Source organism: Maniola hyperantus, chromosome 21, assembly GCF_902806685.2.
Source record: "Maniola hyperantus chromosome 21, iAphHyp1.2, whole genome shotgun sequence".
NCBI classification, from domain to species: Eukaryota; Metazoa; Arthropoda; class Insecta; order Lepidoptera; family Nymphalidae; genus Maniola; species Maniola hyperantus.
Window position 1 is genome coordinate 1,159,371 of NC_048556.1, and position 144,179 is coordinate 1,303,549.

At 40.1% G+C, this 144,179-nt stretch overlaps 8 protein-coding genes across 16 annotated transcripts in view; 4 read left to right on the forward strand and 4 right to left on the reverse strand.

The window, feature by feature from the left end:
* Positions 1 to 1,189: 1,189 nt before the first annotated feature.
* LOC117992436 (transketolase-like protein 2) lies at positions 1,190 to 22,176 on the forward strand. The gene is made up of 14 exons (XM_034980133.2): positions 1,190 to 1,359; positions 2,626 to 2,743; positions 3,015 to 3,232; positions 3,911 to 4,061; positions 5,565 to 5,792; positions 7,087 to 7,274; positions 8,197 to 8,268; positions 12,263 to 12,386; positions 13,658 to 13,806; positions 14,165 to 14,282; positions 15,555 to 15,666; positions 16,408 to 16,527; positions 17,351 to 19,634; positions 19,785 to 22,176. The coding sequence occupies exons 1-13, from the start codon at positions 1,262 to 1,264 to the stop codon at positions 17,521 to 17,523; spliced, it is 1,869 nt and encodes a 622-aa protein (XP_034836024.1). The 5' UTR covers positions 1,190 to 1,261; the 3' UTR covers positions 17,524 to 19,634; positions 19,785 to 22,176.
* Positions 22,059 to 51,625, reverse strand: LOC117992434 (uncharacterized). 2 transcript variants are annotated; one of them, XM_069505901.1, is made up of 3 exons: positions 51,304 to 51,625; positions 27,289 to 27,367; positions 22,059 to 26,529 (listed from the first exon to the last, which is right to left on the reverse strand). In XM_069505901.1, the coding sequence occupies exons 1-3, from the start codon at positions 51,344 to 51,346 to the stop codon at positions 24,558 to 24,560; spliced, it is 2,094 nt and encodes a 697-aa protein (XP_069362002.1). In that variant the 5' UTR covers positions 51,347 to 51,625; the 3' UTR covers positions 22,059 to 24,557. The 2 variants fall into 2 exon arrangements, with proteins under 2 accessions (XP_069362002.1, XP_034836023.1); XM_034980132.2 differs by lacking the exon at positions 51,304 to 51,625 and adding an exon at positions 39,099 to 39,706.
* Positions 51,626 to 51,957: 332 nt separating this feature from the next.
* Positions 51,958 to 54,178, reverse strand: LOC117992441 (B2 protein-like). The gene is made up of 4 exons (XM_034980138.2): positions 54,005 to 54,178; positions 53,675 to 53,701; positions 53,062 to 53,307; positions 51,958 to 52,365 (listed from the first exon to the last, which is right to left on the reverse strand). The coding sequence occupies exons 1-4, from the start codon at positions 54,047 to 54,049 to the stop codon at positions 52,219 to 52,221; spliced, it is 465 nt and encodes a 154-aa protein (XP_034836029.1). The 5' UTR covers positions 54,050 to 54,178; the 3' UTR covers positions 51,958 to 52,218.
* Positions 54,179 to 60,554: 6,376 nt separating this feature from the next.
* sll (adenosine 3'-phospho 5'-phosphosulfate transporter 1) lies at positions 60,555 to 69,485 on the reverse strand. Of its 5 annotated transcripts, none has more exons than XR_011238006.1 (10): positions 69,144 to 69,471; positions 68,626 to 68,736; positions 67,499 to 67,602; positions 65,230 to 65,420; positions 64,645 to 64,869; positions 64,405 to 64,555; positions 63,793 to 64,001; positions 63,488 to 63,613; positions 61,242 to 62,540; positions 60,555 to 61,135 (listed from the first exon to the last, which is right to left on the reverse strand). XR_011238006.1 is itself a non-coding variant. In XM_069505911.1 (9 exons), exons 1-9 carry the CDS (start codon positions 69,441 to 69,443, stop codon positions 62,394 to 62,396), a joined length of 1,272 nt encoding a protein of 423 aa, XP_069362012.1. In that variant the 5' UTR covers positions 69,444 to 69,485; the 3' UTR covers positions 60,555 to 62,393. The 5 variants fall into 5 exon arrangements, 3 of the variants coding, with proteins under 3 accessions (XP_069362012.1, XP_034836026.1, XP_069362013.1); XR_011238005.1 differs by having other exon boundaries at positions 60,555 to 61,139; positions 61,204 to 62,540; XM_069505911.1 differs by having other exon boundaries at positions 60,555 to 62,540; positions 69,436 to 69,485.
* Positions 69,486 to 81,635: 12,150 nt separating this feature from the next.
* LOC117992439 (prostaglandin D2 receptor) lies at positions 81,636 to 108,151 on the forward strand. Its single transcript, XM_034980136.2, has 7 exons — positions 81,636 to 82,007; positions 87,938 to 88,449; positions 90,036 to 90,215; positions 97,888 to 98,071; positions 99,136 to 99,377; positions 104,607 to 104,789; positions 105,665 to 108,151. Exons 2-7 carry the CDS (start codon positions 88,147 to 88,149, stop codon positions 105,797 to 105,799), a joined length of 1,227 nt encoding a protein of 408 aa, XP_034836027.1. The 5' UTR covers positions 81,636 to 82,007; positions 87,938 to 88,146; the 3' UTR covers positions 105,800 to 108,151.
* A 433-nt stretch (positions 108,152 to 108,584) lies between these two features.
* Arfip (ADP ribosylation factor interacting protein arfaptin) lies at positions 108,585 to 116,153 on the forward strand. 2 transcript variants are annotated; one of them, XR_011238007.1, is made up of 8 exons: positions 108,585 to 108,735; positions 108,930 to 109,060; positions 109,597 to 109,761; positions 110,131 to 110,299; positions 110,678 to 110,830; positions 113,100 to 113,250; positions 113,585 to 115,027; positions 115,072 to 116,153. XR_011238007.1 is itself a non-coding variant. In XM_034980137.2 (7 exons), the coding sequence occupies exons 1-7, from the start codon at positions 108,725 to 108,727 to the stop codon at positions 113,759 to 113,761; spliced, it is 957 nt and encodes a 318-aa protein (XP_034836028.1). In that variant the 5' UTR covers positions 108,585 to 108,724; the 3' UTR covers positions 113,762 to 116,153. The 2 variants fall into 2 exon arrangements, 1 of the variants encoding a protein (XP_034836028.1); XM_034980137.2 differs by having other exon boundaries at positions 113,585 to 116,153.
* On the reverse strand, positions 116,149 to 118,875 carry Dph3 (Diphthamide biosynthesis 3). Its single transcript, XM_034980139.2, has 3 exons — positions 118,670 to 118,875; positions 118,514 to 118,588; positions 116,149 to 116,770 (listed from the first exon to the last, which is right to left on the reverse strand). The coding sequence occupies exons 1-3, from the start codon at positions 118,775 to 118,777 to the stop codon at positions 116,699 to 116,701; spliced, it is 255 nt and encodes an 84-aa protein (XP_034836030.1). The 5' UTR covers positions 118,778 to 118,875; the 3' UTR covers positions 116,149 to 116,698.
* Positions 118,876 to 119,100: 225 nt separating this feature from the next.
* Past1 (putative achaete scute target 1) overlaps positions 119,101 to 144,179 on the forward strand; it is a 41,618-nt gene continuing 16,539 nt past the window's right edge. For 2 of the 3 annotated variants that reach the window (XM_069505905.1, XM_034980134.2), the window contains exons 1-2: positions 119,101 to 120,461; positions 137,089 to 137,154. In XM_069505905.1, the coding sequence (XP_069362006.1) occupies positions 119,237 to 120,461; positions 137,089 to 137,154 (1,291 nt within the window). In that variant the 5' untranslated portion in view covers positions 119,101 to 119,236. The remainder of the gene's footprint in view (positions 120,462 to 137,088; positions 137,155 to 144,179) is intronic. The other variant, XM_069505907.1, reaches the window with a different exon arrangement.

Consider the following 144,179-nt stretch of genomic DNA (forward strand, 5'->3'; position numbering starts at 1 on the left):
CTAGTAATTAGAGGGATGTGAAATGTTAATAAATGTCGATATTGTAATCTCTCTCTCATACGAAATGGGGGATTTAAAGCGGAGACTGAATTCAACGCTATTTATGTCAAAAATGGCTACATAATTATTAGAAACTGAAGTTTGTGCATAACGAATTTAATTTGAATAACAAATACTAAAATTAGATAAATATTGTAGTAAACGAATGAAATTATTAAATTTTTAAAAGGTATCAGTATTTTCAACATAACTTTACAATATTGTTAATAGATGGCGCTGTTAACATTATAAAACTATCGAAAATTTACGGAATACCACGAGGTATCAGTTTGTGGGGAACCACTAATTTATATGCAGAAGAAAATTAAGAAACAGATCTTTTATAATAATTAGTTAGGTACTACTTATTTATTTAATGAGTTATTAAATGTAAGTTTATAACCAAATACATTTCGACTTATTTTATCAAGCTTGGTTTTTTTTTTTACAAAAAAACACTAAACATTAGGATTTAGAACGATATATTTTTACTAAAGGTATACAATTTACGATGTTAATTTCAGAGCATAAAGCATACCTAATACTTCAAGTATAGAGCTTGTTCCACTTTTTATTATTTATCTTACAAAAAGTAAATTGTAATAGTTTCGCATAGATAAAATCAACATTTGTAATAAGCAGGGACGGTTATCGTTACTAAAGTTTTATCACCAAAACTGCCAAACCTTTCGTTGTCACGTTGTAAACATGACGTAGTGTTAGAGCTACATTATGACCTACTTAATGGTAAATGCATGTCGAGTGAAGATGCTAGTAATAATATGTTCTTCGCATCGTTAGACATTATAATTACCAGTGTTAGATACTGTTTTTAACGTTCTTAAATATGGTTTTTAGATAACGTTATAGAATGAAAGTGGCAATCTTTTTGTATTTTTTTTATTCAGATACAAGTTATCGTTACTTTTTAAAGTTAATATAACGATAATTACTTTACTGAACGCTAGAAAAACACCGGTAATGAGTAAAAGATTATCAAAATTATTAATTAACTAAATAAAATAAAAACAACTAGAAAAAAATCTTCTAAGTATCGATATGTAACTGACCAACATCACTACCAAAGGTCGATAAACCGAGCCGGCCGGTGAATTGACTCGTTTGACATTGACAACTAACAAATTCCATTTTCTGTAAGCACGCGCGTGTGTGTGGTTGAAACGTGGTGTTTTATATCAATTTTTGTTGAAAACAAATCAAAATGAAGGGCGACAAGAACGTAGACTTCCAAGCTTTAAAGGATATCGCGAACAAGCTTAGAATCGACAGCATAGTAGCGACAAATGCGTCGAAATCCGGGTAAGTTTGCAAGTATAACCTCAACCAAGTTTCCATTTGATTGAAGGACTAATGAAGGTTATAAAGGGCCGGTTCTCAATGCAGTCATGGTTAAATGTAACCCTTTAACTTGTAACATCATAATTTAGATGGTGTATCATCTTTATATAGCACCTTTCGGTTAAGTAGGTATATTGAGTGTTATAATTATTTGACTTTGAGAATGCATGATGACCCGTCGCATGATCTTATCAACATAGCATGTTAATTAAACAGGTAGGTAGGTATTCCGATTTCCGATGGAATAATTACCATTAGTAATTATCATTTCTGCATAATGATGCTTCACTGGCGATAACTTTACGTAGGCATGCATGTTGTCTCACAGTGTTTCCCTTCACCGATGCATATACCTACTTAATTCTTTTTAGCGCACATGATTCTGTATAGTCAGAGGTGCATGCCCGGAATCAAACCTCAGACCCCCCAACTAGAAGGCTGACTAGAATATCTTAATTCTTAACCACTAGGTTATCACTGTTTTTATTGTGCCTACAAGGTCATTTGCTAATCATTGTTTTGTTGGCATCAATTATTTAATATTACATGATTTAATCATCACAATTGGTTCGACACTAGTACTATCTTTAAGTAATAAGTAAGTTAGTACTATAAATCTAAATATATAAAAAGAAAAGGTGACTGACTGACCGACTGACTGACGGACTGATCTATCAATGCACAGCTCAAACTACTGGACGGATCGGGCTGAAATTTTGCATGCAGATAGCTATTATGACATAGGCATCCGCTAAGAAAGGATTTTTGAAAATTCAACCCCTAAGGGGGTGAAATAGGGGTTTGAAATTTGTGTTGTCCATGCGGACGAAGTCGCGAGCATAAGCTAGTATGTAATATAAGTATGTGGCAGAAAGTAATATACATCAATCATTAGAAAGAGATAGAATTGTAGAGCAATTTTCTCTGTCGTTTAGACTGACAAAACATCATAATATAGGTATGAGTGACAGGGACAACGCTCTACACAGCCGAAATGTCATTGTAAAGGCTGATGTACATTACTTTCTGAAGCTTACTGTAAATATCAACTTGAAAATAGGTATATTGGTTTTACATTTAAAATTAAAAACTATTATGTATTGTAACTACTTTATTATTGACTAGCTTATCCCTGTGACTTTGTCTGCACGGACTACACAAATTTCAAACTGGTATTTTACCCCCTTAGGGGTTGAGTTTTCAAAAATCATTTATGTTATTTGCCAGACACCCCACATCATGCGCGTCCATGGCGGAGATCATGTCGGTGCTGTTCTTCCACACCATGCGCTACAAGATCTCAGCACCTAAGGATCCCTCTGCAGACAGATTCATACTATCCAAGGTAACTACTTGCAGATAATATCAATCAGTCAGTCAGTTCTACTGTCATATAATCTATTTTGTGTGTCCAATAAAAAAAAATCAGCCTAAAAGTAATTTCCCCCAATGGTGGGCAAGGGTCAGTTCATTCCTCTCGTTTTTAAAAATAATTATTCACTAGGCACCATTTTAATATGAGAAATGTCTTCCAAAATACGTAAAATCCACATTCTTTGACTAGTAGACACATACTGATTTGACAAGTTGTCAAACACCAGATTGTTTGTCTGTAGGGTCATGCAGCCCCCATCCTGTACGCAGCGTGGGCAGAAGCTGGCCTCTTCCCCGTAGAAGACCTGAAGAACCTCCGCAAACTGGACTCCGATCTTGAAGGTCATCCCACACCCAGACTGAACTTTGTAGATGTTGGCACTGGCTCACTGGGCCAAGGGTTGGCCGTGGCTGCCGGTATGGCGTATGTTGGCAAATACTTCGACCAAGCACCTTATAGGTAAGATCTCTAGCCAGTTTAATAGTTGTTCCCTTGTTTTGGAAATTAAAAATGTTACTGCTTTGTATATTTTGTCCAGTATAGCTTCATACCAGCCTAGGTCACTGCACAATCTAAACCTTTTGACATTAAATGTTGCAAATGACAAAAAAAATCATAACGTGCATAGAGATTGTTGCAAAAGTCGTTATTTCTTTGGTGAAATTTTAGGGTGGGTTTCCTCACTTGATTGAGTCTATGATACATGCTAGACAAGAATTTCGAATTTATTAAAGTGGCCCAATAAAGTGTAGTTTCATGAATATTTTAAGGTACTATCTATTTATTATTTGAAGACTTAAAATCGTAAATCAGTTCTTTTCGAAGCTATTTGCAAAAGAATCGAAAGACGCGTTCTCTAAACTAATTGTAGAGTATCTGCATCTCTTTAACATTGCAAAAAAAGGACGGATCATGAATTTTAAATTTAAACACACAAAATTTTAGTGCACACTACAAATTTAAACAATAGGTTCGCGCCTTGCCGCTAAAGTCACGAGGTTTGACAGCTCTAAGTTAAATTGTAACTGTCAAACTGTGGCTGTCCTTTTCATATTACATTGGTAGGAAGGGAATGCGAGTACTCTAAAACTTAGTTGTGATCAGAATCAGTAGCAATGTTTTGTATGGTCGGTTCAGAGTATACTGCTTGATCGGAGACGGGGAAGCCGCCGAGGGCAGCGTGTGGGAGGCGCTCCACTTCGCCAGCCACTACAAACTAGACAACCTGGTCGTCATCTTCGACGTCAACAGACTCGGCCAGTCTGAGCCCACTTCCCTGCAGCACCAGGTAACAACTGGCCAAGTGCGAGTCAGACTCGCGCACCGAGCGTCCCGTACAGTTTTACTACAGGCGTATTTTTCGACATTTTGTACGATAAATTAAAAACTATGATTGATTAAAATAAATAAAAATCTGTTTTAGAATGCACAGGTGAACACCTTTTATATGATACCCCACTTGATATAGTTATCTTACTTAGAAAATTGAAAACACTAATTATTAGTTCATGACCACAATTTAATTTTTTTTGTGTGGTAACCACAAATTCACGGTTTTCAGATTTTTCCCCTTATGTGTGATATAAGACCCTACCTGCTAAATTTCATTATTCTAGGTCAACGGAAAGTATCCTATTATAGGTTTCTTGACAGACAGACGAACAACTTTTCCTTTCCTTTAGAGTTATTTGTACAATGGTCCGCAACCCTTTGTATGTGAATCCGATTCGCACTTGACCATTTTTTTGCAGTTTTTATTTTCAATTGAATTGAATAGAATTGTGTAAATTTGTAAGCGCAGTAAAGAGCGTCTTATCCCCCATGGATATTCGTAGACAAGTTGCGCCACAGCATCCCAGCCTCTCATCTCAACATTGTCTGATAAGAGATAACAGCTGACATTGAACCTTTTGACTTTTACATAACTCTTTATCACTTAGTTACTATGTGGTATATAATATATTGTGTACTTTAGAGTATCTAAATATATAAAAGGAAAAGGTGACTGACTGATCTATCAACGCACAGCTCAAACTTTGGACGGATCGGGCTGAAATTTGGCATGCAGATAGCTACTATGACGTAGGCATCCGCTAAGAAAGAGTTTTTTGTAAATTCAACTCTTAAGAAGGTAAAATAGGGGTTCCAAAATTATGTAGTCCACGCGGACGAAGTCGCGGGCGTAAGCTAGTATTTCGATATTTTGTTTGTTTCAAATAGATCAAGGTTGGGATTATCACTATTTAATTATAGATTTTACGATAAATTTGTGGAAATCCTGAATATAGAATATTATCTGATACCCGCGTCTTCTTCTACTTCGTCCACGTAGATGTAGGCTTTTATAAATCCCGTGGGAACTCCTGTCACTCTCCAGGACTTTAACTATACCCATGCTAAAAATCACGTGATTGAAGAACAAACCAACAAACTTATAAACTAATAAACCAACAAACAAACACACTTTCAATGGATAGTGACTAGATTGTGGCCGCGACTCCGTCCGCGTCAGAACTTATGCGGAATCTACTTATCTCGTGGAACCATTAGATTTTCCGGGATAAAAATCCATCCAGTCTATATCCATTTCTCTTGAGATGGATATAATACTGGATATGCAAGCTATCTTTGTATCTAATAGTTGATGCTCGCGACTTCAGTGTGATTTAGGTTTTTAAAAATCCAGAGGGAACTTTTTGATTTGCTGTACCAAATCAGATTGGTTGAACGAATGAACCGTGAAAAGTTAGCAGACACACAGACACACACTTTCACATATCTTTACTTGTAGATGGACGTATACGCCGCTCGCCTCAAATCCTTCGGCTTCCACACGCTAGTAGTAGACGGCCATGACGTCACGGAACTGGTGAAGTCGTTCGACGAAGCGGCATCAGTGTCGGGCAAGCCTACCGCCGTGGTGGCCAAGACTTACAAGGGCAGAGGTTTCCCGGGCATCGAGGACAAGGAGAACTGGCACGGGAAGCCGCTGGGTGCTGAGGGGGACAAGATAATCAAGGTAGGTTGATTTAGTTTGCAAGTTGCATAATAGATGGCGCTAGCTGTTTAATACGACACGCTTACAAGTTAATTAATTTGGTTAAATGAACCTCACATTTATTTTCTCTTCCTCCAAATCTAGTAGATTAGAATTATTATTTAAACTCAAAACTTTTCGTAAAAGATTTTTCACCGAAATGATTTCTTCTCTCTACAGTGTACAAGGTTATCATTTAGGGTATATTTTAATCATTGATATAATTCTTGTGTTTTACGTATAAAAAAGACATGCGCCATTTTAACTTCATGTGTCAAATTTCATGTCAAAATACCGTTCACCTTTAAAATAAGGGCTAAAATCGTAGTTTTCACATGACATTGACAGTTGACCCATAGAGTTAAAATGGCGTGTGAGAAGTCATTTTGTATGGACTATAAAAAGCTTGTAATTTTACATCAATAGCATTAATTGATATAGATCTACAGTCACGGTAGGAAATTTGATTCATTCATTTTATGGACATAATAATATTATGCACTGACTAAAATTGTCATTGAAGTACATTACAGTTAATGTATTTCTGTACGTCACGTGCTATAGCAACTTGTGTGTCGTACTCACGCGGCCGCTGTCGGTCGACGTGGCCAGTAGCATTCAGACAGGGTTCCGTAGTAAACAAGGCCATGAAGAGAGCTATGCTTGGAGATTCTACATGTGATCAAATAACAAACGAGGAGATCCGTAGGAGAACCAGAGCAACCAGCCAAGCTGAAGTGAAGCTGATGGGGAGAGCATCCCACCGGGATGAACCGATAGACTGCTTTCCTTCTTCTCTCTGGGCTGATTTCCGCGCTTAAACATTTCCGTCTCTTGTGCGTGCATTGCCCAGAAGCCGAGTAGCCCACCCAGGTTGCCGAGCGCATCATGGGTGATATCCCAAATGGCACTCGTGCTGTTCTGCCACGCCCATACACTCCAGCAGCACTTGCGTCGGTGTTTTATCGACCTCCATGCAGGCCCTGCACAGAGGACTGTCGGTGACACCTATACCGAAAAGGCGTTTGTTTAGTGAAACCGATAGACGTTGGGGTCCAAGCAGGTGCTTAGCGTAGCGTCGGAAGACCTCCCACTAAATGGACAGACGATATCAAACGAGTCCCAAGGAGCCGCTGAGTTCAGGCGGCGCAAGACTGCGGCATGTGGAAGTCCCTACAAGAGACATGTCCAGCCGTGGACGTCTATCTATGTTGATGATGATGATACATCTTAATTCTAGAAGAGTGACAATCTTTAATCTCCTCTTTTTTTTCAGCACCTCCAATCTCAGATCAAGAACGCGTCAATCACCCTCAAGCCCCAGCCTCCCCTAGCAGAGGCGCCCAAAGTGCACATCAGTGATATCACCCTCTCCTCCCCCCCTGCGTACAAAAAGGGGGAGTTGGTGGCCACTAGACTAGCTTACGGCACTGGACTTAAGAAGATCGCGGACACCAACCTCAGGTAATAAGTTTACACTACGCCATTTTTTTCTAGATTTTGAAGTGTATTTTATGCAGTGACAATTTACTCAAAATACATTAGAATGGTGTATTTTATGTAGTCACGTGCTAGAGCAACCTGTGTGTCGTACTCATGCGACTGTTGTCGGTCGACGTGGCCAGTAGCACTCAGACAAAATACTAATTGAAATTATAGACGAATCGATTTAATTTTCGCATCGATAAAAATAGATATTCCAGTGTTTGAAAACCAAAGTCTTCGAACAGTGCGTGTTGCCAGTGATGACATAATTATGTGTCGCTAACAGATTACTGTGGACTTTATAAGAGAGCCCAGAGTCACTCGACGGGCGATGGAAAGATGCTTGGAGTTTATCTACGCTGTCAAATCAGAAATTATGTATCGCTAACAGTGGCCCTACCGCGGTTGTTTGACAGCTACAATGTCACGATCGCAATCATCTCTGATTGGTTAATGCTCGCTCACTATTGGCCACAATGCATTGTTGCAACAAGAATCGCACAAATTCAGCCAATCAGAACAATTGAGATTGTAATAATGATTGATGCAGGTTTTAGACAATCGCCCTACAGATTTCTGTGGACTTCATAAGAGAGCCCAGAGTCACTCGACGGGCGATGGAAAGATGCTTGGAGTTTATCTACGCTGTCAAATCAGAAATGAGGACAAATCGTAACAGAATCAAACTAACCGACACAGCGCAGCGGGGTTGTGAAGCTGAAGTGGCAATGTGTGATAGTGCACTTAGTTAGAACCGATAGACATTGGGGTCCCGAAGTGCTAGAATAGAGACCTCGCACTGGAAAGCGCAGCGTTAAAAGAATCCCAAAAGCCTTTTGTTTTTATTGACAAGGTGACATAGAATAAGAAAAACACAGAGTAATAACATTTTTTGTTGCAGAGTGATCGCTATGGATGGTGACACGAAAAATTCTACATTCAGTGACAAACTGCGAAACGCTTACCCCGACAGGTGAGTGGAATATATTATAGGGTTTTATTTTATTGTACACTTCAGCGAACAATTTCTCAACTTCATAGTGGTTAAGACTAAGTTAAATAACAACTAGCTATGATTGACTTCAGTCACACACACGCACACACACACACACACACACACACAATATTGTTACTAAAATAGCCTAATTTAAATTTAAATTTGTACTCCATATTAATCGATGGATCCAAGGGAAGGCTGCGGCGCCCGTAACACTGGTTTACCTAGCATGGACGCCAAAGCACTCCTTCAGGTTCTCATATTTTTATTGTTTCTACCTTTTTATGTGTACTAGTTTTAAGGAGTCTTTGTCTTGTACAACATTTTTGAATAAATAAATATTTAAAAAAAATAGGGTTTGTTGATCAAATTTTGATACTAGATTGTTCCGGCGACTGTGTCTGCGTGGATTCAAGTTTCCTGTGAATACTCTTTGATTTTTCGGGACCAAAAGTAGCTCATGTCCTTCCCCGGGATGCAAGCTATCTCTGTATTGAATTTCGTCAAAATCGGTTAAGCGATTGGGCACTCAAACCGAACCGAGCTAGCGACCCGTCCCAAAGGTAGTTTATTACGAGTTTCGAAGGGATCTCTGATTTTTTGAAAATAAAATATAGTCTATATCACTCAGGAATAATGTAGCTTTCTACTGGTGAAAGAATTTCAGAATCGTTTCAGTAGTTCAAGAGATTAGTTCCTATCATAGAGCAGAAACAAAGAGGAGTTGGCCTAAGCAACTGTGCACTGTGATTTTCAACTAGGTCCTGACGTCATCACTGTGGGCGGGGCCTTAGTTAGTATGCTGTCTGCGTTCGTCAGGTTCGGTCAGGTCAGGAGACTCGTATTATCGGTGTGTTTTCGCGTTTTTAAGAACAAAAGGATGAAGTGTTGTGTTTTATCGTGTCAAAGTTATTCAGACAGACGTTCTGATGCTATGAATGGTATCACATTTCATTTGTAAGTAATTTTATACGTAATTATTAAAATAGTTCTAGAAAATGACATCTAGTGTGAGATAGCTGAACTATGTAGTGACATCAATATATCGATGTTAGGTCGCTAAGCGAGTAGTTTTGCTACTAACCCGCAGATGGAAAATTGAGAAGTGGGCGGCGTTCCACAACCCCTCACCCCGCAAAATGTCACTCGATATTTCATAGGGAAATCTTAAAGGTTCGTACGCATCTGAGCGGCGCGGCGCGGCGCTTCAGTGAGCTTCACGTCGCGGCACAGAGCTTCAAAATATCATTTCTATCATTTTGTATGGCGCATATCGCACTAGAGCGGCGCGGCGCGGCGCTTCACCGCGCGTTGCCGCGCGGCACGGCTGGAGAGAATATTTTGAAGCGCACCGAAGCGACGCGCAGTGCAGTGACGCTAGTGCGACATACCCAGCGGCGCGGCGCGGCGCTTCAGTATGCGTACGTCGCTCGAATAAGATACACGCGCATCTTGTTAGGTATTTAAAGTACAGGCAAGAATCGGCAAGATAGACCTCAAAATAAATAACGTAGGTTTAATTTTTGACACATGACGTGTTCCTCATGCTCTTAGAAGTATATCCTCAAAGGTCCCAACCCCTAGGATGTCGGCTTCCCCCCTTCCCAGTGTCTAAATGTATAAATGTCTCTCCGAGCGTTATGAGAAAACATCAATGGTAAAAATAATCCTGATTAAATAACTATAATATATTATGTACATATTATACCTACCTACTTCATCTAGGTAGAATTAATAGTTTCGGAAATATGCCTACCTATTGTTGTACTTGTGTTTATATTATACTAGCTTATGCCCGCGACGTCGTCCGCGTGGACTACACAAATCTCTAACCCCTATTTTACCCCTTAGGGGTTGAATTTTCATAAATCCCTTTTCCACGCGGACGAAGTCGCAGGCATCATCTAGTTGCATTTTTTTTTAGATTTTTAATCCCGTGTGAACTCTTTGATTTTCCGGGATAAAAAGTTGCCTACCTCTGTCAATTCCCGGAATGCAAGCTACCTCTGGTCCAAACTTCATATAAATGGGCCTTTAACAATCCCGTGGAAATTCTTTCATTTTCCAGGATAAAAAGTAGCCTGTCCTTCCCCGGGATGTAATTCAACTTTGTACCAAATTTCATCAAATTCGGTTAAGCTGTTGAGCCGTGAAAAGCTAGTAGATAGACAGACAAATACACTTTTGCGTTGATAATAATATAAGTATGGATATGCATAAATATTTTTTTATAATTTCCATAAAAACTATCATCATCATCATCATCATCAACCGATAGATATGTCCACTGCTGGACATAGGTTTCTTGTAGGATTATATTACCGACCTGTGTGGTATACCTATTGTTTCTAATGTAATTTCCACAAAAACTATTAGGCAATCGCATAAAGAATTTTGTCTTTGACATTCTGAAGTAAATGTGAAATGGTACAGAGTCATTAAGAAGGCGAGGAAACAAAATGTGATATCCTTCTTGATAGCGTGACTTTGGTATGTCAGCAATCCATTTCTTCTTCTTTTTTAGGGTTCCGTACCTCAAAAGGAAAAACGGAACTCTTATAGGATCACTTTGTTGTCTGTCTGTCTGTCTGTCTGTCTGTCTGTCTGTCTGTCTGTCTGTCTGTCTGTCTGTCTGTCTGTCCGTCTGTCTGTCAAGAAACCTACAGGGTAGGTACTTCCCGTTGACCTAGAATCATGAAATTTGGCAGGTAGGTAGATCTTATAGCTGACATTTGGGGAAAAATCTGAAAACCGTGAATTTAGGGTTAGATCACACAAAAAAAATTAAATTGTGGTCATGAACTAATATTTTAGATTAGTATTTTCAACTTTCGAAGTGAGTGACTATACCAAGTGGGGTATCATATGAAAGGTCTTCACCTGTACATTCTAAAACAGATTTTTATTTATTTTTATGCATCATAGTTTTTGAATTATCGAAATCATACGACTGTAGTACGGAACCCTCATTGCGCGAGCCTGACTCGCACTTGGCCGGTTTTTTCTCTTCGATAATTCGTTCTTCTTCTGCACAACAAAGAAATAATAATCAAATCCTCTTCACTGTCGCTCATCTTGCGACGTTGTTGCTCGTACGCGAACGGGTGTAGAAGTGACGCGCAAGTGACGCGAGCTGCCGCGTACTGAAGTTGTAGTGCGGTAGGCACCGTCGAGCGGCCTGAGGTGAAGCGTTCTGCAGTCGGACTGAAGCGCCGCGCCGCGCCGCTCAGGTGCGTACGAACCTTAATACAACATCTCCTCTTTGTTTCTGCTCTATGGTTCCTATAGTCGCGGACATGCGCGCAGCAATCGGGCGGAGGGGCGTATGAGGCGGAGGGGCGCCCCCACTCCGACTGCCATTTCCCCCTGTGTACCCTGCGTACTATACAAACAAACTTAATACATGACCTCAATTGCACGACCGACACTATATTTGCATATCCTATTTGTATGTTTAGACTTTAGACCAAAGAATTTTTAAATACCTACTAATACTTATGTAAGTTATAAGAATGATTACTTCTAAATCCATGCTTCAGACTATGTTGTACTTACTATAACCTGTTAATTTAAGTTTAATATGACATTCTTACTGAAAATCGAAACTATTTTATATTAACATACTTGTACCTACTTAATATTACTAAATTATTAACAAAGAAGAAACTAATTGACATTATAACAAACTTAATGAGTTAGTGCGATCAATCAATAAATAAAAATAATTTCGATTCAAAATGAATGCCCTATATAATTACCTGATAAAATCTATTATAAAATAATGTAACACGTAGTTTGCATGTAATTGTATAATAATTATATATTTAGCATGTATGTATTGTTGATGTACCTAACTTTGCAATGCCCTAACGGGGCTTCATGTAACCATGAAAGCAAAAAAAAAAAAAAAAAAAACATAAATCATAAATCACTTATAAACCTTAACTCTGTATACATCTGTTTGTTGCAGATACATCGAGTGCTTCATCGCAGAGCAGACGCTGGTAGGCGCCGCGACGGGCGCCGCGTGCCGCGACCGAGCGGTCGTGTTCGCGTCCACCTTCGCCGCCTTCTTCACGCGCACCTTCGACCAGGTCCGTACAGTGCCACCTTCCATCTCACCAACCTTCTTCTTCTTCTTCTTCACTCTGGGCTCCCGGTACAGTACACGGCAGACAATAATGTACATGGACCTTTAGAACGAGAGTTCGGCTTTGTAGATCGTTCTCTCTGTCACTCATACGTATATGACGTTTTGTCGGTCTCAACGACAGAGACAATGCTCTACAAATCTGCTATCTCCTCCTAAAGGTCGATGTACATTACTTTCTGCCGCGTACTATGCCTCGATTTGAAATTGTGTTTTTTAAATTCCAGCACAGATTTTTTACATGAAGTACATATTTGTGTATAAGTACTTCACAAAAGCGTGCTAAAATCAAATTGTGTGTCGTACTCACGCGACCACTGTTGGTCGACGTGGGCAGTAGCATTCAAACATTCTATTTGTAATATTTAATCAAATAAAATACAAGATATAAATATAAATAAGTAATCGCTATAAATAAACAGACATAAATATAAATAAGAAAGCTCAGAGTCAGTCAGCGGGCGATGGAGAGAGCTATGCTTGGAGTTTCTCTATGTGATCAAATCAGAAATGAGGAGATCCGTAGGAGAACTAGAGTAACCGACATAGCTCAACGGGTTGCGAAGCTGAAGTGGCAATGGGCAGGGCACATAGTTCGTAAAACTGATAGAGGTTGGGGTCCCAAGGTGCTGGAAAGGCGACCTCGCAGTGTTGGAAGACCCCCACTAGGTGGACGCACGACATCAGACGAGTCGCAAAGAGTCGCTGGATGTCGGCGGCTCAATACCGTGGCGTGTGGAAGTCCCTACAAGAGACCTATGTCCAGCAGTGGACGTCTATCGGTTGATGATGGTGTACTAACTGTTAGCTTATTGAAGTTAGTTTAATGAATTAGACAATATTTGACTCATCCGATGTCACGCGATCTGTGGTGGGGAAGCCATCTTGAATCAATTTGTATAAATACCAGTGTTTGAAGGTTTTAAAGCCAGTCTCGTTCCGACTCGAGACTCAACGACTAGTAAATACTTTTGTGTTTAGGTCGATATTTTGATTAAGTGGTTATAATAGCAATTGTGCCCTAATCAAGTTAATATTGCAGTTAGGTTATAATAAAGATTAAATCTCTCGATTAGCCTCTACGCGTTGTGATCTATATCCACGTGCAAGCTTTATATGAGGGAACATTTTAATAACTTATGAAATTAGTTAAATTCAACCTACTTTTCTGACTTATGCTTTAATATATGAAATGCCCCCCCTCTCCTTCCACAGATCCGCATGGGCGCCATCAGCCAGAGCAACATCAACCTCGCAGGATCGCACTGCGGGGTCAGCATCGGCGAGGACGGACCCTCACAGATGGGGCTGGAAGATCTGGCGCTGTTCCGCGCAGTGCCCACCGCCACAGTGTTCTACCCGTCGTGAGTGCACTACACCATTCAATACAGACTATAGTCGACGCATTTTAAACGGAGTCGTCGAGTTATCTGTCTGTTTCGCTCGCACTTACAGGTCGTAGGTAAGTGCGAGCGAAACAGAGAGATAATTCGACGACTCAGTTTAAAATGCGTTGACTATAGTCTTATTAAATGAGCGATGCGAGCTCTTTAAGTCTACTTGGGCGAACATACATTTGTCCGTCCATCTGTGCGTTTGAGCCGCATAACTTCTGAATAAATGTTGTTCATAAATAATATGTAATTTAATCGTCCTTAGTTTATACGTACATAAGTAGATGATGCCCGCAAAACAAACATATCAAATAAATGCTTTACGTAGGGACGCGGTGTCGACGGAGCGCGCCGTGGAGCTGGCGGCCAACACGCGCGGCATCTGCTACCTGCGGACGTCGCGGCCCAACACCGCCGTCATATACGACAACGATACCGTCTTCAAGGTGACTTTCATTTACGTAGGGACGCGGTGTCGACGGAGCGCGCCGTGGAGCTGGCGGCCAACACGCGCGGCATCTGCTACCTGCGGACGTCGCGGCCCAACACCGCCGTCATATACGACAACGATACCGTCTTCAAGGTGACTTTCATTTACGTAGGGACGCGGTGTCGACGGAGCGCGCCGTGGAGCTGGCGGCCAACACGCGCGGCATCTGCTACCTGCGGACGTCGCGGCCCAACACCGCCGTCATATACGACAACGATACCGTCTTCAAGGTGACTTTCATTTACGTAGGGACGCGGTGTCGACGGAGCGCGCCGTGGAGCTGGCGGCCAACACGCGCGGCATCTGCTACCTGCGGACGTCGCGGCCCAACACCGCAGTCATATACGACAACGATACCGTCTTCAAGGTGACTTTCATTTACGTAGGGACGCGGTGTCGACGGAGCGCGCCGTGGAGCTGGCGGCCAACACGCGCGGCATCTGCTACCTGCGGACGTCGCGGCCCAACACCGCCGTCATATATGATAACGACACCGTCTTCAAGGTGACCACACATTATCATACTATGCATTTTTCACTTGATTTGATTTTTTAATTTGTTAAAAAAGTTGTGCTTATAGAATTTTTCATTAACTTGTAACTTTGTGAAGGTGTGTTTTTAACATGTTTTGTTAACAAACACATGTTAACAAAACTAACAGACATTTTTACGCACAAACCACTGCGACTCGTTCATCGCAGACCGGTTTGTTTCCGCGTGCAGCCGCTTGAAGCGGGCGCATGTAGCACTTTTTATTCTCATCACCTAAAAACCCATACGTCACAAACTATTTTGTCACCTAGTCTTAAATTAACTTGAATTACCTGACAAGCAGACTTACACCAGAGTAACCGACATAGCTCAGCGGGTTGCGAAGCTGAAGTGGCAGTGAGCAAGGCACATACACAGTTCGAAAAAGCGATACGTTTTGGAGTTCCAAGGTGCGCGTGTGAGCGTGTGAGAGAGTGTGATGTCGAACTCGCACCGAAAAGCAACAACAAATAATTTGTGTTTCGGCGTTATGGGCGTTTTAAATAAATAATTAAACAACACTTGCTTCTACGATAAAGCAAAACATCGTGAGGAAACCTGCATGCTTGAGAGTTCTCCATAATGTTTTCGGCTGTGTGTGAATTGTTCCTTCCCCATTCCGAGACCCGTGCTCAGTAGTTGGCCGGCGACGACGGGTTGAGATGATGATTCAAACAAATCCTTTGCTATTGCGTAGGTGGGAGAAGCGAAGATAGTGCGAAGCGGCGCTTCGGACCGCGTTCTGCTGGTGGGCGCGGGCGTTACCTTACACGCCGCGCTCACCGCCGCCGCTGCGCTCGCGCAGGACGGTGAGTGCTATTTTTTTTTCGGATTGAGTATACTGTGTTGGCCCTACTAAGTAAAAAGTAGTACGCAGTCGAGATGGCAATCGGGGCGGGGCATTGAAGGCGGGGGGACGTCACCCGCGCTCGCTCGCACCGGGTTAGCGCGGGGACTGTGTGGGTGTGCGGGGCGTCCCCATCCCGATTGCCATCTCGATCTGTCGCGTACTATAGATACTAGCCGCTGCCGCGTCACTTGGCGCGTCAAGCTGCGCCTGGGGGTGAGCCCTAGGGCTCGGAAGAAATAATTGGAGAAGTTAGGGGGTAACGTCCTCCTAAGGGCGCCTCCTGTGAGGCTCGGAGCACGGCTTAGGATGTCGTTGGGTTAGTTGGTAGGACTTGTTTAGGCCGTACGCCACCGAGGCCGTGGTTAGTTAGAAATCGGGGACGACTTCGCCGGCGAAGACGCTGTAAAGAGGTTGAATTTGTGTGCTGTGCATTGTTGGTCATGATTTGATCGTCAGGGTCGTTAAGGACGTGCTTAGGACGTCTTTTAACGGAGGTCGTTAAGGACGTGCTTAGGGCGTCTTTTAAAGGAAGTCGTTACGATCGAGGGTGTAAGGTTAGTGGGAACATTCACTCCCTATATACCCTCTCCCTCTCTTCCCTTCTACATTTCTTGATTTGTTTCGGTCTCCTAGACAAACTAACTAGTTTGTCATGATTTTTTATTTAAGTCAGCCAAGAGGTAGTATTGTGTCATTGCAGGTGTGGAGGCGCGCGTGCTGGACCCCTTCACCATCAAGCCCCTGGACGAAGCAGCGCTGCGCAAGCACGCCACAGCTGTCGGCGGACGAGTGGTGGTGGTGGAAGATCATTACCAGGCCGGTATGTGTTGACAATTGACATAGCTTTAGTTTTATACATACTTCCTCACTATTAAATAAATAAATAATAATAAATAATCTTTATTTCCTCAGACATTAAAGGCCCACAATATTATGTTAGTAACCATCTTAACCTATGTTAGTAACTATATAGGAGCCTCAATAGCTCAACCGGTATAGGAGTGGACTGAAAACCGAAAGGTCGACGGTTCAAACCCCGCCCGTTGCACTATTGTCGTACCTACTCCTAGCACAAGCCTGACGCTTAATTGGAGAGGAAAGGGGAATATTAGTCATTTAACATGGCTAATATTCTTTAAAAAAAAAAAAAAAAAATTATAATATAATGTATGTTAGTAAGAAACTTATTCTATGTTAGTTAATATAATTAATATACTTATTAACTAACTATTGCATCGTCATTATCTAGATATCTAAATCGAAATAAATATATAAGGAATAGCTGACTGACTGATCTATCAACGCACAGCTCAAATTACTGGACGAATCGGGCTGAAATATGGCATGCAGATAGCTATTATGGCGTATACGACATCTGCTAAGAAAGGAATTTTGTAAATTTTTCACCTAAGGGGGCAAAATAAGGGTTTGAAATTTTACAGTCCACGCGGATGAAATCACGAGCATGAGCTAGTCGACCGATAAATGTCGACTGCTGGTCGATCTTGTAGGGATTTAATAACTATATCCATGCAAAGAATCACGGCAATCCGTTGCTTCGTTGTGACGTGATTGAAGGACAAACCATCAAATCAACACGCATTTATAATTTGGGTAGTAATCATCATAATGGTTACCTGCAGGTGGTCTGGGCGAGGCAGTGATGTCAGCGTTGGCCCTGGAGCGTGACGTCATAGTAAAGCATCTATTCGTCAAGGAGGTCCCACGCTCGGGTGGACCGGATGAGCTGCTGGACAAGTACGGTATCTCCGCTCCGCACATCGTTAACGCCGCCAAGCTAGTTCTCAAGGCGTAGATGTGTGCCAGGTCAATGAACTAATAACTACCCTCCAATTCATTTAAAATCTCCATTTTTAAATAAATAATACGAATCGAGTCATCCTACCGACTGCGCCACTTGTGATGTTTGAGTAAAAGTAAAAATACTTAATAATATCTAGCGATTGAAAAGCCTCTCTATCTATCGCGTAAACTCTTATCTTTCTCTCTCTCTCTCTCTTTTATCTTTTATGTGAGACAGAGATAAGGGCGATGGAAAAACTGGCCCTTATTTATTGTTTAAATTTAACGGTTTTTTTTTATGTATTGTAGGGTAGTTCTCTATAAAATTCCTTATTATTTTTATAAGAAAAATCAAATCAAAGATCAAATTCTGAGGTATGTTACTGATTAAGTTTTGATATGAATCGAATCATTCGTTACAAAAACTACTATTGAATAGTTTATAAGTGTCTCGTTTTCTATATTTTTTTTTACCTGGAAGTTTTTTTTGTAATGATAATACTTTTAAATCAATTAAAATATTACGCGTACAATCTGATCTCTAGTACGGTAGAGCAGTACTTTTGGTATAACAATAATTGACACTTACAGCAAATATGGCGAGTCTTTTCTCAGATTGTACGCGTCATATGGTTATTTTAAGATTTAAAAGAAACAGAAAATTTAAATTAGTTTATAATTCAGTGGTTTTGTTACTGTTCTCTAGATAAGGATCTCCGAAGTGTGTGCGAAATTTCGGCCGGAATTTTCGCAATGCATTGCTACTTTTAGTAATATATTTTTTATAATAAGCTTAGGGCTAAATTATATTAAACTAGCTGATGCCCGCGACTTCGTCCGCGTGGAATTAGGTTTTTGAAAATCCCGTGGGAACTCTTTGATTTTCCGGGATAAAAAGTAGCCTATGTCACTCTCCAGGTCTTTATCTATACCCATGCAAAAATCACGTCAATCCGTTGCACCGTTGCGACGTGATTGAAGGACAAACCAACCAACAAACACACATTCGCATTTATAATAAGGGTACTGATACATTAACCATGGCCGATATTTAACGACCAAAGTCATTGCACTCTTTGACTGTCAATTGTTGAATTTATAAGATGAAAATTGATGCAACTTATAATTTAAGCTACGAGGATTCGAAACGCGTCCTGATCTATGAAGCCTTCTGACCTTTAATAGTTATGTTGCCAATAAATGAAAATTAAAAAGAAAATTTTTTGAATCTCCAGTAACTCATTTAAAACTGTTTAGACTCGAAATAATATATGTATATTTGACATCAACATCAACATAGATATAGTTCTGGTTTGGTAAAGTTGTGCCATCAAGTGATTTAGCGTTCCGGTACGATGCTGCACGCTAGAAAAATCCGACTGAAATTTCGCACTTATGTCGGAGAATCAAAAATAATGATTTGGATATCCATTTATATTTTATTGATACAAGGCTGATGATGTGTGATACTATAGAAATTGAACTTGTGATTATGAATCTAAAGGTAGGCAACCTACAGTACGCGACCGGTTGAGATGGCAACCGGGGAGGGAACGCCCCGCACACCCGCACAGCTTCCACGCTATCCCGGTGCGAGCGAGCGCAGGTGCCTCATACCCCGATTGCCATCTCTACCTGTCGCGTACTATACTATACTTAATCCAGGAAAGAAGTTTGTATCGCGCTCTCTCTGTTACGTAATCCCATACAAATGACAGAGACGAAACAGTCAGTGGGCGCTAACCATTTCGATTCACCAACCAATCACAAACGAAACCATGTTTGCGAATTGAATTTCGAATGTTTTTTTGAAAACATGTTGGTCTCTCAAAATAGATTTTGAAATGACTCCCGTCTCTGTCATTTGTATGGTATTACTTAACAGAGAGAGCGCTATAGTAAATTGTAAGAGCTGTAACATTACCACGTTCACCATAGAGCTATCGGCTATTGTAGAGACTATTCTGGTGTAGTGCCGAATAGTACAGACAGAAAAAATACACTAACCTGTTTCATTTTTTGTCGGTCAGGTTTTCAAATCGGGGAAAAAATATACTTTCAGTCATTTTGTCGAGGACAATTTGACTCTTCAAACATACAAAAAGTCCTGGCTAACTTAACTCAGTTTCATACGCAAAGAATATTAAACTCTATTTCTATGAGGGATAATTCTTAAAATCGCCTGAAGCACGACTGCTTCTGTGTGACCAGATCTGTCCTAAATCCCCGGGGAGTGTTTGGGAAGAACGCGTACAAAACAGCCCAAAAGTATAGTTGAAGTTTGCGCAGAGCTTCCCTTTGGACAAGGACTAAGGCCCGATTTCTCAAAATTCTCACGGGATAGGGAATAAAAAGGATTTTTATTTTCGGTTTATGAGTAAAGCGAGAACTGCCCGTGCGAAGTTTCAAATCCCACCCGCGGGGTGATTACGTAAAACGTTGCAGCAGCGACAGCAACGCGACAGCAGTAGCAATGCGAAAGCTCATTTGCTGTCTCTCTTCTTCTTCTTATTTTGCTTTGTGGCTATTGCTGTCTCTCTCTAGCCGGACGTTTGACAGCAATGATCGCGAGATTTACGCCTGTCGCGAGATACGTAACTACCCCGCCGTTGCATTATTGTCGTACCTACTCCTAGCACAAGCTTTACGCTTAGTTGGAGGGGAAAGGGGAATATCAGTCATGATAACATGGCTATTATTCTTTAAGAAAAAAAGGCGGGGCTATTGATACTTTGTGCAAAAATATACTATTTTTCCGACTTCCAAAAAGGAGGTGGTTCTCAATTCGGCCCGTTTTTTTTTTTCACCTGTATTGGGCTCGGCACTATAACATGAATAGTCTCTAATTTCATTCCTAAACAAAAAACATTCCGTTACTCTATGGTCTCAAAAGTTCCTTTACAAAAATAAAATTACTGTTAAGAAGCAAATGGGACCGATTCTCTTGTACACAATCTCTAAACTAAACTAAATTAACAGGTCAAAATCTAGTGCTATCCTTTTCCGCAAGCAACATTGTGACAGGGATAGCAATAGATTTAGACGTGTCATTTTAGTTTAGTTTAGAGATTGTGCACGAGAGAATCAGCCCCAATGTTTGGAATATTCCACTACAGTTTGTTTGTAATCATGAATGGTTGTTAAATACATATATTTTATATACACAGCAAGTTGAAGTTGTATTGTTTTATAGTGTAGTTAGGCTGGGCATAGACAAGATAGCGTAATATATTGTGCTGATTAATAAAAAATATATGTAAAAAAGTGACTCATTTAGACAAAACAAAATAAGTCCTAATACGGTATTTGACAACTAGTCAAATCAGTAACTTTTTATCAAACGTCAAAACGTGCACTCAGTATACGATATTCTATGAAATACTGGAATGTGACGTCACATCATAATGACGTACTTTTTTAGTTTAATCGATAATTTAAAATGGTTAACTAACTTAAAACTAACTGCAGACGTGGATTTTACGAATTTTGGAACACCCTCTATTTAATAGTTCCTAAGAAATGATTTTATTTGGCATAGTCATAATCCCAATTAAAGAGATTCTGTGGTTAATTATATTTCTCTCTCGCTCCCACATATTATGAATAAGATGCATTTGCGAAAGGAAGACGCACACACTATATTATGCTATTTTGTTTTAAATATTATCTCCAGCCGAAAATGCCTTTTATATTTACATTTGCACAAGTTTTACAGTTTGGAATATTGTACCGGGTTAGTTGTAAGCTTAAATCTGTCATTTACTGTCAAATATGATTGATGTACATCGACCTGGAGGAGATAGCGGATTTGTAGAGCATTGTCTCTGTCGTTAAGACCGACAAAACCTCATATAGGTATGAGTAACAGAGACAACGCACTACAAAGCCGAAATGTCATTCTAAAGGCCGATGTACATTATTTTCTGCCTCGTACTGTACCTACATGTTAAATTGAGAAAAATCGTTGACGGTTGCAAAAAACTGGTTTTTAACCGACTTCCAAAAAGGAGGTGGTTCTCAATTCGGCCCGTTTTCTTTTTCGACTTTTTTTATGTATCGATTTCGATATCGATGTTACATCGATTTTTTCCAAGTTTCTGGACTGATTTGCAAATATTTTTTATAATAGGGACCAAATTCCAAGAACTGTCAGTGACTATTTTTGAAACTTCGAACTAAACTGAGAACATCAGTCTAGTGTCACCCTTTTCATAATGTTCTAAATGAAGTGAGACGGCATGTTATTTAGTGTAATCAAGTTTTATTATAATATGTTTACGGTACGAAATATTTTACGTCATTTCCGACAGTTATTTTCGGTAAACTTTTTACTGTCCTTTATTTTAAGTAATACTGATCGTGTTACGGCGATTACGCACTCATCCGATCCGAGCCCGTGAAAATACGTTCCTTTTTTTTGTATGGGAGCTTATGTCGTAGATAATCGCTGGTATTCTCACGGATGACGGATAGAACTCGGATGACGGAAGTGTAGTGCGTAATCGCCGTAAAGGACTTCCTTATAAACTAAAATCACAAACAAAGAAATAATTAGTTAAACATTTTATTGGTTCCACGGTACATTCCTGTTGTTTTGCATTTTGTGTGAATCACAGAAATATTGAGTTTTCTCCTTTTTTTTAATAAAGTTTATTTGAGTACAAAATGTAGTCTTATTTCATAAGTAACAGTACTTACATTTATTTTAAATTAACTTTAATATTTACAATTATTAACAATTACTAACAAATCAATGACTAGAACAACTCGATTGTATATACAGTTTGCACATATTATTTAAAAAAAAAATTTACTCATGCTAGGCCACAACCATTCCAATTACAATCTCAATTGTTGTGATTGTTGTCTTGTTGCAACAATGCATTGTAGCCAATAGGGAGCGAGCGTCAACCAATCAGATGTGATTGCGATCGTGACATTGCAGCTGTCATTTTACCGCGGCCGAGCCGAGCCGCTGGATTTCTAACAAAAGCTTGATTGTTACAGTTTGATAATCGCAATCAAGTCTGACTTTTGGTTAAAATGCACAGTTGCAACTAGAATAGAATAATATAATCCATACTAATATTATAAATGCGAAAGTGTGTCTGTCTGTATGCTACCTTTTTACGGCTCATCCGTTTCACCGATTTTGACGAAACTTGGTACAGAGATAGCTTGCATACCGGGGAAGGACATAGGCTACTTTTTATCCCAGAAAACCAAAGAGTTTCGCGAGATTTAAAAAAAAAAACCTAAATCCATGCGTATGATGTCGCGGGCATCCTCTAGTATAAAATATTATGTTATTGAAACTGACGAAAACCATCAAAGTTATCGAGATGCACTCGTAGTAGGGAAGACGGCCCTTTTAATAATTCTCATTTTTTAAACTAAAAATAAACAATAGTACCTATTATACAAATGTATACAGCTTTCATAATCGAAACAAATGTTTTAACAAACAACGTAGTTAGGCGTCAAATGACTAGATGTTAGTATAATCTGTTAGCTTAGGCAGTCTATCCGATATTATGTATTTATTTTAATACAATAAATTATCCTATTATATTATATCTATCCTATCCTATTATATTTAGTGTAAAGTTATGCATACAAGCCTTGCCTTAGTATTTTACGCTTTCCAAAATAAAATTTAATTATGTATATAAAGTAGTTAGTTGTTCAGCCACAAGATAATAAATTAAAATTACTATACTTTAGTTTTCCTTAGCTGACTTAAAAGAGATAAACAAATCGGAATAACCTTCTGGGAAAAACCGTAAGCGATACGATTTGCTCGGTGCCTTAGATCTTTTGGAGTTAGGTTTTTGACTTCGTAAGAACGTCGTATGGGCTGCGTATAGTGCGCCTCTTACGCGTTTCAGCGAAAAGCTTACCTTTTAAGTCGGGCAAGGAATAATATTGTTGTTGGAAAAGTGTACTGTACTGTGTGTAATGTACCTACATAATTTATTTTTTAACAAATCTGTTTTATTTCGAGTCAGAGATTCTATAAAATTTAACACAAAACAAAACTATCATTCATAGCATCTCGTACGTATATTCTTTGTTAAGCTTATCTTTACTCTTTCTTGTTTCAGCTCAGTAAAATTGTACAAATCAATAAATACAAAGTTCAATGTAATGGACGGAAACGCTGAAGAACACAGGTCCAAATTATAAGTCTCACTATAGGCAACTACTGTTATAAATGCAACTTTCCGCCACCAGCGCTTATTTAGTAGCTTAATTAGTCTTTGGCTTCTATACAACGTCTCTAGCACTAAACTTTGTGATTGCCTATTGACTGTCACTTTCAGTATATTACCAAATTACAGATGATGCCGCCTTGTGAAATGCTGTTTGGTCCACCCTCTTATGTGCTTGTGAGACTTGGGCGCTCGAAACGGAAGAACTCATCGCGTGCAATCTATCGAAAATGTGAATGTACAGGAAAATGCTCTTTTTTTAACTGGTTTTACGGCTCTGTGTTCTAGCCCTTTTGAGCCTGAAAATACTCAAGATAAGCTGGAACTACTGAACACTAAGGTCCACAAAGAGAACTCCACATGTCCACCATCATGGGAAGGTAGCTCGGACATTTACAGAGAGTATTCTCATTCCCAAGATTAGCATTGGATGGAAGATTTGAAGGCAAAAGGGCATGTCGCCAAAGATGCAAATGGTTGGACGAAATACGGGGGTGGACCTCGGACTTAGTTACCCGAAGTTAAAAGAGGCGGCTCTTGCCAACTTCGCTCCGAAGAAGGCACGCGATGATGACGATTTTTATATTGTCCATATTTCAGTCAATACCAACAATGGTGAAGATTCCAATATTAATAATTACTAGTTTGGTGCTAGAGGGGCAGTTTTTTCTTTCTTGGACATTATTGTGAAATCTTAAACCAAAGGTGAACCATGATAAAAAACTAAAATAACAGTTTCCTATATCCCCTTTGGTTTAAAATTGCCCTATTCTGTCACAAACATAATAGACTGTACGTCTACATACCTAACTATTATAACCTAAAACGTTTAATTTTAACTTGTCCATTCACTCACAAGATTTTCATTTGCTGGAGGTTTTTGGTCGGTCGGTTTTGGTTCTTCATTTTGTTTGTCATCCAACTCTCCAGGCAAATAGTCCTTCCAACTTCTAAACAAATACCTCGTGAACTTCCTCAGTTGCCGAAACTTGCAATACGTCGCGCCTTCCGCCGACTGCAGTTGCTGAGTCTGTATTAAAAACCCCTTTTCTTTAAACGTCTGTTCCAATTTCTCCCTTTGCAACGTCTTTCTTGACTTCCTTTTCTTTTTATTCAAATCTTCCTTAACATTAACGCTGTTTTGAAGATCAGGTTTCGGTAAAGTTGAAACCGATGTCCCAACTGATTCCGCTCTGTCTGGGTTCACATCTTTATGCATAAACTCGTACCCTTTATTTCCTTTGTTCCCCGTGCCACTGTAGTATCTAAAGTTTCCCCCGGAATCCACTGACAGCATCTTTTTTTCCTGTAACGATGGTTTGGATCCGCCGGTGAACTTAAATTTACAAATACTGACTTCAGTCGTTGGTGTTGTAGTACTGGTTTTAGCTGGCATGGGGGGAATGAATATTGCCGAGCGTTTCCTTTTAACAGGTCCTTGAGTAGGATTTGGCGATGCCCTCTTTTTTAGAGGTTCCGGACTTTTTGTTTTCTCGGCTTGTTTGATAACTTTAGGGTCTAAAAGTTCCGAAATTTGTTTGAGCACTAACTTGCTTTTGTTTTCATCAGGTGATGGATCGGTGACGGTGCTTTCACTTCCTGGTGTTGACAATTTTTCACGATCTTCTGGAGAGAATGGTAGCTGCCCTGATGCCGCTAGCCGTTGGTAGTACAACAGTTGAGTTTGTAGAGCTAATGGATGCATGTATATTCCAGCGTTCGGCCAGTAAACGTACCCTGGGAATTTCTCGTCATCAGGACTGGCTGTCGATTGGGCGGGTTCCGATAATGTCGGGGATATATTCCTTGTTTTTCGCGAAAGATCCGGCGAGCTATTCGCGGTTGGAGGAAAATTTGTATTCCTCTGTATTACTGAAATAGCATTTGGCTGCTCGCTTTTCACACTATCCTGCTCGGAACTGTCTTCAATCTCTGTCTTAACGTCTGGCGTTGAAGTGTAAATATTGCCAAACTTCTTTTGTATCTGCAACTTCAAATCATGCAAATCTCTAATGCAGAGATTTAGCGGTTCGTCGTCGCTATGCAAGGGTCCGGCTGTAGTTAGTGGCCCTTCGGGCATCGGTTCGTCGGGGCTGCAGAATCTATGCGGCGAAGGATTTTCTAACCTCCTCTTATACTCTTGAGACAATTTCTTTTCCAGAAGATTGGAAATAATTTTATTCTGCAAGTCCGTTTTGGAAGTACTGTGTGGTGTCTCTACACTTCTGAACGGAGGACACATTGTGAGGTTGCTCAGTCGCTCTTGAGGCGGAGGCTGGCCCGGAACAACGGTGCCATAATTTTCGTAAATTAAATGACAGATGTCTGCTTTTTTAGGTTTCCTGCCGCGTCTCGGTTTGGAGTTGTTCAACGTCATCTCTCCCATGTACGGGAGATCTTCGTACGTCATAATCTTGCTGGGTGTGATCGCTGGGACTTTCTTCTTCTTCTCGTCTTTCTTGGCCGCCATGTTAAAAGTGTTAGGAACCGTTAGAGGTCCAGTGTCATTCTGTACTCCGGCTAATCTTTGCGCCCAAATTTTGAACGTCTCGTTGGTAAAGTTGTTATTATCGGCGTTTTGTTCTTTTGGCTTTTCTACTGGTTTCTTCTTGTTAGCTTTCTGTAAACTCTGTTCATAGTGATCCAGATACTCTTGCGGCAACGCTTGGTGGTGGAACTTCAGCTTCCACCGGTTCTTCTGCCTGCTCCTCGTGTGTTTCGCTTTGGGCGGTTCAGCCTTGTCGAGGTTGCGGTCCTTGCTGGCAGACAGGAGCTGTTGACGCAGCAGTTCCTTGTTTTCTGATGTTCTGTAAAGTGAGAAAGTTAGATTTTAATAAAATGGTTGGACTTGTTGGTAGATTTTACGAGCTGGTACCTAGACAGTCAATATTTAAATCTATATCATTATAGAGATTAGGTATAGAAATAAATAATCTTGGACCAATTTTTATTTGTGGTTTTCGAAAAACATCGATCCTGGTTCTGTCTAGCCATCGATCTAGGTGGCACTAGATTTCTCCCTAATGCTTTAGAATATCCATTTGTTTGTCTATATATAAAAGGAAAAGGTGACTGACTGACTGACTGATCTATCAACGCACAGCTCAAACTACTGGACGGATCGGGCTGAAATTTGACATGCAGGTAGCTATTATGACGTAGGCATCCGCTAAGAAAGGATTTTTGAAAATTCAACCCCTAAGGGGGTGAAATAGAAATTTTTATAGTCCACGCGGACGAAGTCGCGAGCATAAGTTTGTCTATAAAATTACTGAAAATATGGAGCTTTCTTTGGAGGATTCTTGAATATTTTTTCATAATGTTTCGGTATAGTTGGTGTCAGATAAAAAAACGGGCAGTGGGTGAATGGGATTGGTGCACGATTTGTTCCGTTATCATTTGAAGCGCGGCGCAGCGGCGGAGTCATCGTTTCGCTTCCTGCGCAGCATTAGTATGCAAGAACAGTACCCATACGCAGACACATTATTCTCCTCTGTCGCCCAGAGCCCGAGAGCTCTTTGTACCTGATGTCACTGTGTGTATGACAAGGGTGGTGCTAAACTTACTTGTTGGTGTTGGCGGTTTGGTCGCGGCGCGGCGCGGGCGCAGCACACACGTCGCCGCACGCCGCGCGCCGCATTACTTCTGCAACAATACAACAACTCTTTCAGTTTGCGAAGCGAAAGCTTTGCCTGGAGGGCTCCAAGTAATAACAGGTCGGATGGCAACGTCCTCCTCAGAGCGCCTCTTGTGAGGCTCGGACCACGGCTTTAGGATGACGTTGGAATGGATAGGTTGACTGGACCGAGGCCGTGGCGTGCCTATACGCCTGGTCGGTTTTTACACGCCATCGTACCGAACGGTAAATTCCTTGGCGACACGGCTTTGCCAGTAGGGTGGTAACTAGCCACGGCCGAAGCCTGCCACCAAACTCAGCAGAGCCAAGTTGTTCCTGCTGGGAATCGAACCCGGGACCTCCCACTTATAAGACCATAGCGCTCACCACTGTGCCAGGGAGGTCCTCAAACATCCGCAAAACGTTTCCAATCACATTCCCTTCATCCGTTTGTAGCCTTTCTGTTTACATCTACGTCAGAATTGTTGAAAATACCCTTCTGTAAAATACAGGTTGGACAGTGGTTAGACTCTGTACGACAAATCAAAGATATAGTCCGCGCCAATTAAATAGTCGTTCCTGAAGTTAACCGCAAGATGCGTCATTTAACATTTTTAAGACGTCAGAGGGGCGCATGATGCAGCCTGCACTCTAGGTTCACCATCTGCATTAGTGTGAGCGCTACATCCTTACAGAGCTCGTATCGTATAGGTCATACTTCATTGAACTGCCGGGAACTATACCAAACACCATAGATATGTCCGACTTGAGACACGAGAACTTCCTTTATTTAAGATAAAATTGAAAAAACTATTGTTAGAAAAGACATATTATTCGATTAATGATTACCTTGTAGAGAAATTTTAGTTTTATTTTAATTTTTGACATTTGTAACATTATCATTTAAATTTGTATTTTTTTGTGACTAAGTATTTAATTTGACTAATTTTATCAAAACTATGTACACGTTGTTCGGTATATCATAAGTCATAACATATTGCATGCTAATAGGCAGAATTTGGCTGTACCTTTTTGTTTTGTAATATCTGCACTGTTTACCCATATTCGCAATAAAGAAATTTGAATTTGAATTTGAATTTGACTTCAAAGATGTAAGGTGTCAAAAATAAACCAATTATACCCCGTCACGTCAGTCAGTGCGTGGCGTGTTGGCGTGTGCAGCGGCGAGCGAGTGTAACCCGAGCGAGTGGAGGGCGCCCGAAATACCGAACCAACGCGGTACACATTTCGCAACAAGCGCAGCTTAGAGCTGGCCCGCACATGGACAACGCTATTCTCACCACCAGATAGGGTTACATGCTGCTTCACGCTTTCAACAAAAACACACAGACACACACCTCTAACGCCAAACGCATCTCCCTTCCATCGTCACCTCGTGGGTGAACATAGGCCAGCACTTATGGCTCGAGACTCTACCATCGCGCCGTTACGAAACCGCGCGGTGCGATAGTCAAAATGTCAAGAGAGTAAATAGATCAATTATTAATAGTTCCTTAGCACACTCTCCGAAATATATCCTGTAGAATACCGACAGACAGGCAACTTTGCGCCGATGCTAGCTTTGAATTAACCAGCGCTTGACTGCCCAATGAGTCTTCTGGTGCGACGATCCACCGAATCCAATGTATCAAGCTGGTACTTAGCAGAGCCATCCCCATAAATGACAGCAGGTACCTAGGTACCCCATGCACGACCGAACTTGAGCGTCGTTGTCGTACCCATAGGGTCAGAAGCTGTTCCAGCGTGGAGTACCTGTTGTTGTGCAATGATTGCCGTCAAGCGCCTGCGCAAGCCTATCAAGCAATTAAAGAAAAAAGCTAAGTTTTTTGCCAGATGTTTTTGCTTTGGATTCGATATATTTGTTGAGTTTGAATTGACCAGTATTTTTTTAAATTAAATTCTATTAGCACCTCAATATACGGCTCTAAAAACTAATTTATCTATTATTGATTTACTGGTCAATCGATGCGGTAACGTAGCCGGCAAGGCGCAGGCGTGTGACTCAACAGACTTGAGCTCGTAAATCCGTCCGTGACGCATCCTCGCGGTGCGGCGCACGCGCAGCGATATCGCGTTTCGCGGTTTGTAGGTAATGTTTACATTTATCTACAGTTTTTGTTGTTTATGTTTTTATTTTACAGGTAACTAACTGTGTTCACGCTGCGCGGTTTTCTGGGATTCAACATCTAAGATGCTTAGGTATACCTACTATAAAAACCGGTCAAGTGTAAATCGGACTGGAACACGAAGGGTTCCGTAGACCGTACCATCGTACGAGATCGTCCGTACCATCGCAGTAGAGCGTATCTACTAAAAAAAACAATTGCATGGCGGCCATTTTGGTGTTTTATTTTTTGTTGTTATAGCGGCAATACAAATACACACTATAACGACTCTCTACCACAAAATATATAATAGTACTACGTATCTCTACTCTCTACCTGTACCTATACCGCATTTGCTAATTTGGCAAAATAAAATTTTTATTATTATCTTGTTATATTATCCTGCATGTTTAGCAGTGGGAGGGCGGGCGGTGCATTTCGCATGCTGCATGTTGCACCATACAGATTCGACCTGTTTCAGCGGATTACAGCAAATTAAGCTTCTGGTTCATTGTATGTCATGGACTTCCGCAAAGTAACGCCTGCTTCTATACAACATGTGTAGTTAATGCCAGCGTCCAGCGTGCAGCGTGCAGCGTGCAGCGTGCAGCGTGCAGCGATATGTGCAAAGATAACAGATATTGAACAGATGTACGCTCAGTAAGTACGCGTGGCAAGCACGTGCTAGGCAGCAGCACACGAGTAGGGATATCTACTGATTCTACTCGTGTGGTAGCAGTAGCTAAAGTATTATGTGGATGCCTCGTAGATAGTACGTTTTGGTGACGTGGGTTACCTACGTGGTGCTGGCTCGCTGCCAGCGTAGTGACGTCACAGGCGCCTATTCCTTGTACCTATTGTTCCATTTCTTAATAATATGTTCCATAAACCATTTCTGTATTTAAATGCGAAAGTGTGTTAGTTTGTAGGTTTCCTCTTCAATCACTTCGAACGGAGCAACTAACTGATGTTATTTTTGCATGGACAGTTAAAGACCTGGAGCATAAGAACATAAGAACATAAGAGGATGTGGACATAAGAAGCTACTTTTTATCCCGGAATATTAAAGAGTTTATACGGGATTATTAAAAGCCTATACCCAAGTGAACGAAAGTGTGTTTGTTTATTGGGTTATCCTTCAATCACGCCGCAACGGGTAGGCGTGATTTTTTTGAATGGATATAGTTAAATACCTCGAGAATTATATACGCTTTTTATCCCGGGAAATGAAAGAGTTCCCATGAGATTTTCAAAAACCTAAATCCACGCGGATAAAGTCGCGGGCATCAGCTATTTTCTCAACCAATGAACATTTCTAATATTATTATTTTATTTTTATTTTCTTCTTTTAACAAACAGCGCCCTCCGTTCTAGGGATCCAGCGGAATAAAGTAGGTACCTAGATAGGTAATATTATTATTCACTTATTTGGAAAGCTCGTCAAGAATCTGGATGTTTTGCTACAGCTCTCGCAACAACAACAATAATTCGAACCTTCCAAACTATAAACATCCTCTCATCTCCCGGTTTTATTGTTAAGAATTTACTTCAGTGGGAATTAGTATTATTTTAATTTTTTCCCCTAGACAACAAGCTCCTGATATACAAGACAATAATAAAGCCGATATGGTCATACGGCATTGAGCTCTGGGGATCAGCATGTGACTCCAATATTCAAATTGTACAAAGAGCTCAAAACTACATTTTGAAACAACTATCCAACGCGCCATGGTTCTTGCAGATATCGTAACTCCATGAGCACTTAAATATCAACACAGTAAAGGAAGAAATTAGAAGCTATAGTTGCAACTACAAAACAAGACTTACTAACCATCCAAATCGTCTGGCAGTGCAGTTGACAATGCCGCAGGCTAAAGAGAAAGCATATTATACTGGATAATTAGCTGAGAGCCAGAGAGTCTTCCCGCTGGGGAAGTTGTCTCCAATCACGCCAACCTGTCCTCCAACCAATCTGCTCATAGTCCATTGACTGATAAGGCACAACAAAACAAAAAAAAAACAATTTTTTTTTTAATTTTTTACGTTATAGAGAAAACCTACATAACAAAATCTCAAGTTTATAGACTTCCATGTCCGGACCTTTATTGTAGGTACCTAACTACTTATGGACACTTTTTGTGTAAGGTTGATTCATTTCAATTCAATTTTCTTTATTGTCAATTTGGGTTAGTTTACAGATCTTAAAGTTAAAGAATAGTTATAGCCAAAAATCATCATAATTAACCTTACGTGAGTAGGTTTAGTTACCTAAGAGTTACCTATCTGTTAGGCATCTAAGTACTTCGGTAGGTAGGGTACTCCCACTCCCACGCATTCTCTTAAATATGTGAAAAAAATGATCCAACATTTGTGAATTGGAATGACTTCATTCTGAGTGAATTGTCTAATTATCCAGATAACAAATATGTTTGTTTGTAGTTCATATTAGTATCTTTGAATGATTCCACTGTTGCTTGAGACGATGTCTTAGCGGTAGGTAGGTACTAGGTAGGTAGGTAGGTTATGACTACGCAACCCGCCCACAGCCACCGCCAAATATGACCTATTTACAAAATAACTACACGTTACACTGAATCTGTTTCCGTCTGTACATCAAACATATTTTGCAGAAACATAATTTAACTTTGAAATGTTGTTTGGTTCGCTTTCATAAATAAATATTATCTTAAAATGTAGGTACCTTATGTACTTTACTTACCTACCACGAGTTCTATTTATTTCGTATAATACGCGGCAGAAAGTAATGTACATCGGCCTTTAGATTGACATTTCGGCTTTTTAGAGCGTCGTCTCTGTCACTCATACCCATATGACGTTTTGTCGGTCTCAACGACAGAGGCAATGCTCTACAAATCCGCTATCTCCTTCTAAAGGTCGAGTTTTTAAACTGGCGGTATAGTTGGAAAATAACCAACTATACCGCCAGTTTAAAAACTTATAGGAAACAAATATCAAGCTCAAAGTAATACCCCAACCCGTTGACGCTTGCTAAAGGCTCGATGCAGTGTTATGGACTTGTTATGGAGTTTAACATGATAATGGCGTAAAGGGAATGTTATAATAGCGACCATATTCGGCGCAGGAGCAATGGATGGTATTTTGATTCGTTAAAAAAAGGTTTTTTTTTAAAAATAGCACTGAAACTGAAAAGTATCTAAGATAGATTACAATAATGTTTTAATTACTTTCAAACCAATTTACTTGTCCAGTGAACATCATCATCATCATCAGACTGTGGAAGTCCACAGCTGGACATCCCTAATGAGCGCCACCACACCTGGTCATCAGCCTTCCTCATCCAGCCACTTCCCGCCAGCCTCTTCATATTGTCGATCCATACACTAGTTTATACCTTCGCGGTCTCTACTTTAGGGCTTTAAGGCTCTAACGGCCAGTACCAAGTGTGGATTGGAGACTTCACATATCTTTGTGAACATTATGGAGAACTCTCAGGACTAGACTAGAGTACCGGGATCGAACCCCCGACCTCCCGAATAGGAGGCGGACGTCTTAACGATTAGGCTATCACGGCTTGTTATATCACAGTAGATACATAATTTACTACTTAAAACTGTAAACTGTAAACTGTACCTACTTACAACAATATAAACGAGAAATAATGACAATTATTGAAAATATTCGTGTTTAATCTGAAAACGACTTGATCGGGTATGAAGCAATAAGGCTCGGTAGTCGATAGTGTGGATATGGAGTTAATATAATAAAGGCGTAAAGGGAATGTTAATGGCGCCCATATTCGGCGCACGCGCAATGTGTTGTGATTCAGCGGCGTAGGACGTAGGACGGGCTGCGTCCGAACTCCGAACGCGCAGGCATTGTCACTAATGCATGTATTATTTATTATCCATACTTCCACACTTCAAAGTCAAAGTCAAATGATTTATTCAAAATAGGTAATAAATTACTCTTATTGATTGTCTGGTATAGTGTTAGATTTGTAAGATATAGTGGTGATAATTATAACGCAAACTTAAAACTAAAGCTACGAGGGTTCCAAACGCGCCCAGGTCTGAGAAGAGCCCACAACAAACTCAGCCGGGTATTCTTTTTATTATCACCACTTTACAAAATTATTGAAACTTATTAGAACTATCACAAAGTCGTTAAGCAACTCATTCCCAAGCTTGCTTATCATTTAAATAATCCTTTACATTGTAATAGGATTTTTCACTAATATTATAAATGCGAAAGGGTGTCTATAACTTTTTGCGGCCCATTCGTTTGACTGATTTTGATAAAAATCTGTACCAACGGAGACAGCATGCATGATGCACCCCGGAAATGGACAGTGGACATACGAGTAGGCTTTATGTCCCGGAAAACCAAAAAGTTCTCACGGAATTAAAAAAAACTTAAATTACGTTAACGAAATGCGGGCATCATTTATCTTTTAATAGATTTTTTTTAATTTGTGGAAAGGCAAGTCTAAAATTGACTGGAATTTTATTACAGAACTAGCTTATGCTCGCGGCTGTCTGCGTCGACAACACAATGACACAAATGTCAAACTGCTATTTTATTAATAACCCCCTTAGACGTTGAATTTTCAATAATCCTTTCTTAGCTGATTTCTACGTCATAATATAGCTATCTGCATGCCAGCCTGACCCGTCCTGTAGTTTATGCTGTGCGTTGGTAGATCAGTCACCCTTTCCTTTAATATTAAAAAAAAATACGCTCAGTCTCACAATTTCCCACAATTCGTTGCTCCATGGCCTCAACTCAATGGTGGGTGGTATAAATATGCACAATAAAGCCAAATCAACGATCTCTACATTTCATTTGAACGCTAAATACTAGCAACTAGCTGCTAGCTGCTAGCTGCTAGCAAGTGCGTCGCGGGAGACATTTTGACACTCGCCGTATTTGGCGACGGACGACCGCTACTTCAACTATTAGAGTCCTTTCAGACGTGTCACAACCACAAGGTCCACAAGCGCACCACAACATTGTTGGACAAAATTAGAAATTGGGACTAACACTTGGGAAAAATAAACAACAATTATTATTATTGATAACGGAGCAACGGATCGACGTGTTTTTTTTTTGGAAAATCAACGATTTGGGGTTTTACAAAAACCGCAGACATCAAGCTAGGCAAACATAAGAGCTTACTCAATTGAACAAACTAAGTACCTTATGCCCGCGACTTCATCCGCGTGGACTACATAAATTTCGAACCCCTGTTTTACCCCTTTAGGGATTGAATTTTCACAAATCCTTTCTTAACGGATGTTTACGTCATAATAATTATGCCGAATTTCACGCCGATCCGTCCAGTAGTTTGAGCTGTGCGTCGATAGATCAGTCACTCAATCAGTTAGCCAGCTTTTTCTTTATAAATTTTAAGTTAGATTTCACCGCGATTAATAGCCTCAACTGGTGACAGAAGGGCTGGCTCATTTTTTGCGCAACGGATCAGCCTGGCTGTCCAGCGCGGAAATGCAGCCAGTATTCTTGGCACCATTCCACGCGGTCATGATTTATATAGTAATTAGATAAGGCTAGCTTTAAGTTTTATTGTATTAAAAAAATAGTTAGATTAAAATATATTTTTGTACCTACGATGATACGGAACCCATACCGACTCGCACTTGACTGATTTTCAGAAAAAATAAAAGAGTCAAATTGTATACTTCAGTTGTGTCGCTCGCAACTTAAACAGGGGAAGGGGTAAACACAGAAACCACATTGGTTGACTCACGTGCCAGCTTGATGAATAGTATCACTGGTGATATCACATCAACTAACATGGTTAGGGACATAGATACAATAGTTGCGAGACAAATTCGCTTCAGCGGAACCCACTATGTATCTACTAAGATAGATTATCTTCATAGTTACATAGCAAGTGAGTAACAATGCCATTTACCCGATGGATTACTGAGTATACACGGACTCCGCTGATGAGTCACAAACTATTGCCATTATACTCTAAATCCTTAAAAACTTCGTTAGCGCGAGTTAGAACTTGAAACAATGAATCCGTTTTATTAGGTTTGTTTAAGTCTATTTATTCTTTTTTTCTGTGGCTTATTGTTAAGGATAGCCAATTCGATAAGAAAAGGCATTTAATACCCGTTCAATTTAATTTAAAAAGTGGTTGTTTTCTAAATTGTACAAGTCATTTCTATGTGTGTATATGGCATTATATTCCTTGGGGACTTAGGAAGGATTTTAAGATATTTCAACGCGATCTTCCCGGGATGAAGTTGCGGGAATAAATTAGTATTATGAATATATTGATATAATGTGTAAGTATTAAACGTAACGCAAAACGCGCGTTTTGACGACCTCCCTGGCGCAGTGGTGAGCGCTGTGGTCTTAATAGTGGGAGGTCCCGGGTTCGATTCCTGGCAGGGGTTTGGAATTTTATAATTTCTAAATTTCTGGTCTGGTCTGGTGGGAGGCTTCGGCCGTGGCTAGTTACCACCAAAGCCGTGCCGCCAAGCGATTTAGCGTTCCGGTACGATGCCGTGTAGAAACCAAAGGGGTATGGGTTTAATAAAAACTGCCATACCCCTTCCAGGTTAGCCCGCTATCATCTTAGACTGCATCATCACTTACCACCAGGTGAGATTGCAGTCAAGGGCTAACTTGTATCTTAATTTAAAAAAAAAAATGTGTAAGTATTCATACGTACCTAGTCTAAACTGCAACTTTGGTAGGTAGTGCGCGCATCTTTCAGATGAAATGCAAACATGTTACATAAGCGATCTGAGGCGGATAGGAATTTTTCAGTCCGTAGGCCGTTGGGCGAAATTGGGCAATTGGCCTTCCTAGTTCCTAGCGTGACGCGTAAGAATATAAAACAGAAGCTGAGGGGATATTTCCTTGGCAACCTATGATCATGCCGGGTTGCTCGGGAGATGTCTCATTGACTCCTGTCGCTATAACAAGTAAGTAACGTAATATTATATATCGCCTGTAAAAAAATTGTAGGTATACTATGAATTAAAGATTGAATGAATATGGTTAATAGTGAATATAAATTAAGCTTTTTACTATTATTTAGTTTTAAGTATTTTGATATTGTTTTTTTGTTGTATTTCTATCTTCATTTGTTAACTTTGTTATTATCTGTTTATTGTTTTTAAAGTCAAGTTAGTAATAATTGTTTATTTATATTTTTTATGATAAGCATGCAAGATATAATGCGCAGACGTACGCATTGAGGGTCAAACCTCTGTGTTTTTTTGCATTGCGCGCTGTGCTACCTAATATTATTTAATTATTTTCTGTGTGTTGATAATAAACCAAAAAAAATGGTTTGCCGTGAAAAGCCACCTGTGAAACATCAGCGCTGTTGATCATTATTTAAATAAGTGCGAAAATCTGAAAAATCACTTTCCGTGAAAATAGCCTGCTAAATGACAGTGAAGAAAAATAGCAATTTTATTGAAAGAAAGTTATTTCAAAGTAGCATATTGGTACTTTCCCTTTTGGCGATCTCTTATTATTAGCAATTGATGGCTGCGACAACTTAAGCCTCAGGTAGCTGCAGTCAAACAAGCCTCACACACGGTCACATTAATATTTTACGTGGCGAAATTTTTAATAATATAGTGCGGCCCGTCTGAATAGACACTTATACGGTAATGAGTACAACAAATACATTTCACAATTATTCTCTAGGTAATGTGACATGTATGGACATATTTGCACTTTGCGTTTCAATTTTATCAAACGATAATTTCAGTACATTTCTGAGAATATAACAAGTTTGCTAACGCCTAATATGGAATTTTGGAAAGGTAGTAAGTAGGTACCTACCTAATGTTATTTGAGGTCATAGGTATTTATTGTAACACCAATACTTAATTTGATTGTTTTATAAGAGTCGATTTACTTAGCGGTCGCATCATCTGATGATGATGATGATGATCGCCATGCATGATCGAGCCGTCATCGGCGCACTACTGAGCATGGTTCTCGTCTCAGAATGAAACGGGTTTAGGCCATAATATGTAATAGGTACAGTGCGCGGCAGAAAGTAATGTACATCGACCTTTAGAATGACATTTCAGCTTTGTAGAGCGTTGTCTCCGTCCCTCATACCTATATGACGCTTTGTCGGTCTCTGTCGTTGAGACTCTATGCTCTACAATTCCGCTATCTTCTTCTGCCGCATACTTTAAGTAGTTTACGTACGAAAAACTAATGTAGATAACTAAGTAGGATAATATACTTAGTCTACATTTAGACAATGCCATCTCAACCTGTCGCGTACTATAGGTATTAAAAAATCTTTAATTGATTTTTTCAATTCGTGCTGGGATAATTAATTATCTAAAACCATCTCTGTTTCTGAGTAGATATGATAATTAGTGATAACCTTTTTGTTGACGGTAAAGTTATACCTACTTATTAAGTATATAGATAGTAACTAGGCGACTCTGTCACAGATGTGCCTCTGTTTCTGAATCTTATCACATCCAGTATACAGGGTGTAACCAGAACGCTAGCAAAAACTTAGCATTATTGTTAACTATCTAAGCACAATCCAATACCAATAACTTAGTGTTAGTTAGTTTTTTCAAATCAGCAATGTATAGCGTGCAAAACTAGGGTCAATGCCCCACCTACAACGCGACATTGATTCCGAGTGGCCTACTTACGCAACATTTGTTGACCTCAACCGCCAGTCAGACGTTTTATTTGCAACATATATAAAATATAGGTTATTATTTTATAATTTTATCGCGTTTTTTTGTGGTATCATATTAATACTATCACCTGTCTTCGTTTTTGCTAGCGTTCTGGTTACACCCTGTATAAACCAGATGTACGCAGTCAAGACTATACACTCATAAACATTATAATTTAATTAATAGTTCATCTCTTATCTTTTGAACTAGGTAGGTACTAAAATTCCTAATTAGATATGACGCGAAAATCCACTTGAATTCCCAGATCTAGCATAATATGAGTAGGTTGTAGGTACTATAGGTCATCCGCATCCACAAGACGTGTTAGGTACTTCTTACATTATTGGAAATGGTAAACAAATCCCATAGACCTATAAATACTCACAAATCCATGGGGAAATCACAACCTTTCATGTTAATGTTGACGTAATCTGTCAATTGATGCGCGGGACTGCAATTGCTTTGTATTAAGTAGGTACAGTAGGTAGGTATAATATGGTTTAATATTGTATATCAAATCTTTGAAAAGAGCAACCGCCGAGTTTCTTGCTGGTTCTTATCGGTAGGAACGGCATTCCGAACCAGTAGCAGATGCATTTGACGACTCAAAAGTACTTGTAAAAGTTTAATTTTTTTTTAAAATTACTATGGACGAGTCGGGAAAACATCAATTGTCATCAAACTTTAGCAGATACATTGAAAAGTTACATTCAAGAATCCCAAATTATTGTCTACGAGGTGACTTTAGGGAAACATTCCCGCTAGCGTAGCGTCTAGCGCCAATTTTACAGTTGGCCAATGTGATAACCACAATTTCAATTGGCTGATACTCTTTTCTATTGGTTAAAATAAAACTATGTTGCGAGAGTATTCAAATTTAACCAATAAGAACAACTGATCGATCACAAGTCCGATGGTAGCGTAACAGGTTGAAAGATAATCACCTGCAGCATCCCGAAGCATTTGCGACATCCAAATCTCTGAAGGCACTATCTCTGATGAAAGACACTGATTTCCAGGCACTGTATCTCACAGGGGAGGCACTGCTTGTGATAAATCCGAGCACTTTCTTCTTCACCTTTAAGGCACTTTTTTCATAGATGCACTGGGTATGTCTATGTACTGCACGGGAGCGAGGGTGGGCAGGGCGCGCTGCTGCACGCTGCACGCGCGGTATCACTTGGGCCGGAGGGACTCGCGAGTCGCGACTCGCGCCCGTCTCGTCTAAATACAGACAACGCAGCCGCGACCAAAATCGCTCGTATTGCTTTACGGCCTAAATTTAGAGGCCGCTGGCTACAGAAATAAATGCGTTTTTACGTGTTTTTCACGCGCATAGACGCGAATAGGAGCCAGGAGGCTGGTGCGGTGCCAGCGCGCGCGAAACTCGAGATTCGTGCCGTATTTGGCACGCGCGCTGACGGTTTTGGGTATTTAGTTTCGCGCAAGGCGCCCCGTGCGCTAATTCGAGCATCGCGAGCTCGCGCTTCTCTCGGGCACGTCTCGGGATGCGCGTGAGATGAGATGGTGCCATATAAGGCAATACGTTTTCACGCGCCGCTGCAACAAACGGGACTGCGCAATCGGAAACGAAACGCTTATTTTTAGAATGCATTTAACTAGTTATTACCGCGTCATAAATATCGGCTGATTCCATGATGATTCATTTCTTGCTAAGGTGGATTTAATGTATCCGAATCCGATAGAAGATAGATAGGTACTTTTTTTATCGGACAAGTGCGAGTCAGACTCGCGCACCGAGGGTTCCGTGCTACAGCCGTATTTTTTCAACATTTTGTACGATAAATCAAAAATTATTATGCATAAAAATAAGTAGTATATAATCTGTTTTAGAATGTACAAGTAAATCCCTTTCATATAATACCCCATTTGCTACGCTTGAAAATAGCAATATTTGTTCATGAACACTGTTTAACTTTTTCTCTTGTGATGTAACCACAAACTCACGATTTTCAGATTTTTCCCTTTCTGTACCTATGCTATAAAACCTACCTGCCTCCCAAATTTTATTCTAATTCCAAATTCTAAGACCAAAATCTAGGTCAACGGGAAGTACCTAGCTACTAAAATCCCGTTGAAACTCTTTTATTTTTCGGGATAAAAAGTAGCCTATATCCTTCTCCGGGATGTAGATTCTGTACCAAATTTCAATTCGGCATACAGACAGACAGACTGTAAACAGCTAACTCTGTACCAAATTTCATCAAAATTCATTAAACTCTTAGGCCGTGAAAACTGAAAAGCTAGCAGACAGACAGACAAACCCACTTTCGCAATTATAATATTAGTATGGATGGATCTCTACGTGGTAACTGGCAGCCCTTTGGTTCACATTTCATATAATAATTGTCAGTTAATGCATACCGGCTCAATTAGCATAAACGTAAGTCCCTATAGGCCCGCAATTTGCATCTCGCGGGTACACTGAGCCACACAATATTGAAACTAAATATTTCCTACCATTTTTCATGCTTTTGGCCAAAGTAAATCTCAAAAGATACTCTGAACAACCATGTTAGAACCAAAAATACAGGGTGTAACCAGAACCAAACGCTGGTAAAAACGAAGACAGATGATAATATACTTACTGATGATCGATACCACAAAAAATAATGCGAAAGAAAATAAAAAAATCCTATACATTTTGTAAAATTTCACGATAGGTATATTGCAAATAAAACATCTGACTGACGCTAGAGGTTCGAGAACGTTCCATAGGCCACTTGGAGTCAATGCCGCGTCGTAGGCTGGGCATTGACCCGAGTTTTGCATGCTAAAGGTACATTGTGGGTATGAAAAATACTAAAGCACTAAAACTACAAGATGAGGCAAATGGTTATTGGTTTTGGATTGTGTTTAGGTAGTACAGATAACGATAACGTAAATTTTTTGCCAAGTTTTTGCTAGCGTTCTGGCGCGGGCGTAGCGTAGCATTCTTGATGACACGAGTACATCGGGTACATAAAATTCTTAAAAAATCAAAATGGTGCATTTTTGTGCGGGTTGAAAAAGATGCAGTGCAAAGCGCGCGCCGCTGCAGTCGAGGTTTTTTAAAAACTTTTGAAATTACTTATTTTATTTATTTTATTTATTTTATTCAGTTACAAGTAATCCTTTGACTGCAATCTCACCTGGTGGTAAGTGATGAATGCACTCTAAAGGTGGAAGCGGGCTAACCTGGAAAGGGTATGGCAGTTAAACCCCACAGGTTAAACCCACACCCCTTTGGTTTCTACACGGCATCGTGGCGGCACGGCTTTGTCGGTAGGGTGGTAACTAGCCACGGCCGAAGCCTCCCACCAGACACTTGTTCGTTTCTCGTGTTATGTCTGTTTTATTCCCCAACAGTTAATGTGTCCGTTTGTACATTCCGCCTTGACCATATCCAGTAGTATATCTGGCGTGGGATTAGATATCAACACTAACGCCTCTAGGTTCCGCTGACACCATTAAATACGCCTCTATTATCTTGAGCAACTGCTCCTTTTAACTAAATAACATATTATTCTTATTATAAAAACCCGGCCAAGTGCTAGACAGGCTCGTGTACCGAGGGTTCCGTACTACATTCGCATTTTTTCGACATTTTGCACGATAAATCAAAAACATAAAATAAAACAGACCAAGTGCGAGTCAGGCTCGCGCAACGAGGGTTCCGTACTACAGTCGTATTTTTTCGACATTTGTTTGTGTGTGCGATAAATCCAAAACTACTTTTCTTTTGAGGTAGTTACTTACGTAACCCTAAAAATCATAGCCAAGTATCACTCGGGATGATGAGATAGGGATTCTAACGATACCCCATATCTACATTCTACATCCAGATACATCTATTGAGATATTTAGAAGTTATGTGAATAAAGAAACTCACATCACATACATACATATACCTACATATGAATGCTAAAAAAATTACACTCCTTTTTTTTGGGCAGTCGTAGAATTATGATTTTAATAAAATAATGCAGGTAAATCTGAATATAGGGTTCTGATAACAAATACATATGCTTAGGAAATTAGCTATAATTGCTTGGAATTAGAAATGAAGGCGTCGAATTATGAAACTGATCTGACTGAGATAAGATCTGTGTGAGTGGTGACACTCATGACAGCAATGTTAAGTGCATGGCGCTATCAGCCAACGTTGTGACTTGTGAGCCTCTCACCGGCTGTGGAGTGTGGAGGCATGGCGATATAGTATACCACTCCCCCGCATTACTTGCACTCTCAGTACTCTGGATTACGATTAAACTCCAATTTCAATTAAACAAAGAATTTCGACAATAAATAAATGTCGAATTAATGATTTTAAGCTTATTTCATGGTTTAACGACATAATATTGTATTGTATAAAACGAGTACATACCTACCACGATTATTAAAGCGATTTTTAACTGCCAATATTTCGACTCAGTTGCATAAGTCGTGGTCACGACGGGTATATCGGCAGTTAAAAATCGCCTAATTAATCGTGGTATGTAACCGTTTCATACAATACAATAATGTCGAATTGTAAAATAATAATGATGCCATAATTGAAGTAATACTACTTATAGTGAATAGTGATGTGATACGGTTCAATCGATTGCACTATATACATTTGCAAATTGATATAATGCTCGGAACATCAGTAGGTAGGTAGGCATCGATGGTAATTATGGTTAATCTTTGACACTACAAGCTACCTAGCAAGATTATACACAAATCATAAGACTTCCTAAGTATGGTACCTTGATTTAGGTATAAATGTTATTATGATTTATGATTTGATAATATTATATAGGCACTAATTTATGTTTGTTGTTAATTCATGAATGTAACAACACCCATCCCAATGAATCAATCGGTGCAATGGCCACTGAATCCTACGTAGCCCGTGTACATGAATCAGTGAAATGGTGTTTTTGTCTCATTCATCCCACGAGGTCGATGGTCGCGGCGCTGTGTCGTGTACCTAACAATGAGGATTAGCATAACGAGCGACTAATGAAACGATAACATTACACAAAAAGCGTGGCGATGTGTTCGCGTCGGCACTCGGGCTGCCCATTGTAGACTACGCGGGGGACAGCTATCTGTAGGGTTGCCAATTTGTCACAGACCGGAGTGCCAGTACGCACGGTCGACTCGTCGCCTGGCAACTCAGTCGACGGCGTCTAAGATTAAGACAGTCAAAAAATGAATGAATGATTCATTCCACACATTATGTTTTTTCTGTACAAAAAACTGCTGGCTGCTCTGGTAATTGTTCTGATCTCGTAAGTTGTGAATTGTGAGTGTAAGGTGAGTTAGTATTATTATTTGGTGGTTTAGATACAAACGGCTTTTCCAGAGACCGGCGGTGATGCGGCGAGCAAAATTATACATTTTCACAAAAGTGCAGGACCTGACCTATGAGGTCAACCCATTTGTCAGCAAGTATATCACAGCGAGGGGACTCCTTCAGCAGCGCGTTTAGCGCGGCCAAAGCACACGAGTAGATATCCGTAGCCAAAGTGCGCGGCATGGGTGACCTGGCGCGCGCTACCGTGCGACACGGACTCAAGAAAAACTTGCAGCGGGTGGCGGGGGTAGCTGTAATTAGTGGGTGCATAATCACAGCACAGCAGAGCTCCCCCCCCCCGGTGACGCTGTAGCGGCCAGTAGGGCCTACGCAGCATAGTCAATCCGAAACAACAAAAAAAACAGCAGAGCTCGTTATGAAGAGAGCAGTCGATCACGTCATCACACCCCGAAGAATCTTGCAAATTGTACCAATTTGATCGCAGTCTCTTCGAGTTATGTTTCAACTCTAAATAAAGTTACCTTTTGGCAGCCCTATAGAGAAGTGTAGCGCGTTGGTGCGTGGGCGCATCGACTCCATCCATCAGCTTGTATTGGCCCTACTTGGCCGCTACACGCGCCACTAACCACTGTTACCACTTCATACGTCCAGCAACTAACGAGACTGAATGTTTTCTAGTTCCTAGCTCTAAGTTTAGATGTCATTTTGTAGTTTTAACTTCCTTTGTATTTTTTTTTCTTATTGTGTGTTATATTGTGAGCTAAATAAAGTTAATTATTTATTTATATCTTGCAAGACATATCAGACAGGTACCTATTTAAGTACCTATATTAAATTTTATGTAGTCATAGCAACTTTTTCTACAACCGCACCGTGCGCCACCGTAAGCAGTTTCACCCTCACCACCTGGGTGTCTGGTGCACTTCGACCGTCCGTTGTGCCAGATCTAGCTTTCCACGCACATACAAACTGTGAAATCAACTCCCATCGGCGGTGTTCCCATTAGATTACAACATGGGGTTATTCAAGGGGCGGACCAACAAATTCCTAAAACGCCGGCAACGCATCGGCGGTTCCTCTGGTGCTGCAAATGTTCATGGGCAGCGGTAATCACTTAACATCAGAAAGATCCAAGAAAAATCTAAGTTAGGTTTGAAACACTTTTCCTGCTGAATAGTTCCAGTAATGAAGCCTTTGCTTTTTAGTATAGACTATACAGAAAGCAAAGGCTTGAAACATCAATAAAAAACTCTGACAAAGCCTACGACGATCTTTCTGGAAGCTCAGTCAGCTAAGCCAATCCAATTTGGGAATACAATCAGATAAGACATCACAGAAATTATTATAAACAAAAATAAAACCGGCCAAGTGCGAGACAGACTCGCGCACTGAGGGTTCCGTACTCGCGTATTTTTTTCGACATTTAGCACGATAAATCAAAAACTATTATGCATAAAAATATTTTTGTTTTATTTTTATTTCGACTTAATGAACAGTGAACATTTTACGCCACACTTTTAGACCAAAGCACTAGATAAAAACCGAGACTGCAGGTGTTTGCAATTTGCAGCCCAAATAGACCGTAGTCTGTGCTAGGGCTGACAAAGATTTTAAATAATAAGAAATAATAATCTGTTTTCGAATATGCAAGTAAAGCCCTATCATAGATACATTTGACATCATCATACTATACCTAAATTGAAAATACTAATTATTTGTTTATGAACACAATCATTTTTTTTGTGATGTAACCACAAATTCATGAGTTTCGGTTTTTTTCCTTTACTTGCGCTATAAGACCTACCTACCTGCCAAATTTCATGCTTCTAGGTCAACGGGAAGTACCCTGTAGGTTTTCTTGACAAACACGACAGACGCACAGACAGACAGACAACAAACTGATCCTGTAAGGAGTGTAAGGGTACCTTTTTTCCTTTCGAGGTACGGAACCCTAAAAATGTTAACAATAATGATCGGTGACAATAATCACTTAGCAGTTAGCGAACCGCACGACACTTTCCTTGTAGGGCAAGTATTGCTGAGTTAGTCTCGAGCACGTGGGTGCCCGCTGCCCGCTGCCCGCCGGCCGCCGCCCGCCGCCCGCCCGCGCGAACCCAACGCGGATTACCTACATTATATTTTATTGCATATAAAGTTGTGTTATCTACCACACTTGACGTTTGTAAATGACTAGCTTATGTTCGCGACTTCGTCCGTGTGGACTACACAAATTTCAAACCTCTATTTTACCCCCAAGAGATGGAATTTTGAAGAATTCTTTCTTTGCGGATGTCTGTCAAAATAGCTTTTACTACAACATTTCAGCCCGATTGATCCGTCCAGTGGCTTGAGCTGTGCGTTGATAGATCAATCAGTCAGTCAATCACCTTTTCCTTTTAAATACACTAGCTAGGCTTTAAATAGACTAGCTGATCCGACCCGACTTCGCTACAAGACCACAGCGGCGCTCGGGAGGCCGTGATTCTATTTACATATTTTATTTACTAGAAAACTTATACTAAAGTGACTTTTGGAGGACAGATATCAGAATAGGATTTTTAAGAACAATTTGATCTTTGCGATACTTGTCGCAATTTTTCGGGAAAGAAACGCAAATGTTTTTGAAAATTTTAAAAAGGCATCTATCGCTATCTAACATTACGTACCTAATGATGAGTTTTTAAGGCATTATATAGAGATAGCGCGCACCACGGTTTTCCGTACGTTTTTTCCCCGCAAAATCTGTGGACTATAGAACTCAGAACTACATACTTAGAAGCGCGCGCATTGCTGAATTAATTCCGCACCGGATTTTGATAGATTTCAATTCAAATTAACGGTTTTTAAAACGCACCTCATCTAACCGCACCGCGGTGCGCGCTAGTTCTAACTATCACTAAGTTATTTTAGATAAATAAGGACCACTTTTAGTTTTTAAAAAGCGATCATCAGAAAACATGGAAAATTTGACAAATATTTAAGGTAAATAGGTACGCACAAAGGGTCAGTTATGGGCATAATGCGCCATAAACAATACAACACACAATATAATATAACGAAGCAGCCGAGATGGGCAATGTTTCGCCGGATGCGTGGGATCGCGTTTTGGATGCTGCGTGTCTGAGATGACAGCGGCCTACGTATTGATACCGAGATTGATGGATGTGCATTGGATTCCAAAAACAGACGCCAAACAACAATAGAGTATGGACTGTAATTATGTTCTTTAAGGAAGTTGACAGCATCATTGTAATATTCTACTAGTTATTATCATAAATTAAATATTATAAAATAATTGGAGTTCATTATTGGTTATTAAAGATGTTGATTAGGTTTTTTTCATTACAGGTTAGGTTTGCGCTTGGCGACATTCATGCCTTAACGAAAGCAATGATGAGGTCTAAGTTGAAGCGCGCTTGCCTAGAAGATGCCTAGTTCATTCTATGTCAAAAATGTAAGTATTAAAGAAAGAAAGAACAAACGTTTATTTTTGAAAACTGTGCCACACATTCCCAGTTATACTTACGGGTTAGGTTATCCTGGCGCCTCTAATGCTTGAGCAGCAAAGTCAAAAGACCTCAATCAGAAGCAGCGCCGGTGTGATCGATGGCTGGAGTAAACTACCTATGTCATGTGTGGCACAACCCGGAAAAGTGGCACAACCCGGAAAAGTGGCACAACCCGGAAAAAAGGTCCCGACTCAGCATAAATGCTACATGTCTCGAAATGTACAAAAAACATACAGCGCTGGTTTTCAGTAGTAATTAACCATTGATGTTGGAATTAATAACTTACCTAATACTTACCCTTCAGTAATAACCTAACTACTTACTAACAAATAATAATATGAATTGTGTGCCCGGGATCGAAACCTAAACCCCTAGAATAAGAACGTAGGACTAGGCCATCCCCGCTTCTACCATGCACCAAATATTATGTTGAACAAGGATTCAGCAATAGCAATAATAATAGAAAAACTTATTTAAAGTTTATGAATGCACCAAACTTGTTGTAAACTGTAAATATTCTTCTTTAATAAATAAATAAATACAAATTAGGTATTTATGTCAGTTCTATATTTTTCGTAACAGTTATTTTTAGACATCGCAGGTAGCTACTTCTGATCCTAAATCTTTTAAGGATATAACTGCGCGAGATAGATATAACATTTCCTTAAACACTGCGGACGAATTCCGCAAACAATCGCGTGACTCGATCGCGGTTATTCAGCTGTCATATCTCGTTAAAGTATCAATAATATGCCAAATCGGCCGCGCGGGAATCGGCGCCGGCTAAATGCGGCCTCCATAAAATATATAATACGATTTTAGCGGACGTAAACGGACATGTCCTCGCGACTATTTCCTTATAACCGCCAATAAGACCATACTCATTCACTGTGCTCTGTAGCACACTGCAACTGTAGATCAATGTGATAGTTTGTTCGGTTGCTTTATAGCTATAGGCCTATTCCTGGATCCCACCTACGCTGCTTATCTTTTTTTACTGAAAATCTATATATATAAAAGGAGAAGGTGACTGACTGACTGACTGACTGACTGACTGACTGACTGATGTATCAACGCACAGCTCAAACTACTGGACGGATCGGGCTGAAATTTGGCATGCAGATAGCTATTATGACGTAGGCATCCGCTAAGAAAGGGTTTTTGAAAATTTACCTCCTAAGGGGGTTAAATAGGGGTTTGAAATTTGTGTAGTCCACGCGGACGAAGTCGCGAGCATTAGCTAGTATAACAATAAAACTTGAAGCTAGCCTTATCTAATTGCTAGACATACCAATCATGCGCCCGGGCGTAGATGCCAAGAATGTTGGCTGCATTCCGAGTAGCCTACTAATGTAACGTTCGTTGACCTCTAGCGTCAGTTAGATGTTTCATTTGCAATATATCGTAAACTTTTACTAAATTATAGGCATTTTATATATTTTTTCGCGTTTTTTTAGGGTTCCGTACCTCAAAAGGAATAACGGAACCCTTATAGGATCACTTTGTTGTCTGTCTGTCTGTCTGTCGGTCTGTCAATAAACCTACAGAGTACTTCCCGTTGACCTAGAATCATGAAATTGGCAGGTAGGTGGGTCTTATAGCAGACATTAGGAGAAAAATTTGTGGTTACACAAAAAAATTACCTAAATTGTGGTCATGTGGTTCAATTTTCGAAGTAAGATAACTATATCAAGTAAAATGTCATATTATGAAAGAGCTTCACTTGTGCATTCTAAAACTAATAGAATATGTAACAGTACTTGCCTTCAGTTACACCAATGAAAAGACTATAATGCATCACGTTAACATTTTTAACACAAGAGGCAAGAACAACAGAGAGTGTGCTACCTCACTCGTAAATAATAGGCAGCAACCAGCAACCACAGATATGTAACTGAATTCAGCAACCAATAGTGGTCGGCCGCTCGCTATGATTGACGATATTTTCGCGCCATTCAAAAATTAGATTTCTGCGCAGGTACATCGGCGTAACGTATAAAAGTGCCTAGCACTGTAGTCCATACTGCACCTTCAGATTGGACTAGATACTTATCTACTTATTTTGCGACCACTGTACTGCAACCCCAACAGATGTTAGGTGACCTATACTTATTAAGGGGTTGTCACCTATCTGTTGTTCCCTTTTCCTAGGTACAACAATAGTAGGTACGGCAACGGGTGGAGTTTGAACCGCCGACCTTTCAGTCCTTGAACCGTTGAGCTATCGAGGTTCTTGCATATTTTACTCTGTACACCCTCTTTTATCATTTACTTAGGTATAAGTACCGACTTATCTGCCTAGTAACTACATGTAGGATATAAATGCTTAGTGATGACTTGAATAATGGTTAGTTTCAATTTACGAAAAGCCCCAGGCGCTGAGTAAATTACATACGTTAGTGCCATTATTTTTCACACGATTACCTAGTAAATAGAGTCTACCTATCAATTACTGATCCATGAATAATACAGTTATTTATTGGCCAGGCTAATAACAATTTAGAGCCTCAATAGCTCAACGGTTAGAGGAGCGGACTGAAATCCGAAAGGTCACCGGTTCAAACCCCACCCGTTTATTCCGAATATTCCAAGCCTGTCGTTAGGATCTTTACCACTCTTTACGCGCGTTACTTAATAATATGTACTTAATTATATCATCATCATCATCATGATCAACCCATCACCGGCTCACTACAGAGAGTACAGAGCGCGGGTCTCCTCTCAGAGTGACAAGGGTTTTTGGCCATAGTCTACCACGCTGGCCATGTGCGGATTGGTAGACTTCACACACCTTTGAGAACATTATGGAGAACTCTCAGGCATGCAGGTTTCCTCACGATGTTTTTCTTCACCCTTAAAGCAAGTGATATTTAATTAATTAAAACGCACTGTATAACTCCGAAAAGCTAGAGGTGCGTGCCCGGGATCGAACCCCCGACCTCCGATTAGAAGGCGGACGTCCTAACCACTAGGCTATCACTTAATTATATACATATTTTTAAATCTTTTAAATATAGAGCTTTCTGTCCTGCCACAGTTGTTACCGGCAACACCGGCAACTTAGATGTATTGTTGTAATAGAAGTCAATTAGCTGTAAATGTTGTGCATTGTGCTACACGGTACACCCACACCGACGTGCGACGTGCGGTGACTCAGCTGAACCAAACGACAAAATGCTCTCTATAATGATGCCCCCAATCGGTTGACAGATCGTCTTATGATTTGCACAGGCTTGCCGCAGTAGGTGTACCTATAGTCCGCCACAGCTCGAGAATACTATAACAGCTGGCCTCTCCAGGATTGACGACCTCTCTGGCGCAGTGGTTTTTTTTTTAAATGACATTTTTACTTGTTGCTATTTAGGTACATTGCAACATCTTTCCCTATATCTAGTTTTTTTTTACCAAGGTCCGGTTCATTTTCTGGCGCAGTGGTAAGCAGTAAGCACTGTTGTCTTATTAGTGGGAGGTCCCGGGTTCGATTCCAGGCAGCGGCTTAGTATTTTATAATTTCTCTGGTCTGGTCTGGTTGAAGGCTTCGGCCGTGGCTAGTTACCACCCTACCGGCAAAGCCGTGCCGCCAAGCGATTTAGCGTTCCGGTACGAGGCCGTGTAGAAACCAAAGGGGTGTGGCCCACATCCCTTTGGTTTCTCGGTGGTGGTGAATAGGTGAAGATCTAGCCTACACCTAATAATTTATCTCTGTTTTCTTGCGTAATTCTCGGCTTTAATTATTCAGAAATATCTAATGGCCTGCTTAATGCATAAGTGTTATGCTAATTGTATTGGTAGGTACAAGACACAATTTTATAACTAAGTGCTTACCTAGTTGCAAGACTTGCTTGAGTACCTATTAAGTTATGATTTCAAGGATTATTAAGTAGGTATCGTTTAGAGCCAACGTAGACGACAACGGACTAAGTAGGTAATAGGTACCTACTGTCAACGGAGGACAATATAGAGATGGACTACAATATCATAGTCCATCTCCGTCCTATCACACGGCACGACGTCACAGGCTGTCAGCAGCACCACACAAGAGTCAGTCAGATAAGGCCAAAATAAAACCAGTACCTAAGTATAAATATTTTGACAAACAACAAAAGTATAGTACGCGACAGGTCGAGATGGCAATCGGGGTATGAGGTGGAGAGACGCCCCGCACACCTGCACAGGTTAGCGCAGGGGCTGTGCGGGTGTGCGAGACGTTCTCACCCCGATTGTCATGTCGACCTGTCGCGTACTACAGGTTCCCCAGGGACTCTTCAGAGAATGCCTGGGCAATCGCGATGTGCAGGCATTTCGAACTGTGAAATAATTTTAAGTTATACTTACGTTTAAAAACAATCTCCTGTATTCTCTCCTTGATGCCACACATCAGACAACTCTGTTTTAAACAGCTAATAGCACCTTTTAACACAAAATCACTTAAACTAGTACAAAATCATTCATAATTCAACATAATCAATATTATCTATCGAAAACTTTTATGCTAAAATGATCACTTTCATAGTTTTAAGTCTGTAATTAATTAAAACTTTCAAGCTGAATTTCATACAACTTATCACATCTAATCAGCTTATCATATTATTGTGTATGGTTTACAATCCCCATGCATTAGAAAACATCGCGTGAATTTCGTAAATGGAATGTAAACTTTTTTCGACAGCGACGTGTTTAGGCAAAGGTAGCTGCGAACTGGCGACTTGGCGAATGGCAGCTCGCAGCAGTGGCTCACCGCCTACATACAGCCTGCCGCCTGCTGAGATCATGAAGTTGTTTCCAGTGTCATTTACACTTGTGCGCAACTCCTAACTACTAAATAACTGCAATCTATGCTAATGGGCGCCAGTCATAGATTTCAATGGTAAATTGACTATGTTTGTGGTGTAAAACATTGTTAAATAACAATTATCTACTAAACAGATAATTAATAGAGTAGGTACATTTTTTAATCCCAGTCTTTTCAGAGATTCACATTTTTTTAATAAGGCTCATGGGCTCAATATAGGGTTACAATAGTAAAAATTTATTTATTGAAACATCACGAATAATAAAAATACACAATAATATTAATATAATAAATGAAGAATAACATGAGTAAGAATTTTCAGTCACTAGTAGGGCGGTGACCTAATAATATAATAAAAGATTCCGACGAATTGAGAACCTCCTCCTTTTTTGAAGTCGGTTAATTATTATGTTTAGTAAAGGACAAAAGTGCTAGGTATAAAGATGGAGCAGAGGTCGCTACACGGCGTCGTTGTCGGTGCCCCCAGCGCTGGGCGTGGGCATGTGGTGGAAGAGCATGGCCTTCTTGTCATAGCCGCAGCGGAACAGGTTCCACGCCAGGTCTTCCGGTGCGTCGCCGGGCTGCGAGGCGCAGCTTTCCAATACCTGGATAAATTAATCATTTTAAACCTATTAAACATCGACAAACGACGAGTAAGTATAAACTAAGTACTTAAGGGCCATTCTTCTTATTCTTTGGGGGTATGCAGGTTCTTGAATACCCTGCTGCGCGATTGCGGGAGAATGACAGCTACAATGTCACGATCGCAATCATCTCTGATTGGTTAACGCTCGCTCACTATTGGCTACAATGCATTGTTGCAACAAGAATCGCACAAATTCAGCTAATCAGAACAATTGAGATTGTAATAATGATTGATGCAGGTTTTAGACAATCGCCCTGCACGTATCACTTCAACCGTCCCCGATCCATTGTGATCGCCTCCACTTCACAGTTCCTTGTCTAAACCTGTGACTGCCAGATACAGCAGAACTTTTTAACCGGAATTGAAGTAGCATCCTCAGGAAATACGATGTGTTTCCTTAGGTGGATGCTACGTTTATGAATTACTGTACATGTGTTTTAGGCCACAGTAACCAAGGACCATTAAAAAAGGACACCAGTAGAGTATACATCACCAACCAGTCGAGAGACAAGCACGTGAGTTTAGTCGTCCGATATTTTACTAAAAGTAATTAAGATTTGCTTCCTCAGGACAGAGTTCTCGACCCCTGGGAACCCTGGTCATGTATAACACCCATCTACAGAAAAATACCTGCAACTAAGTATTACAAGCTTACTTTGGTAGTGTTCCTCCCGTCAGCGCGTGCGGCCATTTTTCCCAACACAGCATTCTTCTGCAGCTTGCCGTCCTTGCTGATGAGCTTGCACTTGAGCAGCACGCAGTACACATGCTTCCTCAGCCTGGGCTCGTCCACCAGCTCGCCGCGCAGCAGGCTCTGCAGCAGCTTGGGCTCCACTCGCGACTGCGGGAGGCAAGCTTGCGAGTGCGCGCGGAACATCGCCTTCTCCTCTTTGCCAAGCATCTGTTCAATATTGGAAACTAATGAAACTAAACAATGGACACAGACAGAGTTTTCAGTTAAACATTGTTGAGTTGAGTTAAACATTGGAAACAAATGAAACTAAACAATGGACACAGACTGAGTTTTCAGCGGTGTCAAGACTGGGTGTCGTTAAATCACCAAATAAGCTTAAAATAATTAGTCAAGTTCTAATTGTAACAAATGATTATCTTAGTTAAATATAACTAATATTTCCTAGCTTGTTGTACTCAAAATAATATAAATACTTAACTGAGAGTATTTTTATTTATACTTAGAACTACTTTTTGAATAGCCATAATATGATAGGTAGGTATATATTATCACAATTTAACATATAGGTACTCACCACACAGTTTTTACATTCCGGTGCTGCCTGGAACAGATAAATTGGTCATTAGAATCAAAACATAATAGGTAGGTACCTACTTATTATAAGTTGAAGTCAAAAATCGTGCATGGAGACGTTTTTACACGGAAACAGATATCAGATACCATTGAATTTAATTTAGGTATAAGAAGAAAAAGATCAACTGCTGCTTCCTATACTCATCCTTAGCATTTTAGCAACAAGAATAACACCTACATATCGTCCCTTGACCACAGAACACCTTAAAAGTCGTCTTTTGTCACGAGATAGGTATACTCATAGAATAGCTGCCAACTATCGCCTAGGTACCTGGTAGGCGGCAAACAGCGCGACAAGGAGCCAGGGCAGCATCATGTGTCTTCTCGGTGACAGCAGGTACAGCGGCAAGAGAAGCAGCACAGCAGCCAGCGGCACCCGCAGCAACGCCGACAGAAGCACTCGCGCGCACACCGCCCGCCTCTGCGCTTTATGCGCTCGCGCATAGTCGCCTGCTGTGAACTCACACCGGTGGAGCACTACCGCAGGAAATGTGCGTGCGTGGATCGAGTTCGCTTCGAGTTTTGATTTTGTTTGTGATAGCTTAAAAAAGAATATCGAGCCAGTCTCACTTTGTCATGTGCTATTTAAACTGCTGCACAACAGAAAAGCTATATAAATGGGCCCAATCTGGCTCTGATATACGACTACTACCTATATCTGGCATATTATATAAAAAAAGCATGGCTTTTATTCGACCCCTTCGTGCTGTCTGGGCTACCTATACAGTATAGTCCGCGACAGATCGAGATGGCAATCAGGGAGGGAACGCCCCGCACAACCGCACAGCCCCTGCGCTAACCCGGTACGGGGGAACGCGGGTGACGTGCGGGTGTGCGGGGCGTTCCCCCGCCTCATACCTTCATTGCAATTATAGGCGCTAGTTTTCATCTAAATAAATATAAAACGAAAAGTTGACTGACTGACTGACTGATTTGACTGATCTATCTTAAACTATTGCGCACGAACATCTTATACTACTGGACGAAGGGCTGAAAGGCAGATATGAAGTTTGTGTAAACCACGCGGACGAAGTCGCGGGCACAAGCTAGTGATTTAATAAAATGGAGAGGTCCATTTTTTTTACCTCGATTATGTCGATAATATGGCAATCGGGGTCTGAGGCGGGCGGACGCGCCGCACACCCGCACTGTCTCACACTGGGTCAGCGTGGGGGATGTGCGGGTGTGCGGGGCGTCCCCACGAAAGTGTGTTTGTTTGTTGGTTTGTCCTTCAATCACATCGCACGGCGCAACGGATTAACGTGATTTTTTTGCATGGGTATACTTAGATAAAGACATTTATCCCGGAAAATCAAAGTTCCCACGGGATTTTTAAAAAACCTAATTCAATCGAGTTGTTCAGTGGAGTTCTTAGTAGACCCCGCTTGTAAGCGGACGGACAGAGGCGCGTTGTTTTGTAAACACACGACGGAGGTGACCACTCACCACCACACACCGCTTTACAAATATTCACAACAACTCTTCCTGTGTACGGTTTATCATCCTCCAACTATAACAAAAAACATCATCATCATCATCATGATCAACCCATCGCCGGCTCACTACAGAGCACAGGTCTCCTCTCAGAGTGAGAAGGATTTTGGCCATAGACCACCCTGGCCAAGTGCGGATTGGTAGACTTCACACACCTTTGAGAACATTATGGAGAACTCTCAGGCATGCAGGTTTCCTCACGATGTTTTCCTTCACCGTTAAAGCAAGTGATAGGTATATTTTAATTACGTAAAACGCACACAGCTCCGAAAAGTTAGAGGTGCGTGCCCAGGATCGAACCCCCGACCTACGATCAGAAGGCGGACGTCCTAACCACTAGGCTATCACAGCTTAATCAATCATTTTTCATTAATCCATACTACTTAGGTAGGTAATGTTAATGCGAAAGTCTGTCTGTCTGTTAGATGCTCACGACGCATCTGTTTTACCGATTTTGACAGAGATAGCTTGCATCCCGGGGAAGGACATACCTATTAGGCTACTAATAAGTACGTATAGGCTTTTTGTCCCGGAAAATGGGAGTTTCTCACGGCCCACGGGATTCTGAAATACTTAAATCCGCACGGGAGAAGTCGCTTCATCAGAATACTAATGAAACAGGAGAAAAAGGCTGCTTAAGAATCAACATAGTTACCTACAGCGTCGGATTAGTCAACAGCTTACTGCACCGCTGCGTCTAGAAACTGGTCTAAGTCGGTATTCAGTAGGTAGATAAGGTAAAAGTTGTTTTTAGGTACTTAGTTATTTACCTATTCAGTATTTTTTCACAAATTTTTTTCAGTTTTCGTAATGTACTTAGTCAGAAATTGCATAAGTAGGTACGCGTCTTAGCATTTCCTTGAACATCTAATTTGATATCTGAAACAAAATCAATATTCAAAGAAGGATGTACCTACAGCTGCTGAATAGGATGGTTTTTTATTTATTTATAGACTTGCGCTTGGCTGAATTCAGACCTGCTGACAAGTGACGATGCAGCCTAAGATGTAGTGCGCTTGCCTAGAAGATACATATTCACTCTTGACTTAAAGGTACCCATATCAAAAGTGGAGGGGAAAACTGATGCCGGAAGGGCGTTCCATGTTCTAGCGGTTGGGATTAGAAACGAGGAAGCAAATCTCTTCGTACGCGTCCGTGGAATTTCAACTATGTACGGATGTAGACCTTGAGTCTTGACGATGCCTTGCGGTACGATGGTAGAAAGGTGAAGGAGCTGTGCGATGTACTCAGGAACGCTACGTTACCTAGTTCCTCCTTCGTCATACAGAACAGCGAGAACCCGTGAACGTTGGTCGACATCACTAACCGTACGAAACGTTTTTGCTACGAACCGCTAAGGTGTGGGTGGAATACCATTCCGGCGTCCGTGTTTCCTGCCAACTATAACTTCAGTGCCTTTAAAGAAGAGTGAATAGGTCCATCTTCTAGTCGAGCCACTACTCGGTGAGTCGAGCCACTACACGGTGAGTCGAGCCACTACACGGTGAGTCGAGCCACTACTCGGTGAGTCGAGCCACTACTCGGTGAGTCGAGCCACTACACGGTGAGTCGAGCCACTACACGGTGAGTCGAGCCACTACACGGTGAGTCGAGCCACTACTCGGTGAGTCGAGCCACTACACGGTGAGTCGAGCCACTACACGGTGAGTCGAGCCACTACACGGTGAGTCGAGCCACTACTCGGTGAGTCGAGCCACTACTCGGTGAGTCGAGCCACTACACGGTGAGTCGAGCCACTACACGGTGAGTCGAGCCACTACACGGTGAGTCGAGCCACTACACGGTGAGTCGAGCCACTACTCGGTGAGTCGAGCCACTACTCGGTGAGTCGAGCCACTACTCGGTGAGTCGAGCCACTACACGGTGAGTCGAGCCACTACTCGGTGAGTCGAGCCACTACTCGGTGAGTCGAGCCACTACTCGGTGAGTCGAGCCACTACTCGGTGAGTCGAGCCACTACTCGGTGAGTCGAGCCACTACTCGGTGAGTCGAGCCACTACTCGGTGAGTCGAGCCACTACTCGGTGAGTCGAGCCACTACTCGGTGAGTCGAGCCACTACTCGGTGAGTCGAGCCACTACTCGGTGAGTCGAGCCACTACTCGGTGAGTCGAGCCACTACTCGGTGAGTCGAGCCACTACTCGGTGAGTCGAGCCACTACTCGGTGAGTCGAGCCACTACTCGGTGAGTCGAGCCACTACTCGGTGAGTCGAGCCACTACTCGGTGAGTCGAGCCACTACTCGGTGAGTCGAGCCACTACTCGGTGAGTCGAGCCACTACTCGGTGACTCGAGCCACTACTCGGTGAGTCGCGCCACTACTCGGTGAGTCGAGCCACTACTCGGTGAGTCGAGCCACTACTCGGTGAGTCGAGCCACTACTCGGTGAGTCGAGCCACTACTCGGTGAGTCGAGCCACTACTCGGTGAGTCGAGCCACTACTCGGTGACTCGAGCCACTACTCGGTGAGTCGAGCCACTACTCGGTTAGTCGAGCCACTACTCGGTGAGTCGAGCCAAGCGCGCTCCAACCTCATCATTGCTATTCATTATTAGCAATTATTATAAAGCTGTGATTGCCTAGTGGTTAGGACGTCCGCCTTCTAATCGGAGGTCGGAGTTCGATCCCGAAACCCTTCTCACTCTGAGAGGAGACCCGTTCTCTGTAGTGAGCCGGCGAAGGGTTGATCATGATGTTGATGAATTATATTGTCGTCAAGCGTAATCCTATCTCGCAATGAAAAAAGTTTTCAGCCTCAGTGTTGAGGTGCAGAGGCTGACTTGTCTGTTGGATGCACGCGCTGCATGCACACGCTGGTGGGCGGGCGCGGCGAGCGCGCGGGGCACGCGCGCTGCAGCACGCACGGCGCCGCCAGCAGCGCCAGCAGCGTGCTCAGCGCCAGCTGCACCCACATCCTCCACCAGCCGCCTGTAACGACCAGCCGGCTTTACCTAGGAGTGTAGCGCACGCGGCCGCTGGATCTTAGGGAGCGCCGCGAGCGACGCCTCCATAGGCCGCCTCATAATTCGGTTTCGGATTCGGTTAAAACCTTGATGACCCCTAAGACTTGAATCTCCTGTTCGGAGGGTATGGGATTCGATTCCGGGCTCCCTCTCTACCTATCAGAGTTATGCGAGTTTAAGCAAGTGAAATAAAATATCCTGAGGAGACTTGCTTGCCTGAGAGTTTTCTATAATGTGTTCAAAGCTGTGTATGAGGTCTGCCATCCCACACTGGAGGCAGCCTAAAACGTTCTCATTGTGAGAGGATCTTCCTGCTTAGTATTGGGTTAGGTTGGCAATGGGTTGATCATGATGATGATGATAAGATTCTCTAATTATTGATGCCCCTGCAGGGAACTGACCCTGACAAGTAATATATAAGACAATGCCTGACACCCGCTAGGCGATCACGTCTGGCGATACTAAGTTAGAAGACGTGAACTTACCGTTCTAAATATTACCTACTTTTCAAGTTGAATGTTCTGAAATACTTTATATCCAGGTACTCATAATGGATATTGTTGTTGTTGATTATTAGCCAGTCAGAACACAATGGGTAATTTCAAAAATCATACAAAAATAACCTAAACTCTAAATTATAAGGTTCGTCAACGTTATGATAATAACATTGAGTTTTTCTCTATGGTGCAGTTACCAAAAAGTTTTGATTTTAGGAACTCGCTTTTAGAAAAAGCCTTGAGGTGTCGTTGAACACCCGACAGAAGCAATGCTACACAGATATGAGGTGCACAGATATGATATGAGGTTTTGTCGCCGCGACACTGCACGGCAGAGGATCTCGGCTTCACTACAGCACTTAGAATGCTGAAGCATCCCCGACGGCTGCCGAAGCATTCCAAGGCATGCAGAGGCATTCCCAGACTGCCGTCAAAGCATGTCTAAGCATACTGCAGTTATTTTTGTACCTTTTTTTTTATTCAGATACAAGTTAGCCCTTGACTGCAATCTCACCTGATGGTAAGTGATGATGCAGTCTAAGATGATAGCGGGCTAACCTGGAAGGGGTATGGCAGTTTTTATTAAACCCATACCCCTTTGGTTTCTACACGGCATCGTACCGGAACGCTAAATCGCTTGGCGGTACGGCTTTGCCGGTAGGGTGGTAACTAGCCACGGCCGAAGCCTCCCACCAGACCAGACCAGAAATTTAGAAATTATAAAATTCCAAACCCCTGCCAGGAATCGAACCCAGGACCTCCCACTAATAAGACCACAGCGCTCACCACTGCGCCAGGGAGGTCGTCGTACCTATCATGTCTATGACTCTACCTCTCACTCACACCTTTATGACGTTTTGTCGGTCTCAACGACAGGGACAACGCTCTACAAATCTGCTATCACCTTCTAAGGGTCGAAGTACATTACTTTCGGCCGCGTACCGTACAACCTATCGTACCTTTGGTACTATTTAAGTTATATTTCTAGTTTGTACTCGTCGTGTCATATGACAATCTCTTGCAGTGTCGTGGGGCAGGCCCTTACCCTTTAGTCATTTAACTAGGTAGGCATCACTCGAGGGGGTAAACCAATTTTTGTTTTGACTAACGCTTTTTATACTCAGCCAGGAGGAACGATGAAATCTTTTTAAAATATTATGTGCCTCTGTATTTTCAACCGAACAGCTCCCAAAATTGTGATTTTAGAAATGGTTTCTACGAAACTACGGGGTACCTTTTCCAAAAAAAAACTTCCACCAGCAATTAGGAGATGGGGTTTAAAAAATTATAAAACAAAAATATCTACTGTAAATAGTTATTTATTTATGTACAATTTCATTTAAAGTACATACAAGAATTCACAAAAAACTTTAAATAAATGAGATAACATAATGTACAACAGTACAAAATCCTACAACTATAAACTACAATACAACTATAAACTATAGGTAGTAGGTATACACACCTACAATTCAATCATTATAACGTACTTCGTTCGAGTATTTTATTTATATAGTACACGTCACAAAGGTGTTCGGTGATATTGCTGCTCTTTATAGTGGAGGACTAAGCTCACCTGGTGGTGAGTGATGATGCAGTCTAATGGCATTCGATAAGTAACTTAGCATGCTTTTTAATGTCAAAATTATACGTTTTTTAAAAATTGATTTAACTAGATAATGTGGCTAATTCCTTTGTACACAATCTCTAAACTAAACTAAAATATCACGTCTAAATCTATTGCTATCCCTTTCATAATGTTGCTTGCGGAAAAGGAAAGCACTAGATTTAGACCTGTTAATTTAGTTTAGTTTAGAGATTGTGTACTAGAGAATCGGCCCCATTGATTAATTATTAATTTCGACTGTAAGGTATAAGTAGCAATAAGCGGAACACATAAATTTTGACGAATAGACAGTCGTTGGGGTCCCAAGGTGCTGAAATGTCGACCTCGCACCGACTGCTGGCGGAGCTTGGCGGCGCGGCTTTGCCGATAAGGTGATAATTAGCCACGGCCGAAGCTTCCCACCGAAACAGACCCGAGCCAATTTAGAAATTAATTATAATTTGTCAAATTGTCCCTGCCGGGTTCGAACCCGGGTCCTCCTACTTGCAAGACCCCTTGCACCTGGAACAACTTCAAAAGTAAACCACTGGGAAGTTTTTGTTTTTGAGAGGAGAATAATATTAATCTTATATTCTAGTAAACTGGCCATTCGAGCCTTACGAGATGCTGAGTCGAAAACGAGCAAAGGTATTTTTACAGTTTAACTGTAAAAATATCAAACTTGACAGCTCTTACAATAAGTTTGTCAACAAAAAATGGTTATCTTAACAGTTCTTCTTAAAATAACTGTCAAAGTCAGATCCGAGTGTATAATGCTAACAGGCACGACCTGAAGTTCCTGCTAACTTCACTCACAAATGTTCTAACTTTACTCACAAATGTTCTAACTTTACTCACAAATGTTCTAACTTTACTCACAAATGTTCTAACTTTACTCAAAAATGTTCTTACTTCACTCACAAATGTACTAACTTTACTCAAAAATGTTCTAACTTTACTCACAAATGTTCTAACTTTACTCAAAAATGTTCTTACTTCACTCACAAATGTGCTAACTTTACTCATAAATGTTCTAACTTTACTCAAAAATGTTCTAACTTCACTCACAAATATTCTAACTTTACTAACAAATGTTCTAACTTTACTATATTTTTACGTATTCGGATCGGATGAGTGCGTAATCGCTGTAAGGCATAGGGCGTTAAGCTGTCACTGTTAGATTTTTTGTTTTTATAAAACAAAGAATAATTAAATTTATGGTAACAATAAATTAATGGTTTGTAGAAATAAAAGGTTCATATTAATATGAAAACGATAGCAATCCTTACATTATAATAAAGTCTAGATATTAAATAATAAATACAATTTTTATTATGTTATAGTTTTGTGCCTTTAAGACTTAATCTTTTATTCATAACTATAGTTTATTTATTTATTCAGATACAAGTTAGCCCTCGACTACAATATCACCTGGTGGTAAGTGATGATGCAGTCTAAGGCAGAAGCGGGCTAACCTGGAAGGGGTATGGCTGTTTTTATTAAACTTACACCCCTTTGGTTTCTACACGGCATCGTACCGGAACGCGAACTTGCTTGGCGGCACGACTATCCGGTAGGGCCAGCTAGCCACGGCCGAAGCCTCCCACCAGTTTAATGAATCAGTACCAATTACACTTATTTACAAAGTAACACTACATAATGTATTTAATATCAATAGTGGACATTATTTTCGAGACATTAAAAAACCATTGTTTTACTACAAGGGCTAATTGCACAATATGATCCACAGCTACACACAAGACTTATATCGATGGCTTAGTATTGTTTAACTTATACATTAACTGTATTGAAATTAGCTACTTTTAAGCCATCTATTTATACAACTATTATGGCTAAATCGTAGTTTGCTTTGATTTTTTGCAATTCATTCTTTCTTCCAGTAAAAATTCAGTGAATTAAATGCTATGAAACATATTGCTTAATAAATTCACAGAATTGTATTTAAACTAAAGTGTTTGTGGTAAAACCGAAATAGTTTTAACCTAGTGTTTTTAGTTTTTTTTTTTGTGTTGGTGTAGTGCGGGGGGGGGGAGGGGTGACGGCTAGGCGGGCTAGGCGGGCTAGGCGGGCTGGGCGGGCGGCTTCTGCTTGCGCGTCCGGCAGCGCACGCGCAGCAGCACGGCCGCGAAAACCAGCACGATGCCCAGCGCGCCCGGCGCCGAGATCGCGTGCCCGAACACCGCGCACGACACCAGGATCGACACCGCCTGCCCGCACACAAACAAAGACTTAGCAAACAACATACACACAGCTGACTTTGTTGGGCTATTCTCAGACCTGGGCGCGTTTGGAACCCTCGTAGCTTTAGTTTTAAACATAAATAAATAAATAAAGGGACGGAAACGAATGGAAAAGGATGGAGGAGGCCTATGCCCGAAAATGGGCGTTCCAATTGCAATGACATTACAAGACGTTATTTATAATTTAAAAAAAAAAAAAAAAAAAAACACTAAAACAGAACATAAATAGAAATAGGTACATTGAAATTATGAATATAAGAAATTTTGACATAAGTACTATAAATACATCAACACTATTAAAAACTAAATATTGACTACTTGAATTGACATTAAAATAAAATATTAAATAATAAGAATAATATTATAGACTGATTAATATTGTAATACCGGCTTTATCTTTAACTATTCTTGTGTTTACTATAGTCATATTTTGTCATGAATTGTACAAATAAAAATGCTTGTACCTAATGAACTATAAAAATTAATGTAACTTTTGAATTATCGATTGGAAATAAAGGCTTTATTTATTTATTTATTTATTTTATCTATACTAATATTATAAATGCGAAAGTGTGTCTGACTGTCCGTCTGTCTGTCAGTCTGCAAGGCCTTCCACACACCACCGTCTTGCGGCGCCTCACTCGTCCTCTGTCCACTTAGTAGGGAGTCTTCCAACGCTGTGCTCTCAGACTCAGAGTGATAAACCCTTCTCATCCTGAGAGGAGACCCGGGCTCAGTAGTGGGCCGGTAAGGATTGTGTGTGATACTCGTCTACAATTTCCAGTGCAGAGCTCTCAACATCAATGCTTATGCATTACACATGATTTTCGTCCTTCGCCTATAGTATGGATTCACTTGTATTTATGTACTTAGGATTTCCTGGTGTTTAAGGCACGGATGTGGCGCGGGATTACCTGTCTCAGCGTCATGATGATGGTGAACACCACGGGCCCGAACCGCGCGATGGTGCGGTAGATGAGCAGCTGCCCCAGCGCCGAGCTGACGGACAGCAGCGCGCAGTCCGATACGAACATCGGGTTCTGCACAACAACATTTTATTATTTTAATAAACAATTTTTTGTAAGTTTTCTTTTAAAGATATCCCTTGAGCCGCCATCTTACCCAGCCAGGCTGGTGTACACGGCGACACCCTGCCGCCTTACCGCGGGTCCTCGCTGCTCTGTGGTAGAACGGCGAAGGAGGAACGAGGCTGTGTTACCTGCAGCAGGCGCGGCGTGGCCGAGGGCCTGGCGCGCAGCAGCGCCGCAGCGGTGAGCGCGCACGAGCACAGGTTGACGGCGCACAGCATCTGCAGCGGCTGCAGCGAGTGGCGCCGGAACAGCGCGCCCTGCCACGATGACGTGAAGCTGTCGCACCACATGTACAGCGCCAGCAGGCAGATGCCAGACGCTGATGTGGCGCCCCACGCTGCAAAACACACAAACCGCCACGCTATAAATACACAAACAGTCACGCTATAAAATACACAAACAGCCACGCTATAAAATAAACAAACAGCCACTCTATAAAATACACAAACAGCCACTCTATAAAATACACAAACAGTCACGCTATAAAATAAACAAACAGTCACGCTATAAAATAAACAAACAGCCACGCTATAAAATAAACAAACAGCCACGCTATAAAATACACAAACAGCCACGCTATAAAATAAACAAACAGCCACGCTATAAAATATACAAAGAGTCGCGCTATAAAATACACAAACAGCCACGCTATAAAATAAACAAACATCCACTCTATAAAATACACAAAGAGTCACGCTATAAAATAAACAAACAGCCACGCTATAAAATACAATACATACAGGCGGGTTGGTCCTGACTGCCGAACATGAACAGCATCATGCCCACAGATATGAGAAGCGCAGTGCCATACTCGTACGGCTCGTACTTGTTGCGCGAGATCAGTTTGCCCATCAGCATCACCGGGATCACTTTACATGATTTTGATAGCACCTGCCGACATTATTATATTATAGTATAGATAGAGGCCATTTACTTTCACAACTATACGTGATATGGGTGGGGGCGGGCGTGTCTATCACCTGTGTGGGGAAGCTGACGTACTTCAGGGCCTCGTACTGGCACCAGGCGCTGATGATATTGGTGAGCGAGCAGTAGGAGAACTTGTAGAGCGGCGCGGCGATCACTTGCTGCCGAGTGCACAGCAGCCTCGTCAGAGCTATGAGGAAGCCCAGGAGACGGTTGATGAACACCAGGAACTGGGAGTCGTTGAACCGCAGGAACGTGCCGTCTGGCATCGCGTAGTTCTGGCGACAAATTGATTTTATTAGTAACCAGCTCTCTTAGCACCAAACATGTGATTATAATAATATTGCTACAATACTACGTAAAGAAGCGACTCTCGCTCCACCCCGCTTTATCGTCCCCTGCAACGTGATGGCACTGCTGGATGAATGAATGAATTAATGATTTACTTATTCAATAAAATGCAGGTAATTAGGTGTTGAATGTCTGAGCTTGAGCTGAGCTTTACGCTGGCTTGAGGCCAGTTCGTGACGTCATCGCTTCAAGTGACGTACCATTAAATTTTTTGAGTCGTCCTTTTAATGATTCTTCAAGTCAGTTTAACGCACGAGACCTCTCGTTCAGAAGGCGTGTTTAGTCACCTGTGTCATGATCTTCTCTTGCAGCAGGCCCCACACCAGGTAGGCGCCCATGAGGCCGGTGAAGCAGAAGGCCAGCTCCAGCCCCTCGCGCTGCGGACTCTCCTCCACCTTGGCCGGCTTCACCGCCTCGGGGATGCGGTCGTGCTCCGAGAAACATGCGAACAGCGCGCGGGAAACCCACGTCTGATTAGCTGCGAACAAACCATGTATAAGTAACAAGTGTGCTTGCTTAGAAACTATATTTATGGCAGTACTATAGTGCGCGGTAAACAACTCGGACCTGAAGCAGTGTAGTGGGAGAAAGTTGACGAATCCGGAAAGCGAAAGTCGACGTGTCAACCAATCGTGCACCGGCCATTCGCCAGCCAATGGCGTCAATACTCAAGTTGTTTGCCGGCTACTGTACCACTCTTATAAGTCTCATCACCAAAAATCGTTAGCGCGGAAAAGCGCAACTTAAAGCCGACTAAAACAGAATACAATGAAATATAAAAACAATGAAATATAAATACAGACCTTAATGCTTGACGTTAAGATTTTCAACACAAGAACAACAGAGATTCATGCTACTCGTTCATAATTTGCGCGTTCAAATTAACGGTAACACCGCGGCCGCATAAATTCCGGACGACGGACGACGGACGTCGCAGTCAGCGCTGCACGATAGATACTCGGTCTGCGTGATGGATGGCTACAACTCTTCTCATTGTGAGAGGACATCAGTGTTCAATAGTGGACCGGAAAGTGCATGGTTTGATGATGATGATGATATGATTTAGAAGAAACTAGCTGATGCCCGCGACTTGGATTTAGGTTTTTAAAAATACCCGTGGGAACTCTTTGATTTTCCGGGATAAAACCCACACACACACTACATCACTCTCCAGGTCTTAAACTAGGTATACCCATGCAAAAAAATCACGTCGATCCGTTGCTCCGTTGCGACGTGATTGAAGGACAAACCAATAAACCAACAAACTAACACACATTCGCATTTATAATAGAAGTGATATAATGTACTTTTTGTTCAAGCGAGGCTCACATAAAGTAACGCTTTGACGCGAAATGACTAATAGGTATGATATTTATTGACGTTGTTGAAAATTATACATTAACAGTTTATTATATTGTTATCAAATTATTTCTCTTTGATATGTTACGAAATGCAGCAATATCCGCGTCTAATAAATTGGCTTAAGTACCCCTTTGCCGGTGACGCCGTGCCGCCCAATCTCTCGCTCGCAAACATAATATATTGCCTATTTTTATAATTTTTTGCTCTATTTTCTTAGTTATCTATATATTTTCATATAAGGAAATCTGACTGACTGATTGACTGACTGATCTATCAAGGCACAGCTGAAACTACTTTACGGATCGGACTGAAATTTGGCATGCAGATAGCGTAGGCATCCGCTAAGGATTTTTAAAAATACAACTTCTGAGGGGGTAAAATAGGGCTTTGAAATGTGTGTAGTCCACGCTAACAAAGTCGCGGGAATAAGCTAGTTTCATATAAGTAGTAGCCAGATAAAGATAAAGCAAAACTAGCACACTAAAACCTATCTCACATGATTTAGTACATTGATTGATGCCTGGATTATAGACAAGCATCAAGTAGCTGAACATTGAGCAGACAAGGCACATGTTGTCTTGTTATCAGTATAGGTAATGTTTACATGGTACATGGTACATGGTACAACCAGATAACTCTACTGCTATTGATTAATGGCCAATTCCTTATCAACAGTTGTTATCAGCATCATAAAATTGATGGACGTCTCTAAAATTGCGGTCATTTTTGAACAACTTATGTCATTGAATTATACTAAGTAACATTTTAAGGTTCCGTACCTCAAAAGGTAAAAAGGAACTCTAATAGGATCACTTTGTTGTCTGTCTGTCTGTCTGTCTGTCAAGAAACCTACAGGGTACTTCCCGTTGACCTAGGATCATGAAATTTGGCAGGTAGGTAGGTCTTATAGCACACATAAGGGAAAAATTGGAAAACCGTGAATTTGTGGTTACATCACAAAAAAATGTGGTCATGAACAAATAAATTTTTTTTTATAAAATAAAAAAATAGAAATTTAAACTTCATTGTAAATGAAATTGAAATTCAATTAACTTTTACATCTTTTGCATAAATAATAATAAAATATCATTGAGAAACTTTACAAGGCTGTTTTTTACACATTTATGAATAAGGCAGTTTCACAAAGATAGTATTATTTTTGGACAGAGACTTATTCAGTAGTCAATTACTTACTTATTTTGTCAAAGTAGTTGGTCCTTTCCAAGTATTTGTACAAAACGTAACATGGCACTAACACTGTCGAGTATCCAAACAGATTTAACAATAATCTGAAAACCCTGAAACAAAAGAATAATGAATTAGCAGACTTGCGGGAGGGTGTCTGACATAATATCAATGTACAGTGCCTAGCTTTTGTGAGTGAGAGTTGCATTTTATTCCACACAATCAATGAGATTGGATGGGATTTAAGCTAAATATACAAAAAGGAAAAGGTGACTGACTGATCTATTTACGCACAGCTCAAACTACTGAACGGATCGGGCTGAAATTTGGCATGCAGATAGCTATTATGACATAGGCATCCACTAAGAAAGGATTTTTGAAAATTCAACCCCTATGGGGGTGAAACAGGGTTTCGAAATTTGTGTAGTCCACGCAGACGAAGTTGCGAGCATAAGCTAGTAACCTATATCTACATTAACAAAGTCACAGGCATTATCTAGTATTATTATAAATGCAAAGGCAATCTGTTACCTTTTTACAGCTCATCATACATGCATCATGGGAGAAGAGGACAGAATTTTTTACAAAACCTAAATCCACACAGGCCACGTCATGGGCATCATTTCTTTGGCACAGAGATAGCTTTCATTTCCCTTTTATTAATAAACAAAGTGATCCTATAAGGGTTCTGTTTTCCTTTTGAGGTACGGAACCCTAAAAAAAGGAGAGTGGAGACAGACATAGGCTACTTTGTCAAATCAAAGGGTTCCCACAGGGTTTTTAACAACCTAAATGTACAGATGAAGTTACCATCACCATCTCATTTTGGTCCTTACATTAAGAAAACTTTTTATCCCTTGCAATACAGGTATTTGTTAGTGCAGAGGGTAGGAAACTTGTTCTTGTAATTAAGTTATTTAAATCTGAATTTAGTTCAATATGTACATTTAAAATTCTAAATGTAACCTAGATTTAGATTACATATTATTGGATTTTAGTGCCTAAATTAAGAAAACTTTTGTATCCCTGGCTACCTTCTGCAACACAGGTATTTATAGGAAGCTTGTACTTGTATTTAAGGTCAATAAATTTTTATTATTAAATATATATACATAGAAATAGAATGAAGTACATACCAGGAATACTCAGAGTCAGACAGGGTGCCGGCTTGCTCGTACGCAGCCAGCAGCTCGTGGTAGAACTGACCCAGCACCAGCACTCCCAGCACACACAGCACCAGCACCAACCTGCACACACACACACACACATACAGTATATTTCAATATACAATTAAGTGCATAAATATTCTACAATAATAAATATTTAAACAATAAAGTTTTACTTAAATCAGCTATTCACACATATTCTGTGGGAATAATAAAAACTAGTACTTCTGTAACCTCAACTATAATCAATTTCATCAAAAGCATACATAGATAACTTGCATCCTGGTGAATATCCTTGCATTTTATCTTAGAAAAACACAGTTTTAGGAGATTAAAAAATTTACAACCAACCTGTAAGTAGTTTTAAGTTTATGAACATTACTGTGTGGTAACAGTAAGTAAATAGCTAAATTTACCGCTATAAAACATACAATGGACAACATTTAGTGCAATATAGCAAACTTTTTTAACACAAAACTTTCACTTACCCAATTATAATCTTCGAGCGCATTGTAATATTATTATAATTATTCAGTTCTTTATCAGATCTTGGCTATAATACTGATTAATATGGATTGTAGGTATGCACAAAACCGAAATAAATCTAAGTTGTGAATTATTCTATAGAGACTATAAGGAGAGCTAATCCGAAACAATGCACTTTACAAGGTTAACTATTATACGAGTAGACACGCATGAGATTGAAATTGATTGGAGTACCATTGCTATATATTTTAAACTTAAAATAAATTCGTTTTTTCATAAAATATGTAAAAATACCAAAACATCCCGTCGGCGTCACATGTTTAAATGTCAATGTCAACTTGACCACTGAACTTGACTGACAGTTTTTTATCTTAACTGCACATTTTTACCGGCCAATCTCTTCTCCTTCAATCTACTTGAGACTGGCAAAGTGCATTGTGCTGACATGGCACTGGAAAAAGCCATATATTAAGAGAAGAAGAAGAAGAAGTAACACTAACTTGACAGTTGAAGACAAACATTAACATTTTTTTAGCAGGCAAAGCTATCTGGATGCTAGGCTTTTGAGAGTACTAATGTGTACTTATCCGTTACATATTCACGAGCTTTCCTCTTTACGAAATTCGTTATTTAACGGCAGGAATTTTATTAAACTCTTAATCTTAGTATTAAAAACTTTTGGTCTGACTATGGCTTAGATTAAAGAACTATTTGTTATGCAAGGCAAAGAGTATGTAATCACCAGTAATCACTAGCGCAAGGTAAAAATAAAACGTAGTGATATGGTAGTGATGATATACTCTTTGGTAGAAATGTCAGTGGGCGTGCAAAGGCAAGGAGATTTTGAATGATTTTGAATTTTGACTGAAAATTTTTAACAGATTCATTTCAATTTTTCTAATAATATTATTTCTCATTTTTGTAATTAAAATCTAATTTAAAGCCAAATGTTTCAAGGCTTTAAAAATAAAAGATAGGTAAATTGGACATTATTTCATTATGAAATTATTTCAACAGTCAAAATGTTTTGGAGTGAGGCTGTAATGCTTCTGCTGGAGTTTCTAGCAGCTGTTTGCGCTGTTGCTGTGTGTGGGCCGTGCTTGCTTGCTGGCGCTCGAAGGCTTCTTATAGGAGACGAAATGTTACAGAGACAAGGTAACAATAAAATCGCTTTATTCAGATTTTTGAGAGAAGGAGAAGGCAGAAGACTGGAAGTGTCCCCATCCAGGCTTTGTCGGCTTTAAACCTGTAAAAGTTTAACTTACCTACGTACGTTCCTTCAATGACCCCACCAACCCAAGCGCGCCCAATACTCGTATCTACCCACTTGCCTTGTAGTAGTCAGAGAATCCCTTTTCTGGAGTAGACGATCACTAAAACGTAGATCCCCGCATGCCATCGCCTCCGGTTCACGATCACGGTGCTATATAAGCCGTCCTACCTCTCGTGCCATTGGTGCGCGAATTTCCTTAGCTCGGCGAAGATTTCCTTTTCACGAACTACTCAGTCAAGAGCGTAGCAAAGCGATAATCAAAAGTTTGACGCAGGTCATGGCGGCATCCACGAGGCGGCCGTGCAGGGCTGTGACGAGCCATCATGTCCCTACTACAAGCAGAACGTCAAGTATCTGATGGTGCCCGCGGCGCGGCGCCGCCGGCTCTACAACTCGCCCACGAGACAATAAGGGGCATCGCCCACCGCGACTTTTTGTAGAGATACAGTCGCACGTACCTACGCTGCCGCTTGAACCCGTGGCTTGAACGCAAAGCTCAGCCTAAGCGTAGGTATACGGAGACGCAGCCGCGCAGGCGACACAGTTCAACACAGCTTCGTTTTTTGCATTCAATGCATTACCATAGCACGCGCCCGTGTCGCTGTGTACACTCTTCTTTGATAACGCATTTAATACAAAAAATGTTAGTATGGCGATACAGAGTGACATGACAGTATAGCGATACGGAATCGTAGGCAAAGGTACCTTAGGTACACGGAACTTTTCATGGCTGTATCGCGTCAAAAAGTCGCGGTCTGCGATCTCCCTAACATTCCGTTTGATTTTACTGCTTTGTTAATAATTATTGCTATGCATATTGCTTTAATAAACGCTTGTTTATGTTTTTGCTAAGGCTAATATTATTGCTAGTTTGTTTTGTTTGCATGAGCTAAAAAATCTTCGGTTAGCGTTGTCCCACCCACGCTATAGCAGGACTGCTTCCTGTATCATTCAAAATTCATGTTCAAATTGAAAAAACCAACCATTGACCTGCACAGGCCCAACCGAAGAAAGAAGGAGAACATGAATTATTGTATCAATCACTATTTTTATTGAACTTATGAGTTTACAAAGAACTAGCACTTCGGCCGAATTAATAAGATTAGTCAGGCTTCAGGCATAACTTCAGGTGGGTATTTAACTTTAACATCAATCGAAAGGTTCTCCGATGAGCTCGAAGTCAATGTCCGGGTCTTTCTTGTGTCGGGGTGGCTCAAAACTGCAAGCATTGTAGTTGCAGTAGGTTTTCATGCCACGATCGTTAGATCGAAATAAGTACTGGCCTACTCGTGTGTCGAGATTCTTCTGTAACAAAAATGAAGGTCAGGAAGCTGTGAAAATTAATTCGCTCTGAATTTTAATTAGAAGAGAATTAGCAAGCTGAAGTTGCAGCGGGCTGGCCATGTCTGTCACAGAACCGACATCTGTTGTGGGCTGTGGCAGATGCGTTCTATAAGAAAGAGAGTGTGACGACCTCCAATCCGTTGGACTGACAACCTTTCTTTCTTTATTTTCTTGGTCCGTGGTTTTTGAAGGGAACATACATTTCCACCGGGAAAGAGGACCTCTTGCGTGCGTTCTCCAATTTTTTCGTTTTAATTTATAGACTATCCATATTATTATAAATAATATCTATCCCGGCTGTACTCACGTGTCTAGTCGACGCTTAGCCCGGCTAATCCTTCTCCACTTTTAATACCCGGGGGGTATTAAAAGTGGAGAAGGAAAACTGATGCTGGACGGATATTCCATTTCCTAGCGGCTCACTTATGTAGAGCAGTGTATGCAGTGTAGGTAAATAATTTAAATAGCAATCTCACAACTCTGTAGATTTGCTATTAAATAGCTGGATCTCAGTGCGTTATGCAGCATGCTACAAAATGCCAAATTCTCCTCAACATTACAGTCATCTTACTATGTTTGAAATTATTACGGAATGGTGGGTACTGGGTACGTACGTAAGAACCAGCGGCAAGGGCGCGTCGCAGTTTTACGAAGAACAGCAGAATGCTCAGCATCGTGGCGACGGCGGGGTGCAGCACGGCCTTCATGGTGCCGAGGGCCGAGGCTGATCAGCTGCTGTCAAGGAGATTACAAATCAATTAAATTCCTTCATTATTTGCTGCTGCTCTTTCTTATAAATCGATGTTCTTGCCACGTTATTAGGTAGGTATATAGGTAGGTACTAGGTAGGTATTAGAGTGCATTGTTACAATTTTTACAGATTTATAAATGACTCGATGTTTGCTGTGGAAATAAGGAAATAATAATAATAGCTTGTGCCATGCTTGTGTCAGACCGTAAGTGACGGTGAAAGTCAACCAAGAAAAAAAACATCGGGAAGAGCTGTTATATCTCAATAGTAGTACCAACATACAAATTCTTTGCCTGTTATAGGTACCTTTGGTAATCTACATTAATAACACTTTTTGAATGTAAATAATATTAATAAATAATAAATAAATAAATAATCTTTTATTTCAGACCAGTTCTAGTCCATATTTAAATTTACAACTATATATTTACTAAAGTTAGTGTGTTAGTAACAATATTTCCTTATAGTTATGTTAGTAATGTTAGTGCTTACTGATTAAACAAAGTGGCCTAACGTGGCAGCTCTAGACGCCCGGTGGCCACAGCCACCCAATGCTTAATTATTGGGCAGCCTATCCTATCTTTAATTGCACCCAGAATGCTGTTGGAACTGCTACGAAGACGCTGTAGGAGGGAGACCATCTTTTTACGGATGAGGGCATGAAAGCCATCAGTCCTGGCCTCCGTGAACATTCCACTAGCGCTACAGCCCCTCGGCAGCCCCAGCAGCATTCTGAATACATTATTGTATTGTACTCTCAGTGAGTTCAGCGCTTTTTTGGAGTATCTGACCCACAGACCGCTCGAGTAGAAGGATTGACAATACGCTTTGAATAGGGTAATTTTTACTTCTTTAGTACATCGAGCGAATCTGCGTGCCAGCATATTACTCCTCACAGTGAGCGCTCTGCGCTCCCTTTCTATGTCCTCATTATCGCTCAACGCCTGGGTCACGATGTGTCCCAGGCGTTGAGCGATAATGCGTCCATATTTTTGAACCCTTCTCAAAACTTTTTCTCATTCTGAGAGGAGGCCCGTGCTCCAGTAGTGTGCCGGCGCGGGCGGTAGGTTGATCATGATATTTTCTTAAACTTACAGCTACGAGGGTTTCAAACGCGCCCTGGTCCGAGAAGAATTTACTTTGCACGCGTATCCATGGAATGTCGACTATGTAAGGGTGAATAGGTATAAAGTTGTAATCTACCAATACGACATTCCAGGCGTAATAGAAGATGTTATCAAGTCGGTATAGAACGTCCTTGCATTGTCAGAGTTCGTGTTTACTGGAGTTTACTGTGAACCTTGAACCAAGACCGGTCTATTATATAGTGCTTACGCGACAGGTTGAGATGGCAACCGGGGTGGGGACGCCCTGCACACCCGCACATCCCCTACGCTAACCCGGTGTGCTAGCCGTCCCCCGCCTCATACCCCGATTGCCATATCGACCTGTCGCGTACTATACATCCATACTAATATTATAAATGCGAAAGTGTGTCTGTCTGTCTGTCTGTCTGTCTGTCTGTCTGCTAGCTTTTCACGGTCCAACCGTTTAACCGATTTTGATGAAATTTGGTAAAGAGTTAGCTTGCATCCCGGGGAAGGACTTAGGCTACTTTGTATCGCGGAAAATTAAAGAGTTTCCATGGGATTTTAAAAACCTAAATCCACGCGGACGAAGTCGCGGGCATCATCTAACATCGAATAATGAACTGCCCTCTATTTCCTTCCTGGAAATGTATCTACCTACATTGCATGTTTATTAATTATTCACGTATGTATTCCTTTACCTGGATAAGAAATATTGATGTCGGAGCAATGTACAACGTCCTAACTCCTACCCCTAGAGGAATATACCTACCTATCTACAGCAACATAATATTCTTGTAAGAAATATTTGACGTAGGTAGATGAATTAATTTGTGGATAAACGTTTGAAGACTGGTTACTTGAACGTTGACTATAAGTAACAAGATAGATAGGCATCGGACGCCATTCCTGAAGGCATGTTCTGACAGGATCGACTGCCAGTAGGTACTTGAATCACTGTTGTATGATTCACGTGCTGGCAAATCGATCTTGTCCTAATGAAAATGAAAAAATCTTTATTCAAGTAAACTTTCACAAGTACCTACCTACTTTACAACGTTTCATTGTTAGGAAGATGATGAAATCATAGTTCTACAAGTACGTAAAACTTATATAAAACTCCCTGTTTTATACTGAAAATTCTACATACAAAGTGCTATTGATGAAATAACCATACAATCTGCATGCATGTGCGTGCGCGTTGCATGTATATATAGGTAGGTAGCCGGCACATTGTCCGCATCTTTGCACGGATCTATCATGCACTCTGCCAAGTAAGAGAACCGACTTCCAAGATGGAGCTCCGACCTCCCTGGCGCAGTGGTGAGCGCTGTGGGTCTATCAGTGGGTGGTCCCAGGTTCGATTCCTGACAGGGCAAATTTGGAATTTGTAATTTCTAAATTGTCTCTGGTCAGGGTCTGGTGGGAGGTTACGGCCGTGCCTAGTTATTACCCTACTGGCAAAGCCGTACCGCCAACTGATCTGTGTACCTACTAAGGGTTAAAAAAAATTAGAAATACCACATCATTAGCACATCCAAGCTAACGCATCAATGTTTGCAATGCTTCAACTCAAGTGGTGGTTTATTGATAATCTTCAAATGGAATGCAAAATATTTTGCAGTTTTTCATTGAGTTATTTTGTTTCGACTGAATAATGTATTGACGAAGTAAGTAGTAAATATCTTGCGGTTTTACATTGACTTATATGATTTTAATTATTGATCTCGTCAACCGTAATGGACTAAGAGCGAGCGCGTGCCAGGACTTCGTTATTTTATAAAAGCTGAAAGTTGCTGAAATGTCCACAACACAGAGAGGAACAATCAGTGACTATGAAGTTTGGATCGTGGTAGCTTTAGGAGATAACAGGTAACAAAAGGTGTAAAAAAAATTACACAAAGTATAAAGTAAATTTTTTTAGGGTTCCGGACCTCAAAAGGAAAAAGGAACCCTTCGTTATAGGATCACTTCGTTGTCTGTCTGTCTATCGTGTCTGTCAAGAAAACCTAAAGGGTACTTCCCAGTCCCCGTTGTCATAGAATCACGAAATTTAGCAGCACAAGTTAGTAAAATTTCGAAAACCGTGAGTTTGTGGTTTCTTTACAAAAAATAATTATAATAATATTATGTTCATGTATAATTACGTAATTTGAATTTTCAACTTTCAAAGTATGACAATACAGAATAAGTAGTTATATCTACTCATCAAGTCGGGTATCATTTATATCTACTCATCAAGTCGGGTATCATTTATATGTACTTATCAAGTAGGGTATCATTTATATGTACTTATCAAGTAGGGTATCATTTATATGTACTTATTAAGTAGGGTATCATTTATATGTACTTATCAAGTAGGGTATCATTTATATGTACTTATCAAGTAGGGTATCATTTATATGTACTCATCAAGTAGGGTATCATTTATGAAAAGGATTTACCTATACATTGTAAACAAGATTTTTATTTATTTTTATGCATAATGGTTGTCGAGTTATCGTGGAAAATGTCGTGGAAATACGACTGTAGCACGGAGTCTGACTCGCACTTGGCCGGTTTTTTACAATGGTGGCAAACTTTATCTAAGCTAGGTAGTTACCTACTAAGTAGTAATTATTCAGTCTGAGTACCAACTGCTAAGTGAATGATAATAAATTCACAGTGGATACTATTGCTACGCTGTATGGCGCGTTGACACGCTTGGCACACTCATTTCAGCTGGCGCAGTTTCAGCGCACACAATGGCGAGTGATCACCTTATAGCTCGCTTCCTTTATGGACGACACGCCTTATACGGCGACTGTAGTGTCGCTATACGAGATATTGCGTTTTGTTCCACAACTAATAAATACTTAACGACATTACTCTGTCGTTTGTTGCTCAGATATTGCTTTGTTATTAAGGCGTTATTTATCAATTTATTCTACCTGCCGATAATCGAACCTAAAATCTTTCTCTTAATAAGACAGCGCTAACCACTGCGCCAGGGAGGTCGTCAAACGTCATTATACTTAATTGTTTAAAAAGCACATAAGTCATAACTATGGAAATTGCGTGGCCGGGATCGAACCCCGAACACCCCAAAGAGGAGGCTGTACGTCTTAACTTAAACCACTAACGAGACTATCGATTTAGCGTTCTAGTACGATGCCGTGTACGGTGTAGTGGTTAACCCGCTTCCATCTGACTGCATCATCACTTACCACCAGGTGAGATTGCAGTCAAGGGCTATAGCATATATAAAAAAAAAATACCTATCTATTTTCTATGTTTATAAATAGGAAGCTCAACACATCGCTATCAGCACTCGATTCTAATATTAATTATTGTGTTTAACTCATATACCTACTGTGATACCTACCACGTGATAACAGCGCCGTGGACGCCGCAGACAACTGCAGGCACACACTGACGATAGACGGAACAACTTGTGCTAAAATAAACTGAAAAGTGAAGCTACGTTACAGTGACCGCTAAACAAGTAGCCCAATCTGAAGATGCACCCAGACGGGTCGCACAATGCTACAGGTCATAGATAGATTAAAATATTACTAGTGGTTCACCCCCAGTGGCGTGCAAAAAAAAGCTTGGATTTGACTCGCTCCAGCAATGCACGGGGCTGCAATGGCTTGTATAGTACGGTATAATAACATTGTAAATTGTAAAATTAAAAAGAGCAACCGCCGAGTTTCTTGCTGGTTCTTCTCGGTAGGAACGGCATTCCGAACCAGTGGTAAATTAAACCTGACTATTCATAAGCACTTTTAAAAAGTTTACATGAATAAAAAAACATTCTATTCTATTCTATTCTATTCATAGAGGCATTAAAGTACTGCTTACCCTAGTTGAAATGACCAGTGCTCATTTTTCTTTATGACCTGCCATTCAGCAGGTCTCTATAAGGTGTATCTAAGGCCTATCTTACTAATGCTCACCCTGGCTTCAAACTCTGTGCACGCCACTGTTCACCCCGAAGGCGAAGTCCAAACTGAAACCTCTGCGTAAATTAATTCCCATAAGATATAACTATATAGTGGTATTGATTCTGAGCACTCCTATAAACTCAAAATAATTTCATTTACTACTCGTATGTATCGTATGTACTCATAATAGAGAGCTCATAAGAGCCTCGATAGCTCCACGGTTAAAGGAGCGGACTGAAAACCGAAAGGTCGCCGGTTCAAACCCCACCCGTTGCACTATTGTCGAACCTACTCCTAGCACAAGCTTTACGCTTAATTGAAGGGGAAAGGGGAATATTAGTAAGCATGATAAATTTTACTAATAAATAATCTTTTTTTAAATCAAAGTACCTACTCGTAATGATACTTTGACCTGGTCGATTTGGCGTTTGTCGCTACTTCAGCGAAGTCCTACTGTCGGTACGTACACTGTGTACAGTCACCCCCGTCCGTTCCGTCTATCGTTTTCTGTAGTCTGTAGCTGCGCTAGGAATAGGGATCCGCATTCACTGCACGCATGGCAGAGGTCCTTCACACTTTTAGGATATACGATAATATGATATTACTTATGTCGAATACCTACCTATAAGGTTGCTCTGAGCAATAAGGCTGCCTTTGCATACAACTGTTTTTAGTTATTTCATGTTGTGTGCAATATAGTGTTTCTATCTATATTCTATACTTATGTATATTTAATAGGATTTTTCAATAAGTTTACGTTTTATGAAAACTTTGAACTTGTTGAGAGACATCTCCAGTATGTCTTCTGAAAGCTTATTATAAACACGTATAGAATTACCAACAAACAAATCGAACCCGGGACCTCCCACTAATAAGACCACAGGTCGTCGTCGTCAGGACGTGCCGTCGTATAAAAAAGTTAAAAGCCAAGTCGGCCTCACACCTTCTTACTCGGGGATATTTCAGGGCCATCGATATAAATGACAAGATATGGTCAAGCGAACAAAATTTTTCACGGTCTTGGAACCAAATAAATCAGCGCCACCTCTTAGCTATACTAATGAACGACCCGTTTGAAATCCATACGTCACTGAGGTTGCATTGGTGCTAAAGCACCTCTGAGTCGGTGTCATTTTGTTAGTTCAATAGCCCTGTCCATACGAATTAATATATAAGTCAATGTTCAGGGCTGATAACATTATGTAGCAGGGAATTTTGGATCGTTGATCTATTATCGCAACTCTACACGCCATGATCGTAACAGAAAACCGCACACACAGAATCGTAAGGAAAACTGCCTGTTGGATAGTTAGTTAGTAACTAAATAATACTTTTCCTTAATTAGTTATTAGCCATTGAAATATTTAAAAGTGATGAACGTACACAATATTGTGTAGGTAACTAGTTCACTGAGGGGAAACTTACCACAAATTGAATGGTGACTGTAATATTTCATTTTTAGGGTTCCGTACCCGAAGGGTGAAAACGGGACCTTCTTACTAAGCCCCCGCTTTCTGTCTCCGTCCGCCCGCCCGTCCCTTCGCCGTCTGTCTGTCTGTCAGCGGGCTGTATCTCGTAAACGTTATTACTGATAGACGGACAGACAGATAAGTAGAAACTAGGAAATTGAAATTTTCACAGAATGTATGTGTAGATATAATAAAAAAATCCAAAATGGCCGCAATAAAAATTTAATAAAATTGTAGTGTTATTTCTTGTACGATGGTATAGAACCCTTCGTGTGCAATTCCGACTCGCACTTGACCGACTTTTACTTCCGACAGGTACCTACTATTGTAATGATTTATGATGACGTATTCTTTGTATTATTGTAATGATTCACTTTAATGATGACGTATTAATTACCTAGATGTTTGGTTATTTGTTGTACTATGATGGTAGGAAAACCCGCAATAATATTAGAGTATTGCCTAATGTTAGCCGCTAGGCAAGCGGGTTCTCAGTCGGAGGGTTCGGGGTTAGATCCGGATCTAGGTTATTAAAAATCCCGTGGGAACTGGTGGTATAGTCTTTATTTATTTATTTTTATTTTTCATGTACCAAAATTGTAGTTACAAAGTAATAATAAATTCAGTTACATAAGTCTTTCCTGGGATGCAAACTATATGGGCCTTAAAAAGCTAGCTGACAGACCGACGGACACAATAGTATGTATATGGATAAGGTAGGTATATTCCGCGACAGGGCGGCACACAGCCGCACGTCACCCGCGCTTGCCCGCACCGGGTAACTGCGGGGGCTGTGTGGGTGTGCGGGGCGTTCCCTCCCCGAATGCCATTTCGAATGAGGTGCGGAGAGAGGCCAGAATGCATAATATTAATATTTAATATCGTTACGTACTCAAACCGCCCGTGTCGGTAGATGGCAGACGGCAACGACGGCAGGTGCGTCACTCGATGTAGAGATGCAACAATTGAGCCAATTCAAAGCGGCCGTTGAACTGAATACTTTGCAAGGACTGCGCACTGCACTACTGCCCACAGCCCAGAGTCCACTGTCCACTGGCCAGTGCACAAGAGTCAAGTTCGCGTTGTGCACTAGCACGCAGTCTACGCTATATAAGCGTCTCTCAGAGAAGCAAGTATCATTAAATTATTGAATTGAAATATTTTTTACTGTACAGACCATTATAAAAACCCGACCAAGTGCGAGTCAGACTCGCGCACCGAGGGTTCCGTACTCTGGCATTTTTTTCGACATTTTGCACGATAAATCAAAAACTATTATGCATAAAAATAGATAAAAATCTGTTTTATAACGTACAAGTAAACCCTTACATATGATACACCACTTGGTATAGTTATCTTCCTTTGAAAATGGAAGTACATTTTAAGACCTACCTACCTGCCAAATTTCATGATTCTAGGTCAACGGGAAGTACCCGAGGTATAGGTTTTCTTGACAGACACGACAGATGCACAGACAGATTATTTAATAAGAAAGCGATTGGTAGGTATATCTTGGAAATCCGCAAAGTAACGCCTGCTTCTATCCAACAGCTAGGCCCTGGCGTCTAGTGATTACACTAACGAGATAATCAGTAAAGCATCAATATCAATAAGCAATAACTGCTAAGCTCCTTGTTGACCTTCTGGTTATTGCAGTAGCTAGTAGCTACTGTGCTCTGCCAATACGCCTGGATTAAACTATGCCAGTGCCGATTACTCAAAGGATTACCGCTAAGACCAGCATCAGTTTTCCCCTCCAATTAAAATATGTTTTTTTTTTTTTGTTTTTTTATTCAGATACAAGTTAGCCCTTGACTGCAATCTCACCTGGTGGTAAGTGATGATGCAGTCTAAGATGATAGCGGGCTAACCTGGAAGGGGTATGGCAGTTTTTATTAAACCCATACCCCTTTGGTTTCTACACGGCATCGTACCGGAACGCTAAATCGCTTGGCGGCACGGCTTTGCCGGTAGGGTGGTAACTAGCCACGGCCGAAGCCTCCCACCAGACCAGACCAGAAATTTAGAAATTAAATTTACTTACCTTTACCTTCAAGTCAAGAGTGAATAGTCATCTTCTAGGCAAGCGCGCTCCATCTTAGGCTGCATCATCACTTGCCACCAGGTCTGACTGCAGGCAAGTGCTAGTCTACAGATTTTAAAAAAAGGATACCCGGCTAGAGTTTGTTATAGGCCTCTTCTCACAACAGCGCGCGTGGCGTTTGGAACCCTTGTAGTTTCAAGTTCCCTTTAAATTATCACAATATTGTACTTACAGTACCCGGCGGAAAATATTGTACATCGACCTTCAGAAAGCGATAACGGTTTCGTAGAGCGTTGTCTCTGTCGTTGAGACCGACAAAAGGTCACATAGGTATGAGTGATAGAGATAACTGTTTGCATGTGCGTGAAAAAAAGGATCTCGTATTTCACAAAAAATAGGTACCTTTTGATCTAATTAGGTAGGTATCAGATGGGTGAAAGTGGTTCTTATCTCGTGTCTTGTATACAAAGGGAAGCTGAATACTTGATGACTTCCCTATCCAGTGCTGGACTGGACAGTGCACTGGCGCGTACTGCCTTGGTGTAATCCAGCCATGTTGCCAGTTACCACATGATACCTTCGCACTGTAAACAGTCGATTCGGAATTCGATAGGGCGCGCTCGTGTGTAGCGCCACGTTATATCGTAGCCGGCGAAATCGCGAACTTTTTACTACGAGTGTTACAAGTTATATTTTTTTTGAGAAAAATATATTTTCACGCCAATTTGTCGAGTCACATTTAGGAAAAATATTCCACACCAATTTTCACAAACATAATATTATTGATAATCTTTGTAAATTTTTATCTATTTTCATCAATATCACGAACTATTGAATATTTTTATAATTTTTCATTCGATAATGCTGAATTTCCGTCAAGTTAATTGAAGATTTCTGTACCGTAGTTAGTGTGTTTTGTGAAAGTTTTCTTTGAATGGGATCCGCAAAATATATCAAGGTCTATGTTTTGGGTAAGTTAATATACTATTATTACCCCATGCAAAGGGGTAATGCGGCCAACATCCTGGGTACAATGCCTCGCTGTAGTGGTCTCCATGAGGTTTTAGATTTAATTTAATTTGTTTTAGTTTTAATTTAACGTTTTTTTACTTTTAATTTAGATTTAAGTTGATTTGTTAGAATTGTGAGTTAATATTGTTAGGTATATTTAAAGTTTTTTCAGTTAAAGAAATTGGAAAACTTATCCATACTAATACATATTGTAAATGCGAAAGTGTGTCAGTCTGTATGTATGTTAGCTTTTCACGGCCTATCAGTTTAACTGATTTTGACGTAGCTTCCTAAGGAAGTACTTCGGCTAATTTTTATCCCGAAAAATCAGAGTTCGTTTGAAATTTTTAAACTTTATCCACGTGTAGGTATTAGGTAATTAGCGGAAATCATCTATTTACTTACTACAGAGATAGCTTGCATCGTGGAAACGGATATAGGCTATTCTTTATCCGGGAAAATCAAAGCGTTTCCAAGGGATTTTAAAAACCTAAATCCACGCGGAAGAAGTCACGGGCGGGCGGGCGGGCGCGGGGCGGGCAGCGTATTATATTGCAATAATACGGTATTTTACACCAAGCGAGAAAAAATCTAAAAATGTATAAACAAGATAGTATTAGCAATAAGCAATCGAATGTTACTTTCAGTTTATAAAATTATCTAAAATGAATTTTATAATTCATTTTAAATTTTATAATTCACTTTTTATCTGTTCTATAAATAACGCATTGTAATGAGTTATGACGCATGACATCTCAGCCGCCATGTGACGTCACATGGATCGAAATTGTAATGTATTTCATTGAAAACAACGTTGCTTACCAATCCGTGTGACGTCATGACAGCTCATGAACGTAAATAAAAAAATAAAATTAAAATCATTTTATTGCAGGTCAGGGACCCATATAAAACATACAGTCCGTCAAGCTATGGCGGGAAGCGTTTTCGCGGCGAAATTTGAAATGCGAAATTTGAATTCATTTTTATCGCACTTATCGATCGAATAAAATTTTTGTAAATTTTTGATAGTTTATTATTACTTTAGGATCAAATTAAAACACTTTTCAAAAAAGCGTAAAACACCCTATTGCTGAACCGCACCTGAATTCCAAATTTCAGGAATTCCACTTGAGGTTACAGGTTCTTCGTATAAGTATAGAGAAAACACATCAATGATATCGATATACATATTTATATTAGCATCAAAAGCTTTGATGAATAATAATTAAATTCTAGGTTCAAAATACTGCGGCACATGGACGTGTAGTGTAGCACACGAGCAGATATCCCTAATTCCCTAGTGTAGCCTCGAGTGGAAAAGTGTAAACTTCTGAAAACTTTCGCAAAGTTGAGAAGACGACTCGCCTCGCCTGTCCATCACTTTTCTTATATAATACCTACTTATTTTACGAATTTCAAAAAATATAAGTACCTAAGTAGGTACGTTGCTTAGTTATTGTTTCCCCATTTTAGGTAAGTGTTATTTCCCCAATCAAAGCTAGCTATAATTTATAATAAGTTTTATGTCATTTGTCATTAATCATTATACTAATTATTAATTTTTCCTCAAACTTCACTGATCTCGGGGATTTTGACTCGACTTTTAAATACTACCTAAATAAAACAATTAGGGTTTCGTACCTCTAAAGGAAAAAGGAACCCTTATAGGATCGCTTCGTTGTCTATCTGTCTGTCTGCCAAGAAACCTATAGCGTACTTCCCGTTGACTTAGAATCATGAAATTTGGCAGGTAGGTAGGTTTTATAACATATACCTATAAATAAAATCTGAAAACCGTATAAAAAAAATGTGTTCGTGAATAAATACTAATTAGTATTTTCAACTTTCAAAGTAAGATTACTATACCAAGTGGGGTATCATATGAAAGGGCTTTACCTGTATCTACATTTTAAAACAGATTTTGTTTATTTTTATACATAATAGTTTTTTATTTATCGTGTAATGTTTAAAAATACGACTGTAGTACGGAACCCTCTGTGCGCGAGTCTGACTCGCACTTGGCCGGAGGTTTGAGGAGTTCAGAGTTAGAGTGTAATCGTGAAGCCGTTGCTTGATACCTAAAATATCAATTCACCATCAGAAATTCTCAAATCCCCACGGCTTAGGAGTTCAGTACTTTGCAGCATCAGGATTGAGGAGTTGGGATCCGAAGTTCAGTGATGTAGTCTATGTTTGGTACCTAAAATAGATTGCATCAGGTTACTGTCTGTCAGGTAACCTCTAGACACTTACTTGACAGACAGACGGACAACAAAGTGATCCTATAAGTTTTTCCGTTTTCCTCCGTTTTTCATTTTGAGGTACGGAACCCTAAAAACAATGTACTAGATATATTATTATATAATCTAAATTTTGGAGAGGAAGAGTTGTTTGAAATAACTGTACCTGATGCAGTGTAGAAACAGTGTAAATAACTGTACCTGATGCAGTGTAGAAACAGTGTAAATATGCTACCTATATAATTTGAAATTGTAATAACCATCGCGAGGAATATGAGAGCGATAGAATTTCAAAACATCACATAAATCGGGAGCGTTTTGAATTGAATAATTGAATAAATTGAATTGAATAACACGCGATTGTGAAATGTTGAGATTTGAGCGCGTAGGCAGTGCGTCAGTCCTATAACAATGTAGGTACCTACCTAAAGTAGGTATTGTCTTATAGTACCTACTTCGTCCGCGTGGATTTAGGTTTTTCAAAAATCGCGTGGGAACTCTTGGATTTTCCGGGATAAAAAGCAACCGATATCAATTTCCGAGACGCAAGCTACTTCTGTACAAAATTTCGTATAAATCGGTAACACAGATAGGCCTTTAAGAACCCTGTGGGAACTCTTTAATTTTTCGGTATAAAGAGTAGCCTATGTCCTTCTCCGGAATATAACCTAACTCTGTATCAAATTTCATCAAAATCAGTTATGCTGTTGCGCCGGGAAAAGCTAGCAGACAGACAGACAAACTTTCTCATTTATAATATTAGAGTTAGCCCTTGACTGCAATCTCATCATCATCATCCATCAGCCTCGTCAGAAAGTGGGTAAGTAATGGCTCTACAGCTGCTGTTCCTATCGAAAAAACTCCGAACCGAATTTGTTCGAACTAACGAAGTAAGGCGTTATTTTAATAACATTTTGTGGACATTTTTTGGTTCCGTACTCGAAGGGTGCCAATTGGACCAAGCCTTCGCTGTCCGTCCGTTCGTCTATCCATCCGTCTGTCTGTCTGTCAGAGGGCTACATCCTATGAACCATAACTTGAAATTTCCGTCACCCTCAAAGTTATCCAAGTCACATTATAGTTAGGTATAGTTTTGATGAGATTTAAACTAGCTGATGCCCGCGCCGTCGTCCGCGTGGGATTAGGTTTTTAAAAAATCCCGTGGGATTTTGATCCCCTTTGATTTTCCGGGATAAAAAGTAGCCTATGTCACGCTCCAGGTCGTTATCTATACCCATGCAAAAAATCACGTCAATCCGTTGCACCGTTGCGACGTGCTTGAAGGACAAACTAACAAAGAAACAAACACACTTTCGCATGTATAATAAGGGTAGGTAACTGATTGTTTAAATTAGAGGTCCGTGCCCGCGCGCCGGGGTCCAACACTAGAGGCCGACGTCTCAACCACTAGCACAGAATATAGGTATGATAGTACTGACGTACCACGAGGCTATCAACCGCTTGATAAAAATAATGCCTATTGCCTAGTAGGTAGGTACATTATTTTGTGAAATGTTTTCGTATCCTATATCCTACTTAAGCAAAATTACGTAGAGTGCCCAAAAACACGCACATTGCTTCTATAATTAGACATGTAATAATAATTTATTATCACGATAAAGAGATAGGGATCGCGATAAAATGACTCATTTACCCATAAGAGTGAACTTTTCAAGTTTTTCCATCTAAGTCCGTAAAACTCCTGGCGCCCGAGGCCAATAAATACTTGGAAAGCAAACTTTGCAACTTGATACATAAGAAACTAGGGTCTAGGCAGGACTGAATAGAATAGAATAGAATAAGGTATTGGAATTAATAAGTACTAAGAATTACTTCCTAAATCCATGCTTCAGACTATGTTGTACTGACTACAATTAATCTGTTAATTTTGGTTTAATTTACATTCGTACTGATAATCGAAACTTATCCTCATTAAGCCTCAATAGCTCAACCGGTAGAGGAGTGGACTGAAAACCGAAAGGTCGACGGTTCAAACCCCGCCCGTTGCACTATTGTCGTACCTACTCCTAGCACAAGCCTGACGCTTAGTTGGAGAGGAAAGGGGGATATTAGTCATTTAACACGTCTAATATTCTTAAAAAAAAAAAAAACTATTTGTATATTAACATACCTAATATTACTAATAATAATTATTAACAAAGAAGAACACATTGACATTGAATTGAGGAGTTGGGACTTGGAGTCCAAGCATAAAGTCGTTGCTTGGTACTTTCAATATTTTTTTAAATAATAATGATAATATTTATTTATTTAAACAACTCAGTACAGTAATCAACTCTCTGGAATCCTGACCCCTAAACTGGGAAATCCCGTGTCTTAGGGGCCTTAATTATTCACTATAAACTATAAACCCTGCAGCATCAGAATTGAGAAGTTTTATAGGACCACCACGGAAACATCCCCTACTGTTGATCAAAAACAACACAACACAATTTTGCATTTATAATATTAATAAGTATGGATAAGTGGTGTTATTACCATTGGTGGTGGTGTGCTTTAAACTGATTAGTTAGTGCCTCAAATGGTTAACGCCGCCTGAGATTTTTGTCTCTATCGTTCGTATGGGTTTACATAACAGAGAGAGCACTATACTAACGTCTTTCCGCGGGTAGAGTATGGTAGGTATAGCTACCCGATTTGCACGGTATTTGTCAGACAGTGGCGGTACGAAGTTTAATAAAAGTCCCGCAAATTGCTAATGCGCGTGACCGCCTTTTTAGTGACGTCAGTACGGCTGAAGTTTTGAGCTGATGGTATATTTTTATTTCAGCTGACGTCAAAATACCGTCATTTTGATGTTAATGAGACATGGTTCCAGCGCAATAACAATTTGCGCATAATATTATGTAGTTGTTCGCATGGCGTTTGTCAGACAGCGGCGGCGCGGCGGTACGAAGTTCATTACAACTTTGCACATTAGCGCTAATTGTTGTCACTTGTCGCGGATTGTAAACAATCTAATGGCTAGAACAATCCCACTTGAATCCTAACTATGTTTGATTTGACAGTAGCGCGTAGTTGTAATCATACTGCTCTACGAATGCTAATTACGTGCCATGCCTCGACTGACAATTTTTATGTAAACAAAGCTCTATAACTTGAGTTTGCCTGGTCGATCAATTTGTGTTTTATCATCATCAACCCATCGTTGGGCCATTACTGAGCACGGGACTTCTCTCAGAGTGAGAAGGTTATTTTACAGGCCATACCCACAAAACCCCCTCCTTTTGCAAAACAAATGAATCGCAACTCCTATTTTTTTCAATTTTCTGATTCAGAAATCTAACCTGGGATCATGAATCAGTACTCTTATCAGAACCCTTATTATAAATGCGAAAGTGTGTTTGTATGTTGGTTTATTGGTTTGTTTTGTTTGTCCTTCAATCACGTCGCAACGGTGTAACGGATTGACGTCATTTTTTGTATGGGTATAGATAAAGACCTGCAGAGTGATATAGGCTTCTTTTTAACCTGGAAAATCAAAGAGTTTCCACGGGATTTTAAAAAACCTAATTCCACGCGGACGATGCATGATTCGCGGGCATCAGCTAGTCTGTTCATATTTCTGCCAGAGAAAGATCGTCAAAACACAAACGTGGTAATTAACTTGTATTAATTTATTGTTCCAGGGTGATCTGACAAGCAAAGTTAACTACTTATCGCTAAGTAGTACCGGCGCCAGTATCAACAAATCATCTTTCAAAGGAAGACAACTAATCCCAATACAGCTACATCGCTGTTCGAAGACATTTCGAAACAATAATGCATCGATTTTCGCTATACAACTGCTGTCCCAAGTAGCAAGGATTTATTGAAATTGTAAAAAGAAACAGCAAAAATGTACAACATGCAGCAAATACACGAGCCGACAGAGCTCTACGACTTCAGCACAACTGTGGCCGATGTGTTCAACACAACAATGGCGCATGCACTGAACGGTACAAACGGGACCCACGTGGCCGATCCGACGAAAGGCGGTCTCGGGCCGGGCTTGAAGGTGACGTTGAAGGTGGCGTATGCTCTCGGCATAATTAGCAACGCGGTGGCCATCGTGGCGCTGAGGAGCGGGGAGCGCCGCGTGAGGAACCGGAAACATCTGCTGCTGCTCACTTCCTTGGCCGCCAACGACCTGGTCGCCTTGGTAAGCTTTGTTCAACAAGATATTCAAACACGATTAAATCCCTGAGAATTCCTGCTAACTTCATTCATCATCAACCGTCTGCCAGCCCACTACGAGACACGGCCTCCTCTCAAGTTTAGGTCATAGGTCTCATAGGTCGACGCGCTGGCCAACTGCGGATGGTAGTTTTTAAACACCTTTGAGAACATTATAGAGAACTCTCGAGCATGCAGGTTTCCTCACGATATTTTTCTTCATCGTTAAACGATATTTTAATTGCTTAAAACGCATTTATTAATAAAAACTAGAGATGTGTGCCTGGGTTCAACCCCGGAGCTCTAAATAGGAGGCGGACACCTTAACCACTAGGCTATCATGGCTCTCGATAAGGTATATAACAATAAAACTTAAAGCTAGCCTTATCCAAGTACTATACAAATCATGGCTGCGTGGAATGGTGCCAAGAACACTAGCTGCATTTTCACGCTGGACAGATTCGTTGCGCAAAAAATGAGCCAGCCCTTCTGCCACCAGAAAGGGCTACCAATCGCGGTGGAATGTCTCGTAATTTTTTTTTAGCGCTGAGACTCCATGGCCCCAGTTTCTAAGTCAAACGGAGCAAAAATGTAACTCTCGATAAGAGAGGCATACTTGCGCCGCTTGCCGTTTTCAGCTGTCTCTCTGATATGACGCGGGGCCAATGTGTCAACGCACGTTGCGCCCTACAGTTCCCAGAGAACCAGCGTCAACCCATCAGGTCTCTTGCCATCATCCTGACTAATCCCTGCCGGCTCAATGAGCGCAGGAATGTGTTACTTAAAGCTTAAACATTAAATAGATACAGGTAGAGCATTGATACAGGTTTTCCAACGGTAGAATTTATAGAAATGTGTGCAAGCCTTCAAGCGAGAGTTCTGCGCTGCACTAAAATGTGGCCTGACACAAGATAAGAATGACACCATGTGCGATTAACACTAACTGTCTCATAAGAAAAGTAAACCAGATAAATACTAGTGTAACTACATACCCACTGCGACTCATTATAACTATTTTAGCAAATAAATTTGTGGCTTAAAGGGCCGTGGGAAACATTGAAGAGGTGTTAAGAACTTTTAGGTAAAATTGCTCCTCTGTACAATTAGGTAGGTACTTACTACTTACCTTTCTAACTGAATTTCTATGTTGTTTGTGTGCTACTTATGTGAGGCAAACAAAGACATTTAAAAGTCTATGGCAAATTACCCTTGTTAGTCGGTGAGTATAGATTTGATTATTTTTTCTGTCCTAAATGCGTAGGAACTTGTGTAAAGGCTAATCTTGTTTAGGTGTGAGAGTTTTGAAAATACCTAACGCTATTTCCTTCTGTAAAAAGACCGTAGCTATCTATACGTCCTATAAAATAGTACTTAGGTCGATTTCGTAAAACCGGCATCAATCATTATTACAATCTCAATTGTTGTGATTGGCTGAATTTTCAGAATTGCATCGATGTTCCAAACTTGGAAGCTAACCTTAGATTAACCAGTGCATTGTCTTCTGAAAGCTGCCCGTATATAGAAGACGGAGTTAGGGCAAGTCCTGGATAACCAGCTGTCGTTCTGTGGCAGGTGGGCATGATGTGCTCCATGTTCGCGTCGGAAGGCTTCTCGCCGGGCCAGCCCGTGCCGCACTGGTATTGCTGCGCGCGCGTCGTGCTGCGCGTGTTCGGCATAGGCAGCGTGTGCATCACCGTCACCATGGCGCTGGAGCGCTACCTCGCGCTCACCAGGCCCTTCCTCTACCAGAAGGTACCCTATTTATTTTAATTTATAGACTAGCGCTTGGCTGCAATCACACCTACTGGCAAGTGATACTTACATTCTCATTTCAAATGAAGTACATAGGTACAGTATCAGTGAGACGACGCCCTTGGTGTTTGTGGACAAGACAGCTTTACGATCATCATCGTCAACCGATAGACGTCCGCTACTGGACATATAGGTTAGGACCTATGTCCTACCATCTGGTGAGACCATCGTAGGTACTTCCACGCGCTGCAGGGCCTGAGTCGCCAATCTATTAACTTTTGGAACCTATTTTCACTTTCTACGCTGCCAAATGGTTTAATTAACGGCCCATGTACCCATAAAACACCCAGTTACGTATAATTAAGGAAAAACCAATGAAAGTTTGTAGGTAGGTAAAAAAACTTAGACTGTTAAACTCATAAAAGCATAACACTTCTGTAACTTACGTAACGCTATCCTTAAGAAGCATCAATGTCAATGTCAATGTGCGATAACCATATGCATACTCTATACTTAATAGTGTGTCTGTCTGTTTGTCTGTTAGCTTTTCACGCTCTATCCGTTTAAACGATTGTAACGAAAGGTACAGAGAGAGCTTGCATCCCAAGAACGGACATAGGCTACTTTTTGTCCCGTAAAATCAGAATACCGCGGGATTTTCAAATACCTAATCCACATTTACAAAATCGCGGGAATCGTCTGTTTCGTACGGCTATCGACAGATGTAGGCTCAGAAAATCGGAAAATCGGAAAATCAAAGAGTTACAACAGGATTAAAACAAAAATGTAAATCCACGCAGACGAAGTCGCGGGCATCATCTAGACACTACTTATTATAAAATGTGAAAGTGTGTTTGTTTGTTGGTTTGTCCTTCAATCACGTCGCAACGGCGCAATGGATTGACGTGATTTTTTGCATGGGTATAGTTGAAGACCTGGAGAGTGACATAGGCTACTTTTTCTCCCGGAAAATGAAAGAGTTCCCACGGATTTTTGAAAACCTAAATCCACGCGGACGAAGTCGCAGGCATCAGCTAGTAAGGTATAATAATATTAAATGTGTTTGCTTATGGTACAATGTGCCATTTTGCCATGGCGCGGCTCTCAATCCTACCATAACGGGGTCTGGCAGGCACTGAGCGTCGCGTCGTTCTACGCATAAGTAGGATTAGGTACCTATGTAGTTGATGGTTCTGCCGCTATGGTTTATGGCCCCACTTCGTTCATGGCATATCTTTTATCATAACGCCTTATTCTTTATACCTGACCTAAGCGGACCTAGTCAACCGAAATAGGGATGGTACCAACTTTTCATCAAACGTCAAAACGTGAATGAATTACATAGATGTGACGTCATAAACATTTGACGTTCTTTTTTTGTTAAATCGATAATCTAAAATGGTAGGCTAACTTAAAATTAACAGTGGAAGTTGATTTTGCGAATTTTGGAAGACAGTACGCGGCCAAAAGTAATGGACATCGACCTTTAGAAGGAGATAGCAGATTTGTAGAGCGTTGTCCCTGTCGTTGAGACCTTCTGTTATCTATGGTTGAGACCGAGAAAACGTCATATAGGTATGACTGGTATGAGTGACAGAGACAACGCTCTACAAAGCCAACATGTGATTCTAAAGGCCGATGTACACTACTTTCTGAAACAATTTATCTTTGTCATAGGCACCATCCCTATAACGTTCTTTGTAAGTCTAGTACGCGATACGTTGAGATGGCAATCGGGGTATAAGGCGGGGGGACGCCCCGCACACCTGCACGACACCCGCGCTCACCCGCACCGGGTTGGCGCAGGTTTTGTGCGGGTGTGCGGAGCGTTCCCTCCCCGATTGCCATCTCGACCAGTCGCCCACTATATCTGCTTAGGTACCTACCTATTTTGTTTCCTTAGGTTTCCTTCGCGCATATTATGTACAAAAGCACAGCAAAATGTTACATCACCAATGAGGAAAATACATATCGAATAGCTTTCTCATTGAGTACAGAGTAGGTCGATATTTACGATTACCTACAATTTCGAATGAATGTTTTATACCGCGCAGACTAAACCAAGGGCTTACTTCAGACAGAAACAGAAACTAATGTCTTCGTCTTTAGCGTTTCGTCTGCAGGAACTCCGTACAGTAGCCGGCAGAAAATATAGAGCGTTGTCTCTGTCGTTGAAACTGACAAAACGTCACATAGGTATGAGTGACAGAGACAACGCTCTACGAAACTGAAACCTCTTTCACTCCGCTTTGCTCACTGTTTTGCAATGGAAGCACTTCTATGAAATTTACCAAAGCGAGCTCAACTTAGTCCGTACGGAGTCCGCTCCGCTCGCAGTGGAAGGCGGCTAAAGGTCGATGTAGGTACAATATTTTCTGCTGGATACTGTACGCCGAATTCCATAATTATTTCGACACGGGACAAATCAAGCAGAATTTCACGAGCTGAAAATGTTGCACCAAATTTTTCTTCGGCGTTTTGTCCGCAGAGATTATGATGCTGTAGGGCGATTTCGTAAAACCTGCATCAATCATTATTACTATCTCAATTGTTGTGTTTGGCTGAATTTGTGCGATTCTTGTTGCAACAATGCATTGTAGCCAACAGTGAGGAGCGTCAACCAATCAGAGGTGGTTGCGATCGTGACATTGTAGCTGTCATTCTACCGCAATCGCGCAGTAAAATTTTGAATATGTCAAATGGAGTGGAATTCCACGAGCGTTTTTCCTTTTGCCGAATTCGTCCGCAAATCGCAGGTCTACGCTGGCCTTAAACAGAAAAGTTCAAATACTTACATAGGTAGGTATTTGCGAATTGCAATAACACAGCAGCTTGTAATAAAACTAGGTCGCGGAGTGGATTGTAGCACTTCTGCACAACCAAAACAACATCATAAACCACGCCAATCGTTTTTAGTAGTGTTACGCTTTAGCGCATCGCATTATTTTAGCAGATAAGTAACAACTAATAACAGGTAAAGTTGCTTAGTAAGTTTTCTCAAACTTTTCGAAATCTGATAAGTCAAAGTCAAATCAAATGATTTGACTTTGACTTATAAGATTTACCTACCTATTTTGAATAAATATACAAAATAGGTAGGTATACTATTTGGTACCTTGCTAATTGTTGAAATCGTAAGATAAAATGATGATGATAATTACGTAAACTTAATACTAAAGCTACGAGGGTTCCAAACGCGTTCCAAAGTCTGAGAAGAAGCCCACAAAAACACAGTTACATATTTTATTGTTTAGGGCATCGATAATGGAGAGATAAATCGATATCTGACTTAGTTTTAGATCATAGAGTAATAATCGTAATACGTTTGTATGGATAAGATTTTCTACTTTTTTTCTGAAACTTTTCTCGCGTGGAAGTCGCGGGCATCAGCTAGTATCTCCATAAATATTGAGCGTGTATATCCCTCAATGAATGCAAATTATAAGTGGTCAGGCGACACTCGACAGCCACAATCTGCTATTATCCAATCAAATACACATTTTTATTACCATTTGAGCTATATACTGGCGCTATTCATAGATGCCGCTAAGGTTTTGGTTCATTGCACTAAAGGCCTTTCATGGGAATGAAAATGAATAAAATGAAAATACATCAATAATTATTATTATCTTATAAATGCAACAATTTATACTCGAAGAGTGAACAGTCAATATTTAGTTGAATTCGCTACGGAAGCAGTCTTGCCTGCGGCGAATAAACGCTTAATTTATTCAATGTTTGTTTACCTAGGTACACCTAGGTACACCTAGGTACACCTAGGTATGAGCGAACAGATGCGGTGTATAATTATTTAGTTAGTAAATCAATCATTGCATAGTAAAACGAGACACGTATCTATTACACAGTTATTTCTGTCTTCACTTCAAGTTTGTGACTAACGATCGGTTGTTTTATTTGCACACTTATAAATGGATACCTTCCTAATAGAATAGTTAGATTTTTTTTTCTACCTACCTTTCCACTTACCTACTTAGAAAAGTTTTTTATAAGTACAGATAAACTTTGACAAGACGTGCTTTCAAAGTTTTAACTACAAGGGAATCTATATTATACCATCCCTCTGTGCTATTACTACTCTATCTACAAGGTGGTATAGGCTTATTGGGCTCTCTCTGTTACCTACGTAATTCCCATCGATAAGTCAATGGTGATTCCTTTGGGTGATTCCATACAAAATGACAATGACAAAAACTGAGTGGACGTTGACCATTTTTAGACACCAACCAATCCCAAACGGAAAGCTGGTGGAAAAAACGCCCAATCACAAAGGAAACTTTTCAAATGGATATCGAATGTTTATTAAAATCATTTTTGGATTGGATTTCGAATGTTTTTCGAAAAGATTTTTGTGATTGGTTTGCCAGTCAAAATTATTAACGCCCACTGAGTTTTTTGTCTTTGAATGGGATTACGTAACAGATAGCAGATCTTCTGAAATATGCTTTGATAGGGCAACAAATTGTATTAGGAGGTAAGGTTTAGAGTTTAGACAGACAAAACGGGCGACAGCGCCGCCGCGCCGCCACGTCGCGCGATGTGAAGCGCGAAACTCCCAGAAGAGTTTCAATCCAAGAAACTGTGTGCTGAAATACGTTGTTCTCGTAGCAGTCGCTACGCTACCATCGCGCTACGCAGTGTTACGCGCCTTTATAGTTTAAGAGCCTGCCCAGATGAGGCGTTTTACGCGCGAATATACTCGCGCGTTTCAATTTATATTGCGTCCAGATATCACGTTTTACGCGCGTTCCTACGCTGGGACGGATTCAGTTATAAACATGGACTCGGACACAGCGGAAACATGGACTCGGACTATTTCTTCACAGTTCCTACGTTTTATTACTCTATTTGAATAGTCTGAAGATTCCATATCCCATATAGAATATAAAAAGTCGTCTTCGTCTATAAAAAGTTCGGTATCTATGTTATCACGCTCCATTTCGCTAATAGCTGTAACATGTTATTAAATTTTGTAATACTTCCACTCGCTACGGATTTGCGCGTAGTACTGCCCCCCAATTGTGTAAGAATAACCATTTCATGGCTATCGCAATCGTCAAGAAATTCTGCCCTTTGATTGGCTGTGAAAAAATGTAAACAGCGAATCAACCGATCAAAGGGCATAATTTCTTGACGATTGCGATAGCCATGAAATGGTTATTCTTACACAATGGGGGGGCTGGACGCAGTAATGGCGCCCCAGTATCTCTATTCTCGACTCGCACATAGAACGCGCGAGTGGAGAGTCTCGCTCATTACCGGCGTTTTACGCGCGAGTGAGGTAACGCGCGTCGTCATCTGGACGGAATATATGTAGCTCTAGTATCTCGGGAACGCGCGAGGGTCTACGCGCGAGACAACTCGCGCGTAAAACGCCTCATCTGGACAGGCTCTTAGTGCTTGTCCAGAAGGAGCGTATTCGCCGCGATTCTCTCGTGCGTATCACGCGCGACCGTTTTGCCCAGAAAGAGCATACCTACGCGCGGGCCCGTATCAAAATTTTGGCGCTCCATTTCCCTGGATACGTGCATTCGCTCTGGTGTTCGCGCGTTAACTGGGCGTAACAAGGCGTCCCTAGTATCTCGACTCGCGCGCATTACGCGCGAATCACGCGCGAGTCGAGAGTCTGGCGTATTGCACGCGATTTACGCGCGTATTTTAAATTCGCGCGATGCTTGTGGGCGCGTGTATTGGCGCCTAGTATCTCGGTAACGCGCGAATGAATTCGCGCGAAACGTTTCGCGGCGAATTCGCTCCTTCTGGACAAGGTCTAAGGGCGTTTGGGCACTCATCTGTGAAATCAAATTTCACGGATTTAAGTACTATTCGTATTTGTACGGATTCGTATTTTTACTGATTCCGTACAAATACGAATCGAATGAGTACGTATTTGTATGACGGCCAACTTTGAAGAATCACGGATACGAACCGAATACGAATGAGTGCACCAAGGCCCTTATCCAGGGTTATTACAAAAATTATATTCTACACAATCTTTCACTATTATAGTACTTTCTATAATTATTTCTTCGGTGCGTTTAGCAAAAAAGTTTATTGTCACATTCATAATATAATAATACAAATGTTATTTTTAATAATCATAATATTATTCATTGAGTCAATCACAACAATTTATGATTTCCTGAATTTACTTAATATGACATTGTGGCTAATTCCATTGTACACAATCTCTAAACTCAACTAAAATGGCACATCCTAAATCTATTGCTATCCCTTTTATAATGTTGCTTGCGGAAAAGGATAGCACTTGATTTAGACCTGTTAATTTAGTTTAGTTTAGAGATCGTGTACAAGAGAATCGGCCCCACTCTTGCTGTATAAGTACATCTACATTTTAACCAAAGTTCTATTAAGTTTTCTGTAATAAAGAGTCAGCTAATCAGAGGGAATTACTGAAATCGTTATATTGTTGCAGCTGTCAAATAATATATGCGGTAGGCCTCACGAGTCGTGTACCTACAAACCAAAATCGCACCGTCCACCTCCAACCTCCACAGTATAATGCTAGGAATCGTCCTGTCGATATATTCGGTCGCCGTAGTCGCGCGTGTAGTCTGTGCAAGCCTTTAGGAATGCGACCGGAAGTTAGCGCACTATTTCAGTTTAGAAACGTGGATGCCCACCGCGAGTTCATTGCCAATGCACTGTACGTGGTACAAACTACAAACTACAAACTATACATTTCCGCCGTAGGTATATCACGTGTGATGTATTGTTAAAGCTCTTCACTCGTACAAACTAATGCATACATATAGTATAAATGCAAAAGTGTGTCTGTCAGTTTGTATGTCTGCTAGCTTTTAACCGATTTGGTGAAAAACGAAGATGGATTGCATCCCGGGGACGGACTACTAGGCTACTTTGTAGTTATCCCGAAAATCCCAGGGGATTTTTAGAAACGTACATCCACGCGGACGAAATCTCGAACATCATCTGGTTATATCTGTTTCGTACCAAGTTTTTGACAAAACCTTGAGAATATCTGCTTACCTCTGGATTACCTACCTACTTTAGTAAGTAAATAATTAACTCTATGATTTACTTCTCGGTCACTAAGTACAAAATCACCGCACAGGAGGAGTTCGAGCTCTATATTACACATAGTTTAGTTGATATGAGGATACTATCCCCATTGCCTATCCCTGATCCTGAGCGGTAACTGCGCTAGTACCTGGCGGGCCTTTCTCTCAATGATTCGCCGCAAAATGTATAATGATAACAAGTAAGTAATATTGTCTGCTCATTGTCTAAAGTTTCTTATGATTTGGCTCCGGAACTCACTCTAATATTATAAATGATAGTGTCTGTCTAACAGTGTCCTAGCTTGTCACGCGGCGGATCAGTATATAGTAAGTAGTAGAGTAGAGAGAGGAGTAGTAGTAGAGTAGCTTTCATCGCGGGAACGGATATCTAGGCTACTTTTTGTCCCGGAAAATCAAAGAATTTCCACGGGATTTTTAAAAATCTGAATCCACGCTAAGAAGTCGTGGACGTCGTCTTATTGGTTTAGAACGACTAGCGAGCTTGCATCCCGTGTACACTAATGTACGTCGTCTTATTGGTTTAGAACGACTAGCGAGCTTGCATCCCGTGTACACTAATGTAATTCATTGATGTGTTGTGGTTTGTGCAGCGAGTAACGTACTACATGATCCGCACGGCGCTGCTGGTGTCGTGGGTGTGGGCGGCCGCGCTCACGTGCGCGCCCATCATGGGCGTGGGCCTCTACTACGACGCCGCCAGCCACAAGTGCAAGCGGTACCGCGAAGCCACGTCCGGAGTCGACTTCGGTTACGCCGTCTTCTACGCTATGTTTGGTAAGTGTTGTGATCTGTTGTTGTTTAAATAGATGTTGGGGTCCCAAATATGATAGAATGACAACCTCGCACCTGAAAGCGCAGCGTTGGCAGACCCCCTTAGGCTTACGCTGACATCAAACAAGTCACGGGCAGCCTTAGATATTCAACCAGCTTCCATCGGATATAGGAATATTATGGCTTTGCTAGGAATTAAGTAGATAGGCAATTAATTATGCATACGCACTGAAAGTCGCATATATATTTTATGCTTCACTTCACTTCGTCACTTTATTAATTTTCCAAATTATTTTGGTACCTACTTGTTTCACGTTTCAAATTATAATAGCAAAACGGATTAGAAGCAAAAGAAAATTATGCGAATCTTGAACATAAAATATTGATTCGCAAACTAAGAACATTTGAATGATCTCCATGATGATTGATGTCATTACATTGTTGGTCGCACAACAAGGCGTAATGGCGTACTACAACAAACAAACTGGCGGATGGGACGTTGCTATGCAGTGAGTCGTGAGCTTCGGCGGAAGCTGCACGGTTGGAGCGGATGTCGGCGCGAGGGGGAATCACGGGAATGTGACAACTTATTTGCAAAAGCTCGTGACTCTAGGTTTCTGCGCAGGCAACTGCAACTTTTTTGTACCTAATGATCTTAATTTTCTTGATACTGGACCTTCATGGCAGGTTCTTTTCAGAAGGAAGATCATTCATTTGACGATTCTAAAGCACTTGTAAAAGATTTTTAAACAAATAACGAGCTAATGAGTAGGTAGGTGATGCTATGTGATTACCGTCACCCCTACAGATTTGCAGCACCAGAGGAACCGCCAATGCGTTGCCGGCTTTTCAGAAATTTGTTGATCCGCCCCTTGAATAACCCCATGTTGAAATCCACTGAACCTTCCTTCTGTGGTGTCGGGAATACCGCCGAAGAAAGTTGGTTCCACAATTTGCATCTGCGTGGAAAAAAGACTTTGTAGTGGATCTGGGATTTGAATAAAAAATGTCTACTCTATACTTCGAGTACTCTGGTACGGTGTTCCTAGCTTACTCTTTGTTGACAGGAACCTTCCTGTGCTTAGTGCTGGTGTACTGCAACCTGGCCGTGATCCGCGCCCTGTACGCCATCACGGCGCCGCGGAGTGGCGGGCCGCCCGTCGTGCGCCGCGTGTCCAAGCGCAGCTGCCGCCAGCGTGCCGCCAACGGCCACGCGCACCACAACGCGGCCACGGCCGAGGAGGTCGCCTTCAGCCGCCTGATGGCCACCCTCTCCGTGCTCTTCATGATCTGCTGGCTACCGCAAATGGTAACACCTGCTCGAAAAATGCTGCATCAATCATGGCCACAATCTCAAATTGTTAAGATTGGCTGAATTTGTGGTATTCTTGGCGCAACAATGCGTTTCAGCCAATGGTGGGAGAGTGTCAGCCAATCGAGATAAGGTTTTTAGTACAAGAGATATTTTCGAACGAATTAGTTTTTTTTTCCAAAATAGGGGACCAATTGTTTTTTCCACTAAACAATACAAACAATTGTTTTTTATTAAGTAACCAAACGTTTTAATTCTTGCGATGGCATGACGCATCTTACTAAAAATTTGGCGCTAAAAGTTCGCCAACCTGGCCGCCACTTCAGGGCCTGTCATTCTTGCTTAAAAGTTATAACGACAGGCCCTCAGGTGTCTGTTCGCATGCCGTCAGAATAGATGGGAGCCAAGTCAGCCAGGCGTGGAGTTTTTCCACAATAAAACTCAAACTAACTCTTAGGATGACATAAAAGCGATGGCTCATGGTTCGATCAGTCACCAGGCGCGTTCAGGAGTGCCACGCTTTTTATATGAGTCTACTATAAGTCCCGAAAATTGCTAATGAGCGTGACCGCTATTTTAGTGACGTCAGCACTAGACTGTAGTTTCGAGCTGATGGTATATTTTTACTTAAATATACGTCAAAGGACGTCATTTCGATCTTAATGAGACATGGTTCCAGCGCAATAGCAATTTGCGGGACTTATACCGTGATTTGTTTTCAGTACCTGTTTTATACCTATACCAATTTCAACGCCATAAAGCTAAGTTTAAGTTGCATTGATAGCTCAACTCCACGCATACACAAAACCACAGAATAATAATATAATAGAACAAAACTATGACCGTCTAATTTATAACGTGAAGTCTTCGTGAAGCGATCTGATTCAATCCCTAAATCAACTCAGCTTATTGATTGGATGCTTATTGCCGCTGATGGCGGCGGCGCAAGACCGTGGCGTGTGGAAGCCCTACAAGAGACATATGTCCAGCTGTGGACTTCTATCAGCTTGATGATGATGATGATTGATTATTGTTATCAATCTGAGGCTATAGTTGTCAGCCAAGCCACGCGCTGGATAGATCAGTATCGTGCTTCGTGTGTCAATGGGTGGTCGGTTAGTATTCTGCCGACGCCGTGTTGCGGTCACGTCGTGGTGTGGGATGCAAGTCAGTTCCTTCTGAACTTGTCCGACAACCTTGACACTCCATATCTTATGCGATCTTATGATTCATACTTCAGGCTAGTACTTACTTCTTTGTTTGCCGGACTGCCTCGCAAGTCGCAAGTCTAATGGTACGCCTCCACTACTTATACCGGGATTCGGCAAATGATTCGACCTCACTTAATTAATGTTACGATAGTTCGGCATTTCGCAAATCAACTCTTGAACTGGCCACACTATTCGGCATTCGATTTTGTGTTTGGAGAATCTTCTCCTAATATATAAAAGGAAAAGGGGACTGACTGACTGACTAACAGACTGATTGATCTCTCAACGCACAGCTAAAACCACTGGACGGATCGGGCGGAAATTTGGCATGCAGATAGCTATAATGACATAGGCATCCGCGGATTTTTGAAAAAGCAAGAAAGTGTCGGGTTGTGAAATTAAGAAAAGATTGTCGGAAATTCCAACCGAGTGATACCCAGCCAGGCGTGTTAGCTAGAGTTGTCTGTATAGCTTAGTAGGTATCTATATCCACATTTTTTTGCACATTTGCACTGCATGAATCAGCGGCGGTCGTAAATTCTCAATGATGGTATCAATATTCAAGCCAACAGATCGTAGTATCACGAGCTATTTTTGTTTTTCACTTAGCAAGTGTACCGACGTAAATATTTTTAGGTGCGGATGCCGTGGGAATAATAAGCACAAATATTTTATTAAGTACGTACCTATGTTGCTAAAATGTAATACAAATTGATTTCGTTGCATGCATTAAACCAGGCTATCGATCACCTTTGGCGCGTTTTGGAACCCTCTTAGCTTTAGTTTTAACTTTACCTAATTATCACCAGTTCCTACATCATTATCTTACAAATTCAACAAGTGACAATCAAAGAGTGTACAATGTTACCTATAGTCCATACAAAATGACTCCTCACGCGCCATTTTAACTCTATGGATCAATTACTGGCATGTCAAAAGTACGGTTTATCTTTAAAATAAGGACTAAAATCGTACTTTTGACATGAAATTTGACGCAAAACGTTAAAATGGCGCGTGAGGAGTTAAATTTTACGCGTTACATTTTGATTTGAATGAATTATTTGAGTTTTACTTTGTCAGAATCGTAACTATGAAGAAACATTCACGAAAAAAAACTATATTATTGGCTTGCGCTTGCGCACGCGAAACAGGAGATGATGCAGCGCGCCTACAAGGTGCCTATCCGTTCTTCTTTGAACAAGTACCGTGTACTGGTACCGACTTGTGCTGGGACACCCTGCTTGAACGAGAACACGTATCCTATAGATTTCGTGTGGTTTATTTGCGAGTCTCAAAATATTCGGTATTGCGTTGACTTAGAAGCTTGATTTTTTATAGCTCTAAGGCATCATCTAAGTATTGGATATGAGGTAATTTCAACTTGAGCCTTCCATGCATTCCTGAGAAAAAGGGGCTTGACCAGCCAGGCAACAAAGTGTTCCTTTTGAGGCACGGAACCCTAAAAAATATAGCGAGCGTGCGCTAACGCAGTTCAGTTCCGTATGTTTTGTGTTTGAATGAACGATAACAATTATGATTGTGGCAGCACTCGGCAGGTAGTTTGTATGCGATACGCGTCCTGATGGACAGCGAAAATATTTCATTGTTTCGACAAATGGCAATCGCATTAATTCCACAGCAATCGTTATTGTTATTTTTATTACTAGCGAACAATCGGGAAGCGAGTGGGCGAGTCATAATCGCCATCCATGAACATCTAGGCTCTATCTAGGTAGGCTGGAACTCGAGGAATTTGTTCCTAGTTACTTACTGTCATGACGTGCCCCTGGGATAGATAGACATTGAAATAGAGTAGGTATACTTATTTCACCCTTTTTCGAAAAGTGTCTTAATTTGATCCTAAAGTGATAAACTGCAACAAAATTGTATTCGATCGATAAGTGCAATAAAATGCATTTAAATTTGGTAAGCAACGGCACGGTATTTATTACCGTGTTTTCAGTGATGTTACAGTCGGAATTTACCATAGCGTCATCAGCTTCGTGCGCTTAGAACATTTTATAGAACAGATTTTTCTCGCTTGGTGTGAAATACCGACTTGTGAGGGAATGCAGCTGGCGTGAGCAGACCTGGAATAATTGAGGTGAAAAATACCAGCTTGGCACTCTTGTTTCTTCCTCCTCTTCCTCAGTTGCCTCATACATTTTCAGATGTTCGATTGCTGAATTGGTGGTGATTGCGATCGTGACATTGTAGCTGTCACTTTACCGTAATCGAGCACCCGCTTATCTATAATACACTTTGTCTTTCCTACATCATTGCGTTAAATACTGCTCAGTGCTCAATAATTGAATTTCATCTGTCACTCAAGGAAACCGTTCACATTTTGTGGATCCGAATGTCTATTTTCCGGGTGTCAAACACAGTTCAATATTCCGCATGTTTGCGCGGAAACGGGACCGGCGAAGGGCGATTAGCTCAAGGGCTATCGATTTGATCGTCTCAGCTGTCTCCGTCACATGATATGCCGCATCCTACATTTTTACATTGTTTTATATTGTGTGCTGTTTTCACGTGGCACTACAATATTTTGTCCGAAATCCAAATACAAGCTGCCCTTAGCTTGCAAATCTGCAAAACTCATTGCATTCGTAGTTTCACGCATCCGTCAAATACGATTCGGATGCGTGCACACGCGTACGTACCTAGTACCTACAATACGCGGCCGAAAGTGATGAACATCGGCCTTTAGAATGACATTTGATATGTATGAGTGACAGAGACAACGCTCTACAAAGGTAGAGCGTTGTCTCTATCACTCATACCCATATGACGCTATGTCGGTCTAGACGACCGAGACAGTGCCCTACAAATCTGCTGTCTAAAGATCGAACGTTCATCACTTTTGGCGGCGTAGGTACTACGTTTTGTATGACGGCCACTTCGAATAATTGTATTATTACGAAAACAAATACGAATTGAATTCGAATGACGCCCTAATTCGTACCTATTTTATTCTACGATCACACGGCTAGCTATTTAGAACACTCATTGTCGACAAAAGCAGCAACAAATGACTCGATATAGAGAGCGCAGTAATTGGCACTTATCAGTTATCAGCTGAATTATATCACAATTAATTAGGGTTGTCACCGCACGCCGCCGCGCGTCGGCGCCGCCCCCGGCACGCCACGCCACGCCACGCTGCCTTGTGGCGCCCACGCGTTTAATTGATCGATTCCTCGAATACAACCCTAAGCGATGATCCTAATCTATCGATATACTTAACAAGTTGTTTACCAATAATTATTAATTTATTACCCTATTTACTTAGCTATTAGAAAAACAGTTTCAATATCAGCTTAGTGGGGGTTTCATCATCATCATCCTTATGATGATCAACCCATCGCCGGTTTTGCTACCTACTGGTCTCAGAATGAGCAGGATTTTGTCTTCTGATTACTTCACCGCTACACCTAGCGATATTAATAACAAATAACTCCAAAAAGTTAGAGGTGCGTGCCTGCGATCGAACCCCTAACCTCCCAATAGGGAGCGATCGAACCCCTAACCTCCCAATAGGGAGCGACGTTTTAAGCACTAGGCTATCACAACTATATCATGTACATACCTACTAGTGTTAAGCGTACAAAATAACTTCTCACGCGCTAAACCATTTTAAAAGTGAAAAAACAACATACTTAAATCTAAAACGTCATCGAGGCCACCGCAGCGAGGCACTGTACCCAACATGCTGGCAGCATTACCCCTTTGGATGGCCAAACTAATTCTTTGACCAAGGTAGCTGCCAGCTCTCGGGTCCCCGGTTGACTCGATAACCCTTTTCGAAATTTCCTCCACACCCAAAAGGCACGAAGATGTGTTATATTATATCATAATTATTGTCATATCACAAGTACGATTTTAGTCCTTATTTCAAAGGTGAACCGAAACTTTTGACATGACAGTTAACCCATAGAGTTAAAATGGCGCGTGAGACGTCATTTTGTACGGACTACGTGTACCTACCTATAGATTAGCCTAATTTGGTCAGGTAACTACCATGCTGTACCTGACGATGAAGGAGACCAAGTGGATGGTCATCATGAGCCAGCTGTCGGACACGCTGATGCTGCTGAACTACGTGCTGGACCCCGTGCTGTACGTGCTGATGCGGCAGCGGCGGCAGGGCGACGTCAGCACGCTGTGCCACTCCATTGCGGACTGCTTCAAGAGGGTAAAGCTTTTTCATTTCTTCTTTTTAGGGGAAAAAACCAGTCAAGTGCGAGTCAGACTCGCGCACCGAGGGTTCCGTACTCAGGTATATTTTTCGACGTTTTGCATTATAAATTAAAAACTACTTATTAAGTACCTATTGTGTACCTAGTGCATAGGTGCTTCGGAATCCTGGCGCCATGTCCAACTCGGAGGCTTTATGGACAGCATCAATATGCTGAGTGGTGTCCACCGCGCCATGGAGGGAGGAATCAGCGCTATAAGTGCGCGGACAATGATACATTGTGCGTCGTTTGGGCGACAGTAATGGTCGCCGTCGCGCGTCGTCCGCCGCGCACAATGGACACATTTGCAATTTAAATGTTCAACTAGTACTAGACACAACTTGCTTATACGCTATAATGATTAATGAAACAGTAGCTAAAGCACCTCAATCATGTCATAAGCCCGAGTTGCCTGGTAGAGATCGCTTCAAAGCGATAAGGCCGATAATTGTATGTACTACTTACTATGTAGGTACAGACTTCTTTTTTAGGGTTCGTACCTCAAAAGGGAAAAAGGAACCTTGACCGGTTACTCCAGTTCTCCTACGGATCTTCTCATTTCTGATAGACCTGTATAGTAGCCGACATGAAAAGAAAATAAATATTGTACTTACATCGACTTTTAGAATGAGATTTCGGCTTCGTAGAGCGTTGTTTTTGTCACTCATACCTAATTAGGTATGAGTGACAAAAACAAACCTATGTGACGTTTTGTCGGTTCCAACGACAGGGACAACGCTCTACGATACCGCATCTCTTTCGATCGATGTACAATATTTCCTGCCGGGTAAGTACCTATTGTACCTACTAGCTGTTGATGTTCTTCCTCCAGAACCACAAAACATCGACGGAGTCCATGAAGACGTCGTGCTGCCCGCAGGAGACCGTGGTCGTCAGCGACAGCTCCGGCGCAGAGATGCGACCGCTGCGGCCGCCCGTCTGCGCCACCATCAAGTTCGACGACTGACCGCCGCACGTCGCGACAGGCGACGCGACCGGCGACGCGACCCGCGACTGACTCGGACCAAACCACTGCGACATGCGTGTAGATAAGCATATTATGTGCACCAAAACTGCTATCTACTTCTAACTAAAAATAGACATTAGATACCAATAGACAAAGTTCAGATGGTCAATAAATATCGCGTTTTGTGTATTAGGTACTCATGGTAAAGGCACAAATTCACGATGCTCCTACAAAAATGAAGTAGAGTGGTCTTTTTCGTTCATCCACTCAGAGCCATCGATGTCTCAGCTGTTTACGAAACTTTAAGGACAAGTAGTTTAGGTACGTCATACGTGGGTATTTGTTTCAACTAGTTTTTAAAATATCCTATTTAAGTAGGTACATACCTAAACTAAGTAAACATCTTTGTTATATTTCTATTGTTTTGGTTTAGGTGTAAGTACCTACCTTTACTTTTTTATTTACCTACTTATCTTAAACATCAGAAGGTAGTTTTATCCTGTTTCAAAATGCTGGTTCAAAATTATTCGTTTCCTAGACCACTTCATTTAATTACTTGGACAAAGTATTTACCATCGTGATTGTCTCGGATTTGCAACTTTTTTATTAGAATCGCAAGTGAAATCAAAGAGTCAGAGCTTTATAGTAGTTGTATAGGTAACATAAGTTCATAGTCATATTTTTGTACAAAACTTATGTAAGACATTAATAATTAGATGCAAATATAATATTGTCTAGTCTATAAGCGTCTTGAAACTAGTGACTTGTACCTAAGCATGTAGGTGTAAGTTATACCTAAGTCAAACTTCTTACAAACGTAAATATCTAGTACCTACCTAAATAAAAGTACCCATTCGCTCTAACACCAATATTTAGAGATCAAAAATTAAAAATATTAAGTACAGGCCTATCTTATGTATATTTTTGATATTATTTTTTTATTTGTATAATAATTAAATAGATCGTAATAGGTAGGTAGTAGGTAGGTATACACAGTTTATGTTTAAGAGGAATATTGTAACTTTACAGTTTTATCAATTCAGGGCACTCAGGTAGGTATGCATAATCCTGATTGTAATTTACTCTCTGATTGCTTTTACGGTAGGTACCTACCTACTTTTATTACCTACATACCATACATTTTTTTTAAATGATAATATTACAATAAAACTTAAAGCTAGCCTTATCTAATTACTATACAAATCATGCCCGCGTGGAATGGTGCCAAGAATACTGTCTGCATTTCCGCGCTGGACAGCCAGGCTGATCCGTTGTGCAAAAAATGAGCCAGCCCTTCTGTCACCAGATGAGGCTTTTAATCGCGGTGAAATGTCTCGTACATTTTTTTTGCACTAAGACTCCATGGCCCCAGGGTCTCCACGGCAAACAGAACAAAAATGTAACTCTCGATAAGAGAGGCATACTTGCGCCGCTTGCCGTTACGATAATATATTATACAATAATATATATACGATAATATATTATATATACTACGATATATTATACGATAATATATATACAAATGTAATATTATGTTAATATTAGGTACTTACCTAGCTAGATTTGTTGTTTATTATGATTATTAACATCATCATCATCATGATTAACCCATCGCTGGCTCACAACTGAGCACGGGTCTTCTCTCAGAACGAGAAGAGTTTGGCCATAGTCTTGGCAGACTTCACACACCCTTGAGAACAACATGGAGAACTCTCAAGCGTGCAGGTTTCCTTAGGTACCATGTTTTCCTTCACCGTTGATATTGAATTTGTGCAAACAAGTGATAATACATAACTCCAAAAAGTTAAAGATGCGTGCCCGGGATCGAACCCCCGATCTCCTGAATAGGAGGCGAACGTCTTAACCACTTGGCTATCAGGCTTATAAATATAGGTAGGTAGGTATAAATTAACTATTATTGTTTAAAGATGCACCTATCTAATGAGAATAGATCTGAATTAAGTATTAACCTATTTTGTATTTTTAATAACACCTACTTTGCTATTATTTTTACTAAACAGTAATAAACTTATAGCTCATCATTCAAATTCGAAAATTCATTCTTATCCTCACCTAAAGATATTAAATAAAATCTAAAGATCTTGTACTTATTAAAATACGATCGGAACCTAACTATATGTTGATATAATAATATATAAAATGTATATTTTTGAATATCTTTATAACAGTATATTGGATGTAACTGAACTATATGATCTTATATATGATCCATTCCTAAGCTATGGTTGAGTGATTTATGTACCGTACCTATTCAAAATTATTATTGCGATATTTTTTTTGGAATCTAAGAAATTGTACCTATGATTAAAGTGAATAAATTGGTGCCATAAAGAGTTTATTTTGATTTTACCAAAAAATGTTATGATTTTATGAAAAACCGAAAAAACTAGTAAACCAGTACAGTGGTTTGGCCGTGACTACCTACCTACTCCAGTCCTCCAGACTGGAGGACACACACTCACACTCGAGTCAGGACTGGAGGCTCCACTCCTGACTCGAGTGTGAGCAACCAACAACGGTACTTTTCCGGTTCGCATGCCGCATAGTCGTACCCGGCCGTTCATATCAGGCATAGCCGTGTTGGAGAACCGGATCCGGTGCCTGTTGTTATCAGGTCGATTGTGCCCAGCCTTATAAAATTTAAAAAATAATGTCAACGTCACATTGCCATTGACGTTTGTTATTTTAATTTTTATCTGTGATCAATTATTGTCAATCAATTGTTGTCAAATTGTCATTTGTCATTTATTATTTGTGTGAGTAAATGGTGAGTAATTTTCCGGTGGTAATTTTCGTATTTTAGACGGAAAACATGCATTAGTTGTGAATGTAAACGTTGAATGCGTTATTTACACTTAAATCTATACAGCTAAATACTATATAGAAGATTTTTCCGGAAATAATATGTCCAAGTGGTAAGTTAAGTTTTATACATCGTTTGTTTCGTAGAAATACAATACTTTCCGGATTTTAAGCGTGCGTGATTTTAAGCCTGTAAAATATACTAGGTAGATTTTGATCGCGCTTACTGTAGTATTCTTTCGTTTTTCTAGAATAGCTATAGTAATGTGTGTTAGTAGCAAAGATTTATTACATGATTGTTTCGTAGGCAATCGGAGCGAAGCATCCACGAAATGTTGAAGGATACTCCGCCGCTGCGCGAGTCGAGCGACTCTATCACGTCGGGCACGGAAGCCAAGTTCCCTACTTCGCGGTCCATGCCTTTCCCACCCGCATATGGTAAACATACCAATCGTTTATCACACATTAGTTGAACAAAGATCCTATATAATGAACTTGAATTTGAAAATGCATTATTAACAGTTTTCATAGATAAAGAGAAAATTCATGGGTTTAAGGATAATTATATTTTAGATATCTACATTTCTATTTTAGATGATTTTTTGATATTGTTAGAACTAAAAACTCCTTTTTACACATGAATAGTCTTTCTGAATGTTTTAAGGATGCTTATCTATATCCTTTCAGGTGCAACACTTGAGTATGAAAGACAGTAGATGAAGGATTTAACAGCTACAACCCAAACTGCTAGAAACTTGAGATTTTACATATAGATTTTCTTTAAAATGAAACTTTGCCTCACTGTTTAAAGCAAGTGATATTTAGTAATATGAAATCAAATACCACCTGCTTTAACTGCTTTCAAAGCCGAAAAATTTGATGTGCGTTAGAGGGACGGAACCCTAGACAGCATCAGGCTAATCACTAAAGCTATCACTGTTTAGAAATAGAACTGAACGGCAGCTCCTTTTCAGCTCCCCCAGATGTATCTCAGAATGGCGCGCAGGGCTCGTCCACGCTGCTGCGCGCCGGCTCCACCAAGCTGGAGTCCATCAAGAACTGGAGTGTTTCCACGTACAAGTGCACCAAGCAGTTGCTGTACGAGAAACTTGGCAAGAGCTCCCGCACCGTTGACACAGGTCGCCAAATCTTGTCCACAAATAAACAACCATCTTGATTAGACATGCCTTAAACATCATTTAAATTAGTCCATCCATTTTAGTTCCATGATACCATTGTTAGTTATTAGATTGGAATTTGTAAAGTCAATTACATGATTTTTTTAAAGTTAACTTGATCATTTTGCAAAGTTTACTTCATCATTTTGCAATCAACTGCCTCATTTTGTAAAGGTACTTGATCATTTTGCAAAGTCCACTTCATCATTTTTTGAAGTCAACTGCATCATTCTCTAAAGTGACTTGATCATTTTGGAAAATCCACTTCATCATTTTGCAAGTCCACTTCATCATTTTGTAAAGTTGTTGGATTGGGTTAAATATTTTCAGAGCTAGAAGCGCAAATAGAGATGCTACGTGAAACTCAGCGCAAATACAACGGTGTGCTGCGCCTCAGCACTGCGCTGACCGCTCAGCTCACCGCCTCCTCCAGCACGCAGCGGGCGCTGGGAGAAGCTTTCGCGGAGCTCGCACAGAAGTCGCCTGAACTGCAAAACCAGTGAGATGACTTTATTTAATTTTCTAATATCATTTTGAAAGTTTTAATTATAGATCAATTTTCTTTACAGCTTTTAGATAACTTAGCAAAGTTAACATAATATTATAAATTTTTCTGAAGTTAAGTTGTCAATTCATTAGTTAACCAGTCAACCAATTGTTTTGTAATATTAACTTCATAATTAACAACTGTAAAGCTAACTCCATTCCATCATTTAATTTCATCATTTTGTAAAGTTAACTCGATCATTTTGTAAATACAAGTTCATCATTACAAAAATCACGTCATAATTTTGTAAAGGTAACTTATTTTTGGTTTATCTTGTAGTAGTAGTAACTTGTTGGGAGATGGTTCGACACACCACTGGTTGTCCCTCAGGTTCCTGTACAACGCGGACACGCAGCGCTCCCTCACGCGCAACTGTGACACGTTGCTGGCCGCGCTGCACTTCTTCAACAACGCACTCAACACTCTCACCAACCGGACTATGGAAGACACTCTATTGACTATACGACAGTACGAGGCTGCCAGGTAACTCTTTTTCTATCTGCATCGTATTCCAGATTCCTTATTGCTGAGGGTCATAGCTCGTATTCCCTTTTCATCACGGAACAGAAAGAACAGTGGAAGTGCAATTCACCAAAATTACTATAGGAACCGCTGTCGCCAAACTCATACAAATATACCGATAGTCATATATTGCACTACAAAGAAACAAATCATTTGATTTGTCGTTTAAGTTTAGTCAAAACTAGCCTACGTCACAGATTTGGAAATAAACCCTGACGCTCTAGAAATAAGATTTATTTTGCTTTAGCGGAAGAACGTATTTACGAGCTATAGTCACACTCACGTCACACTAGATTCAATTGTCCAATTAATTCCGCTACTTGACCATAGATGGCGGTATTCTAAGTAGTAGCAATTATAAACTTAATTACTTTAAACATATGGTTGACATTTGCGTGATCGGTCGATTTTTTTTCCTCCTCAGTTAAGGCTGCACCACGTAGCTCAATGAATTACCTATCGATATCGATAGATACTCGTTATTTTGTTCATTCGCAAAAATAAAATTAAAAAAGGTAATTATAAAATTGAATAAAAGTGCTGGTATGTATGCATGCCTTTTACAAGTATGCACAATAAATACTGCAACGTATGAAAATAGATAAATTTTATTTATTGCCCTTGAAATAAAACATATTTGTTAAGAAACTGGCGTTTCGAAAGTCTTATTTTTAATTTTAATAAATGGTGTATGCGAACATTTATGTATATATTTTTCGACTATTGCCTTCATCAAATCGTGATTAGACGCAGGAATCTCCGAATCACCTTGTCTTTTTGAAGAACCTGGAGTGACCACATTTATCATTTTGTGGCTGAAACCAAAATTAAATTTTGAGAATAAATCCGTACTAATATTATAAATGCGAAAGTGTGTCTGTCTGTCTGTCTGTCTGTCTGCTAGCTTTTCACGGCTCAACCGATCAACCGTTTTTGATGAAATTTGGTACAGAGATAGCTTGCATCCCGGGAAAGGACATAGGAAGTTGAAAAGTTCCCACAGGATTTTTAAAAACCTAAATCCACGCGGACGAAGTCGCGGGCATCATCTAGTACCTATATAAAAATGAATAGGAGAAAAATTAATTAGTGTGTTTATGAATTAAATTTGATATTTAGTCAGTCAATCTTCATACAAAAATATAACTAAGAGGTGTGTTGTTTTGTATTATAATATCAAGTATTTTCAATACTTACTGAAAGTAATAAAATAAAACAAGGTTATTTGATTAAAAGACTTAACGATTTTCATTGATGGAAGCGCAGTAGGTTTCGTATATCTATATCCTTTATTTGATATTATAAAATCGACTTCTAAAAAAATGCTCAGAGCATATCATGCTTGATTTGGTTGGCATCCAATTAACTCTACCCGTTGCATCTATCCATTGCTCTTTGATGCTTGCATCTTTGGGAAACCTAAAAATATTTTAAATGAAGGTTAGAGGAACTACTGATGTCTATTTAGTGATCAATGCAACGTCTCACTCATTAATAAATTATAATTATTGCGTTACTATTTATTTATATCCTTGTATCGATATCAATCGATAAATTCAATATTCTACTTGGCCACATCACTATTTGAGTAGCGAACACGGAGCGAAGTACTTTCGGAATAGAATCAATCCAAAATAAACTTTATCTTAATTGTTTAAGGTTGATTTTGACTAACCGTTCTATTAAATATTAGTAAATTGAAATAAATTAAGATTTTATAGAAAACAATGAAAATCGTACTTACCGATGATACGAAACACCTCCATTTTTAAGATTTTTTCTCCTACTATCATTTTTACACTCCAAAACGGAACAGTAACATTGCTAGGGCAATATGAATTTGTCGCGAGACTACCAACTCCACGCGATGTTAGAACGCGACTGGGATCAGTTTTACGTAACTACGCTTAATTGTGGCACGCGTGCCACGCCTACTTAGCACTTCCACTGTTTTTTCTGTTCCGTGCTTTTCATTAATAGAATAGATTTTTATTTGAGTAAACTTTTACAAAAGCTTTTGGATCTACAAAATAATTTAGGTTCAGAATGCCGTTCCTACTGGAGCAATCAGCAAGAAACTCAACGGTTGCTCTTTTCAAGTGTTCAATTTACAATAATATCATAATGGTAGGAGTTTTCTTGGGATAAAGTTGATTAGCAAAACTTAATTTTCGAGATATAGTTTTTTTTTAAAAAATGCAGAAGTTTTGCTTCAACACTTTGGTCTCAGGGTGGAATACGACGCGTACCGCAGCGAGCTGGAGGCCAGCGGTGGGAACCCGCCCGAGCTGCTGCTGGGCAACATCGAGCGGCATCGCCGACACTACGAGAGGCTGCGGGACGACTCCGCCGTCAAACTGCAACTCTTGCACGAGAACCGGGTCAGTGGAGGACGTTTCTCTTACTTACTCTTCTTTTCTTATTCTTTTACCTAAATGAACGCTGTGGCTCTTGGAACTTTTTAAATTTTGGTTTTTTGACATTTGCTAATTTTTTTGTAATATTAAAACAGCGACGCAAGTGAAAAGCACTGTTGCTTACGCATAGATCCGCTCAGACACACACAAAAATCGTTTGCGGACAGGCCGGTGTTCCGGTAGTAGTAATGGGTAATTAAATCAGGAATATCGAAGGTGTCGCAGTGTGCATGAGACAATAGATCATATGAAAACGACTAGAGTTTTAATTTGTCATACATGCTTATGATACTTGCAGGTGAAAGTGATGAACAAACAGCTGCTGCTGTTCCACAACGCGGTGTCGGCGTACTTCAGCGGCAACAACGTGGCGCTCGAGGCCGCCGTGCGCCACTTCAGCGTGCCGGTGCTGCAGCACGCGCCGCATCCCGTGCCCTCCACCGCGCCGCCCCCGCCGCCGCCGCGCTCCGCGTAGGACTTCGCCCCACCCACCTACTAGCACGTTTGATGTATGATAAGAATATACTATGTAAACGTGCCCGGCTGCACACATTGATCTCTATGTAGTATGTTGCGCATACAATGTGGGAAAGGGTTAGCCATATTTACTCTTATGTGTCAACTGAAAAGTATGGTAAGTTTACTGTGCTTATATGACAGGATTAGTACCTTGGCGTTTCTTTTGACATGACAGTTGACACAGAGCAAATATGGCGAGTCCTTTCTCAAATTGTATGTATAATATCAAAGGTAATCAAAATTGGAGCTTACTGTGTTCCCCTAGTTTAGGACTTCGCCCCACCAACATACTAGCATGGGGATCCACACTTTGAACTAATGGAACTTTCAGTAGGGGACATAATATGCAAGCGCACAAGGGTAGGCCTTGGGAAGGACATTAGATATAAAAACTTATGACATTATCGTTAAGTAAAACATAAAATAGCAGCTGTTGTGAAGAAATATCTTGGTAGAGGAAGAGTTTGCAATACTGATTATATTTGAGCGAAATTGGATAAAGGATTGTTTAATAAATAATAACATAGCTGCTGTCGGTTGCTGGCAACTTTTTATTAGGTATCACCACTATATATAAACTCGTAAACTTATTAGAACTATCATAAAGCTGTTAAGCAACTTATTCCCAAGCCTTCTTATCATTTAAATAATCCTTTACATTGTAATTTGGCTCAAGTATAGGTAAAAGGTGCATATTATGATGTATACATTTTAATTTCTCACTCGCCATTTAACTTTGTGTCAACTGTCATGTCAAAAGTACTATTTTGTCCTTATAATAAAGGTGAACCATACTTTTGACATGACAATTGACAAATAGAGCTAAAATGGTGAGTGAGTTCTAATTTTGTACGGACTACACTACTGCATATTATATGACTCCGCTTGAGAAAAACTGCAAAATGGAGTCATAATACGTACAATCTTGTATTATAAGTTTTACATTGTAACAGGCAAACTCAACAGACAAACTACCTTAACTAAATTAACAGGTCTATATGTAGTGCTATCCTTTTCCGCAAGCAACATGAAACGGAAAGCAATAGATTTAGACGTGCTATTTTAGTTTAGTTTAGAGCTTGTGTACAATGGCATTAGCCACAATATATACCTAAGTATTTCGAAAATAGACTTGGTTTTAATTTTTTATTAATTAATAATTAATTAACGTTGATGCACTTTATTTATAAAACAATGTAGAAATAGGTAACATACCTACTTAGTCTATTGTGAAAATAAAAGTTTGTGCTTGAAATATATTAAAAGAAATATTCAAATTCACTATGTCATGAAACAATATAATATATTTCATACATAATATTGCACATATTATATTTTGAATTTATTTATTTCAAATAAAAACAATATAAATAGGTATACAGATACATATTAATATTAACTTGAATATCGCAATTTAGTAGTTAGCCAAATATCCTTGGAGCTTCAATAAAATTGTCTCTTCTAGTCATTATATCAGTATATTACATAGGATGAAAATAAATACTATAGAATCATCAGAATCTGTTTTAAAATATTGTATCTCAAATTCTATTATACCTAGTAATTTGATAGAAGTATTATGTGGATTAAATAAATTGACTGATATTTAGTATTAAAATATCTTATTTTAATACTAAATATTATATACCTGAAACGATTAGTGAGTTGTCATTCCAATATTAATTATTGATTTATTAATTAAATTTTATTTTTAACTTATTTAATTAGTAAATTAAAAATCAATAAAATGTACTGTTAGTACTATTTCCATATATGCACATACATAGTAAACTAAATAGAAAAATCTAAAAGTATACATATATTTTTTAAATTATATAAGTAGATCATGTACCTATACACAGATCCACATTATCATGTATTTTGTATTCTGTAAGTTTCTATATTAATGCAAATGGTGTGCTTTCATGAGATCTGTTTCAAAAGGTTTAGTAATAGTTATAATCTTTTAAATACAAGATCTAAATATGTACTAGGTTTAAGAATTGACAATATTCCTTAAAGATAGCTCGATAGGGCTTATGGGCAATTTAAATACAACGGCTAGTCAAACTGCATTTTAGTTATTTATCTTACTATGGAGTATTATTTTCTTTAATTATTGTGAATATTGAAATCTAATTATTATAATAAGTAACTATACTTGCCATAATACTGGCACTTTTTATATTATTTAGTTTTATTAGCTTATATAGCGTAACATGCTGAAAGAACAAACAAAAACTATGATTTATAAACTAGTGCTTAAATTATATAGGTATTTGTAAGTTACATAAATGTGTGTTGTAAAATAATATTTATAAACTGTAAAATAAAATATATACATTGGAGATTTATTGTTTTATTTCTTCCATATAAAATTTGTTACTTACTGAGGAACTGAGATATTTTTCTTGGTGATAAAAAGTAGTCAATATTTGATTGATTAAAATTATAAAAAGGTAAACAATAGACATCAGTGATGTTATCCTCTTATTTGGGGGTGGGAAACATAGTGACTCTTTGGGGGTGGTTGCATCCAGGGCACCCACCTCAACTTTTCAGCTATCTGCGTTTTTAAGTAATTTAGTATTTAATGGTGATAACCCTCAACCTCTGGGTTATAATATAATGGTGAAGGTCTTGGCCAGCATGGTGGACTATGGCCAGAGCTTTGTGAGAGGAGACCCATGCTCAATAGTTGGCCGGTGATGATGAACCAATATAAAGACTCACTATTTACTAATACTTTATTGTATAATATCACACATGACTTGTCTTTCAATAATCACTGCAGTTCCTGGCAGATTGGAAAAGAACAGATCATTCAACATAATCTTGTTGAAGCTCTGTGATGCAACTGTAGCTCAATTCATAGAGCGTTGAGCTTTTAATGCTAAACACTTAAAACTGCTTCCTTCTCTTTTGAATCTGTTTGTTTTTCTTCCACTTCTGCTTTGAATTTCTCCTGCAAATAATAAATAATCAAAATTAAAAGGCATAAAACTTATTCTTTATCATTAAAATTTACTCAAAAACAGATAAACAGAGTTAATATTATTATCAGCAGGCAATGAATCAAGCAAAGTAGGTACCTATTTATATTAAGGGTGGGCTAATAGACTAGTCCATCTTTAATATATTATACAACATAAGACCATGAAGATTCAACATATTGAGAGAATCCAGAAAAAATTCACTCGGTTCCTCAAATACAAATTTAAACTCAAATCTAATACAAGCTACGAAGGCATTTGTGCCCAGTTGCACCTATTACCACTGACCACTCGGAGATATATAAGTGATATTTCCTATCTAATAAATATTGCAAATAACTCAGTTGACTGTGCGCCGCTTGTTGAGAAGTTACACTTTAAAGTCCCTAGCAATACTCATCCTCGCTTCTTTTCAATGTTTCACACACCGCATACGCATACCAATTTTCGTAGAAACTCGTTTATGCTTAGATCTGCCTCATCGTTTAATAAAATTTGTAAAAATGACAAAAATTTGGACCTATTCTGCATCACTGGTACCACTATTCAGAAAGCTCTGGCCAATGAATTCTTTAACGCTCATACCTTAGTTGAATAATTCGTTGGCCAGATCTCGTTTCTCGTTTTTTTTTTACTTTTTTCATTTTATTACTTTTCCCTGAATTTTCTCTCCCCCAGTCGAGTTTTTTTGTTATTCTTATGTGTATTCTATCTGTGAAAACTTGTCATTAGCTTTAATCTTCTTCTGTTTTTACCTATTAATTTTGTCATATTAGCTGTAAGTTTTCCTGTTAAATAAAATAAAATAAAATAAAATAAGATGAAGCTGTGGTAGCCTAGTGGTTAGGATGTCCGCCTTCCAATCGGAGGTCGGGGGTTCCATCCCGGGCACGCACCTCTAACTTTTCGGAGTTATGTGCGTTTTTAATTAATTAAAATATCACTTGCATTAACGGTGAAGGAAAACATCGTGAGGAAACCTGAATGCCTGAGAGTTCTCCATAATGTTCTCAAAGGTGTGTGAAGTCTGCCAATCCGCACTTAGCCAGCGTGGTAGACTATGGCCAAAAACCCTTCTCACTCTGAGAGGAGACCTGTGCTCTGTAGTGAGCCAGTGATGGATTGATCATGATGATGATGATGACAACATAAGACAAAGGAGTCGCAGGGAGCCGCTGTATTGCAGTGGCGCAAGACATGGAGTGTTGTGTTTTTGTGGAAGTCACTACAAGATACCTATAAAATCCTATTAGATTATTTATCCTAAAAGATTATTTATTTATTAAATCTATTTTTACTCTCAGAGTTCATAACTTCAATCAATCAATCAGCCTATTTGCGTCCACTGCTAGGCATAGGCCTTCCCAAGAGCACGCCACCACACACAATACTCCGCCTTCCTCATCCACCCACTTCCCGCTACCTTCTTAAGGTCATAACTTAATCTACCAAAATTGCGTGAGAGCGAGTACATTGATATGACACGGAATCGTCATGTGACCTCTCATCTCAACGCAAAGCAAACCAGTAACTAAACTTGCAAAATCCCAAAGAAATTGTCTATAAAGGCACACCCAGTCTAAGCTTCTATGAGTGTAAGCTTCATAGGTGTCTCTCCTATGAGGGAAGAAGCTATTGCCCAGTATTGGACCTAATGAATGACTTAAAATTCCCACATTGAAATTTTGTAAACATATAAAATAAATGTTACTTACAGCATCATATATAACTTTAACAACCAGGGAGCAACTGGGACATGTAGCCACTTCTTCACCTGCCATTAGTTCTTCCTGTAAACAGTAATTCCTTAAAGTTCCTCGTTCATATTTTCTCTATACCTAAATTAATAACAATGTAACCAAGTTCCTAACCTTACTTATCTGAAACATGTCTCCACACGGGCACGGGTAGTAATACATTTCCTCTTCTGCGTCATAATCGAAATCTTCGATTTCAATTTCGTCGTGGAATATCGTCATTTTTACACTTATTTTCTAATTAAATAATAAATAACATGACAAGTACCCTAATATAATCCTACTCTATCAAATAAACATGAGATTTGAGAATGAGCGGAATTTGGAAATGGCAATGAAGCGGAATGAATTGTTTGTGGTTTATACAAAAACCGGAGTGTGTATGAGTATGAATAACTTAATACCATAACAGTTAAGTTCGTCGCAATTTTTTATATATAGCAACAGTTTATTGTCAAACTCAAATTTTTACATCAACTTGACAGAGATAACGTCAAATGTACGTCAAAGTCAAACAGTAAACACGTCATTGATCATTCTTTCATTTCATTTTACGAGCATTTACCATTACGAGGAAGAATGATCGCGGTGGTCTTGTTAGAGTTGTAGTTTTTATAATAAGTGGTGTAGTGAGTGAATTAGTGCATATAATATTCTCACCAGTAGAATAATAACACAATCATGTTCAGCTGGCTAAAGAAGGAAGGTGAAAAAACGGAGAGTATCGAAAATGTCGTGGAAGGGCTCAAAAGAATTTACAGAACGAAGCTCCTGCCGCTGGAGTCGCACTATCAGTTCCACGACTTCCACTCCCCACAGCTAGAAGAGCCCGACTTCGACGCGAAACCTATGATCCTGCTCGTGGGGCAGTACTCGACCGGCAAGACGACCTTCATCAAATACCTGCTCGAGAGAGATTTTCCGGGTATACGAATCGGGCCGGAGCCGACCACGGATCGGTTTATCGCGGTCATGTTCGACGAGAAGGAGGGCATGATCCCCGGCAACGCCCTCGTCGTCGACCCGAAGAAACAGTTTCGGCCGCTCAGCAAATTCGGAAACGCTTTTCTAAACAGATTCCAGTGTTCGACCGTGAACTCGCCGGTGCTGCGCGGCATCTCCATCGTGGACACGCCCGGCATCCTGTCGGGGGAGAAGCAGCGCGTGGACCGCGGCTACGACTTCACCGGCGTGCTGGAGTGGTTCGCGGAGCGCGTCGATCGGATCATTCTGCTGTTCGACGCCCACAAACTCGATATTTCCGATGAGTTCCGGAGAAGTATCGAAGCTTTGAGGGGTCACGACGACAAGATACGCATAGTGCTGAACAAGGCTGACATGATAGACCACCAGCAGCTGATGCGCGTGTACGGCGCGCTCATGTGGTCGCTGGGGAAGGTGCTGCAGACGCCCGAGGTGGCGCGCGTCTACATCGGCTCGTTCTGGGACCAGCCCTTGCGGTACGACGTAAACAGACGGCTGTTCGAGGACGAGGAGCAGGACCTGTTCAGAGACATGCAGTCGTTACCTAGAAATGCAGCGCTACGTAAATTAAACGACTTAATAAAGAGGGCACGGCTGGCCAAAGTCCACGCGTACATAGTCAGTGAACTTAGGAAAGAGATGCCCTCCATGTTCGGCAAGGACGGTAAAAAGAAAGATTTGATAAAGAATTTAGGTCAAGTTTACGACAGGATTCAAAGGGAACAGCAGATTTCCCCCGGTGACTTCCCGGACATCAAGAAGATGCAGGAGACCCTCGCCAATCACGACTTCACCAAGTTCCACCCGCTGAAGCCCAAGCTGCTGGAGGTGGTGGACCACATGCTGGCCACTGACATCGCGCACCTCATGGACTTGATCCCGCAGGAGGACGTCAACATCGTCGCCGAGCCGCTCATCAAGGGTGAGTGCTGCTACTTTACCTACATCGGTTTATTGTTATGGCTGTACTCACAATATATTCAGTCCACGTAATCCTGACTAGTTTCAAACACATTTTTACAATAGTTGAAGTGCTAAAATAGAAATAGTGTGAGTTCATTCATGCTAAGTTATAGATGATAATCCAGAAAATCTATGCTATTTATATATCACATAAAAATTATGTGAATCCGAGTTGTAAATGGTTATCTCAGACTTAAACAGACTCACCAATTAAACCATTTTATAAGGTATGTAAGTAATTTAATTTTGACTGATTAGACTCTAGGCTTCTATTAGACTTACAGCCACACTCAGAGTCACTTAATCATTACTTAAGGCTTCCTTATCCATACTAATTCATGCCTTAAGTAACGATTAAGCGACTCTGAGTGCGGCCGATTGAGTAATTGCCAAAAAATGTCATAACAACCAGTTATAATAATAAATGCCTGTATTTACTTAGCACTGCAAGTTGAGTCAGTTACATAAAGTCCCCACAGACATGCACAAATGAAGTCAGGAAACAGAACTGGATAACATTTCAACTTGCATTGCTTATATAAATGTGTAAATTATCACATTCTGCCGCAAGGCTGTACTTGTTATATCATTTATCATCTAAGGCACATTTACACTATCATAAGTATCTTATATCTCATATATCTGAGTATAATTTTCCAATTTATGATGAACTAGATGATGCCCATAATATCATCTGTATGAATTTGGTCATCTTAAAAATTCAAAAGGAACTTTTTCATTTCCCAGGATAAAAGTAGCCCCTGGGATACAAGCTATCCCTACATCCATCAAAATTGGTTTAGCATATGAGCCATTCAAAAACACACTTTCGGATTTCACTACCTGAAAATGAGTTTGCTTGTTGGTTTGTCCTTAGATTGGTTTGATGTGATTTTTTTGCCTGGGTATAGTTAAAGACACAGAGAGTGACATTTGACTACTTTTTATCCCGGAAAACCGAAAAGTCTCCATTTTTAAATAACTAAAACCATGCATACAAAAAGCGGAGCTTTTCGGGAGGTCGAGGGTTCGATTCCGGGCATGCACCACTAACTTTTCGGAGTTATGTGCGTTTTAAAACAATTAAATATCATTTGCTGTAACGGTGAAGGAAAACATCGTGAAGAAACCTGCATGCCTGAGAGTTCTCCATGTTCTCAAAGTTGGGTGAAGTCTGCCAATTCTCACTGGGCCAGCGTGGCAGGCTAAACCCTTCTCACTCTAAGAGGAGACCCATGCTCAGTAGGGGGCCGGTAATGGGTTGATCATGATGATGGTGATGCATACAAACACTTTTAGATTTACTAATATGATTAAGGATATTGCCTCCAAAATTCATAGTCATCAACTTTAGACTCTTCTGATTATTACAATCCTACCTAATCTAGCTATCAGCTGCATTTTACCAGCATACTCTGCTAAAATACAATTTGTAACAAGAGCATCATAAACTCCACCATTCAAGTAGATATAATTGTACTGTAGATATGCAATATCTATATCATAAGAAACATTCAGCCTTATCACAAGATATTGACCTGAATAAGCATTGTTATCAGTAGATAGTGATAACGGTGTGAGCTCATCTGTTGCTACCTACCTAGTACACATCATTGAGTACTAGCAGTCTTTACAGCTTTTAACTAAAGCCATTTTAGCTATAGCAAGGCCATGTTTGTAACTTTACACTTTAAAAAGCTATTTTTAACGACCTCCCTGGTGCAGTGGTAAGCGCTGTGGTCTTATTAGTGGGAGGTCCCGGGTTCGATTCCTGGCAGGGATTTGGAATTTTATAATTATTGATCTGGTCTGGTGGAAGGCTTAATAAAAACTGCCATACCCCTTCCAGGTTAGCCTTCTTCCATTTTAGACTGTATCATCACTTACCACCAAGTGAGATTTCAGTCAAGGGCCAACTCGTATCTGAAAAAAAAAAGTTTCCAGTATGAATTGTCCACAGTGAAACTGATACAGGGATTAAGTCCATTTAGACCAGTGTTTAACTGCCGATGACGAACTTTTCTTTTATATCACAAATCACCAATTATTGATAACTATTGGTAGGTGTCTTTGCTATCTAAACTCGTACTGACTCAGGTCGTGCATTTGAAACGTCGATAACACTTCTGCTGACATAGATTGTCTTTTAATTTCCATTTTCATTATTACGAATGTGAGACGTGACTCAATAAGCTGATGCACACGTCATTAAAAAATAAAATAGCTAAGGAATGACGTATACTCAGAGTATATTATTGTATGGCTGTATGTACACACATATTATGCTATTGCGAAAAATAATTGTTGACCTTTATACACATTACTTTGCTATAATCAGAACGAAAGCATGTTTTGGACACATATTTGATTACTTTCAGTACAACATACTTAAGTATACCTACCTAAATAATTACTTAGAAATAGGACGGTAATTGTAAAAATAACCGCCAAGTGCGAGTCAGACTCGCGCACCGAGTGTTCCGTATTAAAGTCGTATTTTTTCGACATTTAGCATGATAAATCAAAATTTACTATGCATAAAAATAAACAAAAATCTGTTTTAGAATGTACAAGCAAAGCCCTTTCATATGATTTTCCACTTGGTATAGTTATATCTAACTTTGAAAATTGAAAATACACTAATAAGTATTTGTTCATGAACACATTTTTTTTCTGTGATGTAACCACAAATTCACTGTTTTCGGATGTATTCCTTTACTTATGCTATAAGACCTACCTGCCCGCCAAATTTCATGATTCTAGGTCAACGGGAAGTACCCTAATAGGTTCTCTTGACAGACACAACGGACAGACAGACAGACAACAAAGTGATCCTATAAGGGTTCCTTTTATTCTTTTGTGATACAGAACCCTAAAAAATCGTGACGCCATTGCTGAAAACAGTTTCAACAGTTCCTACTTAGCGCATTATAGATTAGGAAAACAATACAATCTGAATTGCATCACTAAATAACTTATACGTAACCTAGACAGTAGACACTAGACACTAGACACTAGACGTCTAGCTAGGTAGCTACACTCTTCCAGACGTCATAGTTTTTACAACATTTAACTTGTGTTTTTGCATCGCTATATCGCTATCATTGGGAGTCCGCGTAATGGAACCCTCTAGCTATATTCGTTTACCTTAACATAAACAAATACCAAAAACCTTATCCGAGAAACGCGTAAGCGACGCCATTTGCCCGGCGCTTTAGAACTTCTGGAGTAAGGGCGTCTGTGCACTGATCTGTATTCGGTTCGTATCCGCGATACAAAATACGAACATTAGATTCCGAGTATTTTTTTGACGGATACGTCAAATCACGGATTCCGTAAAAATACGAATCGAATGTGTTTTTAAGAGAAGAGAAGAATTTGTATGACGGCCACTTCGAACATGTAGAATCACGAATACGGATGAGTGCACAAACGCCCGGCTTTTCACTGGTATCATGATTTCATTGTCATTTCGCGGCAACAAGGTCGTCCGTCGTGTGTCACGTATAGTGCGCCTCGCACGCATTGTAGCGAGAAACTACTTCTTTGCCTTTTAAATCAGTTAAGGAAAAATAGATTAAATAATTATACATGTGGTTCCCATTCCCCCTAAAATCTTCATAGCACGCAAAACATGAAATAAACAAGACAGAACAAAGAAACTAAAAACAGTTGTATTTATGTAGGTTTTAAGAAAGAGCTGCGAATTTAGGTTTCCAGACGAAAGTTCAATCCCCTTGCCGGCTGAGTCGGCAAAGTTTGCACTTTGCAGTAGCAATGAAGAGCGGTTAATGTTCGACCTCCTTGGGATGCCCTCTCAACAGCTGCCATTGTTCTTGCTTCACTAATTAATAATTAGCGCTTTCACTTTGCTTTTTAACTACGAAAAATGTTTCTTAGAATTACTTATATCGTAATGGGTACAATACCTTCATCTATACTTTTATACTAATCTTAGATATCTATACTTCTATATCTATACTTGCTTTACTTACTTATAACATTACTAGCTGACCCCCGCGGCTTCGCCCGCGTGTATTTAGGTTTTTAAAGATCCCGTATAGCCTATGTCACTCAGGAATAATGTAGCTGTCTACTGGTGAAAGAATTTTTAAAATCGGTTCAGTAGTTCCAAAGATTACCCCCTACAAACAAACTTAACGACTTAACTTTATAATATTAGTATAGATAAAGAGGAAAGATTTGTATTTTTGTATGTTTGTAACGAATAAACCTAAAACTACTGGACCGATTTTAAAAATTTTTCACTATTAGAATGCTACATTATCCTTTAGAGCTTTAGGCTATATTTTTTAAATTAGAGATCCATACGTAAATTGTAATAAGCTACCCGTGCGAAGCCGTGGTAGGTCGCTAGTATGAAGTAGGTATATGACCTACAAGGCTACAACCTAGGTACAGGTATCGAACCCCCGACCCCCCGACCCCCCGAAGTCTTAACCTATCCCTTTTAGTTATTTTGAATCCTCAATGTAGTAGTTTGTTACTAGAATATTGTGTAAGCAAGCACACACAATGCGTGGATGGTATTTTCCGCGACACATAAAACCCATATGATCTGCTGTTTATTGACGTGTCAAGGCAGCATCTTCCAAGCACCTCATATCGTCATCCCATTACAAACTTAGCTTTCATCGGTCTGATCTATTACTAGTTTAATCTTTATCCGACGGTCCACTTTTTAGATTTTAATCAGGTCAATCAATCTGCTGTACACATCACACGCTTTCACGTACGGCCCTCTACCATCCTTATCCTCTCACCCTCATTTCCGTCCTCTTCTTAAGGTACCAGGGCTACCGAAAACTATGTCTGTCTCTGGCCTACCCACCCATAGTGACCACAAGTGTACCCACCCATAGTGACCACAAGTACGGTCAGCGCACGGCTAGGCTTCTTGTGACTGTCACCGGTCTAGAGTCAAGGTGATATTTTGGGCCTAGCAGTTTTTAATACCAAACACCGTCGCGTCGTCGTGTGCCATCTTCAAAATTATCGGTTATTACACAAAAAGCTTCTGTATATGTAGATAAATCTAAAGAGCAATCGCCGAGTTTCTTGCTAGAAAAGGCATTCCGAACCAGTGGTAGATGCATTTGATGATTCAAAAGTACTTGTAAAAGTTTAATTGAGAAAAAAATATTTTTATTATATTATTTATTTATTTATTTACATTGTTAAATTGTACATTTCATGGGCGTTACCGTAAACCTCCAAAGTACATACACAAAGTCGTTATCAATTCGTCACGCGAAACAGACGGTTATCAGAGCATTAACCAATACCGAGCAAAAACTACACTGAAGCGCCAGTGTCACGAAACTGATTACGATTAGGGCGCGGAACGACCACGCTGGCGACCTTGAGCAGTGTGCTTGAACTACATTGTTGTAAGTTGTAACTTGTGACGCGCTGCGGATCCCGAATGGAGCACTGATGTGCAACTTGTTTTTATATGTCCCCATTGATCATGATCATCATCGTAGCATTTCTATGGAGCCAAATAATTATCTGTTTTATGAATTAACTGGGCTACTTTACCTACTGTCGGAGTTAAGACCGGATCCATTTATTTATTTCATGTAAGATAACCGTGTCTTATGTTTTGTCTGTGATTCTACCACGCACCGGTTCGAAATGAAGGTTCTACTGAGAAGAGCTGGCAAGAAACTCAGCAGTTGCTCCTTTCAAATCATAAAAAGTTAGGTACAATGCACTACATCTTGTGGGGAACTGAAAGCTCAGCCGGTTGCTCCCACGCAACTTCGTCGCTAAGGAATTCATCAATTGTACCTATAGTATAAGTGCATTTGCGGGTTGCGGGTTGCGAAGTTGAAGTGGCAATGGGCAGGGCACATAGTTCGTAAAACCGATAGACGTTGGGGTCCCAAGGTGCTGGAATGGCGACCTCGCACCGGAAGACGCAGTGTTGGAAGACCCCCCCACTAGGTGGACGGACGATATCAGACGAGCCGCAGGGAGCCGCTGGATTCAGGCGGCGCAAGACCGTGGCGTGTGGAAGTCCCTACAACAGACCTATGTAGAGCAGTGGACGTCTATCGGTTGATGATGATGATGAATAAGTGCATTTAAACTTACAATTTATTACTAAATCGAGATTTTTTATTATAAATTCATATATTTGCTTCTGCTGGAAAAGCGAGCCTATATTTTATATACGCCTTTAGAAGTTAAACTAATTCCTAACGCATTCGTCCGCGGTCGATAGCCTCAATGCCTTCGGTGTGAAGTGTAAAGGCATACTGCGTGAGAGTGCGTCACAAGGGTAGGCACGTTATTTCAGTAATCTACTTGTTAATCTATGACTAAGCGCTAATAAAAATAGTAAGTAGTTCTTATAATGATTGCCCTTTATGTTTTATTAAGTAACTAATTGAGTTTTTGCTTTTAGTACTGTGACGTTGTAAATTTTGAACTACTAATTAGCGTTTCGCTTTTAATTAAAATCTATTTTGTTCAAAGTATGTTGGTGCCACCCAGCATCAAGGTGCAGAACTACGCGTGGGTCGATGTTCAGAGTTCATTCGAGCCACAATAGATGGCGTTTGCTTCGTTGTCAATTGTCGTAAAAATAAAACAAAATAATTAAATAAAACCATAATATCATTTGTTTATTGTTAAGTCATTAACAAAACGGTTCTTATAATATATCCTTAGGTTCCGCAAATATTCAAAAATGAATTGGCTTCATGATCAAACTAAATGAGTGCGGCCACACTCGGGTTGCGTCTGGCAACACCGATTGCTGAGATTTAGAATTTTCCTGGAGTCAACATGTGAAGACGAATTTTTTTCGTTCCAGGAAAATCTCACTTCTTTTCGCCCATGGCTTCGCCTGGAAAAATACAATAGTCATAAATTTTAGTCATCCTAACGTATTTTCAATGTTTCATCAGTTATGGTGAGTGAAAAATCAAGTAATGTGGATTCGACAAAATGGCGGTTTGGTTAGAGAAAATCCTAATCTCATGATTTCTTTCAGTTCCAGTTATTTTAACTTCCCAAATAAATGAGGATAATGGGTTGTGGGTGGACTTCTGAAAACCATTGGTGGCCAGGAGTTCAATAGGTGAGTTGTGTTTGATCGGGAAAATTCCACGTGTCGAAATTTTCACACAGCACAAATTATAATCTTGTTTTTCTTTGTTACAGGGTTTACGTTTACGTTTTTAGTTTTCCGTTTGCGTTTTCGGTTTTCGTATTTATTTCTTTTGCACATTCACGTTGACAACTTAATTGCTATGGATAAGACTTGGTGAAAATCTTTGTAATGAAACATTTCGGTTGTGAAGAATCAAATAAATTGAGTTTTGGATCTTGGCCGATGCCGTCCAGCTACCTTGCAGTCTTCGCACCTACAAGTAAGCAAATGTTTGTATCCTGCAACAGTTTAGTGAACCTTCTTAGTGTATGTGTACAGTAAGAACCCTGTCTTTACTACTGAGCTTTTATTTTGAAACAATTTTATGAATTTTACTGTGTCATTGTCTATTCCATGCCAATGGCATCTTAAATTTAAAACATAGATCTTATGTACTATCTACCTAAGTCATTCTAATGTATCTAAATTAAGTCTTGGCATTAAGCTAGAATAACTAAGCATTATTAGCCATCATTCTGTATTAAGCGACCCCGGTAAAAGTTACATTAAAAACAATTTTGCCTAACATCTAGCAAATTTCATTTATAACACCTCATATGCATTACAAGGGAGTCGACGGCTAGCTTCTATTCTTTACTAGGTAGATAGATCAAGTAAAGTAAATTAAAATTATTTTTTTTTTTCCTCTAATCTTTGTAAGGTGGTAGATTATTCCGTATCCGGGTATATTTCTATTCCGCCCAATTTACCAGCCTTACAAATGGCGCCCGAACGTTTTTTTATATAGTTATTTCAGTATATTTTGAGAAATTTTGTGAATTTTATGAAATGTACTCCGCTGATTGTACAATTTTCTAAGTAGTGACACATTGCAAAGAGCACTAAGCTGTTTTTTATGGTTAACTAACTAAATAATAACTAATAGTTAGAAATTTTGTTTGATAGTTTAAGTAATTTTCTGAGTATAGTCCAACATTGGTTTTTTTTTTCTTACTTAATCAACACTTTATAAATGGTGCTTATGCCGTTTAATTATGTTATCGACTTACCTTGGAGGTGTATAAGTGAATGTTTGCCTTCAGTTTAGTAATAAACATTGCTTAACTGAGTTGTTGTTGGGTATTGCTTTCAATAGTAAGTACATCTTATGTTTGAAAATTCCGGTAACTTAGTATAATTAAAGTTTTGAAACGCTATGTCCTGTTAACTAGTTACACACATACATTTATAAATACTAAGAGTTACAACTTGTGAAACTAAATATATAAACTATATTCAGAGATTACATTAAGTTCAAGTATGAAGTTATGAACAATTTTTTTTCAGTGACTTGATACTTCATTATTTTGTTGAAATTTTGTTTAGAGCTGTGTTAAGGTTATGATAAAAGCTACTTCACACACAAAACATGTTAAGTTTAATTGAATGCTGGTAGTTTAAAGTGACATTTAGAAACAGATTTTGTTGTATTTTAGGTTATGTGTTAAAAGTGTAAAGTAACAGCCATCAAACCATTGCACAATCTCTTTGTTTTTTTTGAAAGATAATATGCTAGTCAGAGTTCATTGCAACTTTGTTGCCTGTTTACTTTTGTAATTGTAAAGGTTGTAACACACTGTGTACTCATAAAGGTGATACTGCACCTTACAATCATTTATTCAATTTTGGGAAGTTTATTTTGTTATATTTTGTTTACTATAGTAATAATATGTGCTTGTATTATTAACAATATTTTGGAATAGGAACATAATTGATAAAATAGTTAGGATAGACTTAAGAATATTGTTTTTGTTGTGTATTTTGCTTGTGTATATTTAATAGTTTAAATAACTTCTTTTGTGTTTGTGTTTAACCAATTTGTATAAGGCTAAACATAGACAGTTACACAAGCTCGATATTTTGTTAAATGTGTTTTGACTTAACACAATGGAACAGACTTTTGCCCAGTTTCATTCACTTTTGAAGGACGAATTGTGTTATGAGGTATCCATTCGTTCCGAAACTCCAGCACCTACAGTGCTAGGTTTAAAGAAACAGTTAAAACAATTAATTCAGGAAATTCCTTCTGAATCAATTTTAGAGACAGATTTCTCTTCTGAAAGTGAGTTAGGGGTTATTACTAAAAAACTTCAAGACTTAGAAGATTTATTAAAAAAGTGTTCTGACACTAAAGATAGACATGCCCTCTGTAGGTCTAAAGCTTTAGCTTCACATTTGTACTTTAGAATTTTAAGAATACAGTGTTCCGAACTCAGCTTAATAAGTAGGAAGAGTGAATTACATACAAAGTTGCAGAGTTTGATTTCCAGATTAGATGCTGACAATGAGTCGTCTCACGACGAATCACTGGATTCCGAGAGTACCGCCGTTGACTGCACTGGTGATAAAAATGTTGCCAAGTGGAAGTTAAATTTCAACGGACAGGGTGATCCGCGCAGTTTCATCGAACGCGTTGAGGAATATAAAAGATCTTATGGCGTTTCAGATGGAAAATTATTTGTTTCTGCATTTCATCTTTTTACAGGCCGAGCATTGTTATGGTACAGAGGCAACAAATGTCAAGTTTCGTCTTGGTCAGAATTGAAAACTTTATTTTTAGAGGAATTTGATGCAGTAGATTATGACTACAGGTTGCTAGGTGAAATTCGAGCAAGAACACAAGGCTCTGAAGAACCTGTGTCTATCTATTTCGCTATAATGTTTTGCATGTTTTCAAGGTTGTCAACACCACTTTCCGAAGAACAAAAGTTACAAATTTTATTACATAATATTCGCCCTTTTTACTCAGAACAATTAGCTCTTGTTGACATTAAGTCTGTCGCAATGTTGAAGGAAAAGTGTCGCAAACTAGAGGCTGCGAGGCAGCGTTCCGCCTTATTTTCTGAGCCTACTAACAGTAAGGCAACTTTAAGTTCAGAGTTTGCTTACAAACAAGTAACAAAACAGATAAACACACTTTCAGTCACACCTGCACCTAAGGTTGATACAAGTAAAGGCACTGATTTTACGAAAACAAATAAACAACTATGTTACAAGTGCGGCAAGGGTAACCATTCCTTTAAATTTTGCAGGACAGTTCCGAAATTTATTAGATGTTTTTCGTGTGGACGTCAGAACTTTACAGTAAAGACATGTCCAAGTTGTAGTAAAAAGGCGATTAGTAAACCCGCTCCGGACAAAAATTCAAAAAACTAATTAGTAAGAACTGTGCAGAGACACAAGTAAAGAACTTGGTCATTAACAACAAAACATCCCTTTTACCTGACACAGTTCTGTATTCAGTGGATAAACGAGACTTTAGGCCATATTTAAAGGTTTTTGTTGAGGGTTTTGAGATTACAGGTTTACTAGATTCCGGTGCTTGCGCGTCAATTTTGGGTAACCAGGCGCACAAGGTTTTTTTGAGATTCGGTTATAAATTGCATAGCAGTATTGATACCACATGTTCAGTGGCAAATGGAGACAAACTTGATTGCATGGGTTATATGTTTATTCCGATTACTTATAATTCCGTAACTCACATAATAAAATTTTTTGTAGTACCCTCTATAATAGCGGATGTTATTTTTGGCTGTGACTTTTGGAAAACATTTCAGTTAGCCCCTGGCATTTTTGATAATTTAGAATTAATTAAGGCACCTTCTCAATTTTACAATATTTGTGCGATTGATAATGAACAAATTCATACCATCACTTCTTTTGAAAACTTATCATCTCAACAGAAAGAATTAGCCCAGTCTGTAGTAAATAAATTTTTAGATATTTCTTCAGAGAAAATTGGATTGGGTAGAACAAAATTAATTGAACATGTTATTGACACCGGTGATGCCTTGCCAATAAAAATAAAACAATATCCACTTTCTCCCGAAAAGAAGGAAGCTTTAAGTAAAGAGTTAGATAGGATGCTGGAAATGGACGTAGTTACTCCGAGTGAAAGCCCTTGGAATAACCCAGCAATTTTAGTGAAAAAGGCAAATGGAGACTGGAGATTTTGCCTAGATTGCAGGAAATTAAATTCAGTGACAAAGGGGGATTCATACTCAATACCGTACATTCCACAAATTCTAGATAGCTTGAAAGAGGCAAGGTTTTTATCATCGATTGATTTAAGTTCAAGTTTCTGGCAAATTCCGTTAGCTAACGACTCTCAGGAAAAAACCAGTTTTACAGTTCCTGGTAGAGGGTTATTCAAATTTAAAGTCATGCCGTTTGGCCTATGCGGTGCACCAGCACGACAGCAGAGGTTAATGGACCAGTTATTTAATCAAAATTTTTGTAGTGATATTGAAAATGGAATAGTATTTTGTTATATAGATGATATTGTTATTTGTTCTGCTGATTTTGAAACCCATTTAATTTTATTAAACAGAGTTCTGGATAAACTAAAAATGGCTCAACTATCCATAAATTTTGATAAATGTAATTTTTTTAGAAACTCTTTGAAATATTTAGGGTATATAGTGGATGAATTTGGTTTACGCACAGATCCTGGAAAAGTTGCCGCAGTTTTGAACTTTCCGACCCCAAAAACTGCACAGGAGGTAAAGATTTTCCTAGGCACTTGTTCTTGGTACAGGCGCTTTATTAGGAATTTTTCAACCATCGCTGCACCACTCAATAGACTAACGAGTAAAGGAAAGAACGCACCTAAATTTGAGTGGAGCGAACAGGCAGAGGTAGCATTTAATACATTGAAGAATGCGTTGGTAACCGCACCTGTTCTTGCGGTACCGAATTTTGAAAAACCATTCAAAATACATTGTGATGCTTCTGCATATGGTGTTGGCGGTATGCTAACGCAAGAAACCGATGGTTGCGATCATCCCATTGCGTATGTCAGTAGGAGCCTAAATAAAAACGAAAGGAATTACAGCGCGACGGAACGCGAGGCTCTAGCTGTGATTTTTGCAGTGGAGAAATTTCAGGCTTATTTTGGTTCCAAGCCAGTCACAATTATCACAGACCATGCATCCCTAAAGTGGTTCTTAAATTTAGAAAATCCCTCAGGACGACTCGCCAGATGGGGTTGTAGATTATCACAGTATAATTTTGTTATCGAACATAGGAAGGGTTGTGATAATGTAGTTCCGGATACCTTGTCGAGACTCATACACGTAGATGTAGTTGGTGATCGTAATGATAACTCTAGTCAACAAGTTTTGGTAGATGACTGGTATGACAAAACATTTAATGGCTGTAAAATCAATCCAGCAAATTTTCCGAATTTTTGTATTTTGAACGATAAACTATATCGTTACAGTAAATGTAAATACCAGCTTCTCAGTGAGTTCGACTGGAAAGAGGTAGTCCACAAGAACGACATCCTTAGAATTATGCAACAAAACCATGCAGATGCAACTGCAGGTCATTTTGGTGTGTTCAAAACTCATCGCAGATTATCCCTCAGATATTTTTGGCGTGGTATGTATAAGGACGTGGTTGAGTACGTTAAGAATTGTGATACTTGCTCTGCGTATAAACACACGACATCAGCCACTCCAGGTCTGCTAGGGAAGCCTAAAGTCTGCGAGAGACCTTTTCAGGTCATTTCGGCTGATTTAGTCGGACCTTTGCCTAGGTCTAAATCAGGATTTACATTTCTTTTTGTGGTGACGTGTTGTTTTTCGAAATATACAATGTTGTTTCCGTTACGGCGTGCCACAGGTGCCGCTGTTGTTAAAGCGCTAGAGAATTTTGTATTTTTGAACCATAGTGTTCCAGAGACTGTGATTGTGGACAATGGGTCCCAATTTACAGGATCTGAATTCCGTAATCTCATTAAGCGTTATAATATTCCGAAATTACACTACACACCACTGTACACTCCGCAAGTTAACCTTGTTGAGAGGTACAATAAGGTTGTTATGACTGCTGTAGCCGCTTTTGTGAAAGATAACCACAGGTCCTGGGACGAAAACCTGTACAAGGTCCAGTTCGCCATAAACAGTGCGGTTAATGAATCCACTGGATTCTCCCCGTTCTTCCTTGTCCACGCTAGAGAACCGGTTTTAAATGGTTCCTTCTATAAGGACACGGATAAGGAGTACGAGGCCGGAATTCCAAGGGAGGAATACGCAGGAAAGTTTGGAACTTTGGAGGACATATTTGGTCAGGTTAGGAGAAATTTGTTTCAGGCTCATGCAGAGTATGCAACGCATTACAACTTAAGGCGTAGGTCTGCAAGCTATTCTGTTGGGGACATAGTGTGGAAAAAGACCTATCCACAAAGCGACGCTACAAATTTTTTCGCAGCTAAGCTGGCACCTAAGTATGAAAAGTGCAGGGTTGTCAAGGTTTTGTCACCTTTGGTTTACGAACTAGTTAGAGTAGCTGACAACCACCCAATAGGCACTTGGCATATTAAGGATATTAAGAAGTAGATATTTGCCATTACTTAGTTTGGTCTAAACTGTTTGAATATTTAAGTTATCAATATTCAATTAGGAATTTGTATGAGTGTAGTGATGTTCTGAGTTAACAGTTACATTACCATGGTTCAGTTGAGGAGGAATGTAGTGGATGTATGTAGGGATGAATATGTGATGATTGGAATGCTTGTGGTAGACCAACCGGTTGAGAAAGTAAAAATGCAAATATCGTACTTTGGGGATAACGAAAAGGGGGGGTTTTGTGTTTTGTTTTCGTTTTCCTTCTAGATAATGGATCATTTCTGTTATTTTTCCGATTCTGTTCCGAGATCTATTTTCTAGGAGAGTTATTTCGTTTTTTTTTTCTCATATTCCGATTTTGATTCGGTTTTATTTTTCCGAATGGGATAGAGAACGGTTGCCATATCAGATGGACCCGTTCACAACCAGTTTTTCCGTATTTGTTGAGTAACAAATATTAAGATGGTAGTTTAAAAGAGTGAACCACCGTAGGCCTAGACGCATTCTATCAGTCAGCTGAAGAATGATGCCAAGATGTTTCCACTCAAGTGTCTTAGACACCATGAAGTTTTTTTTTTGTATATATTCTTTTTAGAAGTTAGGGTTGTGTAGTTAAGTATAATGTATAAAACCTTACACTGTTTTCAGTATATTTATTTTGTTAGACAATTTTCCTTGTTAGTAGTAGATGTGCGTTCACGCGTAACTTCTGTGTTTTTTTTTGTTTGTATCAGGCAAATTGTTAGTAGTTGTTGGATGACGCTGAGGGCAGCGTGGTTCAACCTGTTGAACCTTTTCGTAGGAGGGGAAGTATTGTGACGTTGTAAATTTTGAACTACTAATTAGCGTTTCGCTTTTAATTAAAATCTATTTTGTTCAAAGTATGTTGGTGCCACCTAGCATCAAGGTGCAGAACTACGCGTGGGTCGATGTTCAGAGTTCATTCGAGCCACAATAGATGGCGTTTGCTTCGTTGTCAATTGTCGTAAAAATAAAACAAAATAATTAAATAAAACCATAATATCATTTGTTTATTGTTAAGTCATTAACAAAACGGTTCTTATAATATATCCTTAGGTTCCGCAAATATTCAAAAATGAATTGGCTTCATGATCAAACTAAATGAGTGCGGCCACACTCGGGTTGCGTCTGGCAACACCGATTGCTGAGATTTAGAATTTTCCTGGAGTCAACATGTGAAGACGAATTTTTTTCGTTCCAGGAAAATCTCACTTCTTTTCGCCCATGGCTTCGCCTGGAAAAATACAATAGTCATAAATTTTAGTCATCCTAACGTATTTTCAATGTTTCATCAGTTATGGTGAGTGAAAAATCAAGTAATGTGGATTCGACAAAATGGCGGTTTGGTTAGAGAAAATCCTAATCTCATGATTTCTTTCAGTTCCAGTTATTTTAACTTCCCAAATAAATGAGGATAATGGGTTGTGGGTGGACTTCTGAAAACCATTGGTGGCCAGGAGTTCAATAGGTGAGTTGTGTTTGATCGGGAAAATTCCACGTGTCGAAATTTTCACACAGCACAAATTATAATCTTGTTTTTCTTTGTTACAGGGTTTACGTTTACGTTTTTAGTTTTCCGTTTGCGTTTTTCGGTTTTCGTATTTATTTCTTTTGCACATTCACGTTGACAACTTAATTGCTATGGATAAGACTTGGTGAAAATCTTTGTAATGAAACATTTCGGTTGTGAAGAATCAAATAAATTGAGTTTTGGATCTTGGCCGATGCCGTCCAGCTACCTTGCAGTCTTCGCACCTACAAGTAAGCAAATGTTTGTATCCTGCAACAGTTTAGTGAACCTTCTTAGTGTATGTGTACAGTAAGAACCCTGTCTTTACTACTGAGCTTTTATTTTGAAACAATTTTATGAATTTTACTGTGTCATTGTCTATTCCATGCCAATGGCATCTTAAATTTAAAACATAGATCTTATGTACTATCTACCTAAGTCATTCTAATGTATCTAAATTAAGTCTTGGCATTAAGCTAGAATAACTAAGCATTATTAGCCATCATTCTGTATTAAGCGACCCCGGTAAAAGTTACATTAAAAACAATTTTGCCTAACATCTAGCAAATTTCATTTATAACACCTCATATGCATTACAAGGGAGTCGACGGCTAGCTTCTATTCTTTACTAGGTAGATAGATCAAGTAAAGTAAATTAAAATTATTTTTTTTTTTCCTCTAATCTTTGTAAGGTGGTAGATTATTCCGTATCCGGGTATATTTCTATTCCGCCCAATTTACCAGCCTTACAGTACTTACATAATACTTTTTTAAATCTCTTTGAGTTTCTAATTATTTTGAATGCCCTCAATATCACCTAACATAAGTTTGTCCCGCATGTAAATATTGGTACAGAACGCGTCACGAAAGTTGAAAGTGTGCGGTTACCGTGCAGGGTTGAGTCGCGAGGGCTGTATATATTAATCAATAATACTTATCAAGATCTGAAGAGACAGCGCCACGGCAGCTGGTGTCACGTAAGAGACGTTGGAGTCTGCCCTTGACACTGCAGTGGGTGATTTTTCGATAGGCCGAGGAATGGGGCAATGGGGATTTTATGCGCTTAATACTCGTCATGATCCTTTGGTTTTATACGTAGTATCGAAGAACAGTATAATGCGCGCAAAACAAGCAGTCCATCTGAAATTGCTACAATATGGCGGGTTGCGCAGATCATAGATTAAATAGACACACAATACCAGCTTGGACCAACGTGTGCAACGTGCACTGTGCGCGCTAACTTCGGAGTTACGTGCGTTTTAAGCAATCAAATGTCACTTGCTTGCTTGAGGCCATGGAGAACTCGCCATGTCCTCAAAGGCTGTCTGCCTCCGCGCTTGGCCAGCGACGTATGGCCTAAACCCTTCTCACTCTGAGAGGAGACGCGTAGTAGTGGCGCGGCGATGGGTTCAGAGTAACTTAGTGCCGTGATGCTGCCGTGGCGGTTGTCAGGACCCAGTTTCAACTTTGGTGGCGCGCTGTAGCCTTGTCGCATGAGATAGTAAAGTTGTGTTTCTCCAAGGCGAGGAGCCGGCGGGCGCGCTGGACAGCCTGGAGGGCCTGCACGCCAAGCGGGGCTTCCTGCAAGGTAAGCTGTGTTGGCCCACCACCGGGACATGCCACCAACGTGACTACAGTGCGCGTCACGAAAGTTGAAAACATTGTACAAGGCAGTAGGCAGCACTACGTCAAAACTATTTGCATTTATCTATATTATACTTCATGTGATATAAAATAACTGTTAAACCTGCGCAGTAGATGATTTATTATATTTGGTGATAAGTAAGGCGTGACAGCGGAGGTGGCTGTACTGCCCCGCTGTTTGTTCGTCAGTCAAATATTTTTACCGCCAACTGTACATAAGGTGTAATTCCGTAGGACGCACATGAGTCCACGCGACAGTCGCGTGCGGCTGTGACGTCACTACTGTCGCGTCGATTGCGCGCTTTTGCATCGATTTCAACTTTCAACTCTTGCAAGTACCTGCACCTTTTACAAGTTTCAACTTTCGTGACGAGAACTGTACTCATTTGACGAAGGTCATGCTGAAACGACCGTTTGACCCATTAAGTAAAGACCTCGAGAGATCTAGAAACTTGACCTTGAACTTCAGTAATTAAAATAAAAAAATATTATGCTACATTCTAAGATAACATTAAACTAATTATAATGTTGATAACGGGTATATACCACGATTAATTTGATATGTTTCATTTGTCGATATATTATTTTATTTGATGTTTGATTTGTGGAGTATAATATTTCGACCCAATTGCACGGGTCGTGATACACAGAAATATATCGACAAATAAAACAATCAAATTAATAGTTGTATGTACCCGTTATCTACATTATACCTAATATGTCGTTAAACCGCGAAACTTCAAATCATTAATTAAATAATTTTTTCTTGTTTCGAAAAATTAATACAAAAATGACCTAATTCAATGTATAAAACGATCAATTCGTCATCTAAATGAGTATGATTATGTCTGCATGTCCCGATGCGCGGCCGCTGATTGTGTTGTCAAATGGCGCGGCTCTAACTCTATATCGGAGCCGCTGCTCTAGTATATTTGTCTCAGTCTTTGTAGTTTGTCTAGAGTTTTGGTGAAACAATAAATGATTTATTTATTTATTATTATTATTATAGCTGGAGGTCGAGGCACGCCGCGTTATAAGGCAAATGCCCAATTTTGCAATTTTATTAGTTTTTTGCGCTCAAAGGAGTCGAGTCGGGACGTTTAGTGAGCTTCGTTTCCATTTTGGCAGCCTCAGCTTGCCTCAAGTTGAGGCTGCTCGCCCTGAAGCCGCTCAATTGCATACGAAGCTCTTACCGACGATCTCGAAATGTTTAATTTTGTCCATTTAGTACTGCGATGCCTTACAGCGAACACGCACTCATCCGATCCGAATCCGTGAAAATACGGATATAAAAAATATCTGACATATGTCATAAGCTACCATACAAAACAAAAAGGAACGTATTTTGACGGACTCGTGTCGAATGAGTGCGTTAACCGCAGTTACCCTTTAATTTGACTTTTGAAATAGCCTAACCTAACTAATTATTTTTTGTCAGAACATAGTGGGGGAAAATTGACGTATCACGGGAAATAAGGGGTACTGATCAACCAATCGCGAGCTCTAGCGCGGTAGAACTCCCCTTGGACCCGCCAAAGGGACTTAAAAATTGATATTGCGTATTTGCTCAAGTTGTTATTCGAGCACCGTACCAGCGCAGCAGTCCAAATAGTATCAGCGGAGAAAGCGTTATCGCTCTGATTGTACTGGACTGTTGGTATAGTTAGTTATCAACACTATCCTCCTGTAGTTATTACACTTCTCTTGAGTTACCACTTAGCTGCCACCCGCGCCTTGACATTCATTGGAACTATCCTAACATGACACGTGCAGTTATGACGCTTCTACACTCTACTTTTATCAGCTCGCTTCAACTCAATCACCAATATAGATAAGATTACGAAGCCGATATTAGAGAATGTCGCCAGTGAATGCCTCACCTGAAGGGGTGATATTTTAGGAGCGATCAGTGAGACGAAAATTGGTACTATGGTATTGGTGGCCTTTACACTAAACTTAAAGAATCTGCGACGGTTGTAGAGAAAAGAAATGAAACTTTCAAAACTAAACGTTTGTCTTTCTTTCTTTTCAAAATTGGTATTTTTAGTTATATTATTAGAAATGAGGAAAACCAGAGTAACCGACTTAGCTCAACGGGTTGCGAAGCTGAAGTGACAATGAGCAGGGCACATAGTTCGAAAAACTGATAGACGTTAGAGGTCCCAAGGTGCTGGAAAGGCGACCTCGCATCGGAAAGCGTAGCTTTTTAAGACCCCCCCCACTCGATGAACAGACGACATCAAACGAGTCCTCTGGATAGCGGCTGTGCAAGACCGTGGCGTGTGGAAGTCCCTGCAAGAGACCTATGTCCAGCAGTGGACGTGTATCGGTCGATATAATGATTGATGATGGTTATTGGCTACTTGAAATCGAAACGATGTACCTAAACTCTCCACAATAGCACAGAATACTATTTAATATTTTCAGTTTCGCTCATTGACTGTTGTAAAAATTTCGCCCTGTACATATTATGAGGCGTGGCTGGTGGGTTCTCGGAAGAATTCCTCGCGAATCGTGATATCATTATTCATCACTTTTGTTTAAGACATTTTTTTGTTCAACTTTGTATGAATGTGCTCATCGATAGAAGCTGTTCGTTCGTAGTCACTGTTCAATCGACAGATAACTAATAGTTGTTTTAGGGTTCCGTGCCTCGTTTTTATGAAAATGAGTGTGAAGAGTACTCCCACTCTACAGTGCATTATTGGGTAGACAGAAGTAGGTGCGCGTAAGTTCATAGATCAAGCTAACGTTTGCCCCTAATTACGTTTCCGCATTAACTTGCGGCGAGTACTGACTACTGAGTACCCAGTACCCAGTCAGTACCTACCTAGTCACCTAGTAGTAACTAGTAACAGTGACTACTTGTGACTCACTGTTTAGAGATGTGAGCAAATGTGTGAATGTACAAACACAATACTCGACACGCTGACGAATATTGAAGTACATACTACGTAATACTATGATTAAAATAATTATTGAATTTAGCAGAATCCATACTATACGTTGCTTTATCATTAAAAGAATAAAAGTGAGTCACCAAAAACCGATCATATAACAATTTGAGTTCCCCACAGCGTGTTTTGCAAGTAGGTATTACTTATTTGTACAGTACAGATTACTTAATTTGTTAAAAATAAATTAACTAAAGATCAAGTGTCTCGATTAATGATCAAGTTGCGTAGATAAAAATTGCAGATAAACTCAGACTGGTTGCTCTACTTGGGTACTTACTTATTGCAGAAATGGACAGCGTAAAGCGATCGCACGGGCACGGGGAACATGAATTATTTATTTACGTGGGTTGCCGCGGAACTCATAAAACATGTTCACTTCTATTAAGATAATCCATTTTGTGGTGTCGATTCATCTTTATGGGATCATGTTTGACATCAAAGTCAGAATTTCAAAGAGCCCATGCCCAAAATGACAGCTATAGCGGCATAGATCGCAATCATCTCTGATTGGCCGACACTCGCTCACCAATCACAACAATTGCGATTGTAATAATGATTGATGCCGGTTTTCCCGAATAGACCTACTGAATTTCAAAAAGCCCAGACAGACTGGGCCAGGAGTCAGGACCAGGCAACCTTACGTAGTCGAAATTCCACGGATACGTACGAAGCGATTTGCCTCCTCGTTTCTAATTCGAGCTGCTATAGATATGGAACGCTTTTCCGGCCTCAGTTTTCCTCTCCAATTTTAATATGGGTAACTTCAAGTCGAGAGTGAATAGGCATCTTTTAGGCAAGCGCGTTCCATCTTAGGCTGCATCATCACTTGCCACCAGGTCTGACTGCAGCCAAGCGCTAGTCTATAAATAAACAGAAGATGTATTTTCTAGGTAAATTTTTCACAGTAATTAGATAGGTTGGAAGGACAGACACAACGAAAGGTACAGCAACACATCGATATGGTGTAACTGTGTCGTTCACACTGTAGCTAGGTATAGCGACCTGTATAGTTGCTGACAATGGGAGCGCGACCGACACTTTCGCCGGAGGTCGACTGCGCACTGCGCCCGCGCCGCCGCGCGCCGCATGCTATCAAATGATGTTTGTTTCTGTATCAAATATTATTTATACTAATATATCTATATTAATACGTACCTACCGTTGACCTAGATTCATGAAATTTGTCAGATAGGTAGGTCTTATAGCACACGTATGGGGAAAATCCGAAAACTGTGAATTTGTGGTTACATCACACAAAAAATATGTCTTCCTGAAAAAATAATTAGTATTTTCAACTTTCAAAGTAAGATTAATGTACTAGGTGGGTTATCGACTATCCTATGAAAGAGCTTTACCTGTACATTCTAAAATAGAGTTTTATTTATTTTTATGCGTTATATTTTTTGATTTATCGTGCAAAATGTCGATAAAATACGACAGTAGTACGGAACCCTCGGTGCGCGAGATTGACTCGCATTTGGCCGGTTTTTATTAACTATTTTTGTATGCCACAAGAAGATTATTTATGTGTTGTGCAATAAAACTGTAGATCAAAACTTATAATCCCCTAATTAAAATCTGCAATGAATATCGGTCAGCTTCCGTCAGCATTTCGTGTCGGTGACGGTGTTACTTTAACTGACACTTAAAATAATTGCAGGAAGGAATGCAATAGTTAGTACACTAGTGGACTGGATTACGTAAACGGTAAACGATCGCGTGTGAATGCATAGCGACTGTCGGTGCAACCGGCGCGCGACGTGTCGCAAACTGGGCGATGCACCTCTACTTGTTGCATTGCAATAGCTACAAGTTGTATACAAGCGGGCGTTACTTTGCGGGATTCCATGATTTACAACAAGGAACTACAAACTTAATCCATACACAATCTCTAAATAATATTATTGAATTTTTTCAACTTAGACATTTTTGAATTTTGAATTTTATCATAGACAAAGGCCACGCGCGTCAAAGTTTTTTGCATGCCTAGTATGTAAGGCAAAACATTTCTACTGGACAATATTATGTAATAACATCTCAGGGGGAGGGCGAGCGCGTGTGACGTGCGGGCGTGACGTGCGGGTGTAACGTGCGGGTGTGCGGGGCGTCCCTCTGCCTTATACCCAGATTGCTATCTCGACCTGTCGCGTACTAGGTATGGTTTCAATTTTTTTTTAATGAATAAAGATAAAGATTTGGATAAAGAATATTAGCCAAGTTAATTGCTGACTAATAGAATAGAATAGATTTTTTTTTTATTCATGTAAACTTTTTTTAAGTACTTATGAATAGTCAGGTAGTTTTAATTTACCAATTTACACAATAATACCGGAAGCTTGTGCTAGGCGATAGGTACGACAATAGTGTGGACAATAATAAAACGGGTGGGATTTGAACCGGCGACCTTTCGGTTTTCAGTCCACTAATTTAACCGTTGAGCTATCGAGGCTCTTTCGACTTTTGGAATGGGTGTTTAGTCGAGTAGTGATCTAAATGGCTTGTTTATATCGCTCGGTCTGGCTATGAGTTAATTGCGCGGGGCATTGTGCCCGCCGCCGCCCGCGTCCGCTGTGACGTGTGACATGGGGCCGCGTGACTCGCATCTCTGGACCATTGTGTCTGCCAGCACTGCGCCCGATGACTGGCGCCGCACAATACCGGTCTGTTGTGGAGGACGCAGCTAAAAATCCTTTGTTTCCTTTTGTCATATCCGCTCCAGTGGCTTTATCACTATAATCAACGAATCTAATGTCGTCCGTCATCAACTGATACACGTCCACTGTTGGACATAGTCCGCTTCAGGAACTTTACACGCTGCGGTGTTGCGCCCGCCTGAAGCGGCTCCCTGCGTTGATGTTCTTGATGTATGTTTAGATTCATTCTCTATAGAGACAGTTGGCTCCAGTGAATCGGTGCCTACCTCCATTGTCGCGGCGGTACTGAGTACTGACACACTGACCTTCTGGACTTGTATCTATGTACAATGTCACTCATAACTAGAGCTTCCTGGTTCACTTCGCCACTAAGTGACACGACAGCGGCTTGAGCTGAACAGCGTAAATGCACGCCGAGGGTCCTTTGTCAATCTATTGTACTGCAACTATATGTAATGTTCATTTCATTTATTTGCGCTATTTATACTTCATTGATCACCACCACCCATATTATAAATGCGAAACTGAGTTTGTTTGTTGGTTTGTCCTTCAATTACATCGCAACGGAGCAACGGCGATGTGATTTTTTCATGGATATACTACATGATAATAGAAATACAGCTATTATAGGAGTTGGAGGAGCAGGGTTTGTATATTTTTGCCTATGGTCTTATATCGATAATTTCATCCCTAGTGGGCAGTCCTGGGCGGTCGACGTAATATAATATTTCCAGTACATACTCGTATACAATATCGCATGCGGCGCACGCGCAGCCCACACCGCACTTCCGGTATCACGCAGCACGCTGTGTGCAGTCGCTCCAGTTGTTCCTCTTCTGCATATTTGTGCACCACTGCGCTGCGCACTGACGTAAGCTTGTACTGTTACTTGGTGCTTACTTGTAACTACTGGCAGCTAAACTTCGCGGAAAGAGCACCTATGCCTACCTAACAATCTGCTCAATAGTTAGAGATTCTATACAACATGTAAGATTTAGAATAAAATAGAATTGAAACATTTTTCATTCAAATAAACTTTTGCAAGTGCTTTTGGAGTCGTCAAAAGCATTGATCACTGCACTGGTTCGGAACGCTATTCCTACCGAGAAGAACCAGCAAGAAACTTCAATTTACTGTAATATTAAGAATACTTGCCATAATCACTACCTATATTAGAAATGCGAAAGTGTGTTTGTTTGTTGGTTTGCCCTTCAATCACGTCGCAACGGAGCAACGGATCGACGTGATTTTTGAGAGTGACAAAGGTTACTTTTTATCTTGGTAAATTAAAGGGTTCCCACGGGATTTAAAAAAACCTAAATTCACGCGGAAGAAGTCGCGGGCACCACCTAGTGATA

What these genes read in the sequence shown, in the direction of transcription:
- LOC117992436 (XM_034980133.2), top strand. Translation starts at nt 1,262, where the DNA reads ATGAAGGGCGACAAGAACGTAGACTTCCAAGCTTTAAAGGATATCGCG. An exon ending in ATCGCGGACACCAACCTCAG is followed by an intron (nt 7,275 to 8,196) that starts GTAATAAGTTTA and finishes TTTTTGTTGCAG; the next exon opens with AGTGATCGCTATGGATGGTG. An exon ending in GCCACAGTGTTCTACCCGTC is followed by an intron (nt 13,807 to 14,164) that starts GTGAGTGCACTA and finishes TGCTTTACGTAG; the next exon opens with GGACGCGGTGTCGACGGAGC.
- LOC117992434 (XM_069505901.1), bottom strand. Translation starts at nt 51,346, where the DNA reads ATGTGTGGCATCAAGGAGAGAATACAGGAGATTGTTTTTAAAC. An exon ending in ACAGGAGATTGTTTTTAAAC is followed by an intron (nt 27,368 to 51,303) that starts GTAAGTATAACT and finishes GTATTGTTGCAG; the next exon opens with AAGTAATGCGGCGCGCGGCG. An exon ending in CAAACCGCCAACACCAACAA is followed by an intron (nt 26,530 to 27,288) that starts GTAAGTTTAGCA and finishes CTCACTTTACAG; the next exon opens with AACATCAGAAAACAAGGAAC.
- LOC117992441 (XM_034980138.2), bottom strand. Translation starts at nt 54,049, where the DNA reads ATGATGCTGCCCTGGCTCCTTGTCGCGCTGTTTGCCGCCTACCAG. An exon ending in CGCTGTTTGCCGCCTACCAG is followed by an intron (nt 53,702 to 54,004) that starts GTACCTAGGCGA and finishes TATCTGTTCCAG; the next exon opens with GCAGCACCGGAATGTAAAAA. An exon ending in CGGAATGTAAAAACTGTGTG is followed by an intron (nt 53,308 to 53,674) that starts GTGAGTACCTAT and finishes AATATTGAACAG; the next exon opens with ATGCTTGGCAAAGAGGAGAA.
- sll (XM_034980135.2), bottom strand. Translation starts at nt 69,166, where the DNA reads ATGCGCTCGAAGATTATAATTGG. An exon ending in AAGAGAAGATCATGACACAG is followed by an intron (nt 64,870 to 65,229) that starts GTGACTAAACAC and finishes ATTTGTCGCCAG; the next exon opens with AACTACGCGATGCCAGACGG. An exon ending in CAGTCAGGACCAACCCGCCT is followed by an intron (nt 64,002 to 64,404) that starts GTATGTATTGTA and finishes TGTGTTTTGCAG; the next exon opens with CGTGGGGCGCCACATCAGCG.
- LOC117992439 (XM_034980136.2), top strand. Translation starts at nt 88,147, where the DNA reads ATGTACAACATGCAGCAAATACACGAGCCGACAGAGCTCTACGACTTC. An exon ending in GGCCCTTCCTCTACCAGAAG is followed by an intron (nt 90,216 to 97,887) that starts GTACCCTATTTA and finishes TGGTTTGTGCAG; the next exon opens with CGAGTAACGTACTACATGAT. An exon ending in TCTGCTGGCTACCGCAAATG is followed by an intron (nt 99,378 to 104,606) that starts GTAACACCTGCT and finishes TAATTTGGTCAG; the next exon opens with GTAACTACCATGCTGTACCT.
- Arfip (XM_034980137.2), top strand. An exon ending in CGACAGTACGAGGCTGCCAG is followed by an intron (nt 110,831 to 113,099) that starts GTAACTCTTTTT and finishes CTTTGGTCTCAG; the next exon opens with GGTGGAATACGACGCGTACC. An exon ending in AACTCTTGCACGAGAACCGG is followed by an intron (nt 113,251 to 113,584) that starts GTCAGTGGAGGA and finishes TGATACTTGCAG; the next exon opens with GTGAAAGTGATGAACAAACA.
- Dph3 (XM_034980139.2), bottom strand. Translation starts at nt 118,777, where the DNA reads ATGACGATATTCCACGACGAAATTGAAATCGAAGATTTCGATTATGAC. An exon ending in ACATGTTTCAGATAAGTAAG is followed by an intron (nt 118,589 to 118,669) that starts GTTAGGAACTTG and finishes TACTGTTTACAG; the next exon opens with GAAGAACTAATGGCAGGTGA. An exon ending in TTAAAGTTATATATGATGCT is followed by an intron (nt 116,771 to 118,513) that starts GTAAGTAACATT and finishes TATTATTTGCAG; the next exon opens with GAGAAATTCAAAGCAGAAGT.